This window comes from Pagrus major, chromosome 4 (genome assembly GCF_040436345.1).
Source record: "Pagrus major chromosome 4, Pma_NU_1.0".
NCBI lineage: Eukaryota > Metazoa > Chordata > Actinopteri > Spariformes > Sparidae > Pagrus > Pagrus major.
In genome coordinates, this window is record NC_133218.1 from 21750123 (window position 1) to 21890022 (window position 139900).

At 41.2% G+C, this 139900-nt stretch overlaps 1 protein-coding gene across 9 annotated transcripts; it reads right to left on the reverse strand.

Annotated features, from left to right (window-relative positions):
- Positions 1-39468: 39468 nt before the first annotated feature.
- tjp1a (tight junction protein 1a) lies at positions 39469-107082 on the reverse strand. Of its 9 annotated transcripts, none has more exons than XM_073464972.1 (30): positions 107022-107082; positions 71303-71359; positions 70165-70289; positions 69246-69348; positions 68766-69090; positions 68500-68606; positions 67543-67711; positions 67231-67363; positions 63266-63405; positions 62724-62829; positions 62276-62426; positions 60394-60502; positions 60060-60279; positions 58028-58212; positions 57724-57819; positions 56671-56697; positions 54608-54690; positions 54079-54289; positions 53189-53289; positions 52732-53082; positions 51573-51824; positions 49608-50426; positions 49364-49446; positions 49021-49197; positions 48762-48868; positions 48334-48593; positions 47658-47812; positions 47352-47572; positions 46039-46182; positions 39469-41267 (listed from the first exon to the last, which is right to left on the reverse strand). In XM_073464972.1, exons 2-30 carry the CDS (start codon positions 71348-71350, stop codon positions 41173-41175), a joined length of 5103 nt encoding a protein of 1700 aa, XP_073321073.1. In that variant the 5' UTR covers positions 71351-71359; positions 107022-107082; the 3' UTR covers positions 39469-41172. The 9 variants fall into 9 exon arrangements, with proteins under 9 accessions (XP_073321073.1, XP_073321070.1, XP_073321075.1 ...); XM_073464969.1 differs by lacking the exon at positions 107022-107082 and adding an exon at positions 91607-92022 and having other exon boundaries at positions 68500-68603; XM_073464974.1 differs by lacking the exon at positions 107022-107082 and adding an exon at positions 91607-92022 and having other exon boundaries at positions 46099-46182.
- Positions 107083-139900: the final 32818 nt, after the last annotated feature.

The window sequence follows — 139900 nt, forward strand, 5'->3', positions numbered from 1 at the left end:
TGACAGCCATGTTTATGGCAACAAAAGAAAATATTGTCTAACGAGATGTCGGGACTTTGTCCGGATGTGTTTGTGGTAAAATAAACTGGGTATTTTAAGCCAAAACATAATCTTTACCTAACCTTAACCAAGCTGTTTTTGTGCCTTAGCCTAACCAGGCCTCAAGTTCAGGGTTGTCACAACATGAAATTGAAAATTAAAGCATATACGTGCTTTGCAGAAACGTGCAATGCAAACATTTATTCTGCCGATTGGGTCGGTCATACACGACACAGGACTTGGATCCATATAATAGCATAAGAGCATAAAAATCTAAACAGTCTGTGTCCAAAGTGATCATTTTTTCATCCAGCCACGTCTCACACATTTATTCAGTTTTTTAGATCATAACTATCTGCTGACATTGATGTAGACGTATTGAGCAGGTGATGTGCTTGATCTAGCGTTCTTTCTTTCATCCATTATAAGAGTAAAGAAACAGATTTTAACATTCACGCCACGTCATATTGATGTAGATATCAAGGGTGCAATCAAACCACGACACACACAGACTGATGGTAGAATGATCACCACTGCAGCAGAGACTAAATGTTGCTCCCTCTCTCTCCTGATCTCGCTCTCTTCCTCATGCTCATACCTCCTCTCCCTCCACTGTGCGATGCATGACTGAGTTCTCATGTATACATGTGTTGAAGGACTATGTGTGCACCTGTGTGTCCTAGTGTGTGTCTGTTGGTTTGGGGGCAGAAGTGATGTGAGAGCAGCAACCATGAGATAGCTTTGCTGGTTGTCAGTCACTGGAGGCTTTTCCCCTTGGCTGCTTCCAGAACAGGATTAACATGCAATACTTAGCAGCATTAGTCACTGAAACCTGCCCTGCACACACTAACGAAGTGAAAAAATGCTGAATAATCTTTGAACGTGTTAGAGTATTTCTAACAGAGACCAATTAAAAAGTTTGGTGAAAGTAAAGAAAAAACAGAACAACAGAAACAGGAGTAGCGGGGCAACAAGTTATGAATTAAAAATCTGCATAAAGAGGATTTTTTGAAGATGCACTGAACCTGATAATGAGTACAGGAACATTTATTGCATTTTTTGAGCCAAAGAAGAGCTATTATAGCGGCTACAACAGCCGCTATGAGATGTCTTGGTGCAGTAAAGTCTGAGTATGGCATACTGTTAATAAAGGACATTTAAATTAAACCTGTTCAGTGTCTACACCACAACGTACTGCATCAGGCTGTTGCATTCGACGGTTGCAACTGTGTTTCGGGCCAACAGAGGGCAGGACAAGGAGAAGTGGACTCTGTGTTTACATCATTGATGCTTGGTGGTCAAACACAGGATAGACAGTGTTTCCCAGATGTCAAACTTTTAATGTGAAGATGCCATAGTCTCTTCACCAAAGTTGCTGCTGCTTACATTCACCCAGACCGAGATTTAGAAAATGCACGACAGAATTATTTCCTGGATGTATACAGGGGTCTTTACGTCACTGGTGCCAGAAATGAGAGCTCTCAGCGCGGTTATCATAGTGGAAAATGTTTCACAGGTTATCAATCTAGGTGATGGAGGAAGGATATCCTGGATTTGTAATGGACTAGAGCTTCTGACTTAGGTTATAAATCCAAGGGAGTAAGGTGGATAAACTGTGGTAATACTCTTACTGAATTAACTTGTGCCTGTTAGTTAAGTAATGTAATCTACCAGTGACCAGGTTTCAGGTATTAGCCAGGTGTTGCTCTGATAACAGCAGAGATTGCTTCATAATTACATTGCAATACTTTCTGATGAATGTTATTCTGCAATTTTCTAATAGCCATGATGTATATCTTTGTTGTTTTATAGCTAAAGGTCAGTTTATAGCACAATCAATAATCAGAGGAGAATTTTAAACCTTTCATTTGAATATGAACATTAGCTATCAGCCCTGTCAATCACTGCAAAGCAGCCTCCAGTCATAATAAAAGGAAGAGAGAGGGAATGGTGAATACAGATTTTGTGACATTTTGGAGAGACGAGACACTTGCAACTTTTTCTTATTTACCGTGGTGAGCATTTTAATTAGACTCGCACTGAATCCTGTTAGTATGCATATAATCATTTTTGGATACTATTTGGAGACCAGCAGCAAATAAATGAAAGTGCCCATTGGAAAAACCAGTCATTTGCCAATCCTCTTAAGTCTTATCTTTCATTTTGTAGAGGCATTTCTTCATCAAAGATCATATGACATAGATATTTCGGGTTTTAGTCCACTTGTCCAAGTATCTCCTAGAGACTGCAATAGAACTGGCACCAGAATCTGGCACCAAGAAAGTTGGAACGACAACACAATGTCTCTGTCTTCATTTATAGGTCCCTTAGATGTATATAAATAACTGTATTTATTGTTCAAATTTATCATTTTTTCATCCTATTATATTCTAAATTTAATTACCCCTGTACACTGTATGATCTTTGTGTACAGCATGAAGGGGACAACAAACTTTCAATTTATTTTGAGGACAAATAAACCACCTTAATCCTTGATCCTTCAACAAGTCAGAACTGTGAGAGCTCCAATTTAATTCGAGATGAGTTGACAACAAATCACGAAAAATAAAAAAAAAATTTAAAAAATGGAACTGCAATAAACAAATCTGAAGCAAATTAAATCTATTTTTAGGCAACATGTGTAAACATTTCCCAGCAGAGGGTTCAGAAAGGCTCAAGAAAGAGGTAACACTGTGAGAAAGTCTTAATTTTAGAGTTGGATCACATTTAAAGACATCTCATCTTTGATAGCTGTCAGCAGGGCAAGATGTTCAGATCATTAAACATCTCAACTACTGGGAAACAACTTAAAAGCAACAACTTGAGCATACAAAATCATAAATTCATAAAAGTGCAATGTTGCGAGACTAATATGAACTAGTAAGGGGTTTTCTCAACACACACACAAACAGCACACTCACATGCAGATTTTCAAGGACACACACACACACACACACACACACACACACATAAGTACTGACAAGTGTAAATGGAACGGAGAGATAAAAGCAAGGCTTTGGCTTTTCACAGGACTGGATTAGAGGAGCCGGTGTCATCGCCATGAAAGAATGCATTACTCTGATTCTCTGACAACTAACACCTACACACACACACACACACACACACACACACACACACACACACACACACACACAGATACCCAGAGGTGACATGTCATTTGAGGCCCATCACAAAGCAAACATTTAGAAATACAACAACTTCAAATTCCCTTCTAACAGAGCAGTGACGTACTGCAAAGTCGATGTGAAAAGGTTGAACTCAAACTGCTTTATGACAGAATAAAAGCATGTGAGCCCCGCTGGATCCCTGGATGTCAGAGACCCAGTGTGCAGTAAGTGTGTGTAGCTGCCACAGCAAATTCCAGCCATACACACATCACAGTCACAACCCAGTGCACTGCTTCAATACAACAAAACCTGCATTTTACTGTGGAAAACATGAAAGAGTCTTTTCATGAACGGCGCAAAAACAGTGAATTTAATCAGACAAAATGACACTCTGTGTGGGTGTTTGTGTGCTATTGTACTTCCATCCTGTGAGAACTAAATGTCCACATGAAGAAAAATAACCTCCAAAGAGAGAACATTTGTGCTTTTCTTCTAAATTAATACTGGCCTATTTCTCTAGTTAACTGTACGACTAAACTAAAAACAGAAACAAAAAGGACTCAGGACCGGCATTGTTAAACTTTGGTTTAAATTAAAACAATTTTGCGGGTCTGGAAACGATTCAAATACTTGCAGGTACCTTTGATGTGAAATGCACTGACTTGTGATTCATAGTCAAGTGTGTCACGATCAGGATGAGGATTTAGGTAAAAGGTTTAGCTATCATGGGTGTATTATCCATTAATGACTGTAAGAGGATCATGAGATCGACCACCCGTTGGAAGGTGGAGCCGAGCTGTGAAACAAAGCTCTCGAGGTCTTGTTCAGTCTTTGAAATGAGTAGTGACTGAAAGAATGAAAATTGCAGATACAAGCAGCTGAGTTTATGTCTGGTCTTAGTGTATGTGAGGGAGTAAGAAGCTCAGTGATTCAGAAGGACCTCGATATCGAGGGACTTCCCCTTGACATTCAGAGGAGTCAGCAGGCAGTCTCATTGAATATGCTCTGAGCACTACTGACCGAGAGGAGACCCGAGGGCAGATTCAGGACACAGTGGAAGGTTTGCATCTCCCTGCTGGTCTGGGAGCTCGTAGGGAACCCCCCCCCCCCCCCCCCCCCCCCCCCCCCCCCAGAAGGAACCTCGGTGTAAAAAGACATCTGGGCGTCTAGTAACCCGATGAAACTTGATGCTGAAGAAGGATTTCCATTACATCTCGTCGAAATATACGTCACGGACCAAAGAAAACGTGATTAGCTCTTTTCATCCCTTATTTTTTCTCTGTTAAACATACATTTCCCATGTTTTTATAGTAGATTTATCAAGTGAATTTGAGGCAAATTTTTGAAATGTCGAACACAGAAAGAGAAATGCAGATAAGGAGCATTTCCATGAACTGGTTTGGAAGGAATAAAAAGTTGGTGGTATGCGCTTCGTTACAGGTTTACAGAGGTTTTCCAGCTGCCAACCTTAAAGAAGAAACAAAACCAGTTGCCTTTGCCATCTACAAGAGAACAAAGAAGAGAGGGAATTATTCCTTCATGCAGTCTGCATCATGGGAATATCCAGGAAGACGCTGGCAGTAGAAACGGCTTCTTCGGGCTCATTTATGTCTTTATGTGTATGAAAATTGAAACCTCCATCTCAAAAAACAAAAATGGTGGAGGAGGATGTGATCATGAGGCAAAGAAAGAGCAGTATTTGCATTGTAGACGGCTTTGTGCTCTGTGCAGCCATTAAATACATCGCGACAATATTTCTTTTCACTTTAACAATGAAAGAAAACTTACATCGACCTTTTCTAATGTGATGTTTCAATCATTAGTCAATCACTGCTGCTGCTGAGTCCAAACTTACTTTTCTGTTTTTGTCGTATTTACTGAGTCTGCACATACGGAAAGGTTCTCTGTTATTCTTCACATTATTGTCTGTAAATACACGAATGACACACAGCCACAGATACTTAATTCAGTCAGCCACCTGCATCATTCATTGGTTGGCTGCAGGAAGAAGAGGGAAACAGTGAATTAAAGTCTTTTTATGTCGTAGCTCTAAAAATGCAGTAATGCCTCACTGCTGCGAGGATCGACTTGATGATTAATGGGAGTCAGACAAAGGAGCTAGTTATTAGCACTTAATATTTAATTCCCGCAGTTCTATTTTGGTTGCCATTTGCAGGTAATAGATAAGTGAATCAACTGTGAAAATGTCCGGCTAAATTATTAGAAGACCACAGAAACAATAGCCAAGTTTGCATTGTTCTTATTTCATATCATACTATTAACTATTAAGATTTTCTAATATTTTTGTCTCTACACTTCAAAATATTCGAAACACCTTTCCGCAAGACAAATGTGCAGCCTCACACACACAGAGTGAAACATTTACTGCTGTATTGCATTGCTTTACATCATGCAGATGTTTTGATTTTCACATTTTTGGTCACTTGCTGTAGACGTTAATAAAATCAGATGGAATTATTTATTAAACTGAGATTTAAAAGCTTTGTCAACTTTATTTAAATGGCCCAATATTCCAAATTACACGTTGTCCTCTAAGAGCTTTATAATCTGTCCTTGCACACGACATTGAGGTGAGGAAAACAAGCTTTAAACTGAGAAAATAATGTAAGAAACCTCAGTAAGGGCAACAGAGAAGGGATCCTTCGTCTAGATGGAGAGAGAACAGAGAAAAAAGCAAATTACAAAAAGGAATGTTTTATTTAAAACCCTTTTACTTTTCTTCAGATGTGTTTTATCTTCTGAAAAGAAATCAATTTCCGAGGTAGTGAATGAAAAACCTCTTAACCCTGATATCCACAATGAGGACCTCCATAATGAGCCAGATGGCAGTGAAGGTGTTTATTAAAACTCCACACCACTATTTAGTAAAAAAAAAAAAGATATGCAAGTATGGATTCCACCTAAATCACGGTCTTGACCTTATTCTTATTCATTTATGCATGGCGCCAATCAAAGAAGCCATTACTGAGAGCGAGGGTTGAGAAAGCAGGCCGTTTCTCAAACATCATCATCGCCAAGATGGATGGAGCCAGTGCGGTTGCCGTGGTAACCACGAACTGCCCATTTGCCAGGATCCATAATGATTTCCCATCAGCTGCTGCGCTGAGGGGAGCAGGGACCCTCGCTGATTCAAGCAGATTCCCCCCACACACACACTTAGTCATATGGAAACACATACTGGGTAAAAACTTAACAGGGGAGCCAAAATAAACACACACACACACACACACACACACACACACACACACACACACACACACACACACACACGCTGTCAGGATGGCTCTCAGTCAGACTCTTATTTCCTTTCACTTTCGCTTTATGTTGGTCAAGAGAAGAGAGTCAGCTGTCTCTCTCTCTCTCTCAGCTCGTCCTCTGAGCACAGAGTAATCTGACATGTGTGAAAGTGTGTGCACAGCGCTGCGTGTGTGTTCACGTGCATGTTTCTGCCCGTAAGTGCAGGCACGTGTAAAGGCTGAGTGGATACAGTATCTCAGGGGAAACTCACCACCCCGGCCTTTAATGAAATGAAGCGCTCCTGATTAAATGGACGTCTGTAGGTGGGTCGTCTTCTAAATGTGAGTACAGTCACAGACCTGACTAACTGTGATTATCATGAAGCTGGTTTTTAGCAGCTCTGGCAGTTGATCCAACACTTTGGTCTATACTGAAATATCTCAATATCTTGATGCATGCTGCGACTTTGGTGATCTTCTGACCCTTGTGGTTTTCTGTGAAATGTCTCAACAAATGTTGGATGGATCGCCATGACATCAGGTACGTATGTCCATGTTTCCTTTCAGGATGAATTGTGATAATTTTTGTGATCCTGTATCTTTTCATCTAGCACCAGTATCTGGTCAAAATTTCATTTTGTTTAAAGGTGCACTTTGTAGTTTTGGGGAAGACATTTTAATCAGAAGAGAAAGATCTTCAGTGACTTATTTTTCATGCCTAAACAAACTAAATAAACAATTCATGACTGAATAAACTGAGTAAACAAACTGACCTAAAAGGACAACACCATTTCATACTGTTTTATTTTGTTTATATGTGGCGGACCCTGCCACCTTTCTAGCTTCACACAGTGTTCTGGGGGCCTTATTTTTCTCTGAGAACAGCTTGTTTATTCACTTACGGAAAAAATAAATATTTCTGAGTTTGTATTATTACCTCAATAACTCATCGAAAAACACAACTCAATTTAAACTCGACATAAACTAAATAAAACTCACCAAAACAGTCTCGGTTTGTCTTTCAACAAAGCTACAGCCAAGGATAGCTCGCAAAGAGCAGCAGTTGTTAGTGACTCTGGTGATATGCTGCCTTCTGTTTTTGTAAAACACCTCCTGTAAGCATGCTGGCATGCTCAAAGTACTTCCACCTTCATCCTGTTCTAGTCTGTTACCATACAGATCAGTATACTTGGTGAATCTCTTGCCTCGTGAATTTTGTGTATCTCACATCTCTGTGAGATACTGTATGAATCATCGGGGGGATATATATGTTACTGCTCTCCAGCTGAAATCTGCACTGCAGCTGACGAGCGCCCAAAAAAGTGCAGTTATTCATGCTATAAATGCTCCTATACCCTCCTTCATATGTGTCTTACATAGAAACCGACGGTGATTAAGAATGTCAATTAAAGGAGCAATTTGCAAGACGAGGCCAGAGTTTTAGTTTAAAACATTCATGATTTGGGAATTACCTTCGAATTCTGGCCTGTTCTACAAATCACACCTTCAAGGTTTTGCTATTTAGCTTCTTCATTGTTCACAAGAGGAAAAGGAATGAAGCTCTAAATGTGGATAAGATAGAAATAACACCTTGTGTTTCACCTTGAAGAAGAGAACATTTTTTGTGTGTGTATCCTTGTGTGTGTGTGTGTGTGTGTGTGTGTGTCCAAATGAAAGACAAATGAAGGTGAGCTGTAGCATCAGGGGATCTGAACTCCTAATGCTTGTGTGACAATTTGGGCTTCAAGCAACCTTCAAGTAACCTCTGCTGGCCATGAAACGAGCAGCCTGTGCGCGTAGCCTGCTGTATTTATCTATACATGTGCGTCCGTATTGTACACCACGCTGTAGGGACGTCGAGGTGTCCGAGTCTAACTGAAGCTCCTGCTGACGAAGCTAACAGACGTGTACATTTGGCCTCCTCGTGTTCCCGCTGTTTCATCCTCAGCAGCAGCGTTCCTCCTCCACCTCTCCCCCTTTTTTCTTCCCTGACATCCGTTTTCCTACAGCACCCCTCTTCTCTCTCCACCCACCACCTGCTCCTCCTTCCAAACCCCTCCCCCCCATCTTGTGTATATCACCACTTCACTTCGGAGCGCAGCAGCACCTCGCCGCCGTTGCCATGGAAACAGTGGCACAACAGCAGGTTGGCTGCCGCTGCTGCCTGGGGGGCGTGGCATCTGAGCCGCCCCTTTGCTCCTGTCCTCTCGCTCATGGAGGTCTCTAGTACCTCCGCTCAATCCATGAATCAAGACAGGAACCTCCGTCAGGATCAGTCACAACCAAACAACAGCAAACCAGAGTCATCAGCCGTTGTAACGAGATGGTAGGTCGACACGGCATGATGTACTTGATGTACTTTACTTGAGTATCTCCATTTTCTACTACCTTATATTTCCACCCCACTACATCTTGGAGGCAAATATTGTACTTCTAATCACTACATTTATATCAATATTTTAGTTACTAGTTACTTTCCGGATTAGCACATTTTTAAATTAATTTATTTGATCAGAAATTGCGTCAAATAAATAAATGCTGAATATGGGATCTGATAGTCCAGGCCAGGACGATCGTCAACAGACCTGTAGTATACAGTACTGTAAAGTACTGTATTTGTGATACTTAAGTACATTTATTGCAAGAAAAATACTTTTGAGACTTGAGTATATTCAATATCAGCTACTTTAAGACTTATACTCAACTATTTTTGTGTGGGCGACTCACTTTAAAAGTCGTATTACTTTTGGGTACCCTTAATAACACTGCCAACAAATCATATTCTCCAGAAGTAAGGGAAGATGCTTGCTTGGTACAGACCCCAGCAAAAAATCACATCATCATAATATTAATATGCCTTTCAGTTCAAATTAAATGCAAAAATGATCATTCTCGCTAAAATGATTACTCATATGTGTCAAAAATGTTATATAAATGATTTTTTTTTGCAGACCTAAGGTGACCTACACTGGCGCTGTGCCTGAACACATCCTGTGTATACACTGACAGACGACTGAAGCTGCTGCTGTTGAAATTTTCCTTTTGGTCTGTGCAGACAGGGTGTAAATATACCAACAGTGTGGGGAGCTGACAGGGAACGAGAAGGGAGAAACCTGAAGTTCTCAAGGAAGATATTCCACTGTCAGTCAAAGAAAAATGTGCCCTGATCTGCTCCGTATGTATATACTTTTTTAATCTTCCTGGTACGCACGAAGCAAAGCGTGTGGACGATGCCGCTTGTGTTGCAGACGCTTCTCTGTGCATGAGCGTGATTAAAAACAAGTGTACCATGAGCCTAAGATGAACATGACACCTTGCTTTCCGATGTGAGATTCTTATGCCTCCCTCCCTTCTTCTAGCAAAACATTCATCTCAGACAAAGTCGCTGAAGCAAGAAAGGAGCGACCGGTGAGGGTGAGAAACCCTTGACCTGTTTCTGTGCATCACAAGTGTCGCGAGGACACAGCAGGAATGACTGGTTGTGAGTGAGCTGAGAGAAAGAAAGAGGAGAAGCGAGGCAGCTCGGTGACTCTGCGGCTCCTCTTCCTGATTTAGATCACCATCAGACTCTCTGTATCTTCCACACAGGTCCGTCACACATGCATGAGCACAAACACACACACACACACACATGGACTGCCACTTCCCATTTCACAACGGCTTCTTTGATACCGCAACAAATGAACATGGAATATGAAAAAGAAAAACATATAATGCTTTCCTCTCAATTATCCAGATTTGTTTGCACTGTGGGACCTCCTGGTTTTAAACGCATGACAGAATCTGTGTTACCTTTGGTTGTTAAATCCTCCCGGCAGAGAAAATTACAAGGCACACAACAAAGAGGCTCTACAGGATTACTTCAAAGTGTTTTGAATGATGGACACATGACAATATCTCTCTTTTCCCTCCTGATGGTACGATGCATCGCTCATCTGCAGAAAGAGGTTTTTGCTGCCGCTAAAAATATCTCTCAGAAGTCAAATGAAACTGTTTTCCATGCATGAACATGAGGCTGCGATATCATGCAGTAGTTTGTTTTTTCTTTCTTTCTTTGTTGCTTTCTCTTTTTAGTTGTCTTGAAGTCAAGTTGATGCGGCAGTTGCTGCTGAAATTGACCCGACACACTGCTGGTCACACAGGTTATCACAAGCCATCACTCACACACTGTAGCAAGTACATCTGTGTGTGTGTGAACTTCAACCATAAACTTCCGTTCGAAGTTCTGGTGGGCACTTTTGGGCCTCAGTGGTCATAATTCAGGAGGAGAGGGCTGCGGCTCTCAGCAGTGCGCAGCATCGAGCAGCCGTACATCCATCCTGGACACGGCTGCAGTGACACCAAGAGCTGAATCAGGCTTTCAGCCCTGTGCTGACAGGATAATCTCGCCCTGCAGCCAACCAGATTTCAAAGGAGAGAGAGAGAGTGTGTGTGTGGGATTGTGTGTGTGTGTGTTGAGTTGTGGTTTGGTGGGTGTGTCAATTGTATCCTCTCATCTGCATCGGCTTGGCTCACAATCTGACAAAACACCCTTTAAACTACCGTTGCTGTATATTAAAGTTATGAATATTATATTCACTTTCTGCCCCTAAATCAGATTTTCTACCTTTTTTTTAGTATTCAAAATAAACACATGCAGTACAGATTTTCAGATTTTAAAAGCATGAAATAAAAAACAGAGATTGTTCGGTCCCAGTGAAAGAGTTTTCCATCTGCTGCAAATTCTTTATCCCCTAATGAGAGACCGTCTCATCACACACTTCTCCTCTCGGTGCCGGTGGGAAAGCTCGCCGTCTCCAAAACCACAAACTCAAATCATTAGTAGAAACCATGAAGAAACACCAAACTGTCACTCACAGGGAGGCGACTGAGCCGACACTTTTAAGTCAAGACGCAATTAACACTGAGGAAGGCCTCTGCGAATGATTACGACCGCAAGCTCCATTCAGTGCCTTCTAATTTCTCAACCTATAATGATAGATCTCCCTGAAACACAGAGTCATCTCAGGCTCACTAACCAGGTTTACTGTCTCATTTGAAGAAATTAATGTGGGTGATGCTTAAAGAATGGCTGTTGGAGTTCAGAATATTGAACACATCTAAATACTGAAGACTGTGCTGAACTGAGGCAGCTGGCATCCGTTGGTTTGTACATGATTAAAGCAACGGTCTTTACTGCCACTGTGACTGTGCTTTAATCAGTTAACCAGGCCTTTGTGAGCCCTTTATGAGCCATGTGCTGGTTCCACTACATTAGAGGAAAATAAACTCTGAGCAAAGTAAGAGTATAATCTTTTGGTGTCACCTCCATCAGCCTCTTGCCTCACTTTTTACTGACTAATTCTGCCTGATGCTGTTTTTTTTCTTCTTCTTTATAAAACAGAGAGTTTTTGGTTTGTTTGAATATTTCCGTGGAAGCCTCTCCCTGCGAAGAGCCCGTGCAAGCCTACAACTGGGTAATGTTCTCACTTACACATCAGCCGGGCGCTGTGGCCTGGGGTGAGAGCAGTTCATACGGTATGACCTTACACAAGCTTTGAAGAGAGTAGAAGAGACAGGCTGAGGCACCCACAAGGCCTTTACTGTACAGCCTCCTCTCCTCACCTCTCTCTAGTAATAAAACAAAGACCGAGCGATTTAAGGTATCAAACACTCAGCCTTTGTAGGCTCGATGTAAAACCTTTATAGTTTCCACCTTTATGGACGACGGCAGCGGCTGTGGTTAGCTCACTCACAGACTCAAACTAGTCTGCTGTTCATTGGATCATAAATAGACAGCTACTTTTAGCTTCATGTCTCACCCATGCTGTCTTCAAAGGTCTGTCAGAAGCTGTGCATTTCGCCATATGTTCGTGCGATGGTTTTTTTACATTTGCATATTAAAGACAAGATAAAAAAATAAATGCTTTTATGTCTGGTTGGTGCACAGATAGGAGGTGGATCTCATGCATGCATATTCACACGTTTAACTCACTATAATGTAGTTGTATGCAACTGTTATTACATTTTGAAGTAATTATGAATGTGCAGTATTTGTAAACAACCATAACCTTTCCCATGAATCCTCATATTACAGTAATGCTCACTTTGTCAGCGACAGGCACAGGATGCTCCACTGTCGGCCATTTGTGACTTTGATGGCAGGGACACGTTAGGAAGCAGCCTCATTGTTTATGCACAGTCCCGCCTGGATTAATGTAACTCCTCATTTTTTTGTTTGAGCGAGTCTGCGGTAGCTCGACTTAGATTGGTTGAGAATGCAGCAGCCAGGCTTTTGACAAACAGCAAACAAAGCGAGCATATTACCCCCATTCTGGCCCCACTTACATTACAGGCTTCCTGAGCACTTCACTATGGAATTGCCTCCCCCTCACTGTGAGGTCGACTGAGTCTGTACCATATTTTAAAAAACTTACACTGGGCTGGGTAATATATCAATGTTATATCTTTGGCGTGATATGAGACTACAATATATAACGTCTTCGATTTTGGACGGCGTGATACAGCATAAGTGATGTCTTTTCCTGGTTTTAAATGCTGCATTACAGTAAAGTGACGTCATTTTCTGAACTTACCAGACTATTTTACTACTTTACCCACTTAGTCATTATATCCACATTACTGATGATTACTGTTCGAAAATCTCCTTGTGTTAATATTTGGTGAAAATACCAATAGTCATCCCTATAATGTTGTCGCAATATTAATATCGAGGTATCTTGACATTTGATTTTGTCGTCCACTCTGAGCATTTATGAAAAAATTTGCTGCAATATCATATCAAGTTGTGTTTGTTATATTACTTGTATGACAATTATGTTTTGTTCCATTTTTTATAAATAGTATTTTTATGAGTTTTTTTCATGCTGTGTACCATAATCCATTGCAGTGAAAATTGTTCATTCATTCAATGATTCAATCAATCAAAAAAGATGAGGACCAAACTTCAGACACAACGACGGGCAGGTAAAGAGCTTTAATAGCTGCTGTCGTCCAAAAATCAAAATCCAGGCAACGAAAAGGGCAGCCAACAATACTGACGAAACAGGGTGGGGGAACTCCAAAAAACTAAAGAGAAATACATAAACTAGATAAAAGTACAAGCCAGGATGAAACTCAGGGAACTCAGGCAGGACTGCAAAAAAACATGAGGCCAGAGAACATGAGGAGCAAACACAGAGACACCAGGAACAAACCTGGACTGGAAAACAGAGAACGCAGGAGCGACGTCGGGAAACAGACAAACTGACAAAGAGTGATGGGAGAACAAATGAAACACCGGTATACAAAAGGCAGAATAGAGACAAAGAAAGGAAGTGGAAAGTCACAACAAGGCACATTAGGTTGTCCCTACAAAATAAAACAGGAAACATCCAAACTGAAAACCACAAACCATGACAATGACATATTCAAGGAAAACCCCACATTAACTGTACCAGTGAGGAGGATCTGAGCTCAGGAAACTAAAATATCTTTCAGAAGATCATCCAACAGCAACAACATTCATGTTTATTTTCACACACTGAAGAATAACGCAGTACAACCAGCTTCACAGAGCACACTGCAGTATATCAACAGTGAGTCTTATTTGTCTGAGAGAACAACCCTGAATTCACAACATGATCTGACCCTGTTATTATAAAGTTGAGTGGAGGATGTTGAGAGGCTTTGGTTTCTGGTTTTGTCCTCAAGTGGGAAACTCCAAACCGTAAATTGTGATGATCTTAAGCCTCCAGATCTTAATGCGGAATTACTGTCATCTAATTGAACCCGATTTAGTTTGCTCATTTTAAAGGAGGAGAAAAAACACCCGCTGTACGCACATCGTCGATACGTTAGGCAGTGATTCTGAGCTAAGCCTGCACACACAACAATCCAACAAAAATAACTTTTGTAAACAAACGGAAACAAAATAGCTTATCTACATTTTCAACTCCAACTGTGACTGAGAGGGTTGTGAGAGCTCATTATCAGAATAATTGCACGACAACGCCAAAGAAGAGCATGCATCACGCTAATGAACACACTTAGCTTCATGTCAGAGCAGTCTTCTTCCACGCTGCACATTCATCATTTCATCAAGGGAAGCATAAACAAATGAGCAATGCTGACTCCCAACTCGCTGAAGATTACCAGAGAGGCCAAGATCAATTATCACACACGAACACTAATTACACTTTCTATGTGATTATGGGGTGTTACACAAGGAGAAAGAAAGATTAGAAGCTATACAGTGCAGCTGAAACCAGATGAGGAAACTCACAGTGTAACCGCAGCGCTGCATGCGTTCTGTGACATCATGTGAGATCACTGCCTCTTAATTACCTTTATATTTAATCCTCTGAGTTGTGTAGGTGTGAGTTTGTGTCTGAATGCATGTGAAAGAGAGAGTGATGGAGGATCATTACCTCAAATGTCCCCTGAGAATAACTGGAATAACTTGTGTTATATCCTTCTCCAAAAAGGTCTCAGTTTTACAAAGAAATGCATTCCTTGAAAAAAAATCTGCTACATCATATTGCTTTGAGAGCGCCCTGAAGGCTTAATCTTTCTGCAAGCAATGTGATTTATGTGTTCTTCTCAGGGGCAGTTTTTATAGAGTATAAAAAAGCAGTTTGGCAAATTTTATCTTTACTGCTCACATTTCCTTTAGTGGTAAAACTTCAGACTACAGCTCGCAAAAATGAAGTGCGATCATTCAGTTTATACAGGGCATTAACAGGGACCACAGGGGTGACAGTCAAAGTAAAAGGAAGTCGTTAGAAGTAAGGACAAATAGACATTGATATTGTAAAGAAATTACATTTGGTATTATTTATTTTAAAATTTAGACACGTATTTAGAAAAAAGCTGCTGCAGCTGCTCAGAGTCGACCAGCTCTGGAGGAGAGCGTCAGATGCAGAGCCAGACCTTCTGGAGGAACAAACACCGAAGTCACATCAGATTCAGCTCTGATCTGCTCAGAGATTACTTTTAAACTTTGGGGATTAAAAAGTGGATTTATCTTCACTCTTGTTTATCAACCTGACTGTAGCAATGATTCACAGAGGTGACCTCCATCGCTGGGTGTTTATGTTCTGTAGTGTTGATCGCTGACTGGAGTTGGAGGGGAAATGTACTTCACCACACAAACATAATGTAACAGAGAGGAGAGGGCAAAAGGACAGAGAGAACCGGAGACCCTGGTGAGTGCTGAGCGACGTGAGAGTTGACCTGAATGCAAACACATTGATACACACACACTACGCAGGCATGTCTCTGTTATCAGCAGTGTCTGGCGACGTATCATGGTCGTAACGCGGCGGAGACGGTCCCACTGAACAACCACCATTGTTGATGAAAATCTACCTGACGTGACTCAGGCACAAATGTTCGTGGACGAGGTAACGTTTAAGGTATATTCACGTTCGCTTGGTCACATTTATGGACTTCCTGCTGCACCATATCCTGTATGTTATACCGACAGACGACTGAATGAAACGCACCGTTACCTTAAATAAAATCTAATATATATTCTTATATATTAAATACAAAGCATCAAAAATGTGTAAGAAAGATGCCTGATTATAGTGTTAATAAGAGTGTACTGTACTGTATATTTAATTTGTTTATATCTGATATAATGTGACTTTCTGTGTGTGGGTTAAGGTGTATGAAAAACATGAATTCATACATTGTAAACGCAGGCTGTTAAAGAAAGTGGTCCCTTTTTCAGTGTAATTCAGTTGTAGAGAGGCTGTGCAGCTTCACCGGCGTTGTACTTCTTCCCTTGTATTTTATTTGTCCCACATGTTTACACTGTGATTTGCAGGCTGTAATCTAATCTGTACTATTTACAGCTACTCCTGATGAAAAATGATGATTCTGTTCTCTCCGTCTCTCTGTCCCCGTTAGTTAGATTAGCCGTTTTGTTTGTTGTTGATGCAGCGCGCCGCTTTGTGCGAAGTCAGCATTTTTTCCCCATGCTGGCTCTGTGCAGTAATCTTTTGTTTGCCCCCTCATTTTTTAATTTCACGGCTGTGTGATTAACTTTCAGAAGCATTTCTGCCCCATTTAATTTCTGTCCCGCCACAATGTTGTCTGCAAAACACCTGAATAAAGCATTACTGAACGCAGGTAAACGTCAGATGATTGCACACATACATTTAACACCTTCCTGCTGATGGAAAGAACAATCTGTGGATATAATCTAGCAGCGATGATGATAAACTGTATCCCACCTACAGGAGCTCCCACTGAATCACTTCACAAAAAAGTACAAAGAAGACAGTTTTTTGTATTCCTGCTGCTTTGAATCATGAACTGTGTGTTACTGACTGTCAGCCTCTGTAACAAATGAATGCACAAACGAGCCCCCACACTTTCATAAATATTAATAAGCATTTTCGCCCACACACTTATCATTAGCATATGAAAATAATTGGCCAGCAGTCAAGTACACAATAAGTGAGGATGTCCTCTCTTTTTTAGGTGGCCAATATTTTTAGAATACAAAAACTGAAGGTTAACCAACACAGATTTTATGATTTAGGTGCTTTTTCAAAGGGTCCTGAAGGGTTTTTGTTTTGTAGTCTGATCCATAGGCGACAATTCAAACCACCCACTCACATCACAGAGGGAACCGAGCTCTGTGCAACGGACCAACACGAAACCTAAAACCCCCTCAATTTATCAAAGTGGCCCCGCAAATCAATGTGGATTACTTTGGGAGAAAGCATGGCTCATGTGGCAGTGCATTTCCATTACCACACAACAATATTGGCCTTTTGGGAGGCTGCGGTAATTTTGTCTATTGATCAAATCACAGGCAAAGATCAGATAACCGTGTCTTAGTTCAGGCAATAACTCAAAAGCAGGGAAAAGGCAAAACCATCATCTGTGTGTGGATAATAGTACACAAACACACACACTCCATGCTGCACAAACGGATCCTGATCACACGATCACGTCACAGTAGAGGTCAGACCAGACTCAGGTAACATATTGTCAAATAATAAAGGGATTATGCCTGTAATCCAAATGCTGAACACCTCCAGCACAGCAGTGAGTGTGACCTTGTCTGTCAGTGCAGCCGCCACTCTGCAGCAATGAGAAAACTTTGCAGCTTCAAACCATCTGTGAAATTCAGATAAGCTGAGAAATCGAAATATGTACCGCTTAAGCCTTAAAGGAATAGTTTGACATTTTGGGAAATATGCTTATTCACCTCCTGGCAGAGAGTTAGAGGAGATGATTAATAACATTAGCAAAGTGTTCTGTTCAAAATGAACCTACAGCCAGCAGAGAGTTAGCTTAGCTTAGCATAAAGACTGGAAACAGGCAGAAACAGCTGGCCTGGTTCTGTCGAAAAGCGATCAAATCCACCTGCAATCATCTGTATAGCTCACTAACTAACATATATAGCATTTGTTTACAGTACTAGCGGTTTAAAATCTCACATTTCACGGTTTTACACGAGGTAATGTGCCAAACTATTTCTTGGCCACGACCAGGAGCAGCAGAGACTCCAGGAGGTTACTGCACCAAGCCAAGAAATAGTCCACTGGGAAATAACCCTCAGTAAATTAGTTAATTAGTGAGTTTAGAGGTGCTGGTAGAATGGACACCAAGGAACGGTACTAAATTGGTACCAGTCTCTGATTGGTCGGTACCAAAAAAGCTCTTAAACTGGCAACAGTGAGAATTTGAGAAAGCTAGAGAGTCTTACCAAAACAGAGGACAAACCATAAAAACCCATGAGAACACAGGGAACACACGAGGACTTGGAAAAAACACAGGTGCACACTGAAAAACGGATGGGAAAAAGACTAAGACAGGAAGTGGAAAGTCACAACAAGACACATGAGGATTAATCTACAAAATAAAAGTGAGCAAATACCCAAACCATGACACATACTGAATGGAAATATATGAGTGTGGTGTCGACCTTCTCATCTAACTCAAAAATCAAAGTCAAAATCAAGTAAGTGCTTTTTTTTTTTCTTTCCAGGAATGTCAAACTACTGCTTTAACTTTAATAGTGACAGGAATACTTCATTTATCCTCACATTATCTTTCTTTCACCAAACATTAGAACACATTTCTTAAAAATCTTAAAATTTAAACTGATCTCCTCTTCTTCCCTCATAAACACTGTTTATCCAGCCTCTCCTGGCCTGACAAAATAAATCCAGCGTTAATCACATTAAACCCCGCGGTCGTACTGAATATGCACAACTCAAACATTCTTCACCTTGATATTTCATTTCCTAACACAAACAACACAGACTTAAATCAAGTGGGAGCGCCTCCGCAGTGCTAAACTCGATTAAAACCGAGGAGAGTGAGTCCTTCTGAAACCGCGGCCGAGCCTCAGAAGAAACACGAGTCGATGCCACATGAAGACAGTCGATGCATTGGGCCAGTCCTGTTTGAGACCTGCTGCTGTTCATTTGCACTCATCGGACTGAGGCTGAGGCGGAAGAAAAAGTCTTGTTGCTCACCGGGGAGTAAATCTCTAATGGTGCTCTTCGGGAGAAACAGACATCTACTGGGAATTTTAAAAAAAAGCAGCTGTGGTTTAGAGTGTGTGTGAATGCGTACATCAGCTGACCTTGAAGAGATGACACAGCAGGAGGTGTGAGAGCCAGACACACACTGTGAGGGGAGGATGCTAATAATGGGGGTCCTGTCAACGTTTCTTACACTCTCCTGCTTTTCATCTCACTCGTTGACACACATTTGCTCCTCTCCACTTTGAAATCAGTTACAGTTTTATTGAGGCATATTTACGATGGGTGAACGAGATGTTTTCATTTGTGCTTCCTTTGCTGTGGGATTTTAAAAATGAGGATGTGTTTTTCCAGAGGTGAATTTCGTCCCCTCTGACGAAGCAGAAAATAATGCAGATTAAGTGACAACAAGATTCGGTGCATGTTGAGGGATGAAGGAGGACTGTCATTTTTCCTGGTTAAGCACAGCCAGTCCATCAGTGTCACTTTTATTTTCTTGCTTCTGTTGCTAAAACATGCTGTGTAACTCTCATACTCACGTCAAGAGGTAAAAGCTGCAAACAGCCTTTTACCTGTGAACTTTCACGGGTTCACACTCGGTTATTTAGAATGTAATAATCGCAAGCCGCCATGTCAGGAATAACATTATGTTAGCAAAATGGCTGCTACGCCACCATCTCTGGCAGCTAATTTGAACCAGTTTTCACTCAAAGAGATGCTATAATCAGCTGATTGATGAAAGGGACTCGGTGGTGCAACGCTGCAGAAACCAGGGTTCAATCTCCAGCCTCAAACACAGTTATTCTTGTTGGCTGGTGAAGGATCGAGTCCTTTTTGCAGCAGTGACTTGTTGTTGCCGGTCTGTCTGCACTGTCTGCTTCTGTCTAGACACGAGTGGTGGGAGTTTGCAGCAGCAAAGACTGCAGTGCAGACAGAAGTGAACACTCCAAAGTGGGAAAGAAGAATGACAAGAAAGCTGCACTTTGTTAATTTCTTATTGATTTTTTTTGTTTATAGGTATGTTTTGCTGGACTGTGCTGCCCCTGTACAGGTGACCGCACCAGCAACATGCTTTTACACTCAAAGCTTCAACTCTGCCTTTTTCTGACATCATGACATTTTGATCAGATCCTCACTTGTCATGTTTCAAAGGACTGCTGCCCTGCCATGTTTGAAGCCCACAGGTTCTCTGTTGTTTGAAAAACTCCCAACTGTTCAAAGACACCAGTTGCATCAGCCCCACTTCTACAGACTCATCAAACAGGCTCTGAGGTCTCCTTTCATGTGTTCTGATCAACCCACTCCTCCGGCAGAACAACAGATGAGCTTCAATGACAACACCTGTGATGTAACGATTTATCTAATTATTCCCATATTATCTGCTTATAACAACTGCAGTATAGATACGACAGTCAAACTTCACGCTCCACCGTGGAAATTGAACACGCTCTCATGTAAACTGATTGTAATAGTCATCACCAATTAACAATACTGGAGACAAATGTTGTATTCAATTGATGTAACAATCTAAAACATCATGTATTTTACTCATCAGTTGCTGTTGTGCAGAAGAAAAATGCAGGTTGAGATCAGAAAACTCCACGTACAATTAATCATACTTTAGATTTGATTGACATGTTTGCAAAACGAGCGCCACCTGTTTTCTTTGGGACTATATTCCCTCCACCGTACAACGTCCCTATTCCTACACACAAGCACAGCTGTGCCTGCCCCGCACTGCATTACGCGGCTGTCTAAAGGCAATGTAAAGCGCCAAAAATGTTCAAAATATAGTGTACACTTAAACGGATATATATTTTTTAGGTGGGCCTTCTTTTAGGCAGCTAAAATACATACATATATATATATATATATATATATATATATATATATATATATATATATATATATATATATATATATATACATAGTTTGTCTGAGACATCACACAAACTTCGGTCTTGGGCATCAAAGATTAAAAGCAGCAGTACTATTTCCTGCACTGGTACTCAAGAGTGGCTTTGGATGTAAATCATGAACCGCAGAATCATCCAATGTCAACTTAAATCCTGCATCACTTCTAACAAGATGTCAGTCAGTTTGATTGTGTTGCCGAGGGCAACCAACCAGTCCCTCCCTCACATCAATAAATGAATGGTGAACAAGCTGTGGAGGAGGAGCATGAGCAGGAAGAAACGGATGCAAAATTGAGGAAGTGAGAAACAGTGAATGAGTCATAGATGAAGATGGAGCAGAATAAAGACTTATTGTCCTGACCACTCTAACTGCTGTCCAGGATCTGCAGGAAGTACAGGAGCTCCGTTCACACAAACACACAAATAAACCAGGGTTGTCACAATGCTGTTTTTCGTCCTCCACCAGTGGCGGCTAATGAGAGGAATACAGAGGCGTGAGACGCGGCCAGACTCATTACTCCGCACAACCACAGCTGTAATTGACTTCAACCAAAACATTTCACTCTCCCTCCTCGTCGCACTAACACTAGTCACTCTTCTCTCAACCCTTTGTTGTTCCTCTGCTTCCACATTACTGTTTCTCGCTCTCTCACAGCCCGTCTGTCATTTCACCAATGACAAGCCTCTCGACGCTCTGAGCTTCATGAGCTACAAGCTCTCTCTCTCTCTCTGTCTTACCCCCACTTCTCCATCTCCTTAAAGCTCATTTCAGCAGGCAACACAAAGAGAGAGAGAGCGATAGAGAGACCCCCGGTTTCCTCACTTCCCTCAAATGATGCCATAGTAACTGTCTCTGGCTGCCATGGTAACCAAGCTCGAGGAGGTCCTAGTCAAAGTCGACGTTGAGTAACAACAGCGCTTCTGTTCACATAGTTGTCGATCGCTCGTCATTGTATCAAGACGCTTCTGTTTCCACCCTGAGTCAAAAGATTTGTCTTCTTGGAGGACCTCGTGTCCACAACTCTGACACATAACAAGATGAAAACATCAGATCTGTTTATGTCAAAAACACTTTGACTGACTTGACTAATTGTCTGATGGCCATTGAGGCGTGGATGGCAGAACTTTTCACAGCTAAAGGTTGCTCAGTGTATTGGGTCCCTGTCTACTGTACAATCTAGTCTTGGAAACCTCTGTGTTGCTTGTTTTGCCTGAAAAACAGTTTTTAAAAAACCCAGAGGTACTAAGTTTATGATGATGTAAAGCTGAGAACGGCAGCAAATCATCACAGAGGAGGAGCACGAACAAGACGATGTGAAAAAACGACTCATCGGATATCAAAGCGGTTGCTGATTGATTCTCCGTCAATTGGCTTATCTTTTCAGCTCTATAAAACACACACACACACACATATGCAAACACACACAGTCTTCATGCAGAGGGCTCTTTGGCTTTGGTCCTCGCTTACTAAGCTCAGTTAGGGGGTATTGATCATTTAAAAAAAAAAAAAAAAATCAGCATATTTTTATGTTTTCTGCTGCAGTGCTGTGGCAGTGATGGAGACCTGCGCTGAACATGGACTTAATAAGCAGAAATGTTTTGCTGATGTGGCTTCAACAACGACTTTTGTGTTTTTTCAACTAAATAAAACAAAAATATACAGATAAGGGCAGGGAGAAAGAGAAGTCAAATATGAAAAAGAAAATCTTGCTCAGCGGGAGAAATGAAATAACATGAAACAAGGTTGTCAGGGCGGAACAAACCAGAAAACACATTTCATGTTTCTGTGAAAGACATGTGCACACTCCTGAAATCTGAAAGTGATGTCCCAGAGGCGCCCGCACCCCCCGAGCCATAGCTGAAACACGGATCCTACAGAGATGTAACCTCCAGGGACAGAAACAGGCAGCGAGTCGGATCAAAAAGAGTGTCGATTATGAGAGGGTGGGTGGGGGGATGAGGCATGCTAACCAAGCTGAGGCGATGCCAAAAGAAACACTCTTGAGCTGGAAAGGAAGAGGAGGGAGCTGGAATATCAACCTGAGGGAGGAGCTCGGCTGGCCTTGGTGTGCCTGAGTAAACACCTACAGATTCCCCATCATCCACTGCAGTGTTGGATCGAAATCAGCAGCAACGTTCCTCCGTATTTCTCTCATTTTTTGCATAAATCCCTTCCTCTTTTCTCTGTTAAAAGCACATTTTTAAAAACCCAAACAGAGAAAAAAGAAAGAAAAACCAACGTGTGAATTCAGTGAGAAAAAACAGCTCCCACAATCCACTCCAGCCCCAGGACAGTCTGAAATAAATGAGCGTGTAGTAGTGATCCCTTCAGCAAGAAACAGAGGAAAAAGAGATTTTTCTCTCCCCCAGAATCTGCAGTGTCATTCCTGTGCACCACAGCAAAGACGGCAGATACAGAGGAACAAAACACATCTAATGTGGAGATCAAGGTACATTTTCTCAACCTGAAAAGAGCAATGTTAATCATGTAATGATTTAAAAACAAACTACAACCTAGATGTGCACAGAAAGAGAGACTCAGCCAGACTGAAGGTGAAGAAGCAGGATGATGTTTCTGTACAGAGAGAATAATACCCCCTCCTGTCTTTTCTGGAGGCTCTGCACTTATTAAACTCCCTCTGAGGCTCCTCTAAGAGGCTGATGTGTTAGACTGTCAGATCAATCAGTCCTCCACTTTGTTCTCTGCATCTCAATGGTCTCCTGCACTCATATATACACACATGCAGGGGTATGCGTATACACACAAAGTCCTTGGAAACGTCCAGAGATTAACCGTCCAGCCCGTCTCGCCTTGCTGTATTGATGAGACAACAGGGGCAGCAGGAAGCCACGAGGAAATGCATCACGCAGGCGATTATTATGAAAAATGACTTTAAGATGATGCTGCAGACTCCGCCAGGAGACAACAGCGACTACATTACAGGTGACAAATCTGATCGCAGCTGCACGTTGAATGATTGTGTGTGTTTTCCACTGAACGGCCGACCTGTTGATCTTTGGTACAACGTTAACTGCTGTTAAAGGTTTGACCTTCGACCTGGAGAACTAATCCTCCAGGCTCATTCGTCCAAAAAGACAAATCTCATCCTTGTTACCCACTTGACTGTGATATTCTCACTGTATTTTAACATGATATAGAGAGCCGAGGTGTTGACGTAGCATCATGGCTAGCGGACGTTTTGTGTCATTTTAATGTAGGTAGTTGGAGTCATTGTGACTTGGAGGGAGGGGATCGCTAACTGCAAAACAGACAGGAAGTTAGCTAAAACGACAACGCTTACAGCAGCTTTAAGAAATGAATAAGCTTTTCTGAAAGGATTTGGATTTTGTTCGATTCCATTTATGACACTAAATATCAACAATTATCACACAAATTAAGTTGATTTTAATACATTTTGAACAGGCTTGATAAATTACAATATCATACATAATGTAACATAAAATGACGCCTTGTCTTTTCTCTCTATGAAGTAATGAAGACCGGAACCTGAGGACTTGCCTTGACTTGCTTGACACTTCAAATCACTTGAGTCACATGTATGAACATGTTGAACTGTCTTTCATGTCTCCTGCAGCTCTCCGCTCATTTATAGCCTATTTCTTGCCTAAATTGTTTTCAAAAACATATTTTTGTGTGCCGTTTAGCTGTAATACCCATTTGTGACCAGACAGCCGCCATTTGGTTTCCTGTTTCAGAACGGATGAGCCAAAAACCAAGAACTGTCCACCAGCCAGAGCATTTAGTGGTCCTGTGCCTTCTGGATGTTGCAGGCTCAAGTAAAAGTCTACAGTCTACCACAGCCCAATTTCTTAGATTAGATTAACTTTCTGCTGTGTAGGCAGACAGGTTGAAAATACTTCTTTAAGGCCTTAGCAAGCTTTGTCTCCTCTTTATTATTAATAACTGCCTGTGGTTTCTTACTTTCAGCACCTTTTTCTCACTGTCTGTCTTGTTATTTTTCCAACTGTGTGAGGATTCATATCCTCACAGCTACAGCTGCACAGTCTGTAGAAACTGTGACATTTAACCTGTGACGGTTTTGAGCTTGATGGAAATGAGTCTTTGTTGAAGAGATATAAAATACATAAAATATGACTTCCTGTTTCAAAAGATTCACTATTCCTGGCTAGACAGCGGCTGGAGGGATGGATTTGTGTCTTTGTTTCTTTCTTTTGGAACAGAAACCAGACGTTTAACTTCCAGTTTCTCCTTCAAAATATTTCTTTTCTTTTTTATGGGTTCAGGCTAAAAGTTAAACGTTTGCAATGTTGAAAAACCAACATTTATATAAGAGCTGAATCGCCTCTCAGATTTGTTCTCGGGCTCTTGATTTATCTTTTTTACCGCCTGATTAACCTCAGCTCTCAACACAGTGTTCGGCTACTTTCTGAGGGAGTATGAAGATAAAAGCAGAAATAAATATATGAAATAAAATGTTACACGCTCTCTCTTCTTCTCTTGCTTCCTGTTTCAGAGGTGCAGCCGCAGCCTGTAGCCCCAGTTTGATAAGCTGTTTATACGCCTCTGTGGCCTGCATTCAAACAGATAAGGAAGGTATACACGCCGACTTTATGTCTGCAGCGGCTCCATATGGACCATAAAGGCACACATCCACATCCTCCTGACCTGCCCTCCCACATGTGTACACACAGAAAAGCGTCATCTGACACAACACAGTTTCTAATCATAGAACAAAGGGAGGCTCCAGTCAGCAGGCGCTCCCATTGATCAGCCATAGAGAGCAGCGGGGAGGGACGACAGTCGGCTTAGTTAAACCAGGAAGAAGTTACAGCTCAAAAGCAGGTAGAGGATAAAAGTCAAACATATCAACAAAGCTGCATCTGTCTGCCAGATATCAGGCTCAGACTGATGGTGGCTTGTTGCAGCACGCCACTGAAAAGCTCTTTATTTTTATCAGAAAACATCTCCAGGTCAAAGCCAGGATGTCTGCCGCTTCACTGGAAGATAAAACTCTCCATTCAGCCCAAATAAAAGACATAAATCTTCTCTTTCCTGTCGGATTTGACAGGAAAACAACAGCAGAATAAATGTAAACACAGGTGTGATACCCTCGTCTTATGAATCTGATGACAGACGTGGTCATCTTCTGCCTCTCGTTGCTCTGTTTCTCTCTGCTCTGGTTTCCTCCCTGTCTGTGAGCTCAGTTCAACCCTATTGGCCTTTTCTATTCAACAGTCCGCAGGCAGACCTCCTGGCGGCCGGGTCGAGGCTGTTTGTAAAGAAGTGCAGCATCAAGCATTCTGTCAGACACGTCGCGGGCTACAGGTCAGACTAGCACACTGGCGCACTACAAACAAAAGCAGGAGGAGGAGAGAGAAGCTGGATTCATGAGAGAGATCTGTGGTGCACGCACATACAAATATGTCATGCATTTAAAACATAAAACACATTTCCTCAAACACACGTCCCTCTGTCCTCCCAAACGTATCTGCAGGGTCAGTTCAGGCCCTAAAAATGTCCAGAAAAACAGACAAACCAACAGCTTTCATCACACATCAACCAGCCCCACTCTTCAAACATCAAAATGATTCATAATGGAGGCTGTTTGTGTTTGATGTGGGTGTGTGTGCACGCATGAAAGTGTCTGTGAATACAAAGAGGGCGAGTGCGCCGAGATGTAATGTGCGTGCGCACATGTGCAAGCACAGATACGTGTTTGATCGCTTAAAGATCTCCTCCACACATGCAGGAATGTGTGGAATAACAATTTATGTTTGATATGATTTACATTAATGTCCATCCGGACTTACCTATGTGGTAAAGACTCTGAAGGAATATAAAAAAAGGTACTACGTGTACTGCTTGTAGAAATGGCACGTATAAACATATTGATATCAAGTCAAAATAACAGCTCGGAAAGTCGGAGGAAATTAGGTTACACAAGTTGCCGAGTTGATGTCATATAATGCAGAAACATGGCGGACGAAGGTAAAGATCTGGCTGATGGTGAGAAACTTTTATCAAAGTCATGTATTGCATATCAAGTGTAACGCACATGTATTCTGTAATATGGTATTTCAAGCTCTAATCATTAGTCTCTGCCCATGTAGTGACCTAGATTAGTTTGAAACACATTCCCTCATTCCGACTTGATGCACATGAACACACCGAACGACCATTTGCATGTGAATGCAGCATATGACATGTACAAATGTATAATGGCCAGAGATCATCTTATCGTACGAGACATTTGTTTGAAACTTTGTCATTTTATGTTGCAAAAATATGTTTTTCTGATGTCACAGTGACTTTTGACCTTTGACCACCAAATTCTGGTGTCCATGAGCCCAAGTCAACATTTGTGCCAAATTTGAAGAAATTCCCTCAATGCGTTCTTGAGTAATCACAAGAATGGGATGGACAACCCAAAAACTTAACGCCTCCAGGCCACAGCTGTTGCCGGCGGGAGGCATAAAAAATTAAAATAACTACTTTAATATTCTTCTACATCTCCTCCTTCTCCCTAATTGAAGAATCCACAATTTATAAAATATACAAATGTCATTCGTTTCTACTACTACTTCTACCAGACTCTTCCAAACTGTGTGGTCCTAAACTCAGACTTCAGGTGAACACTTCTCTTTCCCTCTTCAGCATATAAATGTGAAAACAGTCTTCTAGCTTCAGACTCTGACCTACACACTGCAGAAAGATGCATGAGCAACGTCCAAGTGAAGCAGGCGCAGCAACAAGCAACACATATTGGAGTAGAGGGTGACTTTAAGGTTATTTTTGAAAAGGTCACAATGACAGTTTTCTTGATTTTCTCTCATGTTCAGACTCTAACATTTGGGAGAACATAATGAACAACAGTCCAGGCTGTGCTTTCAGCGAGACAAAAACAACCCTGAACACTTCCTGTAACACGTTGATGTCAGCATGTAACACACGTGTATCATCAGATTTAACACGCCTGTAAAGCTTGATGTTAGCAGGTGTTCAAGCCAGAAGTGGTGTTAAATGTAATAATAATAATAATAATAATGAGTTGGTACGAAGATGATGCTTCATTAACTAAAGAGAAAATAAGAAACGATACATTTAGAATTATTGGGCGTCACAACACTGCACAGAAGTACGAGCAGGACTTTACAAATCAGGAAAGTTATCATGGCAACAATCATTTGAGATGAGCTGCAACAGACTACTAATCAGCAACTATGATTCATGAATTATTAAAGTCATTTTTCAAGCAAAAATTGTTAAGGTTTGGCAAACAAATGCAGACACAACGGAGACAGGTCGGCTGAAAAAAGCTTTAATGAAGAGAAGCTGTCGTCCATCGATTCAAACTCCAAAGTGGAAGTAACAAAAGGCAGGCAACTCAACGGGAGTAATCTGAGAGCAAAAAACTAAACAAAGTATAAACCCAAAACTAACTTTTCAACCCAGGAAATGGGACCGTCTGAGGAACATGTGAATGCCAGGCTTAAGAGATAAGCCAGGCTTAAATACACAAGTGAGCAAAGACTGATGAGAGACAGGTGAAACTAATCGGGAAATCAACAAAGGCAGGAAGAAACACAAAGACAGGAAGTGGGAAGTAAAACATGACACATGAGGGTGCATTTACCAAAATAAAACAGGAAGCAACTAAACTAAAAACCCAAACTGTGACAAAAATCCCAAATAAAATGATGAGAGAGTAATGAAATGAGAGAATTCCCTCTAAGAACATAAAAACGTTTTACTTTGTTCAGATAAAATATTTTTTTAGACAGAGTCACCTCACAAGCAAAGTGAGATGAACTGCTTTCTGATGTTTAACAATAGATCATGCAATTAGTTATCAGATTCAAAAAGGAGTTGCGGACCTAATGTTATCCCAAAAATCACAAGATGAAAATGTAAAAATAAAGCCAATATAAATGTTTTTCAATTTATTCTTTATTTAACTCAGGAGAGCTGCACTTGTCGGCACCCCACTATAGTCGGTCTGAAGACGACCTCGGTGAGGTGCTGTTTTTACACATCGTTGCTAAAAAAGCATGGCTTTTTGTTTGATTTGAAGGTAAATTTTAGTCTCCTCAATGAACACAACATGAAACAGCAGCGGACACAAATAATCTCAGCAGATCTCCGACAGACATACAACCCTAACCATCATCCTTTTTCTTTTGGATTTCACCGATGACTGCTTTGTCAACCAGGCGTGGCACAATGGCAGCTTTTCAGCTAGTTTGCTTCTTTGCCTCATTAGGTAATATGCAGAGAGAGAGAGAGAGAGAGAGAGAGAGAGAGAGAGAGAGAGAGAGAGAGAGAGAGAGGGACTGCATGTAACAATGGGACGTCTTCAGCTTTTAACAGCTCAGCTCATCCTCATCCTGTTACCGGTGTTGAACACGGATCATGAAACAAGCCAAAAATATCGGTGGATGGAGGAGAAGACGAGGCAGAAAGTCTGGATGCGTCTCCAGAGTGAAATAGCAAAGCACACCGAGACAGGGAATTAAGTGAAGATGACAACTTGAAATATTAGAGCCCCCCCTCGAACACTGTGTGCTGTATATGTGTGTGTGTGATGAAGTGGCAGCAAGGACAAACTGTTCTCTCCACCATTATGGTGCTCACTGGTAGCACTGGAGTGGGGGCAGGATGCACTGGAGGGTCCTCAGAGTAATGAGCAGCAGCAGGCTGAGTGCCTACTTACTTATCATGGGAAGGTGCAGCAGCAAAGTGAATTACAACTGTTCAGCGACACCTCGGGACGGACTGAGCGCTAAAAACCACATGACATCATCACACCACACGACTGCGAGTGAAGTCACTGCAGAGATGTAAGAAAACCGACAACAGGTCAAGTAAAACTGAAAGCAAACAGCAGTCAGATGATTGATGGGGTCCATCTAATTAGTTGATCAATATGAGACCTAAGACAGGCGAGAGTGGTCTGGTCTGAGAGCATGTGTGCTGACCACACTCCCCATTTAATCTAAACTGGCAAGATGAGTAAAGCGGCTGAGGAGCCACGTCCAGTATTGACAGCTGGGAATAAATGGCTGCATCAAAACAACAAACAGCCCAGTGGAGAGTTATAAAGCCTTCTGTCACTCTGTTTCCAACTGGATGCTCATCGAATCATGAGATATCATGGCTGCTGGACAAACTTCTGAGGCTGTTACATATTGTACAGTTGTGACTCCAACAATCAATCAATCTTATCTATATCACCTTCATAAGCAAACAAGACCATAGGTAGTTATTCTTTATGCCTGCCTGTGAACAGAAGCTGCTCTGTCGTCTCCAGAGCAACCGAATCTTTCAGATATAGTATTATACAGTATGTAACCTAAGAGTATGTATGGATGACTGAAATAGCCAAAATAAAAAAATAAATAAAGCAAATGCTCAATAAATATGCCATTTAAGGCAGCAGAAATGTAGACAACTAATTTATTAAATGGGAAATAAATTGATATTTCTGGTTTAATTTGCTTCTGTATTTATTTAATTTTCCATTTAATGTATTCATTTTAAAATGTATTTATTTATGTATTTTTTTCTGTATGTTTTTCCTTTTTGCATTTTGCAAGACAACACATTTATACATACATTTGTAATATAAATTAAAAAAATAATAAATGAATAAACAAAATGGGGAAACAAACTGAAAAGTAAATTAATAGGGAAATAATATGAAGGTAAATAAATAACATAAATATCAATTTATGTAAAGTTAGTTAATTATCCCTTTTTTATTTCTTTATTTTAGCAGTTTCCTCCACACGTTGAACGTCACTAAAACAACGTTGACTTTGTTTCACCATCATCATTTTACAGTTATTAATCTCACGAATAGATACATGAACTCGTCGCTAAGCATCCTGCAAACAGCCGTGTTTGAAAAAGAAAAACACCATCAAAAAACTGTTGTGCATTTCTTCCAATCGCTTCCAAAACAAATGCACGTGCGAGCCAGATCAAGAGCTTCTTCTACAAACTGCATCACTTCTGCCAACCAGCCATTCAGGTAGTTTTGGTTATATTTGTCCATGTTTTGAGATATCTGACATTCTACTGAACAAATAGTAATATGAGAGACGATGAACGCATCCTTTCTAACCAGGGTATTGTTCCTGGGAAGATGTGACTCAATAGGTTTTACAAGCAGAAGGTAAAATGTTCCCAGAAATAAAAAGACAGGCAAAGCTCTGCAAGTGAAACCGAAATAACGGTGTGTATCTAAACTAACTAAAGTGTTTTGGAGGAGATCCACTGGACCTGAAACTGTGACTCAGAACGATCTTTTAAAAAAACATATTAAAAAAAGATAAATAAAAAGCTTTACTCTCACTTGACACTGTGGTGGAAGTATTGATCTTCACTTTGAAGGCAGAAAAAGGCTTCTGATTGGATGCAACTTTGCTTCTGTGTTCACTTTGAAGTTATGAGTCCTGGCTAACACCAAAAGCAAAAACCTTTATAAGTAATTCCTAATATTTTTCTGACTACATCCACATCTCTTGTCCGTTTCCAACACCGCAGACTTCACTGTGAAGCATGTACATATATAAATGTGTGTGTTTGCGTCTGTGGACCTGTTGGCAGCAGCTAATAAGCCAGTTAATTAATGTTGAAGCACAGTCCCTCGCTGCAGAAACGCAGCAACAGCAGCAGCAACAGCAACAAAACAATTAACATGTTCAGCTCTTCGTCTTCATCTACTACCAGAACTCAACCGCTCGAGGAAAATACAGCCGACGTGATTTCCCTGCGACAACCAGATTAGTGCCCGAAGTTTCCTTTTTCCACTACAAAGCGGTTAAGCGGCACTTTTCTTTGTAGAGGCTTGCATCATCTTTTCTATTTCCCTGGCTCTCAAAAAAGAGCTCAAAGACGGACAGACAGAAGGAGGGAGTAACTGAGGGCAACGGGGGCTCAGTCAACAGGCCTCCCAGTGAACACGACTGGGACTGAACACAGCCTCTGAGACCGACAGATGCCAGTTTGAAGACAGGGGATACAGTACAGAGGCGATTTACAGCGGCTCTGGCCAAGACTAGTCCGGTGATGAGACGACACAGCAGGAAAGGGACACAAGAGTCGTCAGCAGCGGGCGAAGAGGGTGTCTACAGCCGGAATATTTTCACATCCTGCTCGGTGAAATCACCATTTATTTAGACCAAATCAGGACTGAGTTGGCGAGTTTTATTTAGTTTATGTTGAGTTGAATAAAGTGTGTTCTGCGATGAGTTAACGAGGCAGTTAAGCTCATTATGTAAAAGAGAAACTTGAATTCAGACAGTTGTATTTTTCTTTTTACAAAAGAAAATCAGCGTAAAAAACATTTCCTTTCGTGACACGTTGTGAGTTTATTTTGCTTAATTATTTTACTAAGTAGTGAACTTGGTGCCTTCACACCTCCCAGCTGAAACCAATGTAGCTGTCAGACTATCAGCGTGAGTTACAGATGGGTATCAGGAGACAGGAGAGGCTGCGGCTAGCTGGTTAGCATGCTAACTTCAGTAGACATCTTCGCAACTCAATACATAGACATCTTTGACAGAACATCAACACTGTCTTTTCTTCACTCACCGCTGATAATGTTGGTGCATTTTTTCATTGCTTTAGAGTAAAATTCTGGCCATATTGTACAAATTGCTCCATTAAGGGTGTTTGCGATTTGCAATTTGCGAATTAGCGCAAAACACAACAAAAAAAAAAACGTGCAGGTTTTTGGATAAACCAAAAACAAGCTCTCATCAGAGCGCAAATAATATTTTAGTTTATCTATTAAATTATCTGGCATAAGTGCAAAGTTTAAGGGGTTTTTATGTAACTGAATGTTGGTTTTTTTTTGTACTTTTGCTTGTTATTGTTCCTCGGATGTCCGGATGTCATTGTGAATGAGGTTTACCCTTCAATGATCTCTTGCGTATAAATAAAGAATGATTGATTGACATAAAAAAGAATGTATAAAACTCTGATGTTGACATATTTCACAGGATGAATAAAAACTTTGACCGACTGGTGGTGCAAAATGAAAAGTCAGGGAACCAGTAAAGACAGAAGGATTCATTCAATATTTGTGAAAATATTTTACTACTGAAATAAAGAAGAGACCTAACCAAGGGATCCGCCAACACCCCTGAGCCACTACCGCAGTTCAAAATCAAGCTGTTGCCAGCTTCTCTCCAATGTGAACCTTTGCCTTCCTTCCACACACACACCCACACATATAAAGACAAGGAGAGGCTCCCAATATGCCTCCTCAACACAACAACCTCACTACAAAACACTTTGGAGTTATTCAAACACACACACACACACACACACACACACTTGTGCAGTTTAGTGCTGAATCTGCTGAGGGCTGGTGCTGGAAACACCGCCTCACAACAACCACCAAGAATACCGTCTTAAGCCGTCTTTGTTACGGTGCAGTCTGTAGATTTGGGATGTTGGAGTGTTACTTTTAGAGAGGCTGTACACAGAATCCACTTTCATCTTCCAACACACAACCAGGAGAGGGCAAAAAAAAGGAAATCCTTCAGTGGAGCACCAGGACAGGAGAGGAGACAGAAAAGCATCAAAATCGAATGTGAAGTTGTAAATGATGCTGCAGCAACTCCTTCTGATGGATTTACATATTCACAAATTTTGTCTGATGTCTTTTTTTTCTCTGTGACAGACGGCTTGTGTGTTTGTGTATGTGTGTGTGGACGCTTGGATCAGTTCCGAGTTTAATTCATGGAGATGCGAGGTGAGCGGTAATTTGTTCTGCACGTCAGCTGCTGACAGCTGCAGCGGCCCTCTGGCTCGCTCGGCCACGTCGCCTCATTGATCCGCCAAAAAACCAGCAGGGCGGCGAGGATTCAGCGCCAACAGGTAGCTTCAACCTGCAGGTAATCTGGCCGAACGAGACCTCGTGCAGTCTGCAGAGTCTGAGTCTGCAGGGCTCGTCGTTACAGCTCTGCGTCATCTTTTGTCACCAGAATCACATCTCCAGGAAGGGACTGCGGCTGGAAGTGGGATCATTACACGACTCGGGGTTAGGAGTGAGAAGGAGGGAGATGTCGGTAGGATTTCTTGGCCTGGATGATACAAAATAGGGCGACAGCACTGAGGTGGGATCAGTGCGTGTCTCTGAGCATGTGTGGGGAGGGACAGCCAGGATGAGCTCATCAGTGATCGCTGTGCAGGAAGTCAAGATTACACCTTCTCTGACTGTGACTGGGACAAAATCCCACAATACCCGTCATCACACAGAGATCATTAATGACGTTGGCCACACAAACACGAGCGCAGGTAGGCCGAGGGTTTATCGTCCGCCTCCTCGTTAGCTCCGTTCACTAACATGGCAGGAAGCTCAAGAGTCATTGGTTTTGGGACGCCTGTTTGCAGGATATCACATGTTCATATTAACAATTTAACCCGAATAAGATCTCAGCGTGAACACACTGCACAAATACACGTTGAGCCAGAGAGAAAGAATAGATGAGCTTCACTTTTTTGCTTTTTGTGTGTGCAAACACGCTTGTGTTATTAGACTCAATCACAGAGCAGAGCTGTGAAAAGCATCCCTTCTAATTAAGACGCTGTGTATTTGTCTTATTTACCCAAAGCTCAGCTCCCAGACACACTCCAATAACTACACATGCTGCATTGATGACCAAATGTCAGTGATGAAAAATATCCTTCTACATTTATAACCTTGACTGTTAATTCTGTGAATACGATGTTTTCTGCGTCCGCAGTTTAGAGCTCGGAGCTTTAAAAGACTGACAACCTCCATCTGATAGCTCCAGGGCAAATCACTTCCTTCCAGATGGGGAGCTGATCTCAAACCACATTATCTGGGTTTTGGCACCGCTGAGGCTGATGGTTCTTCCTGCTGGAAGGCTATTTGTTTTCAGCAACAGTTACACTTCCTATTTCCCTCAACCCGAGCTAACTGCCGCCTCCCTCACTGGTTCATCACTGACAGGGATGTGAGGTGAAACCTTTATTTTGTGTGATTCATTAACTTCTTATTCTTACAGTTTACAGTGTCTGTTGATGTTTGGTGCAAACTTTAAAGGATAAGTCCACCCAAACATAAAAATGATCTGCTCAGCCCCATGTCAAGTAACGACGGGAAGTTTGAGTGAAGTTTCATGGTCGACAATACATTTAATGGCGCTTCACAGCAAAGCAGCGTTGTAGCATTCTCCTAAATAACTGCAGTAGATGGGGACTAGTTTGAAAATGATACAAATACGGCACCATATAGCTCATCCGGCTTAATCCAAATCTCCAGAAACCCAGAGATCCAAATTGATCTGAAAAGACGTTATTTCATCCTTTTTTAAAAACTAAATCTTCACTGTCGCTGCTAAGCTGCAAAGGGTTAGCGGCCGCCCGATCTGAAGTGGATGCATGAGCCCGACCGTGCACTGACGTCGGGAAGAACGTCTTTTCAAATCCACTTGGACTTGGATTACACTGGATGGTATGTACGGAGCCATTTTATGTTTTTGCTCTGCTGTTTTGCTGTGAAGCTCCAGAAACGTTTTGTAGACTACGAGACTTCACAAGGCTTTTCGTCGGTATGAGGGTAGAAGTAGAAAATGACTGATTTTTTTATGCTTGGGTGAACTTTTCCTTCAATAACTATCTTATTGTGTGGAGCTGTATGAGAAGCAGCCATTGGCCGAAAGTCAAAGAGCTTTGTATTCACAGAGACATTGGCTTTAGAAACTGGCTCGTTGTTGCTCTACCTGAAGAAAAACCGTGTTGATCTTGTGATGATCTTGTCCGACAAATGTTTTTTAACCCTGCGGCTGTATTTTTATGGGCTCTGAACTTGTTTGTACATGAAAAAATAAATAACATAACCAACAAAATGTGCACGGTAGATGTGTGTGTGTGTATCAGGGCACTGAGATGTATCAGGTTTCGGTGCTCGAAGACAACAGAAGGGAAGATGCAGCACAACAACAGGCTGTCAGGCCCGATTCTGTCAAACCAGCTCGAGGCGGCGGTCATGAATGTGCGCTGACCTTTGCTCTCTGACCCCTGCTGTGACTTCCCACTCCCCCGCAACTACACACTCCCACACATACAGGCCCGAACACATGTCCTCTCACACACACACACACACACACAGATGGTCCTCGTACCACAGACCTCCCCTCACCCCTGCACTCTGCCCCACTGCCTCTATAATTAATGGACTCGGGGTCGCTGGCAGGAAATCAGGGAAGTGTGCGTTCATAAATATTTACAGAAGGCACCATGAAAATTTCACGTGAAGAAAAACACAACATCTCCAAGACGATTCTGCCAAACACACACATCCCACTGTACACAGGAGCAGCTCTGTTTAGCATTTAAAACACACACCCCTCTCTCTCTCTCTCTCTGTCTCCCTGTCTCTCTCTCTCCCTGTCTCTCTGACTCTCTGTCTCTCTCTCTCCCTGTCTCTCTCTCTCCCTGTCTCTCTGACTCTCTGTCTCTCTCTCTGTCTCTCTGACTCTCTGTCTCTCTCTCTGTATCCTCACAGTAAATTGCTTCAGATTGGCTCTCTTCCTCCAGATTCATTTCTTTCATGGCAGTGACACACTTATTACTGAGTCTCATAAAAACGAACCTTTTCATCAAAAAAAATCACGTAATACCCCTTTAATAGTGACTCTAAAGTCACATTTTTTGGTTCAATGCAGTGAGAGGTGACAAAAGTCAACAATATCCCCACCATACGGCCCTTCTGTTTAACTGGCATTAAGCATTAAGGTTATACTTCTTTCTCTCTCCGTCATGCCTCCAGATACTCACAGAGAAACCAGCCCAGAAGGGACACGAGTGCCGGACTCTGGGTGATGTGGTGAGCGCCAGAGCCGCGAAGCTGACGGCCAGGATCAGACTCCCGAGGACCATCTGAGAGACTCCCAGAGCCAGCATGATCCTCGTCCGGGTCCGGAACTCCCTGAGGCGGGACAGGCTGCGGGACAGCGACGCGGGGCTCAGGGACCCCGGGCCGCCGCCGCCGATGCCGCTGCTGCCGCCGCCGCGGGGCAGCGCGTTCACCGGCATTGTCACTGAAGGGAAGGACAAATACAGCAGCACCGGAGGAGCACAATAACATCCACAGAGGGAGCACAGTCGCTAGGTTTTCAGCCTGCAGTGAGCTGGTAAGTCGAGGTCAGTGCCCGGCGGCGACGAGTCCCATCAATTAAGAGGCTTCGCTCCAATTAGCGCTGCGCCGCTGCGGCGGGTGTGAGGAGAAAGCGGAGCGGACTGGACCAGCCACCAGATGTTCACCATAACACACACACAGCAGCAGAGATCATTTCCAAGTCGCGATGCATCAAATGACGCGCCGGAGTTATCTGAAAAGAGTCGAAAAAAGGCAAGAAACGCATCATCCTGCTGTCAGCCAGCTTTGCACCATTGTCACGCAGTCATGCTCGCCCCTGCAGCTCTCCAACAACTCGGCAAAAAAAAGAAAAAAGAAAGAAAAAGCAGCCTGTGAAATAAAACAGCTGCGCTCCGTGAGGATGGAGCGACTGAACGCGGTGAATCTCGCTGATGTTTGGTGGGTTTGTGTCTCTGGATGTCCGCAGTTTGTCTCCTCTGTGTGAGGCACCAGCCGCCGGGTTTTGTGGGTTTTTTTTTTTTTTTTTCACACACGACAGCAAAATGTGAAGAGTCAGGACAGGAGACGCACACTGCGCATTGGAGATGTGCCACTCTGCGCGTCTACATGGCGGCGAGCAGCTCCGAGTGTGTTTTACTACGATAGTGAAGGAGGAGGAGGGGGAGGAAGAGGAGGAGGAGGATCTCTACTATCAGGCAACAGCCAGAATAAATAAATAAATAAATAAATAAACACACAAAACCTGCGCGTGATTTGTTACCGCTGTGCGTGATGTGGTGCGGGATGGAGCACGTTCAGAGCGTGTCAGGTTTGCGGGTCTCTGAGGAGAGAAAATCGGGATTGCGGTTTGTCTGATAAAACAAAGTGACTGAGGAGTCAAAGTGACGCAGAGTCGCCGCAGTGTCGCTGAACTTGGTGCTCTGTATCGTCCGCCCTTCATTGTGGAGGCGACAGGCAGGTACGATGACTGCGACACACCTGGTGAGGGTCCCGCACACACAGCTCCGTGACGGGAAGCTGGAGGCGCATTATTCAGTAAAAGTTGTTTATTTCGTTCAGAGATTCATTTAAGGGGTTTTAAGAGTCATGAGGAAGTGTTGAGGAATAAAGAAAGTAACATACAGTTCAATGAAAACAGATTTAAAATGAATAATTGAGGCTGTTTGTGTTTATATTTTCCAAACCAAACACACTTTTCCTGCTTCGGCTGGACAGTAAAGTTATTCTTTCCTCTTCTACTCTGATTAAACAGAATAAAGCAGATTGTGTAGAGGTATCACGATGGGTTTCTTTTGCTAAATGAGACATTCAAATCACAGCTGCAGGACTTCAGCATCTCTGACCTTGTTCAGCAGCAGACTCATTCAGAGCTCACCTGCGCCACCTAGCTGTGAAACCTGAGAGATACTATAGAGCCAAAACGTAACACTCATCAGCAGTGATTAAAGACAAAACAGCCAATTAATTGATTGAATTACTAAATTAAGATGCAGTTATTTTGATAGTTAAGTAATTTTTCTGACAAAAATGCCCAACAGATCACTGGTTCTGCTGTTACAAGGTGGGATTTACTGCTTTTCCATTTGAGTTATGGACAGTGTGGTAAGAAGATGTCATGTTAAAATCTTCCATTTGGTAATGTGACAATCACACATGCAATTAGGACGTAAGTAAAAGTCTTAAAGTATCTGATATCAAATGAAGTTAAGTATCAAAAGTAGATTATTGGCCTGGCTCAGTGTTGGATCTGATATTCAGCTTTTTTTTTTCTTTACAGATTGACGATAAAATAAAGTAATTAAAGCATACTATGTTGTTACTTTGGCTCGGATGCAGCAGCAATCTGCAAAGTAACTCGCTGCTAAAGTTATCAAATAAATGTCGTGGAGTAAAGAGTACGATATGTGCCTCAAAAATGTAGAAGAGTATAACGTGGCAGAACTCATTACATCGCTGGTTTTGGACTGTCGGTCTGACAAAACAGTGAAAAAATGCTCATCAGGATTTGCTAGATCCATCTTCAAATTGCCCAATTTCTGATTTTTTAGTGATAAAGATCGTTTTGTTTTTCAAACAAAAATTAAATGTCAGATGAAGTGATAATGAAAACTTGTTCTTTCCTGTGTAGGACATGAAGGCAATAACACCACAGAGAAAAAGTAATTGAGTTGTCAGAATCTAAAGGACCTAAATGACTTTTAGTTGGTGAAGAAAGAGAAAAATGGTATTTGAGTTCGATACGATGTACGTGTGTTAATTTATATTGAGCAGATATGACACACTGAGGTTGAGTTGAGCTTGTTTGATGTCTTCACTTGGTCGTTAAGAGTGTGAGTCTTTGTTTAAGTGTACATTGGATATTGAGATATCTACATATGATCAAGCAGTCCTACAAAAATGATGCGTATAACAACAATAGAAAGCTAAAGAGAAGTTGTGATCAGCAGAGGTGAAAAGGAAAGACAGCAGCAACTTCTAACTTTAGAAAAAGGTAAAAGAAAACATCACAGACAGACTTTTTACTTTAAAAATGATTTTATTTATTAATACAGTGGTATACTTAAAATTGTGTTGCAGAAGAGAAAAAAAGTCAGCCACACGTGAAGAGCTAATATCCAATTAAAGCCGTGTTATATCTAAAAATAAAATGGTACTGGTGTGCCATACATCATATATTGTCTATTAGTACAAAAATACATTTAAGGGCACACGATACAGCATCCAGTATCACAAATCAGTGAGGGGGACACTTTGAGAGCACACCCTTTGAAAAGAAACATGTTTTAAATGTATTTTAGCCCACGCACATTCCCGATCCTTAAAGAGCCATAAAAAGACCTTCTTTTTTTATTTTATTTTTTTACGTTCCGTGACCGTTAACATGGTTTGAATATATCGGTAGAAAAGGTGTGATGTATTATTGTTAGGTTACAAGTTCCAAGGCTCGAGGGTATATCCAGAATACAAAGATAACCACGTTCACTGTCTTCCACTTTTTAAAACATGTTTTCTCTAAGTTTTATACAAAAAAGAAAGACATACAAAAAGTTCATTTACAAACAAAAGAAAACAAGGCAATATACTAGCTTTATTTACAGCCACTTCTTTTCTGTTGTTGGTTTTTTTTCTTTTAAGTAATGCATAGCAGATAAAAGAAGAGCATACCTTTGTTATCCTTTATCGACTGTTATTGTGTGCTCAACCCAAGTTCATTTATACAGTGGGTTCACAACGAAATGGCAAAAACAAATGACATTATACCATAATTTATCATAACTTATTCTTTTTTTCTCTTAATGAAAAGTGAATAATCTGCAGATAAGGCATCACTGCTTATTTGTGTGTGAGTGCAAGAGTGCACAGAGAGAAAAAATAGAGAAGAAGAGTAGTAGAAGAAGAAGAAGAGGAAGAAGAAGAAGAAGAAGAAGAAGAGAAATAGATGTGAGGAAGGAACTGAGGAGGCTACTGGACCTGAGTAAAGAACATGCATAGATCTCCCTCAGGCTGGAAGGAGAGACATGGTACTCCGTAAGAAATTAAGCTACAAGATATTACTGTAGGAAAAGGAGGAAGAAGAGGAAGAACGTCTTGAAAAAGTGTGCTGCTTGGGTTCATATCCAACTTGTGTTTTGCCTTCAACAGATACTTGCATCACCATTTTTTACTTCACGTCTCAAACCTTCATTAAAATCCCTCAATGTGGAAAAAACGTGGAGCCACCCGAACTGAAAAAAGACCGGTAGTTGAATTCATGAGTAAAATTTTTAGTAAATCTTCTCTATACTACTATATATACTGTATGCATATATAGCATAAATATACCGACATTGTTTGAAGCATGTACGCTGCCTCAAAAACCATCCATCCTTTTTAAATTCATGTAAAAATGACATTAAACATCGCCGTATATATAGTGTCAATCCTCAGTGGCATGGGGCATGCATTACTGGTTTCACATCAAAACTTCAACTCGGGGAGAAAAGTTTAAAGAACAGCTTGTAACGATCATCAGTGTCTCGCCTTCATCCATGGGTGCAGTAAACAGCACTGACTGGGTCTTCTTCATACTCCATCATGTAGTGTGTGTGTGTGTGTGTGTGTGTGAGTGTGTATTTGGAGTGCATCTGTGTGAATGTATGTGTTTATGTGTATCCATCTTCTTCATTTTATCCCCCACGGCTTCACATTCAGTAACATCACACCTGCTGCTCCGTCCGTCCTTAAAAGTGGTCGATGAGCACAGAAACGCAGTTGGCTCCCACCAGGTAGTTGGGGTCTCCGGGGAGAGACTTGTTCTGCCAGCTTTTTGGGTCACCTGCAGACAGACAGATGGGAGGGAGGTGGTGAGTGGTAACAGCGGCTTTTTATGTAATAACTGAAGCTTCCATAAGCACTTGCAAACTCTTCTGTATGACAAATTCATCAGCAACTTGTCTCATTTAGATGTGAGGTACTTATCCCTAGTCAGTGTATTACCCGCCCTGGCTACCAGAGTAAACTGCATTTACTGTTAAAGTCATAATATCACATGTTCTTGTGGCCTATATCCAAACACAGTGACACAAGAGACTAGTAAAAGCAGGTCCATATTTTTATTGAACGTCCCCAGCCTCTTGTTGACTGCAAATTAAACCTCAGTCACTCTGGAGTCTGTGTGTAATTGCAATTATAAACATCCCGGTCTGTGCCAAGAGGAAAGTTCCAGTAATCAATCAGAGTAAGTGGCCCAGCAGAGGTCCATCGATGCACCACAGGCTAACTGTACATGTGACGATATAAATACAGCCTCCTCGTTGACATCAATGGACATCGATGGCTCGTATTAAAGCCAGGGTGTTATAGAATAAACCAGAGGATCATCTGTTGTTTTAGGGGCCTCACTTATAAAAAAGACTTTGGCGTAATTTAGCAGAAAATTATAAGTAATTATTTATTAATTTTACTTTACTTTGACTTGGAAATGATCCTATTTCTAAGCAAGGTCGACTTGAAGTATGTGATCTTCATGCTGATTCCTGCTGGTTTTAATGTTGCACTTTTATATTTTGTTTCATCTCTCTGTGTTTTATATTTTCTGCTTATTGCTGTTGAATTCCCCGATTTTATTGCATTTTATTTGTTTTATTTCTCTATGATTCACTATTGCACCTAAATTGTAATGTATTATATTCTGTGAAGCACCTTGTTTGAAAGGCGCCATCGATATAAAGTGCATTGTATTATATTATTATCATTATTATGCATCCCAAGCTGCCATGTGTTGCAGCCTGTGTGTATGAGTTTCATGAACGTCCAAGCTGCGTGTTTGGCAACCTATTCAGTCCACCGAAGAATATTTGTCCCCTGGCTTCAGTCTCCTCTTCCATCACCGTGATCTCGTCTTCATCATCAGAAGACGGCATCAGCATCAGAACGCACTTTCTGGCTAGCAAAAATCTGATACAACAGCCCTAGAATCCTCCGGATGACACATTTTGGCAAAGCATTTTGGCATTTTGTAAGCGTGCATTAACAGAAACAAAGAGTACAGTCCGATCTTGAGAGAGCGAGCGAGCAAGGGATGTCTCACCAAACTCCAATCAAGCTGTCTGAACAAGGCAGTGGATGATCACCTTAGTGCTGATAAAATGTGACTTACAATCCTGTTCAATGTATATTTCTTGCTTAAAATGTTGTCAGAAACATACTTCAGTGGACTGTTTACAGTCAAAACTAAGCACTGCCCAACTCGCAGTACGTCACTCATCAGTGGGAGTGTTTATTGGTGCAGGTGTGGCACAGAGCATTCTGGTTGTTTCTACCTTTTGAGCAAAAAGGAAAAACTACAGCACTTTATCTCCGTTATCTCTGTTCATGTAGCACCGATTTCAAAAAACATCTTTTTACTGCAGAAACAGCCCAGTTTTGTGCAAGGGCCATCTTTCCAGCAGTGAAATGATGAAAGTCCAAGTATAAATCTAAGAACATTTTTAAAAGGTATGCAAAATAAAAGAAAGAGGCAGCCCTATATTTTAAGTTCTAACGAGCAACGCGAACAAGACCGTCTTATCAGTGAGCATAATTTAGCTGCTCGTGAGGCTTTTGTTCAAGCTGGCTGCTAATACTGGCTCAAGGTAAGCCTAAAACAACTCGATGCCTGCCAGAATTCAGATTCTTCCCTTTACTCATTCCTATTTTCTTTCACACACAGTGTCTGTGAGGGGGTGAGCATAGCCTTGATGCTAATCAAGAGCTGGTGTTTCTTAGCCTGCATTAAACGCAGTAGAAGAGACGGATGAAAGAAGGCAGCGTGCCAAAACACTGATATATAAACTACAAACAGAAAATTGCATTTGAGTTACGAGCCTGTCGCTTTCTGCTCCTTTCTTTGATGTCTGCCTGCGAGACATCACCTTACAGAGTCAGGTGAGAATTCACTTTCAGTCCCACATCAAGTGGTCAGAGTGGTCAGAGTGGTACTGGAAAGTCAAAGCTGATTTTCATTTCAGATTCTTGAATATTTCAGAGGAAATTCAGGAGGAAATCTGACCTTTTAATTTAGAGTAACAATATTAAAACAAACCCCAGAACATGATGTTAAAGATAACCTGAGTAGATTTGTAAATTAACATGTATTTTTACATACAGTGTTTCTCACCATAAACGCATGTGTGTATCCTGAGGCTGCAACAACTGATAGTTTTTTCAGTATTGATTAATCTGTCAGGTAATTTCTAGATTAATAAATGTGTCAATAAAAGACAACAGGGACAATTAATGCTATAATTTCCCAGAATTCAATGAGCTAGCTCAGTTTAAGTGATATTAAAAGAGAGGAAAAACAGCAAATTTGAGCAATTGATATTGAAGAGATTGTTTAACATATTCGCTTGAAAATAAATGGTTTTTGATTTATTTTGTCTCACTCTACTAATCGATTGATCAACTCATAGTTTCAGCTCCAGTGTTTCCTCAAAGCCAAAGAAAACATGTTAGCTGCAACTTCTTCTCCTATTTGACTAATTCTTTGAACACAAGGTCAATTTATCATACATCTTCTGGAGCTTTCAGCCATATCTTGTGGCCTTCATCAGCAGAGAGAGTTTGCTCAGTGAGTTTGCTCCATCTGAAGAAGAAGGCCAAAGAGGTGTCTGCAAGATCCTGAAAATTTTCAGTAAATGGGCCTCGTGTCAAGACTTCTCTGTCAAACTGATGAACCTTCAAGCTTAAGAATTTGTTTTTAACCCAAAATATGACAGTGTTGATAAAATCTGTGTTATTTATATCTGTTTACTCTGTCTACTACTGTCTTCTTCACTGCATTTTGCTGTTTCATAGCCAAGTTTTTTGGGACTTTAGGACTCCCAGATGGTCAGATCAAAACACCCTGAAACTGTTGGCAGCAATGTGTATCTCATTACTTGCATGCTTGTGCATGAACACCAACAGGTCAAAACATTACTCTATAGCACCATTGTGGTAAAAACAAACAAACTCTACAGTGTACCCTTAAACAATAAATAGCAAAGGTGGTCAAGCACAAAAGAATGCCTGAAAGACATCATTAATATCTAACATTTCATGAGATTTTCAAATCAGATTCTGTTCGACATTAACACAAGTTAGTTCAGAGGTAAAGTGTATCACAGTGGATCTAATTTAAGCCTACAAGTTAACACATCTACAGAATAACACAACATACACAGCAGAGAGGCAGTAAGATGCAGAGAGCTGTATAGGAGGAAAAGAGGAGAAGCAGTGAAGCAAAGTGAGAAGAAAACCACAGAGGGGGCAGGAGGAGGCCAGAGAGTTGCCTTGCTTTACAATAAGAGGATTACAACGCAGCCTGATAATCCTCCAACAATTCAGCAGGACAACGGAGTGAGCTCACATCTCATTCAGCCCTGCAAGTCTCATCCTTAAAATGAGGCTAATTAGCAGCTAATCCTGACCACTGCCCAAATTACCACTGTTTTTGAAGAATGGGTGTGTGAAGGACAGTATTAAGAAAACTTACACTTTCTTAGCAGGAGTTCAACTTATATTATTTCTCAAATTTGAGCTTGTTTGCTACATAATCAATTCAAATATTGACCTACTTAAAGTAGCTTTTCTTGGTTTTGATTCCCATTAACAGAATTTGTGCAGCATTCTCTCTTTATTTCACTTCTGTCTGGATTAATTTCAATGCTACATATAAATACGGATTTCACAAACGTCTTTCTGCTTTGTGGTTTTATTTGGGCTTTTATGGGAACTTCTTTGTTAAGTGGTGGACTTTCAGACCAAAAATAAAGGATAAAGTGTTTGAATCTCCTGCAGCCACTGAGAGCTGTCAATGCTTTATTATTTATTTGCTTCTTATCCTTCCCTGTCTTTCCCACATCCAATTTCATACACCAGTGTTCTTTTAGTAAACAAACTGAGGCCAGTCTGTTTCCACGCTGAGGAGGGTGGAAGCTAAATTTAGAGAGCTATCTTTTAACATGGTAACAAGATGTCTTTGTGTAACTTTTCTTTTTTTGCAGGATAATGACAAGCACTATTGGTTATGACAGTGTCCCAGTTTCTGGGACATCATAAAAGCTGTTCTCCAGGTTAGGATTTGGGTGGCTATGTGAGAAGAAAAAAAAATCACTCTAAGCAGAGCAGCATGCACTAAAATTTTAACCCAATGAAATTAAATTGTTGTAGAGCTAAGTGTCTGAAGCATGAATGTTAAATGAAATCAGAGAAATTTGTTAAGGTGACTGAAAACCAAGAGAGGAAAACTGCAATTTCAGCATGTGAAAACAAAGGTGAAAGTCTGATATCAGCATTAAATAAAGAAAACCAGTGATACAGTGAATAAGAGATTGAGTGAGTGATTTAACTAGTATAAATGATGAAAATGAATCAACCAAAGCCATAATTATAGAAAAAAAGACAGATTTTACCTCTAGATTGATTCTCAGATATGTTGAGTGACCAAATGATCTTGTTCAGTTGATTTTTTAATGAAGAGAACCAAAACTAGGAGTAAAAGCTGATTCAACAGTGACCCACAACCCTCAAATTGTCACACAGCCAGCCCAAACGACCCCGGAAGAACAGAGAGCACAGCATACCCGACGAGGAGTCGGAGGATTTTAGAGCAAAAGACCAACCATCAGGGGTCATTGACGCACAGTGAGGTAAGCGCAGCTCCACAGGCTTCAAAAACTTGAGGCCATGAGGTCCACACATCACCAGAGGGCTGAGCAGAGTCTCTCCTGTAAACACAAACAGAAGGTGGTTATAAACTCACTTCAAGACGATTAAAAGTAAACACACACACAAGTAGGTCTCAAATATAACTTTATTTCTCGACAGTGCACTCTAATACAGCCTGCAGATGACAGCTGGATTGAACTCATGGAGACCTCAGTTAATAAAAAATCTGTAACTAAAAGATCCTGTTTCTCACATCAGGGTGTGGGTGGTGTATCCATCCTACACAGCAGCCATGTATAGGCTGTTAAGTGATAAAGTAACAACATTATTAACTCTCACATTGGATTTCTACAGCAGATTTTTCATATTTTAGATACAGAATTTGAGCCTTTTTTATCAATGCTAGTTTCCCTCAAAGTGCTTAAAGTAAAGCTTTTGTCAGGAAAACTTTCTGTCTGTTTAATATTCACTAGAAGCAGTACAACCTACGGCTGTTTCTTTTAATGGTATTCTGGTTCCTAATGCAAGACAAATATTTAAGAAGTAGTGGGTTACTGCAGCAGACTGATGAGGATACATTTTACCCCCTGATCAATATATAAATGATCCCTGTGGCCACAACATTGACATTTTACCACCTTTCAAGTCGATAAACTGAACTTGTTGGCAAACAGTACATCCAATATCACATCCACCAGTTAAAGAGCAACATTATCATTCATTTGGAGTCATGCCTCTGGCGAATTAAGTCCAATATTTACACTCTAAAAGCCATTTTCAGTCTCTTCACGGTTCCTGAAGTAAATATTTAGCTCTTTGGCTGCTAAATACTTCAGCAGCTAGTCTCTAACTGTGTCTGTCTGCTGTCTTGTATGGAGCAGGTGGTGCACAAGGTCTTTTAGAGCTATTTCACAGAAAACAGCTGCCTGCTGCAGCCAAAAACAACACTATAAGAGTGGTGGGAGTGAACCAAAACAGTGAAATTGCAGCCAGACAGCTAAAAAATGAGCTCAAACTCACCATAAAGCTTTTTTGATTATAGACACTTTAAGCTCATAACTGGCACGTACATAAGCTATTGGTGACTGTCTCTTCAGTGGTTGATAGTCGTCGCAATCCTACTTCAGATCCAGCATATCATCCCAACGAACAATTTGAACTGGCTTTACAAGCATCCAGTAATTTACATGGGAAGAAAGAAAACCCCCCGGCATGTTTGATAAGTTACCTTTCTCCTTGTCGAGTGGTGGCAGGATGCTGTTGTCTCTGCAGACCTTGAAGTAGATCTCCTGCTCCACACCTTCAGGGATGGCACCCTGTGGGATAATTATGCTGACACCTGTCTCAATAGAGCTCAGGACGCCACCATTGGAGTTGAAGATGCCTCGAGCTGTTGCAACCACTGTGTGGCCCTCATCTTCATCCTCGTCATCATCCAGGGCACTGGGGCTAAGAGACAGATGCCTTTAGTGTCACACACTCATGTACAACAGAATGTGTTAGCTTTAATCTCGGGTCAGACTGAGTTTGTTACCTCACGGGGATGGCCTTGGGAACAGCGTTGATGTTGTTGTGCTGGTGTTTGGAACGGTGGTCCATAGTGCGTGTGAAAGTGTCCAGACCGCTGTCATGGTCTGTGTTCTGGGGCTGTGGGGGAATCTGAGGCTTTACTGGACTGGAGCTCCGACCCTGTCCCAAACACAGGAGGGTAAAGTGATGTATACGTCACAGCCACTGACAATTGTGTGTGTGGGTCAACTTTCAGTAACACATGTTTTTTTTAATTCAGTTCTAAATGAATGAGCTAGTAGGTAACTAGTAGGTAAAGACAGCAACAGTGAGAAGATCTTGAAGCTAAGAGTTACTGATGTATTCACCAACAAAGTGTGACAAAATCTCAGTTACAGAAGAGCTTTTAAAAGTGAACTATCACCTGTAACCAACTGTAAAAAGCTGTAAATACACAGCGAGGACAGTACGAGATAGAACAAACCCAAAATTACACAAACACATACAAATATTGAAAATCATTGACCCTGAACCCATTATTTGAAAAATGTTCTCCTGTTTTTTCGCCGCTTATAAAATATAGCAAATTAAATATAAAATGTTACTTTTTTCAAAATTAGATTACTTTGTTTGCTTTAGTGTCTGACATCTTACAGTGTATTTGACCCTCCTTGGAGTGCTGCATACCAACATCATCTTACCTTCGGAGCGATCTCTGGCTTGTCATTGGGCAGAAGGTTGTGGTTGAATTTAGGACTGTCGAACATGCGAGCAAAAGGCTTGGCAGACGTGGTGTAGGGCTTAGGCGTGTAGCGGTTGTAGCTGGATACTGGTGGAGCCCCGGTATTTGTGAGTGTTTTCGGAGGTTGTTCACTTGTGCCATTAACTGGAGACTTCTCAGGGAAACTCTTGTGAGGCAGGAAGTTGGTCTGGACAGTGTCCTCTCGGGCAGGAGCCTTGGCTGTGGGAGAGACATGAGGGTCAGCTGAGTTGTCGCGTGCGTGTATGTGTGCAGGCAAAGTCTCTCATTAGACAAAATACAGTGTGATACAGAACACAGATGCATCTTGACGTGACTACAGTCTTAAATCCTGACGACTTTTTCTTTATCTCTGAGAGAATAAAGTACCTTCAGGTGCAGGTTTGGGCAGTGTGGCTGGTGGCAGAGCAGGCGTCACCTGGGGAACTGGTTCATATTTTTTCTCCACTGGACTTGGTTTTTCCACTGACTCTGTCCTGTATCACAAAAAGAAAACCATCAGTTTGAGATCCACAGTAAAAATGAGCAAGACATAAACACTTTAAAGGATGTTTAAGATAGCTGGAAAAGACACATTAATATCCTCAATCTACGAATGCTTGGGAGTGTGGATGGGACGGAGAATCACCTGGGGAAGTTGTGGCTTGCTTGTGCTTGTGGCTGGGGTTTGTTGGGACCGGCCTGGAGCTTGTCAAAGTAAGACAGCTGTTTCCTGTAGTAGTCCTCGTCTTCATCAGGGTCATAATGGTTTGAGCGCACTATGTCGTCTGCTACGCTGGAGTGAGGCTTCTGTGGCCCTGGAGCTCTGAGTTGGTGAGATGTAACAGTCAGAGCAGGAGAAGAAAAGTTTACAATGAGAACTGGCCGACATCATGTGAAAATTAATATGTGACTTATCACACAATTCTATTCAAACATGACTCTGACACATCAGGGTGAGTGGAACCACAGTAACAGCAGCATAGATTTACCTAAAGGTCTTTTCTTGATCCAGGTTGCTCAGAGAATTTGCCTTAGGGATTACTCCTCCTGCTTTCAAAGGTAAATCAGCTGCCTATAGTGGTAAAAACAATAAAGCTCGTCAGTAGGATAAAAAAAATCACAAATGCTCAATTTTAATGGGCTAACTTCAAGAAATTTAAAAGGAGAATGTTTTAGAAAATCATCTAACTGTATAAGCTTCATGTAATATGTCTGCAAAGCCAAACAGTTTACCTTGTTCCCAATTGAATCCCCTGCATCTCTGGCTCTGTCCACTGACACAGAGCGTTTGTTCTCAAACATCTTGACCCTTGTCAGGACCGACTGTGGCCGCATGGCGGGGTCATCCTGCTGCTCTTCTCTGGCAGGGACAGGCTTTGGAGCGTCCGCAGGGGAAGGCGAGGGGGCCTCTGCTTTGGGGGGTGGTGTGGGGCTGGTTTCAGAGTTCACAGGAATGGGGTCATACTGCTGAGGTTTGTAGCTCTTTTGTTGCGGTGTTGGTCCCTGGTTATAGGCAGGCCGCTGGGCAGCGGGCTCTGGCGAGCGGGCAGCTGAGGGGAATGTGCTCAGGTGAGAATCCTGGTCATAGTGCAGGTCAGACACTGGAGCAGGAGGTGGAGGATCATCATAACGGACGGGCCCTGGACCCGTCGGTTTTCCATAGCGAGGCCGTCCGTCGAATCCCTGCTGAGGTGGGGGCTCGTCGTAGCGTAAAGGAGGTGTGTACTGGGAATCAGGGCCATCACCGTATGGCAAACGGGGATCGTAGCCCTGTGAGTTGGCAGTAGAGAGCGGCTGACTGTACGGGTTCCACTGTTGCTGGTCGTAGTGAGGCACACTGTTCTCGTAGGGCAGGTTAGAGTCATAGTTACGGTACTTTGGTTCTGGGTAACCACCTCCGCTGCTGCTGACATCATACCGACTGGGTGGGTGGTCGTAATCTCTGTATGGCTGGTCAGGGTGATATCCCTGCTGAGGGCTGTAAGTCACAGGCTTCATGCTGTGACCAATTCTCCCTGTGTTGTCTGTGCTGTATGGATCCTTCTGAAACATCTAATGAACAAATACAAAACAAAGAAAAAGGTTAACAGCTGCACATGATCCAATAACATACTGCACAAACATAAAATATGTGATATAAAAACAAAAGAAAATCAGTTAAAGCACGAGAAAAGGAGAATATTAAAACAAGTCCAGGAAATTAATTGCAGAAGAGGAAACAAGAAGGGAAAGACCTGCAATAGAGAAACTGAGAGGGAGGGGTTACTGGTCAGATAATGTATTAGATTAAACAGAAATCGCAGCACAGCCAAACACATCAGCTTAAAAACATCACCATTTAACACTGCAACCCCAAATTAAACACTAAAATTAAATAAACAAAGAACAACAAAGTTGATCAAAAGAAATGCAACAAAACAATGGGAAGCATTTTTCTTGTCATTTTTCTTATTGTGAAAATGTTATATAGAAGTATGTTAACTACTTATAGAAGGTCTGTCTAATAATTTGAATTTTTTCCCACACATTATGTGTGCATTCACAAGGGAAAATGTCACCCACTGTCTTGGTGCAATTATAAAGGCAACTTAAACATCCACAATAATATTTAACGTTACAAGCACATACTTATTGTACAAAAAACATATTTAAAATTTTGATTTCTGACAAGTAACCATTAATTATCCATCCAAATCTAACAAACACTCCTTTTACTTTACATTACAAAATGGTTGGAAAATTAATGGCTACTTTTACAAGATCCATTCAATCTTCACTGATAAATACAGCACAAACAGATCTACTTCTAGTGGTTAACAGAGAATGAGGCAAACATGTTACAGCCATGCAAAGAAGATAAGCAACAGTGAGAGCTGCAGGATGTCCACTGCTTCTCTACATATAGGCATATCAGCGCAGCCATCAACTCCAAGCCCACTGTTGTTTACCAGCGTTTGCTCGCACTCTTGCACGTGCACACACATACACAATCGCCCGCACAGACACACACACATCTCTGTCTCTTCTGGGCAGCACTGTGGTCAGCAGACATGCAGGGTGGAAGGAGAGAGAGAGAAGCGTGGCAGCAGAAGGTAGGTAGGTAGACAGGCAGCAGCAGCAGCACAGGAGGTCAGCCAGGCCAGACCGAGCTGAGCTGGGCCCGGGTCACGGAGCGTCCGGTGACGGTCAGATGGATACCTTTGGTTCTGAAATTGCCGGTCCAGACTGTAGAGGCTCTGGTGTCACGCTCTGAGGGGTTAGCTCAGGTGTGGGCCTCCTGAGCGAGCCAGCCTCTGGGATGGGGCTTGGCTGGCTGTGAGGAGCTGCAGGAGCCTCATCAGGGCTCAGACCCCCTACAGTTTTTACAGTAACGTCGACAGCAGGGGGCACTGTCTCAGCCAGGGGCTCAGGCTGCTGGGGGATGCTAGGGACGGCAGCGGCTTCTGCTTTCTGTGAAGTGGTTCAGAAATGTTTAATAACACGCGCTGACACACTAGGGTGCAGTTGTAACAAGTGCAACTACCTTTACAGCCGCCCTACAACGACCTGCTTCTTACTTGTGCCTACAACTTACACGGATTCAAACAGCCAATCACCCGCCTTCACATTTAACACTATCTGGAGATCAATCAATGGCATGTGAGAGTGAGGAATTAGCAGCAGGACAAGTTTTCATCGTTAGAGTATACTAATTTGATTTTAATGCTGCGGTTACAATACAGTAGTTTCTTTGTTTTTTCCTCTTATGTCCATTAACACATCATTAGACGACAAACGTTTAGATTTGGGTATCACAGCGGCCAATCGGTTTTTGATTAATACATTTCACAGGTACACTGGATTAACACTGGCATTTCCAACATGCACATAATACTTTCTTGTGTCGTAGCGTCACAGTCCCAATCACAGGTAGAACAAAGGTAGGAAGTGCACATAGGTGAGTACTGGTACAGACACTTTCCCAGTGACATCAGCAACAGTCACACCAATAAGACATCTTGTGGTAATACAGAGTACAAGAGTAACAGTAAAACGTTAAGTTCAAGTTCTTCTCCTTTTCAAAAATAAAAAACACACGCTCACAAACATCAATCAACAAACACATTAAGGCAAATAGATAAAATAAATAATATAATAAATATAGATATATTTATGTTATATATAATATTTATATATTGCGATAAATACCTGACCACAAAAGGTTTCACTTTCCCACTGATATTGTTTGGTAACAGTAGATAGACAGAATAACTGTAAAAATAAAAAAGTGCCTTCAATAGCGCCTCCAGAAAACCCTTCTAACGCACACCACGTCCTCCAGACAACAGGGAAGACGTGCAGCTCTCAGAAACGCTACCTGCTGCGGCGCTGGTGCCTTGAATCCAGCCGGGTCGATGCGGTTCAGGGGGTCCGGCTGCACTGTGTGCTGGTAGCCAGCGTAGCCGGGGGGCTCCTGGATGACAGGCGGGTCCTCACGGACAGGCTCAGAAGAGCGGGTGATGGCAAGCTCCGTGGGTGGACCCACATCGTCATTCAGTGTTTCATCCAGCTCCTGGTCGGTGTAGGCTCCACCCTCTGTGTCCGTGTCCTCGTAGTCGGAGGTGTGGCGGCTGTCAGTGCTGTACATGGAATACTCACTGCCTGGAGCCGACAGGTAGGACAGGCGGTCATCATGGATGTCCAAGTCATCCTCAGCTGCCCCATCAGCCTGAGAAACAAAAAGTCAAGTAAGCAAGAGAGTGAGAAAAGATCAATTACAGCCTACATGGTTGGTTGAGCATATGTGTGTGTGTGTGTGTGTGTGTGTGTGTTACCTTGCCCTCTGAAACCCACACCAGCTGGTTCTGCTGCTGCTGGATTGTCTCTTTCAATGCTCCAAACCAACCATCATTCATGTTGTTCAAGTTAATGGTTGCTGAAAACACAAGGGACAGAAGAGAATAAAAAACATCTCTCCAGTTAAATAAGTACTAACAACCATTTAACACTTTTACGTGGAAAAAGGTCTAGTGAGACATTTTAAAGTTGCTCTGGTAATTTTTTCTTCTCTCAAAGTAATTGTTAACTTGGACCAGGAGCATATACTTCAAATGCAAACTTTTGAAACTGCTCTCCCTCAATCTTAGGAGATAACACGGCAGCTTAGGTGCACGTTGCAGAAAACAATCTCTTGTATAGTGCATTGTAGCTTTCTGCAATGCCTCATCCCATGTGCCAGATTCAAAATATGCATATGTTCCAGCTTCATCTCTTTCAACATGATTATCAGACTTGATTTTGAGAACAATTACAAATGAAATCTAGTGGATAAGACACAGAGGTACAGATGCAGCGTGATGTATGACTGATTGGATAGAAGATGCACGTGCTGCAAAGACTGAATGTGAGCCGGGAAGAATGATCCCAAGGAACTTTCTAATATCTTGATGACCAACAGATGCTCCTGAATCACAGTCACCACATCCCTTGACAGGCATGCTGAGAAAGGGGTCTGGGGGTGCTCTTGTGTGACGGTCAGTGCTGAACAAGCTTTTGTAAGAAATGTGACAGAACAGGGCCACTCACAACAAGTGCCGTGTGGCCCCAGCGCCCAACACTGCGGCACTCAACTGTCAACTGCCTTTGAGATGTGTCTTTGCCCTCTGTAAAATCTCTCCCACTTGTTTGGAGCATCCATCTATCCCCTCCCTCCCACACGACTCACTGGTGAAGAGGTGGTGGTTGTTCTTCCTTAATTTTAGGGCTCGTTCATAGAGCTTCCTGGCGCTCTTTCTAGACTCGGGGCAGAGTCTGGTCCTCATGGTCTTGACGCCCTGCTTTGTGTCTGGGTTGAGAAACACCACAATTGGATACCACTGAGCGTAGTTCAGACGGTCCACTGCATTAGGGGTGATGTCCAGCACTGCATGCTTGTCCTTAATACACAGAAAACAAATCAAAACATTAGATGTGTTGTAAATGTGTTAAAGTTAAGGACTATTAAAGATAGAGGACTGTATGGCCAACACCATGATGATTCTTTTCTAAATATTGTGTGCAAATTCACCATTTAGCAGAGATTCAAGCACCGAATAAAATTGGAGTCCAGTACACCAGGGGGCAGCAGTGAGCTGTACATATTATTATGGCTCGCTGCCATTTTCCCATTACCATAACAAATCTGTCAATAGATGCTCATATCTACACCTTTTGCCTGTATATTTGAATGTGTGTGCAGATCAAGCTTCTCTCACCCGGTCAATGATCTGTTTAATGGTGTGCAGGCGAATGATGCCCGAGCTTTTCTGGTCGGTTCCTGCATCCCTGGGTTCGCTCTCTTTGAGAGACAAATAGACAGTGTTACTGCATCACAAACACAACACAAGAGACACACAACAATAAACAGGCTGTGCCCCAATTAGACATCCTTGTAGCGTGCAGTTGTCGACTCCCATAAATAGATCTGTTTAATAAATATAATCTCTGTACAGGAGAGGACAAGTGTACATGTATGAAAACAGCTAGAGAGTAAAAAACGAAATGAGGACAGCAGCCAATTCATGCAATAGTCATAAGGTATTTTGGGTAGGTTTTAGAAAATTAAATTTGCTGTATACGGAATGTGTGCATTCAACTGCACGTAACAGTAGAAATTATGGTGCAGAAAACGTGTTATGTGAAACGTTGACATGAAAAATGCAGATACAAGAGCATGAGGGTCATTTGGGATTAATGTGAAAACAGTGTCATTGTAAGCTTCAGGGATTTAAGCAAGGATGTGTAGAGGAGTTTATGATTCACGTAAAGATAAGCAATGGTTTCCTGCCTAGATGCACAAGGTTCAAAGGAGGGCAGTCAGTCATCTCACCAGGATGTTCAGTGAGGATATGACTTAAAACACATTGATGGCAGAGGCTTCATCTCTAACATTCTAATATGTCAGCATCTATGATCTATAAAAATCTCTGCTCTAAACTACCCAAAAACAATTTCAAAAGAGCAGATAAATATAGCCATGCAACAAGTCAAGATTCAAGCGTGTGCAGCAATGTTCAAAATTAAATCTTGGGGTCCTGTTAAAGTAAAATTTAGGGGCTTGATACTTTGATCAATGCGTTGTGAAAAGTTACAAACACGCACACACACACACACACACACACACACACACAAACACACATACTGCTTTATGCTTTTGTAGAGTTGTGTCACACTAGTGGTTGAACTGTAAGCCATAAATTACCCATTTGGTCCAAATACTGATACACTTTGGGTCTAACTTACATTAATAGTAGTATGGATAATGTATCTGAATGCACACAGTGTAGTAAGATTTATTTTAGGAAACACATCAATAAATGGTTAATCTTTCAGCAGATTGCAGTGACTTTTTACCATTTCATCTCATTTCATAAATACTACATGCTTTCTATCAGCGGGGATGATGTTATAGGCATTTTTTTCATGAAAATCTGTCCATTGCAGAGCATTTTAGTGGACAGTGAATGCCTTGTTGATTTGCTGCCAATTATTTGTAGCATGTGGTATTTAAAGGGCATAAAAATGTATCAAATAAACTAAAGAAACTCAACATTTCCCATCTATTTTGCATTATCTTATAATTTTTCTAATGATTTTGTTGAAAAGCAAGTTCTCAGTTTGCATGGCAAAATAACTGCAGGGCTCCATATTCTGTGTTTCTACATGATGCAACCTGCAATTAAGAGGGGAGTAGCACTAAATTCAACTAGAAAATCATTACTGCACATTAATCAGCATTCTCTCATTATGTCCATATGCAACATGCAATATCACAAAGGCACACAGCTCTTTAGCGACCAAGGAAAATGTTCATCTTTCTGAATAGGTTTTGATGAGCAAAACTTGAGGCATACTAATGCAGCACAGGGTTTTTAAAATCTTACAAAGACATATTTTCATTGATAATGTTAGTTTGTTTGCCTGAATCAAGTGCAATTTCAGTCAGCAGGTCAAGTACAGTAGCAAAGAGTAGATTCATTAATTAATTGTCGATTAATAAAGAAGTTGCGTGTAAGTGTGATAATGCATATTGTTCAGTGTCAAGTCTTCTGTGATTCATTTTACAAGAATTGTCACTTGCTAATATCTACCAAAACACTTGTTATTGCCAATTGGAATGACACACAAATGTACATTTCTAAATCAAGTGCTATTCCCCTGCTAAATCTACTGTTTAAACATCTATAGATCAGCTAGCCAACAAACACCAGCTTACAGATTATCTGCCATTCACTGAACCAAATAAAACAAATAAAAGTTGATGCACTAAATGACATACTTTCCCCTCCTTGTTGTTGCTGTGTTTCTGAAAAGAAAATACAGTTATACAAACATCACTGGAGTTGCGCAAATAAACATCAAGGAATGGAATCACTTCATATTTGGGTGTGTACTGGAAATGTGTGCGGTTGCACTGGCATGTGCGTTTGTGCACTTAAAGTAATTGAATTTCAATACTGAGTGTATAAAAACCAGACGTTAGAGAGCTTGCAATTTGACGAAGTCAGAGGCAGTGGATGAGGAGTGAATGAAAAGGAGTGTACAGCTCTGCTTGGAGTGTAGCGAGTGGAAGATACAAAGAGAGAAGGGAAGAGAGAAGCTATAAACAAACAGAGGAAATGACAGACTAAACTTGACTAAACTTAAACTGACCCACTTAAATATACTTGGAATATCTAGAAGTAGGGAGTTCAGCATAATGTCATGTATTGAAAATGGAAGGAACCCAGCAGATCATGACTACTTGCTGGACTTTAAATCTCAGATTTAAACAGCATAAAGCCATGGTTTGTTTCTTCAGAAAAAAGAAGGAAATCTACAAAAATATAATGTTTCTTAACTTCTGTAGGTTATACTACATGTAAACAGGGGGGGTTGTTGTATTTACACACCTAAAATCTTTTACTCCATAATTAGTTTGTAATTTTCTCATTCTGAGCCGTGATCATAACAGCTAATAATTAAGTAGGTGTTTTAATCAAATACAAAATCAAGTGAAAATGTTTAATCAGGTTTGCAGCCTCAAAACTCTTTGTTTGTTAATGCATTGTTGTGCCAGTTCTTTCAGTAAAGAATTTAAAAGAAGAAACGAGAGTCACAGGCAGTAGTGATGCCTCATGACTCTTCACACAGAGTTACTGTTCAACATCTATTAGATACTGACCCCTAATGTGAACATTTGATGGATGCTGAGAAGTTAAACAGCCCTTAGCTTTAGCAATGTGTGATGCGCAAATTAACAGTCTGGTCTCCATTAGTAAAGACACACAGAGGGACATTACACAAAGAATGGACGTGAGAAAAGAGGGCGATTTTGTGCTTAATTACTTACTTGCTAGTTCAAAAATGTCCGGCTCCTCTCTGGCCAGTTTCTCTCTGGCCACGTCTGCTATTGGCCCAAAGATAACCACAGGCCTCAGGAACCCAGCTGTACAAGAGCAAGACCAGGTCATGGAGATTACCAAAGGTCAGCATTATGTAACACAAACACAATACTAAATCAGATCAGAAAACTGCTCATATTTCTTTTAGCTACAAGGTTGAAATCTGTCCACGACTTTGTAAATTCTTACGTATAAAGATATGTGGGAGTCTCCAGTTGATTACTGTTACTGCTATGGGGTCTGTGCTCTTACCTTCCCTCAGCACCACCCTCTCATAGGCAGGGAACTTGGTCTGAACTGGCTGGGCTGACAGGTCTTCCCTGCTCTTCCGCAAATTTCTCTTGGAGCTTCGCAATCCTCGGAATCTCCAGAAGTCGGCTCTGTCGCCCCCTGGTGTTTTGGGGAGGGTGTACTGAACACTAGATAGCTGCTCAGCTCTGGAAAGAGAGGAGTAGGAGCACAGTCAGCTGTCAGGACTTCAGTCTGAACCACAATCAAGGCCAGTTTTAGATACTTCAGGTACTCAGCATGCAGCTAACGACTGTTTGGAAAGAAAAGCCAGGGTGATAAACTGGTACTGTAACTGTAACAGTATTGTACAGTACTGAGCTGTAAATAGTTGTGAAACTGATTATGGAGTAGTGTGCGTTACTGACTGAAGAAATGCTGATGAACAGTTTTACATGGCTTAACAGTCATTTTCTATTCAGGATAATTGAAATGTTGTCATGAAGGCTAGTACAATATAATATATAGCTTTGTATTCATATTATGAAGAGCTTCTATATCATAATCCTAAATTATTTTTCTGTGAATTAAAGGCTTCACTCCTAAGCAAAATAACATGGACAGCATTTTGATATCTATAAACTCATTTCTTTAAAAAGGTAATGGCACAAGTTACTGTGATATACACATTTTAGTGGGACAGTGTACTATATAACACTAAGGCTGCTTTCACAACAAATCCGGTGGTGCAGCAAAATGCCACAGGCTTGTGTGGTGATGTGGGAGTACCAAAAATGCTACAAAGCTACATGGTACAAGGTTTTATTCTTATGTGGGCGTCTTCTGGTCGATCACTGGAAGACGGCCCTTTTATGTGATTGGCCACTGGATCCTGACGTCGGGCTGCATTTTTCAAAAAGTTGAGTCGGCTTCAACTTTTTCACTGCAGTCGACTGCTTTTTTATGCGGAGCCCCCTGCGGCCAGCACCGCCGCAGCCAAAATGGACTTTCCTCATTAAAATGAATGGGAAAATGTGCGTTTTCGCCACACTGCCTGATCCAATGTGAATGCAGCCCAAGGTTAAAGAATTGGCAGTGAAATCACAAGCCTTATTCATGAAACGCAGACACACTTTCCATCATAACAGATTTCTAAACCATGAAACCATTTTTTGCAGTATCTGTTTCCTCAAGTTAATGTTATTAGATCACTGAAGATAAGATTTTCACAAAGAAAATGACCGGAGAACCAAAGAAACAAGGGTTAGTGGTGAGGTGAATAAGGCAGCAGGCCGGCGGGGGGAAGAACTCATTCCTTGTGGCTTTGAATAATAACAGTCTTCCTTTCAAGTGTGTTTTATTAAAATATTATTGAATCCTTTGTGTGATTTTATGGTTTTATGCTTTGAAAGAATATCCAGGGAGGCAGGTTTAGCTTGGCTGGGAAGCTGACACATATTTCACAATGCTAAATGCATGTGATGAAAATGCATGCGCCATGAGGGAAGCTGTGTCTTCTCCTTCAACAGGACAGTGAGGAATCTCTGTGTAAACACTGCCAGAGGCTGCTGAAGGCTGTAGAGACAGGCCTAGATAAAATTACGCTGTTGGCTAGATCATGATCTATGCTTCATATCCTCAGACACACGGCCTTGTAAGACTCACACTGTACATCCTCATAAATCCATTTTCCTGGATGTGTTAAACATGCCCTACTTTAAAAACACTTCCAGTTTATGACAGACTATATAACACAGACCTAATGTGTTTTTAATGTGTCTGTACGTTCTGTTCTGTACCATAAATTGCCTCTCAGGGGACATCAAAGTTTTTCTAAGTCCAAGTCTAAGTCCAGAAACACAAATAAAAAGCAGTTCAAATCATGATAAATGCGTGAGAACAGTAGATTAATGAAATGAGTAAATGAAACTATCTCCTCTTGCTACTCCCAGATTGACTACAATGCTTCTAATCCTTTGCCTCCGCCCCTGCCCATTCATAAAGTACCAGAACAAGCCATACAGGTATTAAAGGTGTGACCTGAAACTTCTTTTACCTGTTTTTGTTGGGAATGATGCCCCTTTCCACTTCCTGATGGTTCTTGCCAATACGGATAGCGAGCCAGGAGCCTAATTTGCCGTTGTAGAGCGTATCTACTACACGGAACACCTCGCCCTTGTTGAAGCTCAACCCGTACGGCGACTCTTTCTCATATTCAAAATGTGTCCGGATGTAGAAGGAGTCACCCACGTCTGATTCCACTATCCTCCGATACACTAAAGAAAAAGCAGAAATTAACAGAGATGATTAGAGCAAAACTTTAAATATGATGGTTTGATTACTGGTGCTTTTACACAACAAACACAGTACTTAATGCACCCATCACTCACCATCTTTCTTTTTCTGAGCCAGAATTGTAACTTCTTCTCCTCTTGGGAGATCCAGCAGAAACAACACAGCCTCCTCCCGGATGATGTTAGCAAAGTCCACATTATTCACCTAGAGATGCAAGACAGAAGAAGTGGAGGAAATCAATTTACGGTCCGATTGACAGAGTAGTGGGTCATAAAACAGCAAATCATAAACTAATAATCTAATGTTAATACTTTAAAAATAGTTCAGAGCTATAGAATTAAAGCGTACTTTTGCTCTTTGATTAAAAAAAAAAAATCTTGACCAGATATGACTCATTTGGTTTCTCACAGAACAAGAAGAATAAAAGTAAAAATTGTTTCTCAACAGAAGCAGGGCGGTGTATTCCCCCTACAACTCAGCAGCCTCCTCCTCACCCCCTGCTGCTGTCCCAAACACAATAACTGCTGTTTATTGACTCTACTTGAGAGGCAGCAGGGGAACCAGAAACACATGGACTGAATCACTGAACCTCAGAAAGACACCTTTATCCTTCCCAGAAACAGGAGGGCTTGACGTCTTTATCTCCACTAGCACACTGTGACCGAAGGGAAACCATCTAAAGACGGAAAACAATGTCCTGGAAGTCTCTCAGGTCTGTTTGTACAGGGGAGAGAACACACACAAGCACAGAAAAGAGATCTATGCTGTGCAGTGGGAGGAATATAAGACATAGTATATTCATTAAGAGAAGGAGATAAGGTAATGGACAGCTGTGTTTATCAGATAAATGCAGTCCATAAGCGTTCAGGCTCCTCTGCACAGTTGCAGCATTAAACATAGCAGGTGTAATTCTTGGCTGTTGTATAAACATGTCAGAATGGATCCAACACTGACATCAAGAGGGTTTCCATCATCCCATCAACAATGTTAGTCCAGTGTTTGCTGGAACAGACAGTCAACTGTTCCGAGGTCAGAGTGCAATAATCACTTCTATTGTGTCTTCATATTGGAAACAAGGGAGTTTTGACACAAGGCCTGAATGACTCATAGACTAATGGATACATTGTGCTGTATTCCCAAGATCCCTTTACACAGAAATAAAACTATTGTGAGCAAGGGATCACATAGTTTCACCACTGATTATCTAGGTTAGTGTGGGCAGCTCCTGCTCCTCTATTTTGACAATAACACCAGATGTTCTTCCCACTTTCATACATGTGGCATGGAAAAAATGATAAAAGTATCATTTCTAAATACAAGAACCGATACCTCTGAATTATCTTACAAGCTAGAAATAGAAGGACAACACACTGCAATTACAAGGCACTGAAATGATCTACGTTTACATGTTATGTTGTCATTGGGAGAAATCTGTTTAAAGATTCAAATACAGTTGCACACAGCTGTAAAACCTGTGTGTGCATGCAGCAGATTTCTCCCCAACACGCTCCACTTTTCAACCAAGGCTGGCATATTTGATAAATGACAATTCAGCCTTAGCCTTTTTCTTGGAGCGCTTGGACTGATGGTCCAAAGAAAGGACAGTCTCAGTTGTAGGAGAAGACAGTTCTTACAGATTTTTATAAATAGCCCACTTCATCTGTGAAGCTAACCTAGATCTGCTTTTTTTTTTTTTTAATTATTCAGAATCCAACACAAAGCAATGACAATGATCTTTTCTTTTAACACAACGGGCTACCTTTGTGATACTTTTGTGTAAACACGACTAAAAACTGGTGAAACACTGACAGGACATGGCCACTAAATCATGTTTCTCCAGCAAAAATGTAGCTGCGTAAATTCAGCCTCTCTAAATCCCTCACCACATTTCAATAGTTCATTTCACACAGTTGTTTTTAAAAAATAGGTTATTGCAGAGCGCAAACCACGTTGCTTAAGTGATGGAGTGAATCGTACCCTGAGAATCTGGTCTCCCTCCTCCAGCCCCTCCTTGGCCGCAGGACTGTCCTCCAAAACTCCTGCCACAAAAATTCCCACGTCGTTCCCTCCTGCTAACCGCAGACCGACACTCTCTCCCTTCTTGAACTTGACCAGCTTCATACTCGGCCTGCAGGAAAACGCAGGTAGACAGGTGGAATTAAGCAAAAAGGTCACCAAACTGTGACTATAAAAAGAGCCATTCTTAGAGACACAAAACACAGTCAGCTATTGAAAAAAGCAGAATGTGGAGTAACAGCAAAGCCAAAACAAAAGCTGACCAGAATCTTGGCCCTAATCTGAGCTAAATTTTAAGAATTTAGGCAACTTAAATAATATGTTCACTCATATTATCAAAGTGATTATTTAGCATAAGCACTCAATATACTGTGAAGTGCTTTGGATGAGATGCATCTAGGACATTTACCTCAGGATGCTGTCATCATGAGCGGCGCTGGGTACAGGGGCATCAGAAGGGCTGACAGGCAGATCCACGTCAGGCTGACCAGGCTGTGCATAAACTGGCTTTGGTTCTGCCACAAATACAAACACAGTAAGTAGAATAACACACATTCTAGGAAACTCGTACATGAGCTATGTAGAAGCATATTAGTTTCATTATTTTGTAAAGTAAAGATAGTTAGGCAAGTGTCGGGTAACAGTGAAACCAAGAGTAAAAATGAAAGCGTCAACCTGAATCCATGTCCGATTTGGTGATGACTATTTGTTTTGCAATATCTCACTGATTTTTCTCAGATGTTGACATGTATAAAAAAGGATGTGTGAAATTTTCACTTGCAATCATTAACAACTTCTGCAACGATGTGTTGATTAGACATGACACAATGAACAACAGGTTAGTTTGCGTGTTTCCAGGTGCTTTAATCTGGAACAGTGGAGTTTAGTGTAGAGCTGAATCTGAATTTTTGAAACTCGCTGTTTGTCTTTGATGGACAGAGGTTTCTCTACCTGGCAGCGGCGGTAACTGCTTGTCATTACTGGAGCTGGCTTGGTCACTGGCCTGTGACAAGACACCATCATCAGAGCTTTTCACTGGTGTGGACATGGCCCCTGGTTTGGATACGCGTTCTTCATCTCGACTTCGATGGCTGAAATATTAAAAATAACACATGGCCAATCAGTACGAGTGGACAGTTAATGCTATCAACACTGACAGTTACGTTAATGCATTCCTTAAATGACTTAAGTGTTCAGTGGGTGAGTATGATCTCATGTCCTGTAAGTGTTTATATAGATTTGTGCTGACATCACCAGGAAGATACAGTCACTGAAGTCAGCCCAAAAGGAAATAACACAGACCATGAATTACGTGATGAGGATACATGAAAAGAAAAATGGATGAGAAGACAATAAGCAGTTAAAAGAAGGATGTTCAGCTCTGTTAAAAGCCGCAAATTTGCTATCAGTTTGACGGTGTTTCGTCTGTATTTCAGTGGAGTTTTTTCTTCCATCTTTTAATAATTACTGTGTGGGCTATGCAGTATGCCAATGGCTAGAAACTATTAAAATGGAGTAGACAGGGATCATTTCCTCATCACATTTCTTTTGAAGATTGATCTAAACTCCTCCCTTTTATTGACCAGCCAGTAACCTTTCCAATGAAAGCACACAGGCAGAGAAAGAAATCTACACCAAGTCTCCCAACATAAGACCCTGAGTTAGGATACTTTTCAGTCCAAGTTCCTGTTTAACCTGGATAAAATAAACAAGGGAAAACTGAATGTGTATGTGCGAGTCTGGTAGGCTAAGGCTAACAGAGTAGAAAAGGCTCTGTTCCTTAAAACAATGGTTGAATTCCAATCTGGTCACATGACTGCCGGCTGGCACAGCACTTGAGCTGTATTCAGAAGCTTTTGTAGAAGAATGTGAATGTGCAGGCTGTGCCACAAGCTCACACTAGGAAACTTCTCCCATGAGCAAATATACATTACAGTGCAGTCACCCATATTCACGCAATAAAACAAGGAAACAAAGGCGGAAAAACTGTGTAGAGACTGAGATTTTTCACCGCTGAATGACCTTTTTCGAGGTCCCTCAATTTCTCCAGCAGTTCTCACTACAATTCAGCTTAACACACAAATCAGATCTGTGCAAATGTACATGTCAGCAGAATCAAAATCAGAGACCTGTATGTGAGCTTGTTGTTGAGCAAGAAGGATAAATGAGAGCTGCAGCTCGAGGATAAATAACAGAATTGTAATGAAAGAGAGAGAGAGAGAGACAGTGTGTGTGTGTAATGGATGAATGAGAAAGAGGGTGTGAGAAACCGGGGGGGAAAAAAAGAGTGAGAGAGAGACAAACGCAGCAAGAGACAGAAGGAGAGAGCGGAGCGAGGGAGAGTGTTGTGGCCTAAATCTGCTGTTCCTTGCTGCAGAATGGTGCTAAAAAAAGGTCTCACACTGACAAACACCATTTGACAGAAGCCTTTGTTCAATCCCTTTGCTTACACACATTCTTACAGTATGGGCAGAGGCGAGAGAGAGCAAGTGAGTGAGAGGCAGAAAAAGTGAAGGAGCGGGAGAGATGTGGCTACACAGAAACCAACAAACAATGCAAAATATAGTACTGAATCTCTACAGTCTGAGCCACAATAATTTCATATCCATCCACAAGCCTCAAAATATTTACAGAATAAAATTGACATGACAAAACTCCCCAGATACATCATCTCTTCTCTCAAAATTTCAGTCTAAAAATTAAACATATCACCAACAAAAACTAAATTACTTAAAAACAAAAACTAATTACTCACACAAATTTATCTCCAAGTTGAACCATGATGCTTTAAAGAGAGTTCAATTCCTTGAAACACAACACGAGCCTTTTGAACAAAGTATACTCATGCTCACTGAGATGATTACATGTATTCAAAATCAAGAAACTGTGTTTTGCCCTAGGCAAAAGAATGCCTCTAAGCCCTGCAGCCAATCAGGTTATGCGAACCATCTGGTTTGGGGCAAAGCACTGTGGGAAGTATGTCAAATTCCTTTTACCCCTCCTAAACTGGGAGATAGTAAAAACATTCACTGATATCACAGCGCAGTGACAGTCCGACTGTTATTTCCTCAGTTACTTCTTCAACTACAACACCATGAAAAGCAGGTGTAACTCCTAATATGACATTTCATCTGCTTACCAGATTAACCAGTCATACAAAATGTGCACTGGTATCGAAAAATATCTCACTTCACATTTGTTTTTCTTACTTCTGTGCAGACATATATTTGGTACACAAAGATTGCTTGGGAAAAGAGCAATAAAAATATTACAATGATAAATACTTAAAACAAACACACTGGCCTGTTATAGAGGAATGAATTCACTTACATCGGTAGAAATCTGTGAAACAGTGACCCTGCTCTCATCCTGCATTGAAACAAGTATGGTTACTCCACAGTCTCACCCAATGCATCATCTTGAAATGACAGCACTGGAGGTTAATTTAGTTAAATGTAATGACTGTCAAGCAACTACTGTAGTAAGCCAGAAAGTGAAACTAGCAGCAGCACACTGAGCTAGCATCTTACAGCTACAACAGATTGTTTTAAGCAAGCAATGTAAGTAATACCTCACCTACTGGCGTTTTAGCTTAAGTTTAGTTTTGTCCTTTAGGAGGAGACTTTATTATAAACAGCAGGTTTGACACCGATACTGCATCTGTCATAGTCAGACCCTCATTTCATCAAGACCACAGACATCTGGAGAAAATTGCCTGTTTGATGGCAATGAGTTTGAAAATGACTGCTTCCTGAAATAGCACCTCTGGTTAATTGTCTATTTTCTCTATTTTTTGGTGCATCCTTTTTGTTTGGAGTTCGACAGCACACTGTGTCTGCACCCCGAGGCCCATACAAACATGATGAAATAGAGGTCTTGTTACAGAAGACTCTGACAGCTCAATCAAGAGCAAGTGCTTGAAGGTAGCACAGATTCAGGGCCCTTGATTCAGTATCCACTTCTACTTCACAATATCAAACAGAACCAACAACATACCCTGTCTTTTATCGCTGTAGCCATTGACAGATTGACATGGTTCTGCTCCCAAAGTGGCAAGCCTGTTTCACTCCCCAGTCCTGTTTTATCAGCTGGATTCACATCAGAGAGAGCTCATCATCTTGACCCATTCAACCAAGCTCAATATCTTGCTGTAAGGGTACACTGCTCAAGCTTCACGCTAATTAAGAGACACTGTAGTTTCACTTGCATCGCTTTTCATCTAGCTCTTCTTTGCCATCTATGTTGTTTGTCAGCTACAAGAAGCTACAGACTCTAAACTACAAGAAAGACAACTTACTGGAAACGCCAACTGGTAGTAAGAAAAGAGGAGGAAACACAGACAGTACGGACATTAGAATAAATCATAAGAACAGTACATAATCAGTACACATGATAAAATACAGATCTTATTTCGAGCACTGATGTTTAAGCAATCTAAACATGTAATGGCAACGTGCAAAAAAATGTGTTAAGTAGTAAAAAAAAACGAGTTTTGCAAGATTTAAATGAGTAATTCTCTAAAGCTGAGATGACCTTGTGCTGTTTGAAGGTGACTTTCTGTACAGAAAATGGTTTAAAGATCTAGTGCATTTCAAAACAAGACCTTGGTCCACCAGGAGGAGATGAATCAATCCCTCCTCTTCACCAGTCCTCTCCCCGAGCGAGGCATTATTGGAACTCAGTGATGGCTCCAGAGGGAGTGTGATGGTTTATGCATGCAATGTCTTTATCTATTGATTTATTCATCGGTGGTGCAAGGTACTTACTCAGCACCCACTAACCTGGGGGTGTGAAAATGATGTATGAAGTTGGAGCTGTGGGAGTATGGATGTATGACTGTGGCATGTGTGACAGCTGTGTCCCATCACCTGATTTGCAGTCAGATGTATGTGAGTGTATGTGTGTGCTTCGCTTACCTGCCATTACTGATCTGCCGAGGTGAGTGACGGAGGTGGTCCGATGTTTCAGGCCTGTCAGGCGAACGTGATCGACCCCGCCCATGGGATCGATTGGAATGATCTGATGTCAGTGAATGTATTTCTGAAATGTCTGTGAAATTTAAATCAAATGCGCATTAACATTTAATCAATGGCATAAATCAAGACAGAGTTAAAACAAGAAATATTTTATGATTGAAGTTATTCCTTGCTGATGTTTAAAAACACTACAGATTTGTTTTTTGTCAGTCACAGCTACATCCAACAAGGCAACATGAATGTTTGTCTCACCATCTCTGTCGGAGTTATTGGCTGATGGGATGCTGTCATCAAGGTCAGGAATGTTGAGCAGTGTGGCTCGCTCATCTCTCTGCACCACCATCTTCAACTTGCCCTTTGACCTCTCAATCAGCTTCTTGGCATCTATCAGTGATAAGTTCTCTGTAACTGTGCCATTGATCTGCAGGAGGAAGAGGAGCGGGTCAGGACAAGAAATGCGAGAACAAGTCATCTTCACTGCAGTTTTTCTTGTAAAGCCCACAAAACTATGGAAACTATGTGATCATCACCAGCCAATTAGTCATTGTGAACAGTCCAGTTCAATCTTACTATAACAATAATGATGTCTTAAATAAACAATGTCATAAACAAGTTTATAAATGTATAATAAAAAAAGGATTACAATGTTTTAAGTGCTGCCAGAGAAACTGAGTCCAAAGAAGATGAATTGTATTATATATATTGTATAAAGAAAAACTTCATTATCTTTATTCAAGTATCTATTTCTGTTGGTCTTTGTCATGCAATCACATTTCAACTACAAAATGCCTCCGCCTCTCTTCAGAACAACTGATACACTAAATTGGATTTTGAATGCATCTCTTCACTGTGAAGGAGGATATTTTCCTCCTTAGAGATTGAGTGGATAAAAATTCAAAGGAATAATGGAATGTGTGGTATTCCTGCTGGTGAGCCTGCATACTAATGAACTGTGACCTCACTCTGAGATCCACTTTCAGCAGCTCAATTACCACAGCAGACAAGAGAAAGTTTTCAGTAAAAAGAATACCGGATACTTGTTTCTCACTACTGTTACTGACATTATTTCAAGCTTTTTCTTTACACATCCATCTTTTAAGTTTATTTTAATAATCTTTTTATCAGTTCATTCCTCCACTACAGTGTTTAATCCACTTCTAAAACCTGTCTTACTCATAGGCTCATTCATGCAAAGACTTCTTCTCTTACCTTAAGTACAACATCTCCCTCCTGGATGTTCCCATCTCTGGCAGCAAGGCTTTCCGGGGAGATGTCCTTGACAAATATGTGGCTGGCCAACCGAAGTCCATACTCTGCTTATAGAGTATAACAAAGTAATATTAACAGAGCACATCAAGTGAACCATCGCTGTGAGCGCCAGTAAAGTTGAGAAACTCCAGAATCTTTAGTTTGATATGTACAAACATTATCAAAAATGTTATGTAAATTGGATTCTTGGACATTGTGCTGCCCACCTTCATTCTTGCGGGACTTGACAAGAGTGACCTTGGCAGGCCTGGGTGGAGCAGAGGAGGCTTGTGATCGACGATCAGAGCGCGGAGAGATGCTGCGCTCCCGCGAGGCACTGTTATCCCGTCTGCTGCTGCTGCTCCGCTCACGATCGTGACGCCTGCCAGTGCCCGTGCCTCCGCTCGCTCCTTCATAGGCACTTCTGCCACCACCAGTGTGGTGCTCATAGCCATCATCCTCATCACTGTCTTCTTCCTCGTGCTCTGACATTGTCTCCCTGTCCCCTGGCCGAGAAACAGGGATCTGCACTTTCCTTTTCCGACGAATAGTCTGAGAATAGATAGAAAGTTTTGAGTTTTAAAGAGGAAGTTATTTTTTAGGTAAACATGGCAGTATTAGTTATGTTCAGGGCTGACTGTGAGTCACAAAATTTCATGCCATCTAAAAACTCATATTTTGCTAAATGTCTTCAGTGTCAAACTTACTATCTTTGCATTTTTGCCACTCTTTCGGAGTTGCTGCACAGCATAGGCATGTTCTACGTTGTCCATAGAAACTGCATTGACCATCACCACTCGATCATTTTCTCTGCAAGAATCATTTAACAATGTCTAAATACTTGAAGAGATCTATGTCAATCTATACAATTCATACCAACATGGTCGATATTTATGTAGAATAAAATGGAAGAAGGGAAATATTTAACAGGAGCTTACTTTAATTAATCTGACACAACCCTATAGAGTGCTGCAAGGATGATACTTGTAGGCTAACCCGGAAGTTAGCATCACCCTGGTTCCCTCGAGAAACAAGCCTATGGGATACTTCAATCGGAATTTGGATTGTTACAAAATAAGCTCTGCGACAAACACAAGTTTGTTTTAATTTTTGAAGTGTAAATGTGAAATGCTAAAAAAAAAAAAAAAAGCTAACAAACTACATTGCGGCTGCATGACTTCAATGTCACCACCACTAAGTGTCTCATTACACTATACTATAAATTGGTCAATCTACAAGTTGTAAAGTTAGAGTTAGAAGAGTTTGCATTGTCTTCAGGTTATGGCAGCCATCTAGATAGATGCGTTTAACACTGTTCTGCTAGAACCTCTTACTGTTTCTGACAAAACTTCATTGTGTAGTTCCAGTGTGGATATTGTAATGCCAAATGGTGGCAAAGTAAGTACAGAGTAAAGCGTCAAATCAGCCAAAGTTAACTAATTATCATGTTCAAGGTGAAACATAGGAGGCTAACAAGGATAAGGCGGATGAGGTGGCCAGTGGTGAACAGGAGCTTGTTTTAAGGACTCATTCCTGCAGCACTCTATCGTGTGTACATATTAATATCCGTAAAAAATCCAGCATTATCATAACACAAAATATTGATGGTAACAGTCAGAGACTTACTGAAGCAGTCCCTCTGCAGGACCTCCTTTCAGCACATCAGATATCACAATGGACGTCTCCCCACTCTGAAAATGAGGGTTGTCTCGCCCGCCAGAGATTGCAATACCAAACCCAAAACCTGGGGCCTACACACACAGAAATACACACAATATTGGATGATTACTGACTAGCACATACACTTGACTTGTCTCAGGCTTTGCTGTAAACAAAAACAGGCTAATAGGCTGTCTGCAGGCTAATTATCAACAAGAGTGTTATTTAGGTAAAATAATGTAGTGTGTTCTGTACAGTGAGGAATGGTTTAAAACTTTGCACAAGAACAAAACTATGCATTTACAGTGCATGGATATTTTAAGGAGTGTTGTGTTTTATGCAGCCAGCTCCAAAGGAGCAAGCCATGTGATGTAAATTGCTAATCATACAACCACAACAACACAGGAGAGCTGTGAGGCTAAGAACCGCAGGCCACTCTGGGCTGCTCCTTCAGCTTCAAAGCCGCTGCTAATTAGATTACAGCAAGCAGGCCAGTCTAGACAGGTGCTCTACACAATCCTGCGGCACAATAGCATCAACTGAGAGTTTACTGTCTCATTACAAGTACATTCAGAAATTTAGCATGCAAGACAATGACTAAATTAATTTATTAGCTCTCTCTGGGGGAATATGGCTTTCAATAGTTTGATAGTTAGCATGATGCTGATCGTGCCAGAGGAGGTAATCAGTCATATGTACTGATCTTAGCTACTGAGGTTAGTACAATCTATCATAATTACATGTGACACAGGACGAAAAAGCACACAAAGTAAAACTATCATCCCGCTCTTTCCCTGGAGCTGTGTTAAGGAGCCATACAGGAAGGAAGTGAAATGAAGTAGTAAGGAAGTGGATGCTGATTCTGTCTTCCTTAGCCTTGTTTCCTGCCATCTGGGTTTCCTTGACTATTGTTTCAGTACCACACATCCTGCTGCTACAGCTGGCCTTCTCAGTAGAGAGAGAGAAGATGTGTATGGGCAGAGGACAGGGAGGAAAAAGTGAAGAACACACAAGACATAGTTTAGGATGCCAGAGACAGGCAAAGAGGGAAAAAAGACAAAAGAGAAGAAAGGGGAGAGTGGATTAAAGAGTGGTAAACACTTACCCTGTGAAGGGTCACTGTGTGCTGTTCCCATATGACTGTTTCCTCCATCGCTGCACTCTGCAACAAAAAAAGGAAAGGATCAGTATCTTGATGCCAATATATCAGGCACACATGTTTAACCAAATGCTGTCTCATACAGGAATTAGCCTGAAAAATACATGGTCTTTGTGAAGCTTATAATATTCCTTTCTTGCAGACTATGGTTCTTTTAGGTGTTTTATTGGACTGCAGCCTCAAAACTCAATATCTCTCTTGAGATAAAGAGTTAAGAAAAAGTGGCTTTCCAAGTAACTGCAAGACAATATTTACAGTATAGCATTTTTTTCTTCTGTGTATTTCTTGTATTTTATTTACTCTGTAAACAAGACATAACACACATGCACAATATGTCATTACATGACTGGTAAAATTCTGCAAACAAAACATAATTTATATGTAGATCTAGATAAGAGTGACAGTTTTAAAACTAGATGTGCTTTCATATCCTGTTAAGTGTCATCAGACAGAGTTTTTGTTTTGCAAGGTCGACTCTATTGCTTATTTGCACAACTAAGTCCTGGACTCCCAAAAGTCTACATGTGAAAAGATTATGAATGACAGCAACATGAGTAAACGGCTGGCAGAGACAGACTGAGGTTCAGAAGACTAAGCAGATGTCGCTATATTACTCCTGGCTGGGTCATCTGAGCAAAGAAGGTATTTAGATGCTCCTCTGACCTGCCACACTGGATTAAACCAACGCTAGGCAGGCATCTTTTGCTTTCACTCATACTCTTAAGTCAGTTACATCACACACACTCTCTTAATGCATGATTCATCTTTCAGCAAAGGCTTTCTTTTTTGTTTAATTTGTGTGTCTGCCATTCCGATACTCCACAAGAAGCACAGAAAATGTGATAATGTCACTACTATAAAGGTCAAACAGACACTCCTCAATTTGTGTCTCAGGAGACTGTTTTATTTTAAATCGCAGAGTGCTATGTCCCCAGTTTTAAATTACAGCTTTACTCCAGTTCCCTCCAGCTGATGAAGCAACACTGCTGTCCTGTCTGTCGGTCTGCCTGCAGGGAGTGATGGTACAGCTGTCTGTGGCAGAGTGCTGAGCACAGTCCAGTGTGGCAGGGGAAGGAAAACATAAACACCACCACACGTGGCAGGGTGCTCATTTACTACAACTTCTAGGTATAATCAGCTTTTTAAAATAACACACCATGTCATCTGTCCACCCTATCATTGTGATAATCTCACTCCCTCACCCCTTAATCAGCACCTAATCCCCAAACCATCTCACCCATCATCTTTGACATCATCCTGATCATTACTGTCATCACCTTCCCTTAGCCTAACTGCACAGTTCGCAGGAGGTTCACCCTGCAATGCTGCCGACTGTATCGGATGAGAACACAGTGTCTGATGTTTTACATGCCCAGACATATAATACTGTGCCTTTATTTGGGAAAAAGACTCAACTGAACTCAAAGACAAGAAGACAGATTTCTTAGATGCTTAAATGTGTCTAAACATGAAAAATCACCTGCATAATTAACTTTCAAACAAAAAACTTGACAAATAAAACTATTAAGTCAATTAGGCGCAATTTTCAATTTTTTTTTTGTATTTTCTGACAATTTATAGATAAAGAACGCTTTATTGATTCATCAGCAAGATTAATCGATAATAAAATAATCTTTAGTTGCAGCCCAAAACTTGATTATTGTGAATATCCACATTAAAGTTAAGAATTTAACATGATTACCCAAAAACATTTGTTTACACGAGTTATGGTATTTAACTGTTGAGGTCAAGTCCAGAGGATGTGTGGTGAGTTAAAGGTATAGTTCATATCAATGCACTGAATGAGGGAGATGGAGTTCATACTCAGACAATCTGAAGAGTTCCTCTGAGTATAAAATAGATTCCACCACCTCTTTCCAGAGCTTTAAAAACCTGTCAGAGAGTATTAAATATTGTGCTGTGTTTTGGCATCAGATAAACCTGGACTTCCTGGATTGTCTTCCATTGCTTCGCTAGTACCCTACCAACACACCCCCACTAATTCAGCCCCCTGCACTGTTTTAACACAGGTCACTTCGGTCTAAATGCCTTACTAAAGTGTAGGCCTCTGGTTCAGTAGGGACTAATCCATGCAACATTTACTGTAGGTCTAATGTGGGTTTGTGCTTCAATCACTCCACTCAGTTCAGTTGGCCTGAACCTTTAGAATACACAGTTAACCCTTTGACCCTCATTCCAATGGCAGCTCTGTGTGGATGTTATTTATGTCCATAATTGGCGCAGGGGGCTTGGGTGTTCCCCCTCTCTATCTCTTCTTCCCCTCCACCCCCTCCCCCGTCTGCCCCTACGACTCCCACAGTAATGCCACTATTGTGTGAAGGGACCTGACCCATTTAAGCGCAGCTCCCGCCGACATTCCCAAACACATCCATTCCTCTAAAGTGTTTTGTGATATATTCATCCATCCGTTCATCCATTCATTCATCCAATAGTCCAGGCAGACAGAGGGGGGCTACGCCATGAGAAACAACAGCATCCTGGGGTCATGTGACCAGGCGGTCAGGCAGGCAGGTGGCCTTGTCCTTGAACTGTGGGGTTGCACTGATAAGCAGGGAGAGGGAGGAGGAGGAGGCTGCAAGGCTGTGGGCAGCTTATACAACTTACATATGACAGTACCAACAGACAGGGTACATAAAACTGTGGAGGATGACATGTTAAATGACATGTGCCTTTTTATATCTGCTCCTGGATCTCTTGCCATCTCTCACACATGCACAAATTAATGCTAACCATCGAACCAAAAGCAAGCTAAGACAGTGACAAGGACTTATAAACCTTTAGTGTAAAACAGATTTTGCTCCACCAAATCTAAACCCTCTGAAAACACTGAAGTCCTACACACCCACACCTCCAAACACTGACCATAAGCCTTTCAAAGCAGAGCTTACAGTATCATGTGAGAGTGCATGAGCCATAAGGGCGTAGACATGCGAGTAAGAGGGCGTAGGTCAACTGTATGAGTCATTACAGAAACAGGAGACTAACAGATTAATAGCCTTGCTTCAATTAAATTACTATTTAACATTTGAGTGGGTGCTGTATTAGAGAAGGACAGATTTTCTGTCATTTATACGGCACATTACAGCCTGGCAGTCGCACTTCATGTCACACTAAAAAGGGCTGAAAATAATTCATTTGAGTGCTTACTCTTTTGCTTGAGTTGGTTTTAATTAATTAAATTGACTACAAAAATATCATACATATTAGTATTCTCCATCATGCAAAGGAGTATGTGCAGTTTTGTTCAGCTTGTTAGCAGTAAAGGCCCTGCCCCTGACAGATATACATCACGAACCAGGACAGTTTGTGACAACCTTTGGCTTGGACTGAGGTCGGCTATTAAATCACACCGGCTGTTTTCATCTAAAAAAAAAAGCAGACTTTCTAATGATGAACACATCTTATGAACTGGTGACAGCCACGATGGTTAAGGAGAGAGAACCTGTCCATCTCTTAGGCTGTTTAGAATATTTACTCCACTGAGACTACAGCTCTGACTCTCAGATGAGATTATTACAGTAATTAATCACTGCAATGTGAAGTGATGATTAACAAGCTGGCTGACTGGGTGTGAGGTATAAGTACGGTAGAAAGCAAGCAATAACAGAGCACAAGTCAGGTATTAGCTTGGTTTAACTATATGTGAAGTAAACAATGTACTTTAACTTCAATTTCAACAGCTAAGTAAAATGTGATTAAAATGTGGTGTCAAGATCCACAACGAGAAATTTTCTGTGTGGAAAAGATCTTGACAGCTGAAGCTTGGTGTCAAATGCTAATTTGGTTATCTTGTGTATTTTATTACAGGAACATTTTAGTCATCGCGCAAAAGCAAAGATCAGACAACATGTGGGGGCTAAAACAAACATTAACGCAAGTGTGTCTCATTTTCTGGTGTAAAGAAATAATAAAAATACTGATGGGGAACAAAGGATAAGGGTTTATCTGTGAAGTCACAGAGTTGTGTGAAACAATGGTGTGCTTGATGTTGCACAAACTGACGGCAGCCTAGTGTATTTATACATCCATATTAGTCAGGCTCGAGCTCTGGCCAGCAAGGCCCTGGGCTGGGAAACAAAGAGCAGCCACCACACATGTGTACTTGTCCGTGCAAGTGCATGTGTGCGCGCTCACACACACACACACACACACACACACACACACACACACACACACACACACACACACACACACACACACACACACACACACAGAAGCCATGATCTAACACTACAGGGCCTCTTTGTTCAAGCTACAGCCGGCCTGGCTCGGCCCTGCCTGGCCCACCATGACACACACAGGCCAGTACAGATGATAACAGCTCGCTCAGGCTCTTCAAAGGCAGAGACTAATCCAGTTCTTCTGGGCATACTGACAAACTCACTGGAAAAACGAGTGATGAAAAAGACAATAATAACCTGCTGCAGAAAGCTATGATAAATAGGGTCAGGTCAAGCATGCAAGTCTTCAACGCAAAGCTCTCAGTCTCTATAATCGTCAAACATGTTCACATTTACATAGGATCTGCATAAACTGAATACACACTGCCAACAACTTCAGATTATATGCACTGTAAACCCATCAATTAAGCAACCATTTATGAAAGTCTTTGGGGAAATTTTGGGGAAAAAATAAAATAGAAACAGCCAAAAACATATGGACCTGGGTTACACTTGAGTACACAATAATAACCAGAATGGCACCGAGTAGAGCGCATACCTCCAACAAGGCCCAACAGTTCCCTTTTGTTCTCATTCAAAGATACCAACCACTAAAATATATCTGTTTTTTTTTTAATCAAGATCCATGCATTATTCCCTGAAAAATTAACAAAAATGCCCCCCCCCAAAAAAAAAGAAATCTAAAAAACAAAGTGAGAAAAAAATCCTGGATCAGGATCCAAAACAAAAGTTAATGGGGTCTATACTAGGTAGAGATCCATCCTCCATCTACGTTTTGTGGAAATCTGTTCACTAGTTTTTGTGTAATCCTGCTGGCAAACCAACCAACAAACGGATATGGGTGAAAACCCAACCTCCTCAGAAGAGGTAACTAAGCACAAAGGCATGTGCGGTCACACACACCCCTAACGCCCTGTTTTTCTTCTTATCCACCAGAATAATGTTTATCAACTTAAAGGAAACTGACTAAGAAGCAGGTGAGAATGAGGTCATCTTATGCGTAAAATCATGAGCTGAGAGGAAGTTTAGAAGAAGGACAATAAAAGCTCTTTATCAGTGCTTTACCAATGAAACTGTTGTCCAGTAGTCCATTACTCACCTCCTCCCTTCATCCAACTTCCCTGCATCCGAACCACAGGAATGTTTCACACAGTGGGCGTATCAAAAACAGAAACTAAGAAGCAATTTTGACGAAAACTCACAGGATGAAAATGTGGGAGAAGTAGAGAAAAAGATAAAAGAATAGGTGGGGACTGACATTTGAGCATTCATTATTTACATCAGATTACTCTGAGGTATAGAGAGAATCACTAAGCAATGAGGCTAGCAGCAGTGAGTGTCTCAAGATGACGACAAGTGTGAGGTAAAATCCTGAAAAAGCTTTAGGTCAGTGTGCCTGCTCTTCTCTGATAGCCTGAGGCAGGATGTAAGCAAGAGCAGCCACAGCACCCACAGGAAAACACTCCACTTCCTGTTTGCAGGAAATAGCTCCAGCGTCCAGAGAAATCCCTGCGCACACTATTGAAAATTCCTCCTAGTATAGCTCACCTCATCATACGACCTGCAACCTAAAGAACGTCTTAGTCCAGAGGGCAAGCGGTTGATTCATCTCATTGTGTTTTATTCAAATACACCGAGGTCACACTGTTGTTCCTAGTTGGTCCTGGTTTTTCTATCCATGGATATCAGGCACTACTGGAAACATGCTCATGCACAAAAACAAATAATTTGTTTTAAGATAGAAATTAAGCCATTTATTACACAAATACACACAGTTAACATGATGTTCTGTTGTGCTGCAGAGCGCTCAAAACACAACAGCAAAACCTGGGTAGATGCAAGTATTAGAGGAAAGATGAGAAAAGTTGACACAAACATCTAGACTGGCAACTCCGATAAAACCACCACCCTGTTCCAGCAGCTCTCTTCCTCACAGGGGCAATTGTATCTATGGTAACTGTATCTCCCCTTGTACTGGACCCAAAGGAAAGAGCAGTACACTCCAACGACACGCGCACATGCTCTTTCTCAAGGGCATGCACTCAATGGCAAACGCATACAAATGCGTCAACGCCACCAATGTAAGCCTTTACATTCTTTCTTTCAGATTAGCATGTATGACCCTAATGTCTTGTGAAATGTACGTGAAATAACAAACCAAACAAAATATCTGCCATCACCTTCATTACTAAACAGATTAATTCAGTAGTAGCCATTTTTAGGGCAGGTTGTGGCTGTGATGGGGGGAGAGAGGGCTGCAAGTGTGTGCACACATGGGTGTGCAGATGAGGGCAAGTAGCCAATAGGCAGATGACGATGATGATGATGCAGAGCCTCAGTCAGCAATGATGTGCTGACGTGCTCAAATATGCTTGAGTTAATTAGTCTCAAACAGCAGCTCTTCTCTGTCATACAGCTCCCTGAAAAGCCCTCCATCAAGACTTTCCTCAACATAACATACACACTCACACATGCAGACACAGTGACACACAGATACACACACACCTCTGACTGAAAACTATCTGACACAGAGTCACTGCGAGAATAGTGAGGGTAGGAATAAAATACAAAACCTATAATCCAGGCTTTTGGATTAAAACGTTAATCTGAGCCATGCTTCCCACTGAAGTCTATTGCTGCTGTCTCATGAGAGCAGACAGAGTGAAAAGGATGGATGGATGGTTCGACGGACGGACGGATAGACGGATGCAGAACTGAGAAGACTGTCATGTCAGCAGGCATGTTTCTTACAACATGGGTCTTACACATGTCTTACTGTTGCAGCTGCCTGCCAACTAGCTGATGGTAAGTCTATCTTTTATCAAAGCTTAAGCCACATGTGATCCCATCACTTTGTGGAGAGAAAATACTTCTGAAAACAACTAGATGAAATAGTAGTTGTGATTGTGCTATAATCAGCCACTGACGACTCCAGGTATCTATTGCATTTTCTTGCTTCAATCCCCACCCATCACCTCTGTGCAGTGTTACGTTGGTAAATAAAAATCAAATCCCTGTTTGCTATTTCATCATCTCACACACTAACTCAAACCCGCCAGTTATCTCTGAGATACACCTCTCTCTAAAATAAGATTAGAACTGACACAATTCAGACTAGGATGTCAACACTGGGGATGCCTGATATTGGATTTTTGCTAAAAATTATATATGATTATGGTGATTTTCTATTTTGGGCCAATGGCGATATTTCATTTGAAAGCCTGTGTAGCTCACCTGGTGGTAAAGCATGTGACCCCTCTCTCAACCCTTTTTCCTTTCTGACTCTTAACAGCTGTCCCGTCTAAATAAAGGCTAAAAGTCATTAACAGGGAGATCTAATTTGAAAGCTTTTATTGGTTGATAGTGTCCCAATATCACTGTGCATCCCCAGTTATCACTGATGCGTAAAACAGGTTCTATTTATCAATCAATCCAAATAAAGCCTCTTTTGATAATTTACTGAAGCAAATCAAACACAGTGAGATATACAGATTTTTAACTGACAAAGCAAGAGGAACACAGCTTCGGTACTCACTCACTCAGCGCTCGGGTAAAGGTATTAGAATAAAAATCAGGATAAGAAAAAGGATCCCTGGTTCTTGGTATTTGTTCATCTAGACTAATTAACTGAAACAACTTTATGTATTAAGCTCAATATTCATAAAACTCAATGCAAAATAACAAGTTATTTTCTTCCACAGTCATGATGAGGAATATAATTTTTACTAAAACACATTGCAGTTCCACAGAGCTGATGTGCAGCGGGCTGTTCACTGCTATCTACTGACCCAGACACACAGCTAGGCTAGGCTAGCATCTCATGTGCAGCTTATCCAGCAGCAAAGTCATCTGTGCTCAACCACACAAAATGTTCTCCGCCTAGAGACAGTTAGTGTTGAGGTCACAGAGGAGAATAGTAACTTCTGGTGGGATTCTGACTTTTCCAAAATCCTTCCCAATGGTTCAGTTCGAGCTGTGGGTTTCAAACAATCTTCAAAGTTTCACATAGCTTCTCAGAGAGTTGTTCCCACTCTGGGGATTGGAGGGCCTCCTCTTACAAGAGTCATGTGTATTTGCAAAAAGATGTTTTGCTAAAATGGAGTGTTCTTTTTTTCTTTGTTGGGGTGTGCAGGCTGAGGTGGGGTTGGCATATGTCCTAGCCTTGAACTGATGCCCAATGACATACATCTAATGCATGAATACGTATCTACTTAGAGTGATCTCTGTTATCTGCTTATTTTCCTTCCTTCCAACAATAATCAGACCAAATTCAACAACTTAAAAAGGGGTCCGTTTGGTTGACTTCTTTGTTGATTAGAAAGTCATGGGAGGAAATTGTTTCATGAGTAGAGGCTGACTGATATATCTAACAGCCACTGTTATCAGCACTAAATGGCATATCACACTTGTACTTATCTGCTGGTATCTATTGTTATGTGGGCTGATATGAAGGAGGGCACATGGGGAGGGGGGGCTGAAAGCTATAAAAACACGGGTGATACACTTGTTTTTTCTGGTAGACTGTATGAAGGCATACTCAAGGACTTGTATAAAAACAAAAACACATACGCACACTCTACTCAAGTACTCTGTTTTTGTGCCTGTGGAAACATATTGTAAGCCAAGACACTGAGAATGATAACCAGATCCAGCACTGCAACCTTTGGATTCAGCCAATCAGCGTTCACACACTATCAGTATTCCCACCCTACCCCTCCCATCACCCACATACACACACACACTCTAGGAATGTGCAGATAAGAAGACAAGGCCTGACTCTCTCGCTCTGCTATTTCTCATTCCAAATGGTTTCCCTCACCTTTTCCTCTCTTCACTCTCTGGATCTTTCTTTTTCCCCTCGTCGCTATTTCATTTTGAGTCCTTTACCCCTCACACATCAACAATACTGTGATAATATAGAGTGACTCTTACATGGACAATTTAATATCAGAGAACCAAAATACACAAGTATCAGTGACAAGTATCAATGACAGTGAAAGTGAGGTGAAAAGACAAACTGTCTGGCTAAGACAATTATAGTGATTACTGTCGTGGTCTATAAATTCATATAAGTTACTGACTTTGTTTAACTGAGGCAATATGTTGTCATATGTTGTGATGCACTTTTCCACAAGAGGTTAATTTTATAAAGTAAAGTACCTCAAAAGCTGTGGTCCAGGCTGGACAACAAACAAAATGTATTGAATTACCAACACTTTAAATCGCTTGCTGACCTAATTTTACTTGTAATCGAATCCCTGTATAATTAGACTGATTAGCTACAAAGACCCTTAACATCTCTCCAGAAGTTTAATCATGCAATTAACCCAAAGTCTTGTATATATACACATGAGTCCGGAATCTATGTTAATTAAAGTACATATTAGAAGTGAGGCAACAAGAGAAAGAAAATATAATGAGCTGATGTTTTCAAATAACATTTAGGTCATATTGCTCCAACATAACTCACAGTTACAATTAACCATAAAAAAACAAAGGATGGTACATTTACACCCCTGTAGACCTTTGATCCTGATGCAGTAGCACTCATGGGCAGCTCAAAATCTTTCATGTGTGTCTTTCAGCTAGTATCAGCCTGGAATAGCTCATGGAAATCCAAAGTGTCACAGATTGTTAAAAGACAAAAGACAAGCAGCAATAGGAATGTCCATGTTGTGCTGTGATATATAAAGAAACCATCACATTAAAATTATTGGGGTGTTTAAAGGATGCTTTCGACTAAGGTTGGGTTTGACAGTGCTGAAACTCACTGTACTTCATGGGCAAGCAGGCATGTACACACACAAACACACTGACACACACGTTAAACAAAGGGGTGATTCAGCAAGGGGTCTTTCAGTCTGCTCATGTTTGCCTGTCTAAAATTAGCTACTACCAGCAAGGACAATGCTGCCACAATGTAAAAGCAAAGACTATCCCTGATAATGGGATATGAGCCGCAGCATTTGAATGTTGAGACAGACACTTGGGAGGAATATTTGGCACTGTAGTAAAAAACAAAACAAACATAACGCCTTTCAAATTTCAAGTTGCACAACATCTTTAAAACTACACAACTCTGAACCACAACTCGCAGTCTGCAGAGTCACATGGTGCCATAAAAACAAGAGGCCGAGCCCACTCAATGGCATTCCCAAGCCTTCTGAGGACTTGGCTACAATAGGCATGTTGTGGGGCAGAATCTATAGTGAATTAATGAGTTACTGTTGGAGCGGCCATTTCCCAGCACTTAACTGGCAACATAATTACCATTCCCCCAAGAGATGAGAGATAGGGAGGGGGTGCATGCATTCTTTAACGAGATGCACAAGCACAGAAAGATAACATAAATGACTTCTAATGACATCTAAAAAAGAACTCCTGAGCAGCCTACAAGACAGGAAGCTTACACGCTACGATGCACCGATTGAAATAATTACAAAGTGCAGAGAATAAATTTTGCAAACCTGTAATGTAGCCTTTTCATCTTGTTGTTAACATACAGCGAGTGAACATAATTAACTGTAGGCTTCAGGAGTGAGGGGGACACATCCGTACTGTCCTGATCCAAGTCCTTTACTTCTCAGTATCCAAAAAAAGTACAGCTGAATAGTGCACAGTTATTATCAAGTAGGCCGACATGAAGCAGTTTAAATCGGACTGACAGCTGAATAGATCTGTAGGAAAATACAACCTGCATCAAAGCTTACCTTTGATCGCTTTTTAATATTCTTCTGTAGTGTCTTATTATGTTGTTTATATCTGTGGTAGTGGTTTTTTTTAGCCACAACAGCAACACTTCAGAGGTGTGAGGCATATGCACACTGACACAGAATAGATGCCAAACAATGTGCCTCTCCTTGCATCACTCATTAGCCCTTGCTGTCAGACTGGAATTGCTATCTGCTATTTGTTTATTTTGGGTTTTGCTTCCCAAATCCATACTTTAAACAACAGAAGTGGGATGAAAGGAGTGATGGTGTATGTAGTCTCTTTTCAGAGACAGTAACACACATGTTTGTTGCTTTATGCCAGTGTTAGGGTTGCAATGGTATCAGATTTTCACTGTATAATAACCATCTCACATTATATTTGTCTCCCATTTATTTATCACAGCATCAATTAATATTTATGTTATGTTATCAATAATAACCCTTAAAGGAATGAAAACAGAAAGATTTTTTGGGCTGAACAAATGGTATTTAAAACTATTTTACAAAATATTATGTCCTGGCAGAAATTAAACTCAATATAAACTTAACATATAGCTTTATTAACACTAAATGCTAGAATTCAATATAGCTGATCAGCAAATGTACACTGTATTATAACTTGAAATTGGTATAGCACTGCAACTCTAGTTGCCAGTGGTTCCTAAACTTATTTTAGACCACAGTACCCCTTAAAGGGTGAAGTTTTGTCATGGCACCCTGTGCCACCTGACCATTAAATATAAACTGTATATACAGTATGTGTACTATATGTGTGATATTGGGAACGAGTAACACCACAGTAAATGCAGACAGTGGAGGATTTCACAAGCAGCCTGTTGGTTAAGCGTTTAGCCAAGTTTTAGTTTTTGTTGGTCGATTCAGATTTATTCATGTCAGACTGCATTGAGAGCAGATATGTATCAGCATTTCTTTTGACTCTGTCTATCTTTTCATCCGTCTGTCTTTTTCTGACCACCGATCCTGAAAAATCCTGAGCCAAAACTTTTGAATACAGTGGTTTTGATTTGTATTGCTTTTTTCTTCTTTTTGACATGTTTGAAAACATAAAACAAAACACAGTTAATGTTGCCAAACTTTGAATTATGGTCAGATCTCTTTAAAAACCAACAATTAATGAACAATAATCTAATAAATCTTGCGGCACCTTTGGCCACTCCTCAAGGCACCCCAGCTGCTGTCTGCATTTAGAGAATCACCTTTGAAAGATTCAAGACTGTGTGAAAAACAGCAACAGAAGGAGCAAAGCCTTTTTCCATAAGGGAACAACATTAGTCTATAATAAAACACTACAGTGTATTATAATAACGGTGTATATGACTCTGTTATGTCTCTCTGTAAGTTCTGTCTCATGTGATCACATTCATCTGCTTCATGACACAGAAGAGTAGTTGAGAGCACATCCAATCCTATATTTAGGCAAGGTGCAGTAAAGCAGATTTATAAAAAGGAAAAAGCAGAGTATCTGCACACTGGATTATAGTTCTTGAACTTTATTTGACTGCAGGCAACGTTTCAACTGTACCGGCTTAGGCAAATCAACGTGCAAAGCAGAAAACAGCAGGTTTTTAGTTTTTTTAAGATGATGACATTTCTTGGCATACTGTATAAAAACACATCTCTTGTCATACACAGGTTGATGTAATGAGTTACTTTTTTTTTCACCTTAAGAGAGAAGTTGGGACAAAAATGTAGAGAAAGGACGAAGAGAATGCCGTTAAAGGATGACCATAGACAGAAAAATCAATTAAATGGTGCATGCTGTTTTATCAAATGTGGAGAGAGACAGATTTCATACATATATTTAGCAGGCAAAACATTTCTATTGTCAACTAGATGAAGGTGCATGATTTAAAAGCGGATTAAGACAGAGAAAAGGTCACGAAGAGAAGCAAATTCCCTTGTCTGATGTCTGAGATCTGGGAAATTTACACACATATACTGCTAGTAATGATTATGCTTTATATCATCTGAGGCAGCAGACAGTGTCTCCCACAGGCTGATGACTGTTTCCCAGACAGAAATAAAGTGCTATACAACACTACAAAAGATAAGCAAATGAGTGTATAAAGGCATGTAGGGCAACAAGCCTTGGGATGAATCTGTTCCAGCCCCTTTCTCTCCTCCCTAACCAGCTGAGCCACGGCTGCCACATGCACTCTCTCTCCCTCTCTCTCTCACCGTCTCTCCCTCTTGCCCTCTCTCAGTCTCACACACACAAAACACCCTGTGTCAAATCCCCTGTGCCTGCAGTGGGAATGATAAATCCCTGCAGAGACCTGCCCTGCCCTGCCAGAAAGGATGCAGGGCTGGCTTGGAGTGCCCTAGCTTTTGCCAGGATGGCTGTTTGATAAGGAGCAAGCGACTAGCCAAGACTCAGGGTTATGTGACATTTCCATCTGTCCATCTCAATCAAAAACATCCGCAAGTGAGTGAAAGGTGGCGGATCATTTCACTCCCGTGGCCGATGTGTTTCAAACATAAGTGTAGGTTAAATTTACAATGAATCCCAGTCTGGTCTCCCAGTAGGAACTCCATGATATACTCTGTCAGAGCCCACAGCAGAAAAATGTGTTATGGATTTCCTGAGCAGACTATTGCTCACTCCATTTTCAGGTGTTTTTGGTTTTGACACCATGCTGCTCTAGCCTCACACAGTCACAGCACATCTGGCAAGCTCAACTTTCACTGACAGATTTAAGTCCACTTGAAAGCTGATTCGGCTAAGTCAAATTCAAATATGACCAATGACAAATATAAATTCATTTGAAAGCATGACTTTCTGCCTCACCAGCCTCACCTCAAGTATTCCAATTAGGCATTGAAGATCAGAGTATGTAAGATTGATGATGATTATTTGACATTTATTTGTGTAATTTTCTTCAGACACCAATTTTGGTAATGAGTTGAGCAAATTACTAACAATTCAGAACCACACCCATGTTATTCCAGAAAATCACAACTAGATACCACTGAACTAAAGTGTAGGAAGGGTTCATGTTGATGTCTCAGTTAAGCTTTCTTTGAATAAAGACCCCCTTAACATACGTTATGCATGGCGCTGCCAAATCCCCATAAGCTAAATAAAATGTGTAGATTGTTTTACAAGGTTTCTTCTCATCTTTGACCCACACAGGGCAATAAGTACTCCATTCTGCTGTTGCAGCTGAATTAAACAGAAATAAATATTAATGTGCTTTATAATATGCTTTATAACATGAAAAAGCCCAAGAGCCGTAATGCCGTGATTATAGGCGAGAGAGGCAGTCTTTTTAAGATCTGCCATGTGACTCAGATTATAGCCGGTGCATCTCTCCCTCCCACTCCTTCCTTTCTCAATTTCACCCCTCCAGTAACCCCTCCTCACATCACCTCCTCCCTCACAAGGCATTTTCTGTTTTCCTTGGTTTTCTCTCTCTCTCTCTCTCTCTCTCTCTCTCTGCTATCCACCTGCCTCCAGCTGTGTGTATCTGCCCTGGATTTCCCTCCAGGGATGAAAGGATAAGCAGGTCAGATGTCCTTGATAACTGCCGCACTCCAGAGTCCCCTGGCATTGAAACAACCCAAACAGCTGCTTTCTCTCAATGTTTTTATCAAGAGGTGAAACTTCAGTAAAAAGGAGCTCACCTTGATTATCATAAACCACTGTCTTCTCTTTTTCAAAACTGGGTGAGAATGAAAATTGGGCTCCTTACTTTAGCAGTCAAACATATCGAATCTGGGCATCTGGAATTAGTCTGTTTGAGTTATCCCTCTCATGATCTAAATAAATTACATGAACACATATTGTGTTCAGATAAAGATAGGTCACAGCCATGGAAAAAGTAGCCAAAAAACTGAAGCCCAGCTGAACCAACAGGCCCCCGGCTGCTGTCTTCAATATGGGCAACTGGCAGCCCTCTCATCTTATACACAGAGACAGTCTACACCTGCTCTCCTAAAGGGCGGGGAGGACTCAGAATCAAGAGCTGACAATCAAAGACTCGCCTGTTACTGTGAGCATGAGTAAGTGACAGAGTTTGTGTGCTGCATGCAGTATTGGTGTGCTTTGCGTCTCATTTTATTTTTACACTGAGGCTGTAACTGGACGCTGTTTGCTGTTCCTTCATAATACTGGGCAGTAGCTGTCTACAGTACTGCATGTTCCCTGTGACATTTCTGACCCAGGTTCCCTGTGATATGATCGAGGACCCAGTTTTCATATTCTCTAATCCTCATTTACGCTGCCCAGTGCATGCCTAATGATCTTTAGAAATAATTTCTCTCAAGACAAGGGGTGTTGCTGCCAATACTGATGTACCAGTATTAAGAATAATCGTGAAAATAAAAAAATAAATATTGATATTGTGTTGAAAATACACATATGATAATATGTGATGGCATCATGTGTATAATCTAGTGGATCTTAAATCATTTCTATTCCTTCTGTTCTCACTTTATCATGGTGGGTGGCAGTAATGTGCCTTAACGGTGGTTACTACCCACAATAAAACGGAAAAAAGAAGAAGAAGATACAGTAGCTAGCTACTACGACAGTTCTTGACTACTATTGCCGGGCAAATCAGGTTAGAAGAGATGATAACTACTACTCCACCTGTAGTGCAGGTAGATATCGCAAAAATATCATTATCTTGAATTCTTTTGGTCAGGATAATCATCTAGTGAAAATCTGATATCCTTATAGTCCTACTATAAACCAATTTATTCTTTCTGCATCTCCATGGTGCCATGCTGTTTGTGAGGTTCTGTGCAGACTGTCTATATGTAGCCTAACATAAGAATGTGTCAGCTGTCTGTGTCCTTTTTTGACTATATCAGGCCCTTCTTACTTCATTTTCGAAGTGTTTCCAGAAAGCTGAGGGGTGGTGGTGTTTGTTTTACTGGCTTTTTACTGGTATTGGTGAAATTATAGCAGATAGAGCTAGATAGAGTTGATGATACACAGCCTACACAGCCACTGACTTAACGAGTGCAGCATCTACACATTCAGATACAGTAGGTTGGACAGTAGGAGTCCAAAAGTCTATGAGTTTGAATACAACAAATCTTACAGCTGTGGAATATTAAATCATCCATCTTTGCTCACTGCATCTTAGCCTCTTACCCTCAGGTGTACATAAACTACAGGTTATGCACTTCTTTGTAATTTACAAAAATGTAAACTACTGGTTATCTTATCGGCATCAGCCATGAAAAGCAGGCAATTATTGGTTGTCGTATCAGCTGAAAGAAATCCATAATTGTGCACCCCTTGTTTGTTTATAAGTTACATTTATTGTATTCAAAAATAGGCATCTAAATCCCTTTGGGAAGTGCATCGACAGCAGATTGAATAAGTGCTTTATAAACGGATGGCGCAACTGCTTCTCGCAGATGCCAGACATTGGCTGTTCCACACTCTGTTTATCATTTTCCACATCAGCCCTGATTCTCCAGAAAGGACAGGGAGCCGAGGACACAGAACAAAAACACCACCAGGACTCTTTTCCTCTTCCTAGCACTTGGTCCTCTAATTACATTTCCCTCCTTCATTGATGTAAATGGAGATGTGTAATCATCAAAGCAAAACAGAGGCTGTTCTTGGCCCGCTGTGCAAGTCTAATTAATACAACCTCCTTCATCCAAATGCGTTTCCCACTTATTTCATTCTGTTCTTTCTCAAAACACAAGTCTGAAGGCTGGAGGGACTGCTGATGCTCTAAATTACGTTTCGTCTTCTTGTGTTGCATTCACAAACGTAAGCGGGACTGGCTGAAGGCCAAAGACAAAGAATGAGGCCAGTATTTACTGTAGTGAAGAAGAGTTATGTCAACTCTGCAGTGGATTAATGTTGTGTTCCACTAGTTGTATATCAGTTAAAGGATTGATTAATTTACAAAACAGTGTATAACAAAATCTATCAAATTTACTGTTAAATTCCATTCTATTATTCTGTCTTTCAATGATGCCCAAATCAATTTTAAATATGATTGAACTTTTTGTTACTCCACTGCTTATCTAATGTTGGTCAACCAACATGGCAACACTGTCTTCTTTGTGTCTTTTTAACTACTACTTAAGTTTAAGATTTCCTGAGCTGTCTGACTCTGACTATCTCTGCCTGGCTTGGTTGTTTTCATTAACTGGGGGGAAAACTCATTTGTTGCAATAATACCAAAACATTCTTTAATGGTTTGACAACATTATAAATATTACCTGCCATTCACAGGATTTGAACCAGGCTAGTTTACACCCAGCTTTTTGAGAGCACTGTCCTTGGTGCCGGAACAGGAACTTTGGCACCAAACAAAAAGATATTTCCCTTTCCGTCTTCACAGAAACACATCCTCCTCTAAACAGTAATTAACATAAACTGTTATTTTGTATTGTAGGTCTACCATTACAAACTGAAAGGCACCTTCAACTTCACTTAGATAAGGTTTGACAAAGTGTTTTATTTCTGTTCACCCAAAATGTTTTATCCAAAGTCCTCACAACTAACTACTTAACACTGACTGAAAAATCATACTAACCTAATGACACACTTCATAAGTACACACTTCTACGCAATAATAGCATTACTGACCTCTGACATGAAGTCAACACACCCACAGATGTTACTCTATTCCTGAAAGACAGCATTGCACCATTTTATTCGTGTTTATCATTAACTGTAGCTATATGAGTTATACTGGTGTTGGCAGTTTATCACAACTTATCAGGTGGGAGTTAATACATGGATATTGAGCAATGAACCGCAGAGAAAGCTTACACAGCGTAAGGAAAGTTATACTTGTTACACTGATTATTTCTGACAATGTATGATGAAATCTGTTACCACAAAATGTTGTCAGGGCAAGTCTGTCTCACTAGGAGCAGCTTTGGTTACTTAATGAGTTTACTGTCTTTGCACTGTTGGTAATCAGTGCAGTGACCCTTGAATACAAGCCACTACTGGGTCTTGTGTTTTAAAGGAGACACAGCTCTACTAGGCTTTTACAGCTGGGCGAGATGCAAAGATAAAATAACAACAACAACTTAGAGGACCTTTTTCTGATATCAATATATCTCAGAATAATTGTTTATTCATGAAAAAACATTTATTACTACATTGTAATTTCACTGGGAGACTATATATGATAACACTGAATACATTAAATTAGCATTGAATATGAACACACATCCTGCTTTCACAGAAACTGATGAAAGAAACTCCCAATGGAAATACATCTTGAGTAATATAGGCTTATGAAACACAGGTTTTTGCCTTTAATATGTGATATAGTATACAGATATGTGTATAAAAAGTTGCTCATTAGTGACATATAGCCTTCTTATCAACAGTCACTTAAGTTATATGAAAGAAATATCAAGTAATCGCCTGAACAATAGGACTAAGACTTCAGAATTCAGTGTTTCCCTCATCATAAAATTAGCAAGCACTAATCACAACCAGTACATAAGCTGCCTCTACTGCCCATCAGCAGTCATGCACAATAAGACTTGTTCCACTCCTACAATCCGGTTTTTCATCCAACTGACAGCTCGATCTGATCTCATTTTTAGAGTTATGTCACCTACTTTTATCCAAACAAACACCTCTGGCTATTCAACATTCTCCACAAACACAGTTTTGAAGCAGCAATTGGAGACATAGTCTCAATTACGAGGGATAGTACCCATGCTAACTCACTCCTTGACAAAGATAGTCTACAACAAGATCCTTCAGCTCTTTCCTTTTTGGCCTGTCTGTTCAGATTGTGATAATCATTGCTTATGTTACTGCGGAGCATTACTGAAAACGATGTTGCCCCAAGGTAATACATCACTACACTGTCATCCAGCTCTTACAGTTTCACTTTTAATTCAAAGCAAACAATGTTAAAAATCCCTTACTACATATTGTTATCAAACAATTCAACATAGGTATCCAAGACAAAAGAGAATCATTAAAGAGGAGACACTGGAATTACTAATATGCACATGATAGACTTGGCTCATAAACAACAGCTAGCATACTACAGTAGTAAGTCCTACGTCGAGGTGTGACCAAGGCCAGCATAACGTCACCAGCTAACATGACGGAGCTGGTTTCGTCTAACCGGAACAACTGACCAAACCTGAATATCACCACCTCCTCTATTGGACAAACACAGCACATTCCTCACTTGTCAGTGTAAAAAAAAAATCATTCCCCTAATTGAAAAAGACTATTGAATACAGTGGTTGAGAATATTTTAGTCTAGTCTGAGAATTGACCCACTTAAATGCCATTCAATAAAACTTTTTTATTACTAAATTCATGTATAATTTGAGACATTGCAATCACATGGTGCATGGGCATGAGGTTACTTACTGACTACAGAACATGCTTTAAACTTTTCTGATTCAACACATGACTTGACCTAGTTTTCAACAAAGTCTAAGGGAATGTTTCATTGATGGCTTATAATCAAAACGAGCCTATATTAAATGAAACTAGAAAAACGCAGGGACTGAAAGATATTCATCCAACTGTTTTTTTGTTTTTTTTCACTGATGAATGGATAGCACTGCCACACACAGCTGGAACAGGCTGCAGGCTAGTGGTTATCCAAAATGGGTTTTAGGGACCTCAAATGCGACTTCACAATTGAGTGAAGGTTTAATTTAGTGTTAAAGTCATTACAATAAGGTTGTTAATAAAGATCTCACTAGGGGTAACAGGTGGGTCATAATCTTTGATTGTTATCATCACCTTACAAACAATATTGTATTAGTATTGATTAATAATAAGAACAAAACATAAACTGAAGCAAAATTATTCTCAAACTGGACTTGACCAAAAGTAGTGTGTGGTCTGCTTGACATGTAAAAGGGGGATCCTTCTGCCTCAGTTAGGTTTTAGATCCATGAGCATTTCCTGACTGTGTTTTAATAAACTATTAAGACTGGGACTCTAGATATCAACAGGTAGCTGATCCGAGACCTAGTACGAACACAGCTGGTTGACTTATCAGTGACAGCTTAACAACAGTAATAGCCAGTATAAATCAGATTATTTTGAACCTAGCACAGCAGAAACAGCATGGCTGGCTGTAGGCTCTGTCACTGGGTGTACATTTCAGAATAACTCCGAAGCAAAACAAACACACACTCTCTCTTTTATATACACACACACATACATACACCACCATTAAGTATACTATACTACTACTACTAATGGTCTACCAAGTTATATAGCAATAGTACAACCACTTTTCCTATGTAGCCTGTGTTAGCTTCTCGGTTTATCATTCACAGCAGATAAGCCAGCAGCATGTTTGAATAAAACACTTTCCACTTAGGCAGGTACCCACCTTATTTGAAGCTTTGGAGGACATTTTACACTCCTATTCCGTTTCAAAAGTGGCAGGTTAAAAGTTGTACGTGTCTTTGTTTTGATAATCACTTGGGTGAGTGCGCTATTTTCCCCTTCCAGTTGAATTTTTCGCCCAGCTGCCGCCACGCCGGGCTACGTTGTTATTTTATTTTATCCAGGACGACGGGAAACATGTCACGAAAAGCCGTGTGGAAAGTCCAAAGTTCATTATCTTATCTTCGTCGCCCGAAACGCTAACGTTAGTCCGGTCAGGTATCGAGTCATGGAAGAAACTCTTGTTGAAAAAAAAGGCAAAATAAGACCACCTTGCTTTGACGTTTCGTCGCTAACCTCTGGATGAAAAGTTGGGAAGAGTAGACATCACCCGGACGGTGCACTGCAATGGCAGGCTGAGTAAACCTCTCCCTGCTCTCGCTGCTGTGAGCAACGGCCGTGTCGTGTCTGTGCGGAGCGGACCACTGCACGCACGGAGGGGTGCAACATTTAGGAAGAACGAGGGCATTGTCCATTTAATCAAAATTTTCTTTCCAAATCACGTTATTCTGTCGCGCTGCGTATCACTACATGTTATTACTTTATCAGTCATTTAATTTAATTCCGATTTTATGTCCATTTCATCGTCGGCTAAATAAGTGCCCACCCCTGTTATCCCGTGGAATACACAGTCCGGGATACAATAAGGAGAAGCGAAGCCGCTGTCCCTGCTGATGCTGAATGCTCACTTTCACCGTGAGCTGATGATGAATGTTGTGTGAGGGTGTTACACAAGCACTGTGGAAGCTTTTAACATCAAGTCTGAGGGGGAAAAAACACAACCTGTATTCTGTTAATCTGTTAATAGAAAGCTATGATGTAAAATAGGCTACACGAAGCCTGCTCTCACAGCAAAACACCATAATATGTGAGCAGAATATTAAAAAAAGTTAGTCATGACCAAGGACAATGACCGAGACTCTATTCTGGGGATCACAAAACGAGAAAGTAAACTAAGCAGAGAGTCCTTATTTGAAAACATTTCCCAGTACAGACGAATTGTGGCTGATAATTCACCTCACAGGAAACCACAAAAGCCATTCAGTTTAGTTCCTATGACTTCCCAAACCAGACCCCACCCACAGGATGCAACAATCTGAGCATGCATTGTTTCACAGCTTAGTTCTGTTAAGCAAACAATTTATGCAATATTAAAGTGGGCCACGGGAAAGACATGATGAAGCGGTGACATTATAGAAGTCTTCAGCGACCACATATGAGCACAGAGAAACACCCTATCTTCTCACTCTATCTTTTCCAAACAGACTCGGCAATCACATTCCCCCAAACTAGCTCCTCTCATAATTACTTCCTCTGTGTGGGGAGAAGGGCTCGGCCACAGCGTAGGTGGTCTCAGGGGTTAACTCCCACCAGACATAATCCTGCAAGGCTAGTCAGGAGAAGCAGACATGTCTTGAGGGTTGCAAGCAGAAGATGACCTCCAGAAAGGCCAGGTCATGTCAAGAAGAGAATCGAGACAGATGAATAACTGTAAAAACCTGCAGCCATACTCACTTCTAAAGTACGTCGAAGAAGACATTGACTGAGACATACAGTTTCCACAAGGGTTCACCAAAATGCATACACAAAACAGACACATCGATGTTAAACATGCCCCAAGGACGGTACATACTAGTATTGATGCAAGTCGCTCGCTCCTTCTGAAGCTCCTCAAACGCCTGTCAGGATCGATCAGTGCAGACAACAGGATGTTTAACATGATGACTAAGGTGTAAGCTAAGAAAAAATAACTTGCAATAAAAATCACCAAACTTGAGCTAGAAAATATAGCTAATCGCCTTTCAGCAGACAATGAAGAGAAGCTTTCCTCTGCTGCTGGCCTCTCACTCTCATCTACACCTGTGATGGTACCTCAGATGTTCTGACAGATAGGAGCAAGACATTAGTGACACTTCAGTGTGATCAAAGCTATCTTTGTCCTCTCTGTTTGCATCCCTGCTCCCATCTCTCTCTCTCTTTTTTTTAATCTCTCTGCCACACACACACTCACATACACAAGCACAGAGACACAGCTCACAGTCCGGGCAACGGGCAGCTTCAAAGCTCAGGTGCGCTCATGGAAGAGCAGGCACATGGAAAACAAAGGCGAACATGCAGGCCCAGATTTGGTTGGAGCGTATCACAAGGTTCACTCAACCCAGCCTCTCCTGCAGCGAAAAGGCTAATGTAGAGTGAAACAGCATAATGTGCACATCCTGAGAACGTAGCGCTGACCGTTGATGCGCATAGAGGCGTTCACGTAAGCAAAAACACAATTACACGATGATAAATAAGAAGAATGTGAGGTTTGATGTTAAACATTTGGCTCTGGTGTAAGTTCTTGTGCAGATGTTGCTTCCCTATTTTCATCTGTGATGAGTTAGGTGTCAGTGAGAAGCTGTGTAATCCCTCCAGTGCCCTGTTGACTCAGGGCTGCCCCGCAGGTCCAGCAAAGGCTCTTTGTTTCTACATACTAATAAAAACCTTCTGGAGACACAAGACCGACTGAAGTTCTCTATCAATCCTTGTCACATTATGGTAAACCAAGGAAACTCAGTCTTATTGCCAGAATAAATGTTGGCAGTGTACGTTTCTGTTAATGACAGAATTATATTTCTTTATGGTGCAAATTTTTGTTTCTTGGTTCAATTTTCATTTTAATGAGTGTTGACAACACTGTGCTTATGATCTGGTTAGGTTTCATGAACAAGAAATACTTCCTAGGGTTACAAAAATGTCATGATTTGGCTTAAAATGTCTGTTTTGGTTGCCAGAAACACAGCTTGTCCTGACTTCCCGTCAAAATGATCTGTCTTCTGTCACCACAATCTTGAACTGTGGTCACTGGCTTGTCAGCCTTTGTTGCCTGTAACTCCACCACCATTCCCTAACACCTCCAGACATGGATGTACAAATGTGAATTTATCAGTAGTTTGCAGAAACTTTAACTGACAACATCCTGGCCAATAGGCGGGGGGTGAACAAAACTTAGAGGGCATTTATCTGGAGGTATTTTTTTGCATGCAAACATTACAAACTGATTTGTGTAGATTTTTTAAAATATCCGGTTGAAAAGGTAAAGCTAATATATCTCATTTTTTCCCTTATTGTCGAAAAATAAAGACCAAAACCAACAATGACCGAACCAAATTCCCTACCCATTTCTTTCTTACTGAAGACCTACATCTGTAAAAAATGGTAGGCAAACTGTACAGTTCAGGCAATTTCCTTAATACTGGAGGTTTTATCAAAGTATTTTTTTTTTGTAGCAGCAGAGCAAAGTCTGTGAAATTGACTCAAAATAAACAAATCTTCAAGCCATTTTTCATAGTAATGAAGGAACATGTCTTTGTACAACTATGGCTCAGAGGAAGAAGCTATATCAGGCTTTGGCTAATCAGACAATACTTGTTAGTACAGTACATTTGTTGTGGTTTTGGTCATTTCGTAGGACTTGTTAACGTTAAGAAATATATAGAATATCACATGCTTTATACTTTAAATATAATCCTCACCTGGATATCATTTTGAGAAACTTTCACTCACAGAATATTAATCTTCTCAGTAAAAGCCACAAAGGGAAAGAATTGTGGTTCAACCCGTTAATGATCAGTATACTAATGTCACATCTCTACTTAAGAGGCCAACTGTTTGTGCCCAGATTAGTATCATATGACAGGATTAGCAGGCATCTCTCAAACTCACCCGCTACCTTCCAGGTCAATATTGTTCAGGCTTGTTTCGGAGCTTAAACAGTAAAGACAAATCTGATTTCAGGAACCACGGACTTTTACGTGTGAAAAGCCCCGGACATGGTTAAAGGTTCAAGGTTAGATTTATTCATCCATAAAATCGGGGAAGTAACAGTGCACCTATCTTGGTGCACTGGAAAGGAAAGCAACACCCATAACATAAAACCATAGACTGAAAACAAAAGAACACTATATGCATTGACAAATATTAAAGGGAGAGGGTGGAATAACATCCAGACAGTACCATAAAAACAGTCCAAAGCTTTTAAGTTACATCTTCAGCTTAAATATCAACTGAACAAATAACTCTGTCTGCTGCTTTTCATCAGGAAGGTCTCCCGCCTCTTAACCTGACCTCCTGCTTAACTTGGTAGCTGTTTCAGGTGGTGATTCATCAGTGTTCTTTTCTGTTAGCATTGGAGCTAAATGCCAACATACTCACAGTTACGATGCTAAGATGCAGATGCTAAGCAGGCATAATGTTTACCTTGTTCATCATTTTAAAATGAGGTAAAATCAGTGATTACCAAAGTCAGGAGGTTGATCCTCTGGGGACCATGACTGTCTGTACAAGATTTCAGGACGACCCATCTGACAGACGTGGAGATATTTCAGTCTGAACCAAAACGGTGGACCGACCAATTTACTGTCTGACCGACAGACCAACACTAGCATGGCTAACGAGATATGCTATTAACAAATCAACTATTCTGAGTCTTCCTCCTTTTTTTCATCATGTTTCACAGAACTCTTTGACGTGCCTTCATGGCCTAAAGAGATAAATGGTACAAGATGTTTTGCCATCACAAAGCAGCTGCAGTTAATTCCAAGTAAATCAAAGGACATATAGTTCAGGGGAGCACTCTAAGAATGACACTTGGCAAAAAGTTGCTCTGAAATATAGAGATTTTCACAGAGTTATAAGTAGTTTCTTATGATTGCATTTGATGACAGTCAGTTTTGTTTTCCCCAAATTCATTCACACAGAAGAAAAGTTCAGCTTGTGTAAGAATAGTTTGAAGTGCTGTTATTTGGAGACACACTTAGTTCCACTTGGTTCTCGTGATGAAGAAAAAAGCTTTTGGAGTTCTAAATTTGCCACGGTGGGTCTTCAGTCACTGTGAGTGAAGCAGGCTACTTTTGATCTTCTGAAGATATTTACTCCAAGAGGCAGCCTATGATCAACCAACCAAAAAAAAATCTCTCATCTTCCTCTTTCTCTGCCTCGCTCTTGCTCTTTCTCTTCTCAACAGACAACGATGGCTGAGCCTTTTTTACAGCAAGAGAAGAGAGTCTGCAGTCAACCTGGTTTGAACTCCACTTTTCAGTGGTATCTCAAGTAGTTTAACAAGGAATGGACCACACTGCACAGCATCGCTGCAGGTCTACTTACCACTTTCCTACTTCTGTGGCTCTCAGCAAAGAAAAAAAAAGATTTTCCACCCTAGAGCAAATCTGAATACTGCATGTTTCTCTATTTTGTGTGGGACCCACGCCCATCAACAATTAATATACTGTATAAATCTGGTGAGGAAAAACTAACCATTACGTCATGTTTTCCATCCACGTGACGACCCCATTGTTTGCTGCAGAATGAGACTGTAAATTAAAAATATTGCAAATCCCAAGGCACAATCACAAAGCGCTCAGCTCAATCTACTCTGTGTGTATGTGAGTGTGTGTGTGTGTGTGTGTGTGTGTGTGTGTGTGTGTCTTGCCCGTAAATACTTCATGAAATGCAAGTCAACCTTTTCCCTTCATTGTTGCAACAGAATAGCACACAATGCTAATGCCACTTCAAGCTGTGTTTTGTTACTGCCCGGTCTTATACTCTTATAAAGATAAATGTATTATTACAATGTGTCCATGCTGTTCCAGTGTGTCCTCTAACTCACAACACGGAGAGAAAGAACAGACTGTTCAGTGCCGTTTCATATCAAATCATCATAAACAATTTCCTATGATAATGGTCCTCTTTGTATGACGGGTAACAAAAATCCAACATCATTTCGAAAAACGGAAGGAAAATAATACATAGATCATTACATAAAAATGTTTCCATAAAAAATAAACTGAAGGCATTTTAAGGAGAAGAGTAAAAAAAATAACTGTTCTTGTCGCAGAGATGTGTTAAATAACTTCCAGCCAGGCTGCACTTATATGTGATTTTTATCATCTTTTTATCATCATCACATGAAGGTGCACTTAAGTGACAGGTGTTAGAAACAGATAGATAGTTAGAAAAAGACAAAATAAGAGTAAGGTCAGCACCTGATGCTGGATGCATGTGAACCAACAGTGGAGCAAAGCAGCATATGATGCAAATATTACTGAAGGTCTCACCTCACATACATGCATGGTATTTGTGCTTGTGTCTGCAAATGGCGCAGACATTTGCTACTGATAACAAGCATGTCCTAAAACCACCACAGCTGCGTTGTGCTCTCTGTCTGGGAAACAGGCTGTACAGACTGGCAGAAGAAGTCTGAATGATGAAGAATGATGATGTGTGCGCCAGTTCAACAAGCATCAGCGTTTTTAAAGAAAGGTTTAAAATATTTTTGTGCACCTGCTCCATCAATCATGTTTTCTGTCAATGCTGTACTTTCATTAAATACATAATCTGCTAGCATAATCAAAACAATATGAGCATTTCTTCAACCTGCTGGCAAAAGCCACTCAAGCAGACCAATCGCAGGTCTTGCAGTATCCATGTAGCCCATGTATGTACTGTAGATACATTTTTGAATGCATGTGCATGTCAGCTATTCTCTCAGCGTAGGAGACACAGAGGACGTGCAGCACCTCGCGCAGAAAATTCAGCCTGAAGCCTCATCTGGTGCACCTCAGAAAGACAAAACAACAAAACACTCACACCGGCTGCAGAGACGCATTATCAGACACATATCTGCCAGCCACATAGAAAATACCGCAATTATACTGCACTGCTTCTTCTCACAGGTTAATGTGTCACCTCAGACAGAGTAAGAGAGGTTGTGATAAAAGCAACACTTAAACTGTCTGGCAGCACTTACAGTAAATGTCCACCTGAGGCTATAATAACATTGCAGAAACACAACCTATGTACTGTACATCGATGAAACCTTAGAGCAATCACAACTTCTGTCTGTATTCCATAGTTAGTGCAGTCAGGTTGTCTTAGGACGGGGAGATGTTTATTGTTTCAGTTCGAATCCAGCACTTAGGATTTGAAATGAAACAATAGCAATGAAAGTCCTGACTCTTGTCTTTAAGGGCGTTAACGTCCACATCAGATGAACAATTAGATTATCTTGTTTCATACATTGTCCAGAGCCATCAATTTTAAGAGAAAGAAAATGAAATTAGCACAACAAATTAACTTACTTTAATTATCAATAGTCGGTTGCAAATACTTTCCAGTCCAAGGCTGTCTGGAGTGTAGCACCTCCAAGCCTGAGGTCATTGTTCTCTGCTTGAAAATAGTGGATTGCTGACTCTGGGTTGGGCTCCTTCATTTGGAGGTTTTCCTAGCACGTCCAACTGTGAGGAGACACCGGGGTAGAACTCTCTGAAAGGATTACATATCTCCCCTGGCCTGGGACTGGCTGGGGGTCCCCCAGGAGAAGCTGGAAAATGTTGCTGCGGGAGAGGGGCAGCTGGAATACAATGCTTAGCCTGCTGCCACCGCAACCCGACCCCGGATAAACGGGAAAAAATGGATCGACATGCGGATGAATGGACGTTTCATGGCCTTAAAATCTCCTGGTTCCCTTGTCTGTATCATGTTGTATGCAGTATGTATGAAGGATAGCAGAAACAATAACATTTATTTCACTGTACTAGTACTTACTCGATGTATTGTTTGCTGAAGAGGCCTGATAAAACCAAGCTAGAGATTACAGGCTCACTTGTTCTCGAAAGAGCATCAATTTGAGCATGTGCAAGTGCTAATATGTCTGTGTCTAGGCTAACATCTGTGAATGCCCAAGCATGGTGTGAATCTACAGCTTAATGAATTGGCAATAGACACAAGCGCTCCAAAGCTGCCCCACTTAAATTGAGAGTCAGAATTATGTCTCGCTAAGTCCAACAGCTGCAGCTCAAGTTACAGTGTCGACAGCAAGTAGCAGGCACTAAAATGCTATTTGACACATACTGTAAGCGGCATGTAATTGATTTTCAAGGAAGAGTAAAGATTTACAAGTCTAATACAGACGGCAACTGTAGATTTCAGGCTGCCATGCTCAGTGAACACAATTAACTTCTGTCGGGTGAAGATTTATTTTGCAGCTGCCCTGCAGCGCAGCCCTGATCTCCATTTATCAACCTTAAACTAAAAACACACTTTCAGTTTCAGGCAGGTGTCAGTTGATCTCACATTTTCAAATTGGGTCTTGTTCACTGTCCATAAAGAAAAGTAGATGTTGAGGGTTTAATCTTTTTCACCTGGAGAGAAATTTACATATTCATGTATTAGAAGTGTACATATTTCATGGGAGAGGGAGCAACTGCATGTCTCAGGAGGACAGCGTCACTGTGACAAACACGTTCATTCACCATTCACTGAACAACTGCTACATGAGGAGTGTGTAAGTGTATCAGGATTCTTAGTGACAACCCTTTCATGCTGTACTTATGCAAGTGCCAGAGATAAACATTTGTGTACTGATTGTGTGAATGGATTCACATGTCTTTACTCAGTGACACTAACTGTTTAACATGAGTTGCATTAATTTTTATGAGGTGACCAAAGAAAAGGAATCCTATAAAGTTACGCCACGTGATCACTACTGTTTCCAGTGTACACACTGCAGTAACAACAACCCTGTTGTGTGCTATCCATGTCTGCATGGTATAGCAGTCGTGTTGATGCAACTACACATGCGATGATAAGACCCTTCACAGTTGACGTTTCTGCAAACCACTGATACCTTCTGCATTTGTATGTGTCGTACTTACCATACTGACATTTCTACAATACATCACGTTCACATTACATGTTAAATGAGTTAAATGTGTTTCAACATTAGTAAGCTAGAAACCACTGAATATTTTTCGGGGGGGTTTGTGGTGACAAAAGGTGGTTGTATTTTGACAAGAAGTCCGGACATTTCCAGTCTAGCTTGTGACGACACAACCTGGTGTTTTTGACGAGACCTCAGGACATCTCCAGCTGTGTTTGCAGCAACATGAAGTGTTTTCTGTGCCTGAACCTAACCAGATCAGCATTATCACAACATAAAATAGATAACTGAACCAAAAGAAAGTTTTAACAGAAGAAGAAATGTTGTTTCAACATAGTCGTGGTTTGCAGAAATGTAAGTAGCCAACTTATATTCTGGAAATTGGGTTCTTTTCAGACATCGGGTTCACCTATCAATTAAGGTGTTGGCTTCTTCTCATTCAGACTACGGTAACTTTAAAGTTAATGTGGTCAATTTTAATTATGGGACAGCGAGAAAGAATATCTTTAATTGTCTTCCATGAAAAAGAGGATAAATCAGTTAAACGCACCAACAAAACATGTTGCGCTGGGATACTGTAAACATGAAATCAAGTCAAGTTATGTTAATAAGTTACCTCACGTACACGTCAAACCACTTTCTTGATAATAATGACAAACAGTATTTCAAACTGTCTCCATTGCAAAGCAATTGCATTTTGTTCTGGTACTGTGATTCCTAATCAGTCCTAGCAGACTCTATCATTTTTCTGAGAGTGATGAATTTTTTCTCTTTGAAGTACAGGTTGTTCTACTTCTCACAGATATGATCCAATGTTAGAGTGCATGTTTCTAACATAACATCATCTCAGATCTCGATAACAAAGATAAAATGTCTGTACAGCATTTAACAGTCTGTATGTCTACAGTTGAGGATTCTACATTGTCCACAGAACGACGCTGAGAAAATGATGAGGAAGAAGATGAAAAGAGAAAGGAAAGGAAAGAACAGATTAGGGTGGATGAAAAAAACAGGAAGTGGAGAGGAGAAGTGGAAAAAACGAGAGCAGAGCAGACGCAAATTGAGGCGAGCATAGGAGAGTAAGAGCGATGAGGAGTAAAAGGATTACAGGAGAAAGAAAGGAAAAGAGAGGAGAAAAGAAATGCCAGTTTGGGAGAAGAAAGGGGGAGACTGGAGCAATTTAAAATGTAAGAGTAGATAAGAAGACAGAAAAGAGAAGCAGGAAAGGAGGAGGAAAGAAGATGAGTGAGGCAAAGAGAGATGAAGCTAAACTACAGTATATTATATCAAAAAGTTGTGACAAATGAGGGAATGTTTCAAGCCAGTGAACTTGGCGTTGGCCTGAATAAAGGACATGCATCTCACCCCACACACTCCCCCACGCCCCCCGTCAGTGACTCTTCCCATGGTACTGCCTGTTACTGCTAAATTCCAACAGTATGAAGCTGCTCTCGCTTGGGCAAAGGAGTGGAAACAGTAGGAGCTTCCAGGGAAACAGGCAATCTGTTTGTCAGACAAAAGCAGCTGAAATTCTGTAAAATCGAATCGAGTAAACTTCAAAAGCAAAGCAGTGGTTAGTTGCTGTGCAGCAAATATGATTTAATGGTTCAGCTATAATGACGGAAATTGATTTCTGGTGACTGTTGTACGTATTGGCAGAAAATATGAAACCAGATGAGTGGTCGACCAGTGAAAACAATCCTCTGTATATTCAAGGGAGTTTTTTGCAATGAATCAAGACTATTCACACATGAACTCTTGTCCTCCGTGTTACAAATAAAGGAACATTTGAGAAACAGCTCCACTGAATCAGGCCCCTCCACCGCAACTTAACCCACACTGTCCTGAGTTTACGACTATCATATGCTCCTCCCGTGAAAACAAGAGGAGATGATGTCCTGTTTTTGGTAGAACGAAGGAAGCAGAAGCGGTGGAGGATGGGAACCAGAGCCAGCCAAAGAGGCGGATGGAGACACGGCAGCCACAGGGGCCGCTTCAAGCCTGGTGGTGATGAGATGCGATGGGACCCGACCCCGCAGAAGCCCCAGCCAGTGTGTTAGCTGACTAATCCTCTAGCCGTCCAGTGCCAGGATCCAGACTCATCAGCTTTGGTGTTCTCTTGTCAGACTCATTTTTATAACGTCCCACTGGTCAATTCGAACCACTAATGCCCAACACAACGGCCCCTAATGCCAAGTGATTACGGAGTGCTGTTTTAGCACATTTGTCGCCTGAAAAGAAAGAAAGGGCCACAAGGCAGAGGGCTGGCTCCCTGCTCAAAGGACCAGCCTGATGAACTCAGCAGAAAGGGAGCAGACCTAAAAAGCCAGTCTAAGCCAGTGCTCTCGGGGTGGGCACTGTGGGGCCTGAGCTGGGTCAGGCCTGAGCGGTGGGCAGGGATTTACAGTGCCCTATTCTGCAGCATATAGACAGTTCCTGTGAGCTCATACGTGACGAGAGACTAAATGTGCACATCCGGACCTTTCCTGCATGCTGGACAGAGAGACGCAGAGAGAAGGGCGTGGGTTTGATTTAAAGTTGGTAGGGACACAGGGGTGAATGAGGAAATGTTGCAGAGACAGGAAATCCGAGGTTATGGTATGGCTTAGACACAACGGAGATTTTGCTTGCTGTAAACAGCCACAAAATGTAATAAAAAGGAAGGACACTATCGAAACTATCGATTTTTCGATACATATCGACTCTAAACAGTTTTAGCTGTGAATGTAGCATTGCAGTATTTTTACAGTTGTTGTTGAGGCTGTAAACTGTACAAACACTGAACAGTTTCTTGGTGAATAAATTCTACAGCTCCTCAAAACCTAAGCCAAACTGCGTGTTGCTTGCAACCTACTCATTAAAGTGAGTGTGGTTAGCCACAGAGTTAGCGACAAGTCAGCCCAGGCCTACTTAGGCCGATACCGAGTCTGTATCCGACATTTTTAAAAGATTGAAGTTTAATATTTTAGCCTTTTTTTTCTTTAAGCATAAATATATTACATAAGAAAACAATTTGATAGGAATCCATTAAATTATTAGTTAATTGAGACTGAGATGAACATTTGACAGTTTAGAAATAAACTTTTTACTCCTCTCTCGTGGTGAAAATAGGTGAGATCGTTTCTAAACTACCCTAAATATACTGTATATCATTGGCATTTCTCTACTACGATTTCATACTGATACCAATATAGCTGCAATAAGCTATTATCATTCAATTCATCTGCCCAGCAGGTTCATTGGTCTACTGTAGCTCTAATATCTCTATCGAAAGCACTTCATCTGATGTATTTATCTCCCTTGTTGTTGGTTAAATTAGCTATTTACTGTAGATAGCACAGAAACTGAATCAACAACAAGATTGTGCCAAGCAGCGGTATTGAGTTACTCTACTCATGTTTTCCCCACTCTTTGCTTATCTATAGTACACAACAGTTCGGATGGATCAGTCAATTTTAAAATTTGAAATATGTGGATCCTATTATACGTACTTCGATCAACACCTCTGAAAAGATGTGATGGAAAGTTATTTTCTCCACTAGACTAACATACAATCTACCTTTAAGCAGAAAAACTAGAGGTTGTATATCTTAAATATATCTGTGAACTGTGAAGGTTTATATTTGTTAAAAGACTCTCTGTTTTACTGTTGTAACCATATAAAGGTGGCACCACAAACTTAGCTGGACATCCTGGTTTCACATTCAGCTGTAATGTTAGTTAAAAGTCACCTGACTGTCTTTCGCCCTTGCATATTTACTCATACGTTGGGTATGTTGTATTTGCCTTTGCTGCACCACCGACAGGCACAGCTCGGTTTGTCAATGTTATCTGTCTCTGTTTGCCTACAGCTCCTGTAACACCTGGGGCCCCCTCGGTGGAGCTAGTGCGACTGGCCGAACCACGTGACCTGTACAGTAAACAGCATACGGAAGCAACTCTGCTGGGACAACAACACCAGGGAGACAGAGTGAAAACACACTTAACTAACACTGCACTACTGCTCTGCTAATGTTTATAACAAGTAGTCATGGCAGTGTATATTACAGGTTTTATACACTGGTAAGCCGAAGGAAACCGCACAAGCTGAAGGAGCCTGGCTCATTCAGATATAATTACAGGCATCACAGCAGTGTTAACAACCATAGACAGAAGCTAGAAAGAGGTTGCTATGGAGGGAAAATGCCTTAAATTCAATGTATCTTATTTCCTTTGACCTGGATAATCTGCATCTATGAGTTAGACATATTTTTTCAAACAAATTAAAAAGATTTTAGTTATTGTTCTTTCATCTGCAAGAAATACACATTGTACTGAATGTACGTGTTCACTGTCATCACCGCCATGAGACTGCAAGGCTTGTGAATAGGCCTAAATGATTCAAGTAACATTTTATTAAAGTATTTGATTTACACATCCATAATAATTTCTACAATGGCACATCCATATTGCAATGAATTGTGGGTAATGACATCAGTGAATCCTTCACCCCAAGCGAATCTGCAGAAAGCCCACTTGAGGGCCTGTGTGGACTGGATAAATTGTGGGTTTGGACACCCCTCAGCACTCTTAAGACTTCCTGTGAACACACCCACAACGTCCGCCATCATACACTTTGACCTTTTAATTGTTGTTGTAAGACTGCTGTCACTTTTGTTTATCTAAAATAACAACAAAAAAAAAAACAGTCATAAAATATAAGAGACCTTAATCAGCATATGGACTCGTTGATGTCCATTCTTTGTTTGCAACTAATGGAACGTGCATATCTGTAATTACAGTGTAACAGAGGGAACATTATGCAGACCACAGCTACAAGGCTGTGATTAGTTCTGTTGTCATGCTGTTAGTCAGTGTGTAATGTGCAAGAGCAGCAGTCCCGCGGGAAGGTCAGACTGTATGACACACTAGGACTCTGCAGGACAACAGCATTTTATACCAGAATGTATCTGAATCACAGCAGTTAACCCTGACGCAGAGATATTGAGATATATATATAATGTTTATTTAAGAAAAGTCTCTGGTACAGTAGCTGATGCAATAGTTTTATATGACTGTATTGTTTTGTCACAAAGTTCCGTCACATTTGGCACAATGCTCAGTAATCCACTTTGAAGAAAGTGATTGCTGCAGATAATATTCAGGTGTCTTCAAAATACTTTTACATGGTGAGCTTCAGCGCAAATCTACAACAGGAATAGCAGAGGGATGAAAATAATCCCCTTTGTATTTATATATAGGCTACACGACATTATGCACAGACAAGATTAAATGGATTTCACACTGAAATCCCTTCATTGGAAATTCACATTGAAACCCTGAACTGTAGGCATTATATAGAGGCTATACAGGACTGAACTGCCTGTGAGAAAAACTGGACATTATGCAAAATTCTGATGCAAAGTGATGTTTTTGTCCTGCATTTGAAAGAAAAAAACTACATTAATATTCCAGTGGTAAAAGTCTGACACTGATTTGGTCAATTTTTTTTAAAATTTGCATTATCGTCAGTTAAATTTGGCCAAGTTTCCAGAAAAACAATGTTAAGGAAACGATCAAATTTGTGCACGTCATTCATACCATACTGACATTTCTTCAATATGTGTCAAAACATGTTCACATTACATGTATATGAGCTGACGTACAGCGTTGAAACACCACGAAATTGAAAATTGAACCCAAAGAAACGTAAAGTTTTACCATATCCGCGGTTTACAGAACAATACATTACCAACATTTATTCTGCCAGTAGTGTTGGTTAAATTATACTTTTTGATTCCTGTGGATAACTTTGCCTTCTGTACCTGATCAACCCTCTTTAGGAGGAAGGAACGGCCACATTTAAGAGAAAAGTCGGGATAAACATACATGTTTTTGGAGTAGAAGGAATCGAGTATATCTGCATGAAACCCAGTCAAACATGGAAGTACAGCACACAGAAAACAGAAAAAGGTAGTTGAACTCAGGATCTTTTTGCTGTGAGTCACCCTTGCTAACCAACCAGTGAGTCATTGCAGCGCTGAAGCCTCCTCACTGCCAGTGGTCAAAAGACATTTTAAAATTACACCCATAAATTCCCTTACAAGCTGTATTATACCCCCTAAATTTATTAGACTGTAAATTTAAGACTGTTTTCTTTGTCTTGCCTTTTTATTATCAGCCACTTAGGAAGCATTTTGGTTTTATTTCACCAGCCTGGAATGTTTCGTCTTCACTTTCATTAGATTCATTAGCTCTACACTTCTTTCATCCTTTTCCTCCATACCTAATTTACTGCCATCATCAAGACCCACAACATACTGTAGATATTATGTCTGTCAGCACCAAATACAAACATAACATCCACACACTGAATTCGATCAGAGATGCAGAACAGCGCCAGCTACCCTTTTATAATACTTGCACAAAGCAAAGAAAGATGAACAGAAAAGAAATATGCTTTGGTGTCGCAATAAACGTCTACCTTCAAAAAACATCTCCTTTCATCCGTCTCAACATTTAGACACGACCAGCACGAATTCAACATAATAACATCAAACACTGACAAATAATATATCAAGCTGACAAAATAAAACCGTTCTGCTTAACTACAACCTTTCAGAAACTGGCATTTAAATAACCTCTGTTCTCATCATACATTTTAAATCTGTCTCTCACTCACCACACATGCATGCGTGCATATGCCTGCACACGGTCTGACTCCAGCTTACCCGGAGGGATGCTTGCGCCCGCGTTTGTGTCCCTCCGCATGCACTAGCGGTATGCAAGTCAGTGCGCTTGCCTGTGTGACTGAATACGGGGTGATCCTCAGCAGTGCACACTGTGGACTGAGAGCAGAGACAACCTGGTGTGACATCTGTGAGGGCCGTGAGATAATCTACATGACACTGCCACTGATAGGAGTGGAGATATTGATTTAAAAAGCGCCAGCTCTAAATTTAGATTCCTATGAGTTCTGATTGGGCCAGAGGCATGCACCTCTGTGGTAATATGAGCCTCGGGGCAGAGCTGTGCGTAGTGATCAAAGATGTGGTGATGGACACCCCTACAACTCCCGCAGTCCAGACTAAAGTCAACCTACCAATGCTGGGGCCCTCTGGCCTGACCTCCTGTTCCCTTCCTCCCTCCATCCTCTCTCCCTGTGATAACAGAGACATTCCTGAGCTCCTTCCCTGCCTTGCCGCAGGCCTCTCCCTTAATTCCAGTGGAGTGTGTGGAATGTTGGACTGGAGAGCCGAGCAGCCAGGCGGCTGGAGGCGAACAGACGAGAGGAAATGAACAACATTAATAAACTCAGGTCTGTTATGGCTCCTGGTGCTTCAAGCACCTGGATGCCCACAGCAGGATGGACCAGCACATAAGCATTCACACAGGCCCACACACAAACACAGTCCCCTACACACACAAAAGCAGGGAGAACATCTGCCATACAATGCGCAAATCTGGAGCAAGCATATCCATATGTAGCTGCGTAGTTGGATTAACTATGTAAGTAAATCAGAGGGCTGGATTACAGGAAATGATGGGTTAGGGTTACATGCAGATCAGACAGAATCAGATCAATGTACTGCTTAGAAATGAAATGTCGAAGAAACAGCAAGACAAGAAAGAAAACTGTGTTTTATTTGGCGATTTATCAAAACAGTGTTCGGGAATGTCTTTACGACCTTTCTAACGATGATCGGTACTGTTACCGCGATTCTAGCTGCTTGACCTGAAGTGTGAAGCTCTACTCGACTCTGAGACTACTCTGATCTGTAGCCAGAGCCGCTCAAACAGAAAATCAGCAAAATTAGGAAATTCCAGAAAGTCAGAGGCTGGTCTATTAGAGTCCAGTCAATTTCCCTTGGACAACTGAAAGGTGTGTGTGCGAGACAGAGTGAGAGAGCAGAGACAAAAATAAAGCTGTTACAGGCCAGGTGAGCAGAGCACATGGGTGAATAAAATGAGAGGATAAAACATGAGAAGATGAAAGGGAAAAAAGAAAGAAATTTGGCAAATGTTATAATATCCAAAAAAAGAGGGAACGATCTGTTCTGGGCGTTACAGTCAGAGGCAGAGTGATGGGATGGAAAAAAAGACGAAGGGCACAACATATCAGAAAGAGTGATATACGGTGCTGCGGTGGACTGGCGCATAAATCTCCACTCCTCCGTGCTTCTGGAAATCAATTCTTTCCATTGGTTGCTGCTTTATTTATGGGTCACCATTAGGGATAAACCATCAGCAGCTATGATGACTGAGTTGCTATTACGGAGAGGTGGAGCTCGGTGGGGCAGGAGGGCTGTCACCAATACATCCAGCTGCCTCCCTTGAGAATCGAATGAGTGACGACATTAAAGGTTACACTGCTGCAACCAGGTGGGCCATTAGTCATCAGCCTTTGACAATTATTAAATCACAATTTTGAGTTATTAAATCACAATTTTTTCAAGTGTTTATATTGTTTTCACTTTCATCCAAAAAACTTGACAAAGTTTGGAGATATCATTATACCTTGGATGTAACGAAACTAGATTTCACCCTGCTTGTGGAGAATAAAAATAAGTATAAAATAAGAATAAAAAAAACAATACAGTTACAAAACTGTATCACTGTGCAGAAGGAAACATCCATCTACTCATGAACGACAGGGGCTTGTGTTTGTGACAGTGCGGGGGGCAAACACTAATGGCGTCCGCCTTGACATAGCTTTATTGTTAGCTGCCTTAGTTAGCAAGCCTTACATCGATCAATAGATGCACGTTTCCTTCTGCACGGTGTAGCTCGGTAGACAGAAAATAGTTCCTACATGAAACTGCTCACAACACGGTCTGTAGATTATCTTGAGTTGGCAGGATTTCTGCAAAGAAACATTGCTGTTGAGTTTTACAAATGTATTTGAGCAGCATAAGCCGAGTGCCATCTAGTTCCATTATATTCGAGAGAAAGCAGACGGCTGAGATCTCCAAAACTCGGCAACTGACACTGAAACAATCCAGATTGATAAATAGCATGACAGGTAAGAGGAAAAAGATGTACTGTCCCTTTAATAATGTGACTTGGTATCAAAGGATTGTGAAGCAGGCGATGTTTCTTCCTTCTTCCTTCCTGACAAAGCTACTGACTCTGTGTGTGTTTGTGTCTCTGGCTGCCAGTCTCACTGACAGGAACGCAGCAGCTCCTCACGCAGAGAAGAGTCAATCCCTAGTGACAACGTCACCGACTTGTCAGGTTCACTGTGACCGCTTGTATCGCTGCGACCTCTCCTTCGACCTCTCTCCGGCACCCATTTGACACGACTCCCTCTCTGGCCACACCTTCTCTGCCTGTTATTGCCGCCCCCCTGCTTGGCTCCTCGTCCGTCTTTCTGTCTGCCAGCTAGCCTGCTTCAGGACTAAGGAGGCCAGCCAGCTTTATTAAAAGAAAACAGGCAGGAGAAATAACCAGGTATGCAGGGATATGAGGACAGTTAATCTGTTGGCAACGTCACTGAGGCTGTCAGGGAGCTTCCACTGAACACAAGCCAGAAATATATATTGTCTGAGGGTGCCTCATTGGCCGGGACTCATCTATGGTGCTCGCAGGTGAGAGCTTATTCTTTGCAGCTCCACTGACCTTCCAAATTGAAAACGAAAAGGCAGAGTAAGGCTACGATACACGGGTGAAAGAATAGGATAAAACTGAATAGAAAGGCGTACAGCACAGTTTTCCTCTGCGTCTTAAAGCTTTCTGGCAGGCTCCAAGAGAAGGCGCTGACCCATGGACGACAAAATCCCTATCACCTGACTGATCAGTCATCCCCCGCTGCTCTCCTCCCTGCCCCCTCTCTTATTTTTAATGAAATGTCTCCAGCTAAGACTCGACACCACCTCATAAACATGAGCAGACGCGCCGGGGAGTTCATATCTCCTTTTTCCATTTCATCAACAAGAACAAGAGCAAAACATCAGAACATTTTGTCTTCTTCCTCCTCAGCTGCTCCCTGCGCAAAAAATTCTCACACTTTCAGTTCATGGGGTCCTGCTGATGTTTGGCTCAGAGGGAAACATCCAGAATTAAACCAACCACAGCTGTTTATTTGAATGCTAAAAACTGAATTTATGACTCCTTCCCATCGGCCAGCCAGAAGATAAGAAATGATGTTGAAATAAATATTTTCCCGTAACACTTGAGCGCAGATGAATCTGTGCCCATCTCCCTCTTCCTCTCTCTCTCTCTGTTTTTCACTCTCTGATGCTGCACAGATCTGCCACTCTGCCCGGCCGTGAGATCCCCAGTGGGTCTTTCTGGAATGTCGATTTCAGTTAATTAAATTTCTGGCATTGCCCATGAAGCCACAGAGGGAGCCACAATAGTACAGGCATCTGCAGATCTGTGAAGTTTTACTGTAAGTGACATTTTCTGCCCACAAATTGAATTCCTGTGGTTGTTTATGTGAATCCAGAGACAGTGGAAATGGACAACAACATAACGGTAAATGGCTGCATTTAAATCACACTATTATCCAAAATGCAAGGTGTTAGCCTGACCATTGGGAGCAATTTGGGGGCTTAATGCCTCTGCCAAGGTTTAGTGGACGACTTGCTTTACCTCCTGAGGCACCGCTGCCCTCAATTACACATTTACAGGTTAAAAGGTCCATCTTGTTTTGTCTCATGATTTATGGAGCTCCATTTGACAACATATCTGCATGACCCTCTGCGGCATCCAGATCATTTATCACCATCGACTGTCTTATCTCTGTCCACGTCCTCTCATCAGCTCAAAGCTTGGAAACGGTTTCAAAACAGACGTGAGACAGATGTCAAAAGGCAGCATATAAAATATATCCATTTGTGATGAAGAGCAGACGCAAACTCTCCCATTCACACAGATAAAATGGAGACCAGCGTTGAGGAGGTCAGCGGTCCGCTCATCAGCAGCGTTGAGATGGTTAGTGGTGAAACTCTGCCCTCTGCAGGAGAAAAGCTCTCATTGACCTGTTTTTCAGGCTGGTTGACTGGAGCTGAGCTTCAGTGCTCTTCCAGTCCTTTTACTGAAGCACAAGCACTGCTAGTGGCCCCACAGCTGTACTACATGTTGGGGAAGAGAGTCAATACTGTAGTTCTGATCTATGTGTTTCATCCTATAGATAGCGGTTATACAAGGAAACAGAGCTGGCAGGATGGAGTTCCTTTTTAGACTGATAAAGTAAATGTAACTATAACCCTAAAAAGCCCAAAATGTATCTTTATGTTATATTTTTCCAAAGAAAGAGCTTCACCAAGGTTTGTAATGTGCTGGGGAACATTGATGAGCAGCTACACACAAGTGTCATTTATTGTATTATTTCTGTATTTCAAATCAACCAAAACAAAACAAGAAAATATCCAAACTCTGCATTCTTACTGTATGGTTGGTCCTCAGATGCCCATTAATTCTAATCAACTCTGCCACGTCTGCATGCTATATTGCATGATGACTAGCGATATCTATAAATATGAATAAGTATTATAAATATAACAAGAAGTTCATTCTCCTAAGCATTCTCCTAAACAACTGAAGTAGATGGGGACTTGTTTTAAAATGTAAGAAAAACAACGTGAGATACAGCCTAAACACTTGAAAAAGGGTATAAATAACGTCTTTTCATATCAATTTGTGATCTCTAATGTGATCTCTGAGTTTCAGTCAGTTTTTTTTGCGTTTTTACGTCTCCATCTACTTCAGTTGTTTAGGAGAATGCTGCAACACTGTTTGGCTGCGAAGCTCCAGAAATGTTTTGTGGACTACGAACCATCCCCCAACTTTCCTTTTTTGGGTGAACTTATTCTTGTATTTGTCAACAACTGTAATTCTTCCAGAGAGCAACCATGACTGCTGTATAAACAGATGATGACTAACAATAGTAAAACTATTAACTATTAACTACACTATAACGTATTCTGAAGTTTTTATTACATGTTTACTTATAATACGGGGGTTATAAAGTGCCACCATATATTACACTTGAGTAACTGTATTCACTTTAAGTCATTTATTTAATTAAAAGAAAATCAATGTAATGTACATATTTACTGTTTCATGCCTGCTTAAACACACAGCACATAAATCTGCAGCTGACTTACAGCTAGATGTGATCTTTAACCTCAGAGGTCAGTGTAAGTCCCTGTGCTGTGGAAGTCAATCCACAAAGACTGCTGACTCACTGTCCTCAAAGACACACACACACACACACACACACACACACACACACACACACACACACACACACACACACACACACACACACACACACACACACACACACACTGTCCTGCCTTGTGAGACAACAGTTGCCAAATCAAAGTCTCAGAGCCTTGAGGGGTCTTTGACGAGGATATGAGTCCTCAGCAAAATGACGGATAGTTTACTTTACGTAATCTCACTGTTAGCACTAGCATTAGAGGACGTAGATTCAATCTCTGTAGTGATTTTCTTGTCCCACCAATAGACAAAGATACACTGAGACATCTTAGTTTAGGTCTTTGGGATGAAACTGTATCAAATGCATGTCAGTGCTGTGCGTTTCGATACAAATAAAAAACTGCTATTGTTCATCTAAATGAAATAAAAGTATAAATATCTGAACTACAACAACTGGTCACTTTCTTAAAAAATAGGTCCCATCCTCGTTATCCAGAAGCAGCACAGGCCATCTCTGCCATGCTTAATGGACTTGGGCGGAGGGGCCATCAAAACTGTGAGCAGAGTACATCCCTCAGCAGGTAGCGTCCTGAAATAGCAACCTTGATCCTAATGGTGCACAGCACAGCCCCTGGCTCCTGACGAATCCATCCTGAGAGCCCCCCTGTCCCCGAGCAAGCAGTCCTCCTGAGGCACGCACACACAAAGACAGACACAGACACACACACGCAGTGACAGACAGAAAGACGCACACGCATTTATCTCCACGCACCCGTCGGCTCTGATTAACCCATTTCCTCTTGTTTTTTCACTGTTTCTCACGTGCTGTACTCCTCTCTGCAGACAGACGCCACAAAGGCAGGTTGCAGGTTGGCATCATGACTTCCCCCGGAGGCGGCTCACTTTACAAAGTTTCACGTTTCGGGTGGTCAATTTAGTTGAGAGGGAAAATAAAAGTCAAACGTGAAATGAGAGCCCCTGGAGGTGCCTGCGTGGAGGGAAAGGTGAAAGAGGGAGAGAGAGATATCTCTCTGTGTACCTGCAGCACTGAGGACACTGACATTGTTGAAAGAGGGCACCGTGCACAGGTGATACACTGAAGTGCAGAGACTATAGCCTGCACTGCCACTGATATGACAAAGACATCAGATAAGCAGGAGGTATGATCTGCTGAAGCACTGTAACACAGACAAACACAGTCAGCTCTTTTATATGTGCACATTGGTGTTTTTCTTTATACACAGTATACTCAGTAGTTTTTGTTTATATTATATTTTTGTTGTTTACCCCTTCTTTACCATACGAAAGCTTTTATATTAATCAAAATTGTTTATTTGTGGATATAAACATTCACTAAGTTAATAGAATCTCTGTTTGGGTATGGGATAAGTGGCCAGTTAAAGCGCAAGAGGCAATACAAGTCAAAGCTATCAGTGGCAGAAGAGATTTAATTTATATTCTGTTTCTAACAGGAGCTTAAAACAAGAGATTCACTCTTCATAAAAAACACTTTGGTGCTATGCATTGTGCTGTAATAAATCTCTTAAATCGAACTCTTAAGTGGAATCTGGCATGCTGCTTCACGAGCTGCTGAAGACAAAACCTTTGTGTTACAGCCCTAGTGTTGTGGGCGTGTTTGTGTTGTGTTTTTGTGTTGTGTTTCCACTCAGGTGTCGCCCTCGGTCTCCCCCCTCCTCCTTGCCAATGTGTGGCGGTCCACACCTGATCCTACTTGCCACTTAGGCCGGGTGGTGTAAAGTGCTGCTGGTGCCAGTGGGCTGGGCGGCTGTGGTGTGCAGGAGCCAGAGTGACTGAGCTACAGACTGCACATTTTCTTTTGGAGACGAACCTATCTTTTTGACCAGTGTTACTTTTTGTAAATAAACTATTTTCTAGCTCAACAACTACATCCTGTTTCTTTTCCCTCCTTTACGCTCGGTTTTATTTTACTTTATTACTCCCCTCATCCCCTGGCCTTACAGGGATGTAACATATTGTGCACTGAAACATAGTCACTCTAAAGCTTCTTAAGACAAGGAGGAGGAACGGATTGTCCTAAAAAAACAATGTATGGACCGATACAAAAGTAATCCATCTCAATCAAAACTTAGAAGTGTGTTGTGGCAGAAATCCTGCCCTCTGCCAGTATTTTCTTATTTTCATACTTTTTTTGTGATGGGGACGTTTCTGGGCGTCAGCGATTCTGGAGAAAGAAAGATAGATGACTGGGATCTGGGAATGAGACTCAAAAATAAGCTCTCTTTCTTTCCAGACTTGCTTACTGCACATTTAAATGGTATAAAAACAGCAACCAACAAATCCTGCATAGTATAGCTTTTAGCAATATTCATCAACAAGAGAAATTGATGGTGACACCCAAGTTGCCAGAAGAAAAATGTAACTTACCATATTGACATTCATACAAAATGTATCATATTACATTCTGGTTACATGTATAGAAGCTTACTTTCATGACGGTGGTGGAGTTACGTCTACACGGTAAGGCTGCCATGCCAGTGGCTTCAGTTCGAGACTGCGTTTCACTATTTAAAGTGTAAAAGCACTGGATACAAAACCAAGTGTTTTTAAAGAGACGCCATGACATGTCCAGCCTGCTTTGATGTGACAAAACCAGATATTTTAAGCCAAAACAAGATCTTGCCCTAACCCTAACCAAGTGTTTTTTGTGTCAAACCCTAACTAGACAATAAGCACAGTGTTGTCACAACATAATATAAAAAGATCAACATAAAGAAATGTTGAGTAGCAACATATCCGTGGTTTTGCAGAAATGCACATCGCTGATATTTATTCCAGCCAGCGATTGATGCTAAATAGTGGATGATCAGAAGGACAGGAAGATCTAAGAGCACCCCGTACAAACCAGCATCTCCTTCTCTTTTCAAATTTCTACACCTCTAAGAAAAGTCATACAGAAAATACTTGAAAAGCCCATAAAAAAATGGGTTATACAGTATATTTTTCACTTAATAAAGATGTAACTGTCAATTGCAGCCTGTCGCTTGAGTATGAAGATGCAGTTAAAAAAAAATTGTCTTATGCTTATTGCTTTCTTTGACACCACTTGTCTCTGCTGATAGAAATGCTGACCTTTAATAGTGAGACAAACTATTAGTCATCTTTCACAATCATATCATATATCTCTATTATAATCTTAAGTGTGTTACATTAAACCAACAAAATGTAGCTCAATAGTAACATATGACCATAATATAGTGGCAAACAGATGGTAAATGTTTAATATATGCATCGATGACAGAAAAACAGAGCCCAACAGATATTTCCCTAAAATAAAAAAAACTACTTTGGCATGACCACAGATCACAACCTGTTTTCTCTCTCAGTACACAACTGCCCATTCACATGATTTTAACCTGTGTGCACGATCACCCGAACCCCCCGCACCCAGGGCAAAGTAATTGTGTTACCATGGAAACAGAGGAGAGGGCCTAAATTCTGAGCTGCTGGGAATCCATCCCATCTCTCGTTAGAGGAGGCTGCTGCTTCTGCTGCTGCCACGTGGTACGAGATGAATGTTGGAGTCATAAATTAACCCAATCTTCTCTTTTTTTATAATCCAACACGTCTCCTGAAGGAGCCAATAACTGTATTCTTAAGACTGACACAACGGGGTTACTCGTCACGGTGCAAAAACCACAGCCAAAAAAAAAAAGAGGAAAATCTAAATTTAACAGCACAAAAAAGCCAGTGCTCTTTTTTTTTTTTTTTTTTTTTTTTTACTGAGTGTGAGGGATTACTGTTCCATTTAGCCCGACTGTACACTACAAGGTGTTGTAATTGCTTTTAAGTGTGATAAATTATTCACGGCCAAACATTTCAGCGCTAGAAATGGAGCTGGGACCAAAACAGGGATGGATGTAAAAGCAGAGCTAAAATTATACCAAAACACCAGAGCTACTGAAGGTCACAGAGGACACACTGGCAGTCACCGAGGCTTAAAAAGCCACTACTAAATGTCTAATAAGAGAACGTTACTGTGATTAAATCAAAGCTGGCACATGAACCTTGAATAGTGAGCTGAACCGAAGTATCCCACAGGAAAAAGCCACACAGGGCTACAGTGCTTGAGAGCGCTGTCAGGTCAGCTGATTTGATCAATAAAATTAATTCCACTGCCCCATTAAGTAAACATCGCAGGGCTCGTATGGTGCTTAATGTTATTTATGTAATATTGACAGCTACCTGCGTGGTGGTTCGCAAAAATGAGTATTAATATACTGTAAACAAACACGTAAACAAAGAGCACGACGGCGAGAACAATAGGTCATCTTCAACCAGTTGTAGCACATTAAATCAATACTACAGAGCAGGGGCGACGTGGGGATGAGCACGTGGCCATGTGTGAACCAATACTGCTACTTTTCTTCGATCCCTCTTCCAATCATTCTCCTCTCTTTTCATTTTCTGTCCTTCCATCTCCCCTCGTTGTTCCCCTTCATTCTTCTCTCATCCTATCTCCTCGTGCCCTCTACTAAGTCCTCCATCTCTGCCCTCCTCCATCCCAATCTTCTTCTGTCCCCCCCTTTCAGAATTGCTGACCTGCAGACTCCCTAATGCGACCAATCAATATCACACAGAGGACAGCAGACCGCCGGACATACTAATATGAAGACACACTTCCTGCAATGTATGCAGCCAGGCATCCCTTCAGTCATGATCATCTCTCTCACACATACACAGCACGCACGTACACACACTATAAACCAAGAGTGATTGATTAATTTAATTTAATTTCATGTGAACTGTTCCATATGACCCTGGGTAAAATAGGGCCTTCTCACTTACAGGCTGCTGCTGTGGATGTCATAGATCATTGCCTCATCTATCTATAGAACCAACATTGATCCTGCATGCCCTTCCTGCCTGACATTATGGATGCATAGTGCTGCGGGATGAGCTAACACAAGGGGCAGGGAGCATGTCATTAGGCAGAGGGCTACCTGTCTTTAAACAGCTAATGAATCACTGCGATCAAAATCAAAGCCATAGGGAACGTGAAAGATACAGTTTATGGATTTGCTGCTGGTTAATGGTGAGTGCAATTAACGAGAGGGAATCATCGGCTGTCCCCAACAGCAGGCGTGAACCCGCAGTCTGTAAAAGTAACATACTTTAAACTGACAAGTGAAAAGTACACAGGGGTGTAAACCATGGCCTTTACTTTAACTTGCTATTCCTATAGTTTTATACGACTTTGTAAATGCTTTCACATTTATCATCAGTATTATACCAGATGTGCTGGTCTGGGGATAAAGTGGGCAGGGATACCAAAAAACACTCTTGAACAGTGATTACTGTCAGAATATAGAGCTATTTAACACATATTTTAATAAAAACACATCACTTACAGCAGCTTTAATCTCCCCAATATCTCTTATTAGAGAATGTGGTAGTAGCAGAAAATCTCTATTTAGTATTATAATCATTATTTTTATTTTAATATTGTTCCACAGACACCAGGTATACATGCCTCCCCCACTATAATGTAGACTATGACTCCTTTATTATTTAATAGATATTCTATATGTAGATATGCAACCCCACAATCCCACCACACACACCCTGCCATCACATACATCACTCTTATTGTCAGTTCTATCTTTTTTTCTTGTGTTGGTGGTGTTCTTTTGTTTCTGTCGTCAGCACTGGAGCTGAGGTGATTAATAAATCAATACTGAAAACATACAAACACGTCACACACAACATGTCTGTCCTTTGATTTGTGTATCACTGACAATAATAAATGTAGCGGTGCTTCCCCTAGAGGCAGGTAAAGACCGAGCAGAGCTGTGGTCTCAGTCAGATGTTGCCTGCTGACTTCATGTGCAGCTTTCTCTTTATTGCGTCATATATCAACAGAAGTCGTGTCCACGGCCTCACTGTGTGTGTGTCTTTGCGTTTTTATGTGCGTGTGTGCGAGTGTGCGAATGTACAGAACAGTCATAAAATCCCAGAGCCAACTGTTTTAAAAGTCGGGCCTCACACACGATCACAATCTCATGAGGTCACGTGACTTAAACAGCATCAAATATAGAAACGTCTTCATGCAGCATTCATGACGTCTGCTGAATTTCAAGGTTTACTTTAAATTGAAAGCCTTGTTATCCTCCAAATTTAACTTAACAGATTCAACAGCTTTTGACTGATGTCTGGTGTTAATTTCCCACACTGATGATCCTTAGAAGCTTAGCGCTACTGTGGATTTCATAATTTGTTGATTTAATAACTGTTGCTGCTGTAACACCACATCCGGTTCCAGGCACCGTACGCAAAGGTACAGGCACAGAACAGGCACACACACACGTACGTAATCACAGAGGTTGCAGACGATTTTCAGTGGCCTGTTTCAGCTCAGGTATGATGAACGACTCGTATGTGGAATGCAATTTTGCCCTGTTGTGCCTTGAGAACAAGGGATGAAGAGAATGAGTTATACGGAGTCTGCGGAGCCTCCTGTCTATCCGGGGAAAATATATTCATCTAATCGGAACATCCTGCTCCCTGCTGTCAAACCATTCTCTCATCTCTCATACGACCCATCCATGTCATAACCTCCGCTCCTCCCTCACATTCATCACTCCGTTTTGTAATCTCTCTTCCCCACTCTCTCTGTCAGTCGCTGTTTGAGTGTTTGCCATCTCCGGTCTGCACCCATCAGCCCCGGCAGAGACCTGAGAGGTCTGCCTCACCACAGAGTACATGATGAAGTATGTTCAGTGTCCACCGGCAACGTCTGCCGGACGATAACACTAAAAAGGTCTGGAGGTATCTTTGAAAAAGCTTTCATGAGCAGAAATAATTAATTAAATTGAACTATTTGGTCCAAAGTTTGAACTCTATGGTTGGATTTCTCTCCTTTGTTTAATCAAGGTGGTTTCATCGATTGATTTAATTCAGATGAAGCAGGAGCATCACCACACATTGAATTTCAGTGGACATTTACCGGCAGACATCTCAGTGCTTACACTACCAGTCAGATGGTATAGATTTTACTAAAGTCGATTCTTCTGGTGTAAAAAGGCTTTTTCTTCCTAATCCAACAATTAGCGGGACATACGGCTTCGGTCACACTATAAAACACTGAAGTTTTAGGTAGTCTATGTGTGTGTTTTCATCTCTGTTGTTCTCATCTTTCTTTCATCTTGTCTCATTTTCTCCTCCTCCAAGGTCTCCAGATGTACATGAATACAATCCTATGCTCAAGGACTCATGTTGGGAATAGCATGTAACTTGTGACATGTGTTGTACTGTTCATGCAGACACTACAGACTTCTGTTTAGACAGGGGCTTTCTGTTTTACATGCACACATCGATGCACATGTAGGTTTGCTGGCATGTGCTCATGCAAAAAGGGTTACTTCTGGGTGTGTGTTTTTTGCGCTGACATTGTAAATACACAGATGAACAGTGTATATGTGTGAGAGGACACGTGTAGGGTACTGCTGGCGCTTTGGTACACGGACATCTGTAGGTATATAAGAGTCTGTGTGCAAAAGCATCTGTATATACTGGAAAATAATCTGCATATTATATTTATGTGTATTATTTTTTGGTTAGTGGGGTTTTGGATCCAGGGTGGTTTCATCATGATGTAATACAGTCTTTAAACATGAGTACGTGGTTCATTCAAATTAACTGATACATCCAGCCCTTTAAATTCTGATGCCACAACTCAATGAAGAAAAAAAGGACCACATTTACATAAAGATGCTAAAAATCCCTCTCAGTTTGTTTTGGAAGTGACAGGTAACTTCCATTTACTCTGTACTGTACTAATATGGGAAGTCTGCCAAATTAGCATCCCAGATGCGTGATCTGCTTATATGACCTGACTGAGCTGGGCCAGGCAATTCTGGCACTGAGTCAGACTCAGACATTTCAGGTTTGTGATCGCAGTAACGCCTGAAGAGTAAAAGAACAAACTAGGCTCACTAGGAAACGACATCAGCTGCCTGTTGAATTGCATTAGAGGACCTTGTGTACGTTTCTGAGAGGTGACTTTGAGAGTTTGTGTTAATAATCAAGGCAGAAGTTTTTTTTGTGTTAGTGTTAGAACTTAATTAGCAACTATAATAAAACACTTTTTAAACACAATAAAGTAGCATATTATTGTGATACCACTGCACTGGAAAGCTCAAATATAGATGTCGCTTAGTGGATAAAGAGTGATACAGGTTCTGCTAGCTACACAAGAGTAAGCGGTCAAGTGTGGTTTTATATGATGGGTGAGGTTAGCTAGTCACCTCATATCACATTTGATTGGATAATGTAGGTATCTTTCCCTGAGTTCAATTTGAATCACTACTACTACCCAAAAATATGTTTTATGGGACGAGAAAAGAGGGGTTTGATATCAAAACACTCTATACGTTTGAAAGATATAGTTACTTGAGCTTAACCAAACCTTAAGATCAGAAAACGGACATCTTAATTATCTTGTGACAAAAACTAAAAGTCTTTAGAAGGTACTGACCATTGGTCCATTCAGAAATGGATGACAAGACAGCCACAGAAGATAAGCCAAAACATCTCGAACGCACCCTTGGGGCCAGCTGCAATACAGGTAATATTCCCCTCCCCCTCCATCTTAGCAGGGACATGGGCCACCCTAAAAACTCAACATAACTTTAGACAAAATATTTAACGAAAGACGGTATCTGACATTTTGTGTAGTTCTTACTTGGGGGTGTGTATGGGCGAGATACCACGGCCTTGATACCTGATCACTAATGCAAAGACTCCAAATGACGTGACTGACGTCATCAGTGCAAGATGGCAGCAGGAGTATATTTGGCCTGATTTTTGTACACTGAAAGAGAAGTGGAGAGTCGTTGTCTGTCCTTGTATATGTGATTTGTACTGATTAATACCAAGCACCAGGTATTGACGTCACCTGATGTACCGGGGCATAGAAACTCTTTTTTCCATAAGCTCACATTGTCAAAGAAGCGGCTGTAGAAGGGTGGATCATTTTATTACTCATTTCATTATCAGAATTTGATTTGGAAAGTTTGCATGATTAAAACATGTCATCCCTATTCAAGCTAGCCAGGGGCTGAACTGGAAGCTTGCTGGTCTCTAAGTGTGCTCTATGGGCCCCACAATGCAGAAGATCGAGGTTATTTCATACCAGTGAAGTCAAACATTTTGCTGTATCCAGTTCTCATTATACGTCCACGAGACTGTGAATAAAAAAAAAAGTAAATTGTCTTTTTTGGACAGACTTAAGACCGCAGTGGGAATCCAACCAGTCCAGCCATCAGACACATAGCTGTGCCTCGTCTCATTGGATCTCACCAAAACAGCGTGTACTTTCAGCTCAAGGACTCCGAATATCAGGTCACACTTCACACTTAACATCAATAGACACACACACACACACACACACACACATATACCCAGTGACATTGTTGTGAGGAATCAATCCTTTGCTCCAGTACACATTGGCAGCTACTTTGAATAAGGAGACAAATAGAGGAGCCATCGGTCTGTATTGAATAAATAATAGCTAAAATCCCAGGTGCGTTCACCCAGTTTAACCACAGACTTCTCCACAGCTTTCACTCTGTTGTTTTTTTTATCACACGAAAATAGCTGCAAGTGAAAGAAAGAAAACACTGCATTATGAAGTAGATCATTGCTTTCATCTATTATTCATGCTTCAGACTTTCACTCATGGACATCTTGTGATGGTCCACAGCAGAAAAACAGAATAGAAGCTAATGTATTTGCGTAACATGCTCTGTGCATCCGATACGGTTGCATGGAGTGAGAGCTCAGTGAGATGAAATGGATACTCAGGCCTTTTTTTAGTCTGCAACTTCAATATTCTTGATGGAAAAAGAGGAGGCGTAATTGAGAATCAATGCTTGAGAGTAACATGTGAACTTGGAGCTCCGCCGAGTATTGTACAGGATAAAACATGTACATAGTGATTCTCTGACAGCACTGCATGTACTGCAATATTAGGTGCTAGAGAAAGAAGGGATGAAAAGACTGTACAGGAAGGGAAATTTACTTCAGAGGGAATTCACAGGTTCTCTTGAGGCTGCGTTTGAAGACTATCCATGCTGATGGATGGTCTTTAAAGATAAAACTGTGAAGCATCACTACTCTGACTCCGACTCCTTCTCCAACTCGGGCTTGTCTATAGTCAAGCCTGAAATACTTCCGCAGTATTCACATCAGTGTGTGACATATTAGGAAGGCATGATCCGGAGGATGTAGCAAATACAGAGGCGATGGGATACATTTCCATAATTATTCCTTCTTTTTTTTATGTGGCAAAAAAATTGTATGTATATTGAAACTTCAATTTAAAAGAGTGTAGTTCTGAATACTTCAACAATGGCCATTCAATTTAAAACTTACATACTGAACAGTGTCCTTAAATTTTTCATCCTATTTTTTTTTTTTTTTTACCCCAGTAACATGGTTGTTACAGTTGGAGACCACATCGCCCACTCAAGCCAAAGTGCACCATGACTGCTACAAGTTTTTGTTTTTTTGAGATGGCATAACAGCAAAGTCACATCCAACTTTCATTCACCATCTGCCTCTACAGCTCCACTACAAGCCACCTCTGCTCTTACTTACCACACGCCTGCAAAGGTAACAAAAAAAACTGTGATTTAGGTCAGACGGATCACTGCCAAGTATTATGCAGTGGAGCGCTCAAGGTTGTTTTAGAAATCCATGGGATATTTTGGCTTCTGTGTCAAAATTAGAAACTGACAGGAAACTTCATGCCAGCAGTCAATCAAACTGACGTCTATGTGAGTGTGTGTGTGTGTGTGTGTTGAGGATGCGGTGCTGTGTCATCTCTAAGCTCGTCCCTGACTGTCAACCCCACCCTGCGACTTCCTGTGTCCACCTCCAACCCTCCTTCACATCAATAATGGATTCACTTGTGTGAACTGTGAATGCTTCCTCTCTTTAAACGTAATCATAACGAGTCCCACTCCTGCTCTGACGACAGGCCGGCTGCTGCGGAGGGGAAGAATAATGACTCCTTACACAGGCAGGCGCACCAGGCTGCTCCCAATTAAGGCCAGCTAAAATACTGAACACCCAATGAGCATGTACACACACTTAAACACACACACATACACACCAAAGACTGTCAACATGGAGAGGAAGGACCGGGGCAGATGAGGAAACATCACACAGTGAACATTTATTAAAGGAGACATCTACAGAGGGTCAAGACATAAAGAAAGTAGTCGAGAGGAGAGAGAGATATTCAGTAGTGTTGCTGAGCAGGAAGAGAGATTTATCTGTATCTGTGTGTCCACTGTGGTCTCATGCCACAAAAAAACAGCCTTACCAAGCATGCATTAGCAGCAGGTTGGCATGCTTTTACATCATAAACCGTTGGTTGCTTTCCCAAAAGCCACATCACTCACAAACACACACACACGCAGGTACACACACACAAGCACACACACAGACGAGAACGCTTGAGTTGTCCGTTAGCGAGAGTGGGCCAAACGCAGTTCCCAGCTCAATGGACAATCCCAGAGTTAGTAAGGGTTTTTAGGTCCAAGCAGCTTACCCAATCATTTATCAGATTAATACTTTTCATGAGAATAAACCAGTCACAGAGAGACATATGGAACGTGTTAAACTGTGCTCATCTGAAAATCAAAGAAATATTGCATAACCAAAGGTCATCCTGTGTGTCTGTTTGTGTGTGTGTTCATGTGTACTTGTGCATGTGTGTGTGCGCATTAGTGCCCCAGCTTGTGTGAAATGTTAAATCTGAATGAAACCATTAGGAGAAAAAAATGCATTTAGACTTTTCGGGACATTTATTCTCCCTTGGAATCACAGTAACTGTAATTTAGTAAATGTAATCACAGCTTATATTTAATGCAGGGTTATAAAATGCTGCAGAAAACAATGCTGCCTACAGAGAGCGATTTCTAGCACTGTACTCATCCTCATCGTTATTATTCAAATGAGTGGGTTTAATAGTCAAAATAGTTTTCCTTCAATACCGCTCTGTTTCCGTCATGAGACAGCACACAAAACTAGTAAGGAAACATAAAGTTTTTGATCATCAGATAATCATTTTTGTCAGCTTTAAAGCACAACTACCAAACATTTGCTAATTTTTTCCAGCTTCTCAAATTTGGAGGATTTGATGGAGGATACATTCAGACTATAAAACAAGACATTTTTTTTTTTTTTTTACTATTTTCTGACATTTTTTTGACAAAACAATTGATCGTTTAGTCAAAAAAAAAAAAATCATGTCAAGTTGGTGTGATCAAGGCTTACATTGGAGTCGAGCAGATCGATGCTGTCCAGGCTCTTGCTGCGGTGAATGCGGCCTTTGATGCGACGTAGAGAGGGTTTACCCTGGCTCATGGGCAACGAGAGGGTGGAGGTGGCAGGCATTGCCATAGCACCAGCGCCACCTGTAGCACCTGAAGGCTCATCTGAACACCCGGGAGCACCTGAGGGGGATGTTTCTCCATCTTGTGGGGTCACCCTGCAGCGGCAAAGACAGAGAAACAAAGATGATATTAGAAATGATGCAGGCACAAAACGTTTGCTCGTCACAGCAGAATAATACATTCTCAGTGACATCGACATTCAACATCTTAGATTTCTTCTTTTTCTTTTCTTTTATGCCACAGCCATTCTTTCCTTGTGCTAAGTCACACACTTGTGCTCCAGGTTTCTACGCAGAAATGTTGTTGTGTTTAGGTTTCTCTTAATTCTTTACCCAACCTCTTATGGAAATTATGTGCAAAAAGTTGACAAAAATCAGGGTATTGAAAGCTGCGCTAATGTTTATATGAACAAAGCGTCTGTTTTGATTCAGTCTCTGCCAATCATCAGCTTTGTTTACAGCACCAGCAGGAAACTACCAGCCCAGCTCCAAATGGCAGACGGACAAAGCAAATGACTAGCTTAGCTAAAGAGCCAGATATTTCCCTCAGGAGTTTGTGGAGAGCAGAACTGAGTTGAAAGGCAACTGTGTCTGTTGGACGTGTTAATAGGTAACTGTTTACAAACACATTTGTCATAACAATTTAATAAGCATAGGACTGTATAAAAGAGGTGGACGTAGCCTCCTGGTCTGAAAAGTAAAGCCAATCCGTCAGTGTCTTAAACCTACATGCTTTCTAATGGCCAGCAGGAGGCGACTGTACTGGTTGTGAAAAGGAGTCTGGTCGTAGTCTGAGAAAATGATCCTGCTTCTCACTTGATTAATTACCCCAGTAAACAGTTTCCTAATGAGTTAGGTCTTCTTTAATACATGATGTTCATTTTTTAAAATTATGGTCCCATTTGGAGTGAAATGGACAATAAAGACGGATATGATATGATATATCATATGCATGGCTACCTAGTGATTGACAAGTTGCTACCACGGCAACCCGTCAATTAGGATAGAGGCGTAGTAATGTCTATCTGTGTACAATTAAAGGTGCTATATGTTAGCCACCTGTCGAATTAATACTCTGAACAAATAGGGTGGAGCGTATCACCAGAGTTACTGCTGACTGCTGCTAACCGTAGCTGTCGTTAGCTAGTTCGCTAGACTCATCAGAGGACTGTTGGTTTTTACACCACTACCACACAGGCTTTTGTCCACCGGGAGGAGGAGGTTTTCCAACAGGACGGACCACAACTGTCATTGCATTGTCTTGCTGAAAGGCTTTCTACTGAGTCAGTCATTCATTCTTTCTGGCATTCTGTTTTAATCCTGTTAGTGCTTAGCAATGTAGCATCCTTATTAATATCACAGTCAACATGAAATATGAATTCTCCTCGCTGACTAAGCTAGCTTATACTAGTATTAGCTGATAACTTAACTCCACCCTCTCATCAAAATAAGGTATCTGCTGGATCCAAAAAACAGCGAAAATGCCAAACTTGAGGCTTCATGTCAGCATCTGACAACAAAATGAGTAATTTCATGGTGGCTTGGTCCACTTCTTTTATACAGTCTGTTAATAAGGCCATATTATGTCAAGTTTACAGCTTGTTGTTTGTCCCCATAGGTGGCCAAAAACCCAGTTACTGCAGATTCAAGTGCATGTAAAAGTACTATATGTCACCTGAGAGCACCTGTTACATTTAATTTTAAGCTTTATGCCGAGTAATTGAATGTTTTCAGTCGAGACCATTCAGACTGAAAAGTTTCACAGAAATGACTGTAACTGATTGTACAGACCAATCTGAAACTTATAGGTATGTCTCAAACTCTTAAATGTTTCTGATGTTATATAGCTCGTGGGCTCAACAACTTGACGTAACCACATCCATTAAATACCACACAATTCCCAATGACCACGTTTTCTCCGAAGAGCAATCCACACTGTGCACACTGCTAGCAGGCACTCCTGCATAACTGAGGGAAAAACATAAAGATGCCTGGGGGATCCAAGTGACATAACTTTCCTCTTGCTGTCTTTACTTTTTAAAGGACATCCTCTCCTGTTGGCTGTGGTGGCATCCAAGTAAGTGTGAATAATTGGGCTGAATGTCAGCGGGTAGCCTGCAGATGGAGGCAAGGTATGGAGCATCCACTCGTCTTCTATTATTAAGTCACAATGAAGCTGCTTTGCTTCTTACATGCATGGCTGCAAAGGGAGGGGATTTCCAAGGTAGTTTATCCCAATGCTTTAAAAAGCTATTAAAATACAAAACGCTTGGATGAAATGGACCAAAGTTATTTCAAAGTTCCCCTGAATAGTGAAATGTTTTGAGATGGAAGTGTATAACCCTACAAATGAAGACTTCTAGGTCATATGTATGTTGGGCGTATGCAAAATCATCTTCTGCAACAAACCCAAGACTCAATTAGTCGATAATTCAATTGGTCTATCGACAGAAACTTCATTGTAAACTTACTTTACAAGTACTTTTTGTACTTGAGATGCATCATAATGACAAGTTATCAGCCAGCTCAAAAGCTTGTACACAAGTACTAGACAGTGTTGAGAGTTGATGACACATGACAGTCTTCAGGAAGAAATATAAACCTACTGACAGCCTGTCGGTCTCTCTAGATGGAGAAGGCTGGAGCACATTCACAGCTTTGATTGAGTGAAATGAAAAGCTGGAAAACTGATGTACAAACTACTGATGAGCCATATTTAACATGTGACAAACGAACAGATGAAGGCAGCACAATCAAAATTAAAATTAGGCTTGAAATGCTTCAAAGTTGATTTTTTACCCGTTTTCACCAGTTTCCGGGTCAGCCAATCACAACAAGCAACAGCAACATGGCAACAATGGCAGATGACTTCACTGTTTACATCTGGCAGCTGCTGTTTGCTCTTGACACACTGTATGTTAAAAGGCCTTACTGCTTCTAATGTTGCTTCATGTAATCAATTACCTAATGCCTAATGCTAACGCTGCTAAGTGCAGTGCTTCACAACAACTTCTACAATACAAAATTGCTGACTAACTATAGCTAATCACTTGTTCCAGTAATGTCAAAGCATTTATGATAAGCACTTTCCGCCTGCCTGAAGAAACTTTAGATGCAGAAATACTGTTAGGTTGTTTAAACACTAATCAAACAAAAATATTTTTTATGTTACACGTTAACGAGATTATAACCAATCAGAGCAGCTACATGTGGACAACTGGACCAGTAACTCCCCTCTGTCAGTCCCGGTCCCATATTAGATAAATGGCTGTGATTGGCCCAATGAGGACCAGATCAAACGGAAATCTGTCTGAATGGGAGAGGGGGGCCAGATGCATCTGCCAGAACAAATGAGCTCGCCAGATTCGTTTGGTTCCCAGGATACAAGAGACGAACACTGCCATATATACAGATCCATGCTGCCGTTTAATGTTCAGCATTTCCTTTTTGCATGTCTGTAAACATACACACTCATATGGATACACCTCTTATCAACAGTTAGAGACGCTCTGTTACAGTCCAAGAGTGCTTCACAGTGTCTGATATAAAATCGGTACCTCTCAGCCCGTCCTCTACTGTGACCTGTGCACAACGTCCACACAAGTGCGTATTTACCAACAGCCTGAGCACAAACACAGAGTCTGTCACTGTAATCCCAGTGTACTTTTACAAGAGGATTCCATTCACACATCCAGCAGCAGCTTATGCAGGTCTTTGGGTTTTAACAACACCGTTTCTAAGACTGAGGAGTGCTGACATGAACTGTATCTGTGCGACTTAAAGAGAGCAGTTTACAATGCTAATCCTACGCCAATAGAAATATAGACAATTTGACTCATGGATGTTATACATACATGCTTCCTTTACACTGTATTTTTCTTCTTATGAAAGTAACAAGACAGCAGTATGAGTAAAAATATGACATACAGTAATTTGAAGTATACCTTGTACGACTAGACTATGACTTGCACAATGTGTATTATTTTATTAAGGTCAAAACGAGGGATGAGTCATGAGTTTGAATATTCATACAGTTGTTAAATAAGAAAAGTCTGAATAGTTCATGCGACTATGTTTTTGTCTGAAAAAATATACTTTCCATCATTTTCCCCCTCGATTTTACTGCCACCTGCAAATAATGCGATACCTCTAGATGCTGCGATGATCTTCCAATAATCGTTCAATAGTTCCCGATGACTATCGAATAGCATTTTAGCTTAGCCAAGTTAGTCGAAGGTTTATGCGTAAGTTAAAGAAAATACATACATAAAAAACACTTAAGCTCGGAGCTTTTCATTTCCTGTCCTTTGTCCATGTTCTACTTGATGCAATAAAGACTTTGTGCCGTGTATGAAAATAGAAGGACGGAGACACTGAGTCTCGTCCATGACCAGTACAAACATCAGGGTACAAATATAAAAAGTACACTGACCACCAGAAGGAGCATAAGTATGAATGCTCACTTGCTGCTGGCTTATGAATGATTTATCATCAGTGATGCTGCAAGATTTTAGAAAGATATATTGAGCCATGCAAGCCAGTGGATTAGACACAGTCTGGCTGCAAACAGAAGTTAGTTTCACTTTTCAGTGCCTCTGGAGAAATATGGAGAAACTCAAAAACAGGCTGGAGTGCGCTCACACAACGCGCACCCAAAGTGACCCCTTCAGTGCGAACAACAGACACTGCCGGCATCTTAAAGCACAAAAATAAAGCAATAACAAGACACATCAGACTGCAGTGAGAGGTGATGTTTATGAATATTACATGAGACTTCAGCCCAAAATAGAGATTCTCCCTCCTGCCCTGGATTTAAGAGGTCATTGGCAAAGCTTTACAGATTACCTCATCCCAGAATCCCAGCATGTGTAAATGTCATAGTCTAGTTGTAGAAAAAAACATCAGTTGATTCATTGATTATTGTGTCAACAGAAAAGTATGTTCTTATGGTTCGATATAAAAACATGATTAAATTACAGCAGATAAAATTAGTTATTGATCAAAAATGTATAATTAAAGAGAAAGGTGTTTGTTGCAGCTCTGAAGCCTAAAATCATACTGAAGAACATCATTAAAAGACCTTGAAAACAGCAGGTAGCAGTTAGATGGAGCTGTTTTGGACGTTTCAATCATATTATTTTCATCAGCAGTTTGTCCAGTTATGAGAGGAGCTTAAAATGTTTAATTTAAATTAATATAAATCTAAAAGAACTTAAATGCTGAGTTACTAAATGGACCTTGTGGTGATCTGTTGTCTCAACAGCTGCTACCGATGAACAACCCCAAGTGCAGAGAACTGAGCTGAGCGAACCCCGTCTGCTGATGAAAATAATGTTACATGACTGAAAGCTCCAGAACAGCCACCTAATGGACCTTGTCATGAAACTGTTTTCTCATCATTAGACGTGGTTTTAGACAGCAAGCTGTTGCCATGGCTGCCTCTGTCTGTTGTCTATGTACACATGACGACAGTAGCAAGGAGAGAGGGCGGCTGCGGTCCCCTGAACAGTTTCTGACTTCTCCAATATTTTCATAGGAGAAGGGAAGGATAGTAAGACACTGTTTAATTTTGTGTACAACTGCTCAGTGAACCACATTGTCTCGCTCAATATACGTCACCAACACCAACATGGCCGTCACCTCGTTACAGAAAAAGTATGAAAAAGGCGGAAATCACAACAAGTTTATATTATACCATAGCCAGCTACGGTTATGTGAAAAAACAGTTGAGCAAGCTAATATACGGGACCAGCGCTACAAGGTTTCAGTTATGGTTTTGTTGTGCGTTAAGCGAGATGTCACTTATGCGACTGTCGAGTGTGCGTCTCTACAATTAAATTCTTTCATTCTTATACTTGATTAGTTTTATGACAACCTGCACATTTTTCCAGTTGAAAAAGCATCTTTTAAATTGAGAAACACCATATTTGTTATTCATGGCAAAATTCCAATGGGATCAAAAAATGATTGTCACTCGCCATTGACTTATGTATGTATATACATGGTCCCATGGTGGCCTGCCAGAAAGTGAGGACCTCTCTATTGCTAACCATTTCCTCTATCCATGCGTGTGATGTGATGATACTACATGGATAGCAAGAGGACTACCAGCATGTTGTGTAAACACCTTAACAGAGCAAAAGAATATAAGATGCATATTATCAGTATTCTGCAGTCACAGTTTATGCACACCGTGCCATAACACAGTAATAAGGTGACATAGCATTGTGATTTTAGGTTTTTAAAAATATTATATCTTCTTATCAACACCTACAAGAACTATAACAATACTATGAAATGATCTGAGCAGCCATCGCAATTCAGTCCTCTACAGCATATAGTTCAGATTAACTTCATTGCAAAGCCTCATATTACAGTGTTTTCCACCTAAGAGGACATTGAGACGGGATTATTTTGTCAAAATACTGTTTTCAAGGTCCAGAATTAACATTCATGCTCATTTTTTTTCTAAGCTTGTAGACACCAGTTTAACTACCTTCTTGATGGAGTTATGGAGGGTAATGGAGCTACCAGGGTACATCACCCTGTTACCTCAGAGGTATCATGTAGTGACAGATCTTCAGATGGAGAACACAATTGCTTCCTCTTAGTGAGGACTACAGGGACCACAGCAGGCGTGTTTCATCCCCATCGTGACACTTCTACCAAAGCAGCGAGCAAGCTCTCTCTCGCACACACACACGATCCCACCACAGATTTCCTGTCCTCCTCTACCCAGGTGGATCTCACTAGAGAAAAATGCCTGACTATGAAATCCTCTTTAACTGCTTTATATCATGTGGGACTGTGCTCTGACCAAAATGTTACCAGAGTTCTGATGAGATGCCTTTTGATCCTGGGATTTGCCTTTGTTCTACCTTTCAGTTCATCGGGCGACAGTGGTGCATCCAAAATAGCTCCACTGACGCTTCCTCTTTCCATTTATATCCTCAGACCTCTTCAAAGAAGCTTTTACCTAGCCAGTATGTTAGTCATTTGCTTTACTTTCCATATAAACTCACTCACTAAGTCCACCATGGCACAGGTGGTAAAAAATAAAAGTTAGAGTGAAAGACAAAGAAGCGGAAACTAAAGGAGACAGGTGAACAAGGCATGGAGAAGCATGGGGCAGAGAGGCTGGAAGAAAAGGGGGCCGAAAGACAAAAGGAGAAAGACCATAATGCAAAGGGACAAAGGACAGAGGGACATTGTCAGTGTATGGCTCAGAGGTCGTCCTGACTGCTTCGTAATGCCTGACTGTTCAGCTGGAAGTGATGGCAGCCGATGACCGTGCATCATTCTGCTCACGGACCCCCCCTGTTCCTACTTCAGGGGACAAGTGGTGACAAGAGGTGCATGACACATCCTACTTGATCTAGACAACCTCAATGACACACCCTAAGAGAAGAATAATACGAATAAGTAATACGCTGGCTGGCTAAAAAACATCCTTGCAAACGTCCAAGGAGAAAGAAAAGAAAACAAGTAAACATATCAAAGCTTTTTATTTACTAGTTGAACTCTGTAAGCCCTTTGGAAGCCACCTGGGCAGACGAGGATACGACTTGAAATCTGTGGCGAGATCAAGACTCTGATTAGGCCAGACGGGCCTGACAGATGGACAGACCAGATTAGGCATATAGACATGTATCAAACAAGGCGGGACAACGCTCTTGTCCGAGTGCTGCTGTCTGACCCCTGTGGAGAGGAGGGCGACAGGCAGGCCAACGGCTGGTTTCAAAAAGCAAGGCTGCTCCCATGTGTAATACATACATCAATACAAACTTACGAGCTGGTTAAAACTCAATGAATGCACAGAGATCTGCTGTGAACACATGACTCGTTTTATACATTTATATAAGCCTATAATGACAAACACAGGGAGAGTGTCTGTGCTAATTAACTTAATTAGCTGTTCGTGTGGCTCCATCTATTTCAAGTAAATACACACCTAAGCTGTACTGAAGAGATCCAACAAATAGTTAACAGTGAAACTTGACTGGCAGGGTCAAAGACTACTCTCTGGGATTCGCAGCTTCACGTTAACTGGGTAAGACGCAGCTTGTTCTAAATATTCACCGGTCAGAAATGGGAGATTTTAGATTTAAGAAGCTTCCACGTTTAACACAAAAATTTGTGGCCATTTCCAATATACATTTCAGAGTTTACAAGATGCACTTGAATGCATCATGAAGTCCCTGTACGTATGTGTGTGAAACTCCAACACAGACGTACAGTACAGGACCAAAACAGCACATCTGTATGACACCAAAATACGGCAGAGAATCAGGATAGTTTACCCACCAGTGTGGTGGATATTCTCCCAAGATTTACTTGGACCTGACGAGTGTTAATTTGCATCTATGGGACAAGGAATATATTAAAACATTGATCTCTGGATTATATGAATCAATATTGGATTATTCAAACGAAGATCAATTTGAATTGGAAAATTGATTTTATAAACCGAGCCTTCATGGAGCTACTACAGGTAATCTTGTACTTTGGTAATCTTGCATTTATCGTCATGTTATTATTTCCTGGTAATGCGGTTGCCAGCAGGGACCTTTAAAAACCTAGTCGATAAAAAGTCTTGCTGCTACACCTGATTGTAGACATGGCCACAACTTTTCCAATCCAAGAAACTTCCCATCCTTGCAATCCTTTTGGTAACTAGCTCTCAAATCTTACATGAAAAAAGGCAGTATATAGTATATCCAGAATAGCAATGTGTAGTCATAAATAATTTGATTGTTAAGTCAGTTTGATTGGAACAGAGGACATAATACGGGGTTGCTCGGGGTGCTTCAGTGGGCGAAGACACACATCGACCGATTTCACTTGCAGTGTCAGTCACTTTTTATCTTCCAGACAGTACACTACAGTATAATGTTGTTACATCATATTAAGACAACTGAAATGCCTCATTATGTAACAGTAGAAAACGTTCATGCTGACAGAGAAATCTGCCGAACGGGGGCAAGAAAAGAAAGGAATAAATTGGGATCTTTGTCAGACAAAAGTGGATCCCCTCTGCTGTGTCCTTCTCTATTTGTGGGATGGCAGTGATGGATTCCATCTTGTCAGCCCCCAGTGAGCCATCGTGACAGTCGGGAGTCACCAGAGGCCCAAAACGTGTGACTCACAGACTCTAAAAGTCATTGCTGCTCCGCGTCTGACTCTGACCGGAGACTATGAGTCTCTGATAGGCCTCTGTTACCATCACTGCCGCCAACAGGCTCTTTAGGCAGCCATTACCAGACCCAGGGTTACACCATTACATGAATCCAGACCGAAGCTGCAGTCAGACTCAAAGAGGATGCAGCTGGAGAGTCAAACTTTTATATCGGCGGTACAGTTTCACGACTAAGAAAGAGAAAGGGGGAAGACTAATAAAAGACAACATCGTGGACAGAGCAGCGGCACGTTTGCAACAAGCTGTAACAAGAAGCTACAGATAGTTTGGTGTACACCTTATCAACTCTTACGTTAATATAGATTCAAATCTTTCAGTGCCGGTGTCCAATTTAATATCTGAGTTTTGGTAACAAATTATGGCACATTTTTATTCCAGCACCAAGGAATATAAAGTCCTTGTACATGAAAATATACTTGGCAATAAACCTGTTTCTGATCAGATAAATGTGCCAAGAATAAAGTCTAAACTAAGAGAAACAGTAATTTTGATCATGATATATGAAGAATAAGAAAACAAGACTAAGAATCTTATCAAGTATTCACTGCCAATTTTCAATGATTGACAGGTTGCATTGCTTGATTTTACAACACATTTGGGTCATTAATCATCAAGTATTGATGCTTGAAAGAGTACTTATAGTCTTAGTCTTGGCACATGCAGAAGACTTTTTAAAAAAAGGTTAAAGGTTCATTTATTTTTCAGCACCAGGGTTGCAAAACGAAACTGAGTTTAGGTCCCTTAATGCTACTTAAGAGAAACAAAACAAGCAATTTTATAGAGTGGAGTGCAGATGATGACTTGAGCAGTTTCACAGCCAGAAGAAAGAAGCCGCTCCGTAGAAAGATACATCGAAATGTACAATTTGCATGCAAAAAGCTTTGGCCGTGTGTGTTTGGCAACCTCTCTGTTGTTGTTTTCTGTCTGCTTAACCATGCTAGCCTAGTCCCTTTACAGTGAAAACAAATGAGAATCCAAAAACCCTCATCATTATCTTGATCCTCTCTGTGGGAGCACCTGGGTTTCTCAGTAAATTATAGCAACACTGAACACAGAGTGCTGGAGAGGGACCATGTTGATGTATAATTAATGTTGGATATGACTCTAAAAAATCATCAACTCTTCTGGTGCAACTTAATGCTCCAGAGTGCTTCTATTGACAATCTGTACAACATTTTGTTTTTAGGTATGAGCAGTACTCACAGGGTCGTTCCAATACCGACATCAGTATCAGAAATGCCTCCGGTACAGCCTAAAATGCTGAAATCCATATCGGCAAGTACACAAGTCGATGAACCAATCTGATAACATGGAAGTTATTCATTAGAGACAGGACCCGGCTTCACAAAGTCGGTAAATGGTATTATTAAATCTCTAAAAACTGACATTGTGACTTCTGTTTTCTGCTTTATTGTATCATTACGAAGTAAAGGTTTATTGCACAGTGTAATGGATATAGAATAATGAAACCACTGATGTTTACACTGGTTCCATACAAACCTCCCTGTCAATATACAATTTTATCTGCCACCGGGCACGCAGTCACCCGGGAAAAGGAAGGTTAACTGGCGATCCATCTCTATTATAGACTGAATGATTGAATAAGCCCATGTTTTTTTTTTAAATGTGTCTTAAATGTGTTTTATATGTGAATCCTGTGTATTGTTGAGCCTTGTCAAAGGAGAATTTCAGTCACTGTTTGGACAGACAATCAAGTTTATCTATTCAATTCTATTTTGTCGTGTGTTGTTGATATTTGTGACTCGGAGGAAAACGGAAACTATCCTGTTGTCTTTGCAACAGCAGTGCCAACAATAATGTCACTTGGAAAAATGTTTCTGTTGCCACGTTAACTAAACAAGTGTCAAACACAAAGCTCACACCGGCCCAAAAACAAAAACATATCTCTGAGTGAATGGAAGCACAGAACTATTGACATACAGTATGTTTTAGCCACTAGCTTCTATGCTATATTAATGGTATGTCAGAATAATGAGGCTGTTAACACTTGATATGTTACAAAACACACAACAGTACCAAATAACACATTAAGGAAACACAAAAGCAAGATATATACAATGGACAATATTTTTTTACCCATTATTCTGCCTGTGGATGCTAGCATTATGTGGAACTCGCTCGTTACAATCACTGGCTGGCAACTCAACGCAAAACCTAGGAAAAATAAGACGTCAAAATCCTAGTAAACTCCCTATGGATGGATGACGCATTGTATTTTTTCCCTGATAATGCTACACTGTCAACAGGAGGAGAGCTAGTTAGCTGTTAGCTGTTAGCAGATGGTGGGCAGCAGAGTCCCACAATTTGTTTGGCGAAGGGAGCTAACAGCTCTGAAGCTAGTAGCTTACAGCTAATAGAGCTAACAGGCTGCTTAATGTGACAACGCAATATAAATGCTCTAAATTACTTCAGTTGAGTACCGTGTGGAGGTAAAAGTTCTTTAAATGGGAATACTTTTAAATAACAAGTTAAGATGATGATAACAAAGTCAAGAAGAAGTCAACTTTGCAGGACAGTTCTGGTGTGGAAGTCCGGGGTATTAAAATTTCCAAAAAAAACCTGTTTAGCATTACATTATAGCGACTCAACAAAGCAAATAATATTATTATTGAATATTATCATAAAAAAAAAATCTCATAAATATTATTTCAAATTAGACCCGAAAAGTTAGACCCAAACACACAGACACACTCAGACTGGCACAGACACCCACAGACACCCACACACACGCACCAACAAACACGTCAACACACACCCACAGGATGCTAGGAGAGCGGGTGGGGGTAAGGGGGGGGGAGCCACGAGTCAATAAACCCTGTGTAATCTGTTCCCTTTAGTGGCATAAACCATCTGAGAGGAGATTACAACCGTTCTGCCAAAGTAAGAACATGCGAGTTCCTAATGGACAGAAACACTGAACAGAAACAAACACACACACACACACATACACAAACACGTGTGTGCACCTTCGCATATACTCTATAAAGAACTGTGGAGAGTTAAGAGTAGTGTGCTCCAAGACTGCCATGAAGTCATGACTCGTGTTTTTAAGATCCGGCTGCATGACTTTAATACAAAAAGGCTCTTTTTGACTTTAGGGACAGCGAGACAGAGAGATACTGAGAGTGAAGGAGAAAAAAAGAGAGTATATTTCTGCATGTTTTTCAGAAAAGTACTGATTATCATGACAGGCCCACCGTGGACTTGGGCTCCTGCTGAGGTAACCGATGCGCGGCATTGTCAGTTTGTGTGAGATTACGCATCATGGCCTCCATGAGTGGAACTGGAAGAGTGGAGGGGGTCAGAGAGGAGTTGTTGAATGTGTGTGTTCCTCTGAAAAGCTGGAAGGGAGGACGTGTGGACAGGCAAATCAGAGGGCAGAGGGGCTACTTTGTGTGTGTGTGTGTGTGTGTGTGTGTGTGTGTGTGTGTGTGTGTGTGTGTGTGTGTGTGTGCGTGTGTTGGGGGGAAGAAGGGACGCTGACTTTATGCATCATTAAGCAGGTGGACTGAGAACACCAGGCAGAGCTGTCACTGTGGAGGGGAGCAGAGCAGACATCTGGCACACAATACAGGACGATACACCCACATGTTAGGAAGAGCCAGTTTAAACACACGTCATCGGGCTAATTATTATTTATGGATCATCTCAAACTAATTACAGTGCAGTTGTTGTTACAGACCACTGTGTGTTTTGTATAATAACAATCTGTTTCATGAAGTAAACAGAGTCCTATAACAGAGAGCCTTCTGTTTGTTTTTGACGTGACGGCTGTTAATCAGTGCCTTCATCCGACCTCTATTAATCTAAGAATAAGACAATACTCAGATTATTACAGCTAAACACTTTAGTCAAGTAATCTCACATCAAGGTTGTAATCGGATCAAACATAACTTGATTAGCAATGCTGGATTAATCTGGCTTTACACCTGAATCAAGAAGGTTGGTGACTCCTAACTGACAATGTGGCAGATTAAAGGCTCATTTTGCTCAACGTCAGATACGTATACAAATACAGACGGAGCCCTCTGTTCGTACCCTGCATTCAATTTTTCCGTATTTGCTTTTGGATGTCGACGAAACTGAGCAGTACCACCAGAAATTGTTGGTGGCAGTGTAGCCAAAATTTCTCTCTCTCCCTCTCTCAACCCAACCGGTCGAGGCAGACGGCCGCCCATCATTGAGTGTGGTTCTGCTCCGAGGTCTCTGCCTGTTAAAAGGCAGTCTTTTTCCTGCCATTGTCGCCAAGTGCTTGCTCAACGGGGAGATGTTGGGTCTCTGTAAATAAATTAATCAAGGAGTGTGGTTTAGACCTGCTCAATTTGGCGGACATCCGAAAGAACTGGAAAATCTCATCGGTAAAGTGTCACTGATGTATTTAATGGCTCCACAGACCATCGCCGTCTACAGCGTGCCTCTGCTTTTCCCTCTATTTCAACAGGTAAATTATCACCTGTTGTCCTGTTGTGATGTTTGTTGTTGCCGGTAACTCTTGACTCTGAGCTGCCCTCTAGTGGATGTAATGCTTAACATTCAAGTCAATGTAAAGGAAATATGTGGGAAGCTATTTTGTTTCACTATCTGAACGGTGCAGCTGTGAGGAACGTATGAAATTGTTACATTTGATCATCATGTCGAGAATTGGGTTTGAAATTTCTGGTGGTCATCATGTTTGTATACAGAAACAACTAATTATCACTGGGCTTCTATCATTGCCCATGTATAAAATGTAAAATACATAAATGTGTTGCATATCAAATGCATTTGTCATGCAGTGAAATAAATTGTAATCAGATCTCGATTGTTTGTTGCCTTGCTCATGCACTGAGCTGCTCTTTAAATATGATGAATGGATGGGAGCAGACGTTTATCACGATGGTTGAGTGTTTTTGGAAGATCATATAACCGTCTGGCGCACAACCACGTCCTCATCTAAAATCCTCATCTGCTGCTAGAAAAACATTGATGTCTCCCTTCTGTCTCCTTGTTTGGTTTCAGGAACAACTACACCGTCTCCCCTGGTGCTGTTAAACTTAACCGTACTTAAATCATCTTGCGCCTGCATTTTTTTTGCTGTAACTGTTATCACAGCCAAAGCTCATGTTGTGTCTTGGATTCCACCATCAGCATTAAATTCTGCATTATCTCGTGCACCACAGCTCTTGACTTAAACTTATGGCATGGATCGAAGGACCACCAACGTATACTGGCATTCACACAACAACAGGGGGGGCTAATCTGACGAGATTGATCATGAAGACGTCCACAATCTATTTTACAGGCAAATCATACAGATTGTGGTATTTTATGTCCTCTTACTTCTGTGTCCTAACTACACAGACCCTCATTGACTAATGGAGCCTTGCCAAAAAAGAACTATGTCTAATGCAATATTGTTTTAATGGTACAAATGGAGAAATTAATTGGATTTCAAGTCTGGCTAGAGTCTACAGAGCATTTCAAAACTGAGAAAAATGACGACAGTTTAGATCGTCAATCATGATTGCGTTTAAATAAATCGTAATATATATTTTTGGCCAGATCGCCTACCCCCTAACCAATTCAGTTCATCAGCTTCTGAGAACAAGATATATTCAATTTTGATCTTAGTATCCATCTTATTCCTATGCCATGATACCTTGTGCATATTATGCATGCAACTTCCAGCCCATCTTGACCAGAAGCAGTGTTTTCCATGGTAAAAGGGCGGGAATCCTCATTCCTAGAGCAATTA

Excerpts from the sequence above, each read along its gene's own strand:
- tjp1a (XM_073464968.1), bottom strand. The coding sequence starts at position 91,630 with ATGTCCTCCAAAGCTTCAAATAAG. Across the intron at positions 69,349-70,164 it reads CCTGCAGAGGGACTGCTTCA|AGAAAATGATCGAGTGGTGA; the intron begins GTAAGTCTCTGA and ends TGATTCTTGCAG. Across the intron at positions 60,503-62,275 it reads AGGGAGACCAGATTCTCAGG|GTGAATAATGTGGACTTTGC; the intron begins GTACGATTCACT and ends TTGCATCTCTAG.